This window comes from Pantherophis guttatus, chromosome 1 (genome assembly GCF_059756535.1).
Source record: "Pantherophis guttatus breed Tessera chromosome 1, ASM5975653v1, whole genome shotgun sequence".
Lineage (NCBI taxonomy): Eukaryota > Metazoa > Chordata > Lepidosauria > Squamata > Colubridae > Pantherophis > Pantherophis guttatus.
Genome location: NC_142063.1, coordinates 173,812 through 277,539, shown reverse-complemented (window position 1 = coordinate 277,539; position 103,728 = coordinate 173,812). Strand labels below are relative to the sequence as shown.

General features: G+C 56.5%; 6 protein-coding genes across 8 annotated transcripts; 2 read left to right on the top strand and 4 right to left on the bottom strand.

Moving 5' to 3' along the window:
* Nucleotides 1-12,362: 12,362 nt before the first annotated feature.
* On the bottom strand, nucleotides 12,363-49,985 carry GNG7 (G protein subunit gamma 7). 3 transcript variants are annotated; one of them, XM_034425858.3, is made up of 5 exons: nucleotides 49,745-49,905; nucleotides 44,331-44,383; nucleotides 17,453-17,665; nucleotides 15,236-15,351; nucleotides 12,363-14,389 (listed from the first exon to the last, which is right to left on the bottom strand). In XM_034425858.3, the coding sequence occupies exons 3-5, from the start codon at nucleotides 17,625-17,627 to the stop codon at nucleotides 14,264-14,266; spliced, it is 417 nt and encodes a 138-aa protein (XP_034281749.2). In that variant the 5' UTR covers nucleotides 17,628-17,665; nucleotides 44,331-44,383; nucleotides 49,745-49,905; the 3' UTR covers nucleotides 12,363-14,263. The 3 variants fall into 3 exon arrangements, with proteins under 3 accessions (XP_034281749.2, XP_034281748.1, XP_060537622.1); XM_034425857.3 differs by lacking the exon at nucleotides 17,453-17,665 and having other exon boundaries at nucleotides 49,745-49,985; XM_060681639.2 differs by lacking the exons at nucleotides 17,453-17,665; nucleotides 44,331-44,383; nucleotides 49,745-49,905 and adding an exon at nucleotides 31,132-31,281.
* Nucleotides 16,407-18,642, top strand: LOC117670581 (uncharacterized). The gene is made up of 4 exons (XM_034425856.2): nucleotides 16,407-16,792; nucleotides 17,301-17,427; nucleotides 17,645-17,700; nucleotides 18,077-18,642. The coding sequence occupies exons 1-4, from the start codon at nucleotides 16,418-16,420 to the stop codon at nucleotides 18,446-18,448; spliced, it is 930 nt and encodes a 309-aa protein (XP_034281747.2). The 5' UTR covers nucleotides 16,407-16,417; the 3' UTR covers nucleotides 18,449-18,642.
* A 2,362-nt stretch (nucleotides 49,986-52,347) lies between the features above and the next one.
* On the bottom strand, nucleotides 52,348-67,101 carry DIRAS1 (DIRAS family GTPase 1). Its single transcript, XM_034425855.3, has 2 exons — nucleotides 66,821-67,101; nucleotides 52,348-56,534 (listed from the first exon to the last, which is right to left on the bottom strand). The coding sequence occupies exon 2, from the start codon at nucleotides 56,490-56,492 to the stop codon at nucleotides 55,896-55,898; it is 597 nt and encodes a 198-aa protein (XP_034281746.1). The 5' UTR covers nucleotides 56,493-56,534; nucleotides 66,821-67,101; the 3' UTR covers nucleotides 52,348-55,895.
* A 6,086-nt stretch (nucleotides 67,102-73,187) lies between these two features.
* On the bottom strand, nucleotides 73,188-77,427 carry SLC39A3 (solute carrier family 39 member 3). The gene is made up of 2 exons (XM_034425853.3): nucleotides 76,790-77,427; nucleotides 73,188-75,579 (listed from the first exon to the last, which is right to left on the bottom strand). Exons 1-2 carry the CDS (start codon nucleotides 77,093-77,095, stop codon nucleotides 74,845-74,847), a joined length of 1,041 nt encoding a protein of 346 aa, XP_034281744.2. The 5' UTR covers nucleotides 77,096-77,427; the 3' UTR covers nucleotides 73,188-74,844.
* A 129-nt stretch (nucleotides 77,428-77,556) lies between these two features.
* Nucleotides 77,557-90,182, bottom strand: SGTA (small glutamine rich tetratricopeptide repeat co-chaperone alpha). The gene is made up of 12 exons (XM_087892884.1): nucleotides 89,767-90,182; nucleotides 89,524-89,668; nucleotides 89,314-89,417; nucleotides 87,833-87,917; nucleotides 86,953-87,052; nucleotides 86,658-86,762; nucleotides 86,110-86,248; nucleotides 85,921-85,983; nucleotides 84,577-84,614; nucleotides 83,727-83,816; nucleotides 82,334-82,459; nucleotides 77,557-79,002 (listed from the first exon to the last, which is right to left on the bottom strand). Exons 1-11 carry the CDS (start codon nucleotides 90,118-90,120, stop codon nucleotides 82,345-82,347), a joined length of 1,338 nt encoding a protein of 445 aa, XP_087749010.1. The 5' UTR covers nucleotides 90,121-90,182; the 3' UTR covers nucleotides 77,557-79,002; nucleotides 82,334-82,344.
* Nucleotides 89,831-99,239, top strand: THOP1 (thimet oligopeptidase 1). The gene is made up of 13 exons (XM_034425851.3): nucleotides 89,831-90,281; nucleotides 90,407-90,604; nucleotides 90,931-91,079; nucleotides 91,595-91,702; nucleotides 91,908-92,010; nucleotides 92,962-93,122; nucleotides 93,215-93,350; nucleotides 93,721-94,087; nucleotides 96,970-97,171; nucleotides 97,247-97,433; nucleotides 98,000-98,128; nucleotides 98,704-98,840; nucleotides 98,926-99,239. Exons 1-13 carry the CDS (start codon nucleotides 90,266-90,268, stop codon nucleotides 99,082-99,084), a joined length of 2,052 nt encoding a protein of 683 aa, XP_034281742.1. The 5' UTR covers nucleotides 89,831-90,265; the 3' UTR covers nucleotides 99,085-99,239.
* Nucleotides 99,240-103,728: the final 4,489 nt, after the last annotated feature.

Below are 103,728 nucleotides of genomic sequence, written 5' to 3'. Positions count from 1 at the left end.
CTGCGCTCGTCCGCCGGCCTGGAGTGGAGCCGCGCAGCCGGGACTGGGCTTGGCCGGCGCCGAGAGACTCGCCGAACCCCCCACCCCCGAGACCAAATGAAAGGGAGCCCCTTCCCTCCCTTTCCCCGAACTACGCTTCTGCAGAGTCCCGCGTCCCGCCGACACAGGAAACTGGGAAGCCAGGCGGCTCCTAACCCAGAGCGGGGCGGGAGGGGGGCTTGGGGCCGGCCGGCGCGAGCCAGGTCGCTCCAGTCCCGGCACAGGGCGAGCCTCGTGCAGGGAAGCCGGAGCAGCTCAGCCGCTAGCAGCCCTGCTTCCCTACAACACCCCTCTCCCCCCGTGAATGGTCTCTAGAGCAGCGATTCCCAGGATACTTGGGGAGGAGAGCTGGGGTTCCCCCAATAGTTAAGCTCTATTCGGGAGACGAGCAGACGTCAGGACTGGTTTTGCCGGCAGAAATCTTTGCCTCCCTTCTATCTTTGGGGTGGGATCCCCCGAACAAAATAGCTGAAGGGCTCCCTTGGGCTCTGACAGCCAGCTGACCCCCGGGCCCTCCAGGGAACGGGGACAGAGCTGACTAGCCAAGAGACTGCTGGCTGGAAGGGTGCCCAGCCCAGGGAGAGAGAGATGCCAGAGGGTTTCCGCGGGCTCACCACAACCCTGCCCCCCTTCACCAGCAGGCCATGGCGGGACACACACTTCCTGGGGCCCAGAAGGAGCCTCACTGTTGGGGTTCTCAGCACCTCCCTATCATCTTCCTTGAGGCCACATTTGATGTCTGCACTTGGAAGGAGAGACACGGGTGGGGGTGGAATCCTTCCAGGCTTCAAAGAGGCTCCCCCTCCCCTCTCCTCCCTCCCCCCCTCCAGCTTCTTCCAGGGTCCTTCAGGGAATTCGCCTTCTCTGCCTTTCTCTGAAGCTCTCCCTCTCTCGAAAGCCCTTTCCAGCTTACAGGGAGGCCGGTTGTGACTGAGAGCTTCCTAAGTGGGGCCCCAAGACTCAGAGAAGGGGAGCTCCCTGCATTGGAGCTGCCTTTCTGGGGTCCAGGACCCCCCAGGCCTCTCCCCAACCGCAGGACGACACCGGTTTCCACTGGGAGTCTAGAATCTGCACCCGGATGTGAACAGGAGGGCAAATCAGGACCTGGGAACCTGGGAAGAGAGAGACCTGTGGGCCAACCGCTCCAATAATGGAGGAAACCTCCTGCAGGGCGGCTCAGCCTGGCTGGCATTTCCTTTGCCAGCCTCGCTTCCCCACTTCCTGTGTGTGGAGAGGAGCCGCAGCAGTTTTCCCAAGGGAGCGAGTGCTGGCTGGAAGAAGCCGCCTAGGTCCTGGATGGGCCCTTCCCAGCCTGGAAAGCGGGATTCGTCACTTCCCTGGGAAGCCCCAAGGGCAATTTTGCTTCACCCCTGGCTCCCTGCTGGTCTTGCAGAGTAAAGAGGAGTCTCCCTCCCTCTCCCTCCCTCCCTCTCTCTTTCCCCACCCTCCCTCTCTGTAAGAGAAGAGAACAGAAGGAAACACAAACAGGTTGCACAGTGGGGAACGGGACAATGAGAGAGGGGCTAAAAGGGGGGAATTCCTTTGTGTGGTGTCACCAGAGTTGTTCTTTCCTCTCTGTCCTGCGTGGAGGTGGGCTTCCCTTAGGCTTCCAATGGGTGGAGCCTCTTCTAAACCTTCTTGGCCCCCTGAGCCCCCCCCCCCCACACACACCAGCGTTTCCCCAAAGGGCAATTGGTCCTTTGCAGGAGGGAAAGAAATGTTTTACTCAGGAAGAGGCGGAGTCTTTTGGGGGGAAGGCAGTGGACTTAGGGGCAGGGAGAGGCTGGTCCAGGAGCCAGAAAGAGCTGACCCTGCCTGCCTCTGCCCAGGGTTCACACGTGCTGTTGGCTGTACTTTCCTTGAAGGAAGGGAACCGAGCAGAGCGGAGCAGAGTGGGTTCGTCTCTCCACAGACATTCATCCAGATATTTGCCTATTTAGAGTTGGTAGAATTTCCACATACTGCACACTCTGTCTCTGAGTTAGGTAAGCAAATAAATCTTTATTTTCCGGCTGGCAGCATCTCCTGGTGAATTGATGCTGCACACATGGCACAAAGACTGGCACCATCAGCTACAAGGACAACAGGCACATGCCCAGCCACCCTCTCCTCATGGAGATGCCCCCTCCCCGGATTAATCCAGCCTGCCTCAGTTATGGCTGGGGGGGGGGAGTTCTAGGCCAGAGGCCGAGCCAGGCAGGAGCGAAGCCCAAGGAGAGGCCACCCAAGGTGCCCTGTGAGACTGACAAAAGAGCTGCTACCTGAACTGGGGGGTGGGGGGGCTGCGCTCAGCTGAGGGACAGGAAGAGTCCTCATGTGGCCGCATCCTGTTTGTGCAGCTGCATTTGTGCCATTTTCCCTCTCAAAGGAGGGAAAATAAAGTCAGCGCAGCAACACACAGACCAGCGAAGGCTAAAGGTGGCTCAAAGGGACGTAGCCCAGCAGCCCCTCCCTTCCCAGAGGCTGTGTGCCCCCCTTCTGTTGTGGGGGAGGCAGCCATTGGGGTGCAGCCCCCAGAAAGGACCTGCCATTCTCATCGGGTCTTCCACCAGGCAGGCCTCTGGCCAGCCAGGTGGGGTAGATTTTCCTGCCTGAGACCCCCCCTCCCCTTGGCTCTGCAACATCTTGGCCCCAGAGACGTGGCCAGGAAGGAGTGGGGCAGAGGAGGGCTCCAACGTGGGCCCTGGGGTGCCTGGAGAGGAATGATGGCCTGGCCTTTGAGCAGCCCCCAGGCCAGATTTTCACAGCCCTCGAGATGGCTTGCCAGAGAGAAGCAACAAGAATGGCCAAAGTTCAGTGTTTGTTTTATTTTCACCGAAGAGGCGTGTTGTGTGTGCGAGAGAGACACACGCGGCTCCAGAAGCCAGGAGGGGGGCTGAATAAGCAGGGACTTGGTTCCCTGTTGTGATGCAGAAGCGAATTATCCGGAAAGGATGGGGCCTGTTTGAACTTGCTCGCTGGGCACGGCTTGCCAAATTATTTTACATTTTCACATGCCTGTTTTTCATTAACCGAATGAAAGAAAGCTTGCCCAGGCGGCACCATTGTGTTTGTTGCATGGAAAGGAGAAAAAAATAAATAAACAGAGTTAATGCTATCAAATGCCAAGGCCAGCAGTGGGCTATAAATAACATCTATTTTGCAACTAATTTCTTTGGGTGTGACTTTTTTCCGGCTTGCTTGTGACTTGCTCATTAGGTTAAGAGAGGCTGGATGCAAATATGTTTACTCCTTTAAACACTGAGCCATCCTAACTGGGCACACCTCACCTTCCCTTTTCTTCGGGTGCCCATTAATAAGCAATCAGATCCAAGTTATTGCCTGCAAGCAAGCGACAGCTTCCCCCTCCACGTGGCCAGAGGGGACGCAGCACCCTTGGGGCTCTGCCAGGCTGCCATAAACAGGCGTCCACAGGTGGCATTGAAGCTGGGAGGGTAGAAGTTGCCCAAACAATCCTTCCTCGGAGGGCAGGACAGCCAGCTGAAAACCTGGGGTCCAGGCCAAGCTGGTCCCTCCATGTGATGGGCAGCATCTCTGGTGGAGCTGGTTCTCTGGGGCAAAAGCCACCATGCCAGCGGCTGTGGCAACCGGACTTCCGGCTGGGTGGGGTGAAAGAGGGCTCCAGAAAAACAACACAGGGAGGCCCCGAGGGTAGGGTTTTCTCTGGCAGGTGCCGGCGCCACACCTGCCCAGTTCCAGGAACTGGATCTGCCTCTCGGCTGCAGAGGCCCCAGAGGTATCACACAGAGTCCCTGGCATGCCTCAAGGGGCTGAATGCCAAAAGGGGCTGGGGACTGACCCTCCCTGGCAGCCCCTCCACCAAGCTGGAACCCAGGAGAAAAATACCTCTGGGCACAGGCCTCTCCCCTCCGCAGCCTCTCGGCTACCAGGCCTGGGAGAAGGGCCCCTCCTTGCCCCTCTTCTCATCTGCAGAAGAGTCTGGGGGTCTCAGCATCTCCCCAGAGGCTTCTGGGAGAGGATTTCTGCAGGGTGTCCCTTGCACCCCCTTGCCAAACTGGGGAGAGGTTTGTGGAGTGCCACAGAGAACCTCAATGGCCTGCCAGGTAGAGACATGTGCCAGGCAACCCTTAGCAGCCCCCCCCCACTGCTTTCTACTTGGGGGTTGGGCTCAAAGGGCGCAGCAAGGCCCCTCCAGGCAGCCAGTGGAGATCTCTTCTGGCCGTCCCAAGAAGGCAGCGGCCACTCAAAGAAGTATTGACACACCCCCAGAGAAGGGGGGGCACACTCAGTCCAAGCTTACATGAGGAGAGGTCTTGCAAGGTGGGCAGCTCCGGCGGGTGGGCCTTAGGAGGTGGTGTTGTACGGGGAAGCGTTTATGGCATGGCTGGGATTCTCCTTGCTTTTGTTTTATATAGCCTATTTTCATTTATTCACTGAGTCTGAGGCTCCCCTGCCTCAACCCCCAAAGAGAGGCTGACCAGCCAGATCTGTCAGCTGCACTCACAAGTTTGCCCTGCAGCCCCTCCCCACCCCTGCAGCCGCCCCAACTTGGTCAGTTAGAAAAGAACGACTCTCCAATGCATCCTTAGCTAAAGTACGCTTGAATAAAGCTCAGGGGTTACAGAAGCTGAAATTTTGCTCCCAAAGCACCTGCTTAACTTTTCCCTTTTCCCCACCTTCCTCCTGGTTATCTTAAACCAGTGGTTCTCAACCTGTGGGTTGGGACCCCTTTGGGGTCGAACAACCCTTTCACAGGGGTCGCCTAAGACATCGGAAAACACATATTTTCAATGGTTTTAGGAATAATTTTATGGTTGGGGGTCACCACAACATGAGGAACTGTATTAAAGGGTCGCGGCATTAGGAAGGTTGAGAACCACTGTCTTAAACTGTCCAGTTACCCCCAAATGAATTGTTTTGGCAAGAGTCCCTGGCTGGGCAGCTGGATGGTCTCTCATCTCCTTCCCTGACCTTGGAACGGCCAGCGGCTCCCACTAGTAGTCGTTTCCGTTCCTCTCATCCCAGCCTCCCCTCCTCCCCCCCCCATTGCCTATGGCAGACTGGCATCCAGCGAAGCATGGCTGGTGTGGCAGGATGGCAGTCCTGACAGAGACCCTCCTTCCAGCCCCATGCTGGGCTTGGCCAGGCTGTGAATGGCAGGACTGGGAAGGGCAGCCATTGCCCACCTTGGGTGAGCCTGCTGGCAGTCTGTGTCCCAATTGGGGTGGGGGCGTGTCTGCAGGAGCCCTTTCTGAACCTCAAATGGGGAAGGGTGTCATAGCATGCAATACGGGGTGTGTGGGTCTGTGCAGCTTGTGCCTGAAAAGCGCCCAGCTCCTCTTTTTCCTGGCTGGGGTTCTCCTCCCCTCCTCTCAGCAGAGACCCAGCCAGGCTGCAGCAGTTTGTCCCAGAGTTCTCAGCAGGGATCTGGGTCTCCTTGCAGTTTGCAGCTGTCTTGTGACCAAGCTGGGCCTCTGGAAGCAAGCTGCCACTGGTGAGGACCCAGGCCGAGGGCTCCTTCTCAGGCCTGCCAGGGCTTTCCTGACGGTGCCAGGCGCTGCCGCCTGGGCGCAGAGGGTTTCTGCCCCGGGATCTGTCGGGGTTGCACAGGCCACCCTGTTCACTTAACTGAGCTGCAGAATACGAGAGACGCTGGCTTAAGAAATTGGCCATAAAGATGATGAGGCCGCTGCTGGCTGAGGGACTCCAGGCTTGGCTCAACCAGGCTGCCCCCCCACTCCAGCAGCGTGGGCTCCCCCGACTCAGCACAGGAAGTCCCCAGCCAGAAGCTGCTTCTGCATTGCCAGATACCAGGACTTTCCCCTTGAGCTGGAACAGACTGTTAAGCAAGGAAATGCCTGGGCAGCCAGGAAGTGGGGTATGCCCGCCAGTTGCTTTAAATTCTCCCCCCCCCCCGCAGCTCTTACCACCGCCAACTTCTTGCCCTGCTGTAGTGCTGAGCTGCAGTCTGGCAGCCATGCTCAAGCTGGCTGGAAGCCTTTGAAGTTCCTCCCACTACGCTGGCAAGTTGTTGGGAAAGGGGAGCAAATCTTATAGCCCTTTTCCTCACTCTCCCTCGTCCCTGTTTTAGAACAATTACCAAGAGAATTCAATGTTTGTATTTACATTCATTGGAGAGAAATGGATTACAAGAGAGCAAGCAAGGGCACAATGGGGAATGCACAAGAATGCCTTAGCCCCTGCTCCCAGCTGCTTGGGATACAAAAGGAGGACGAAAGTAGTGCAAGCTGGCCCTGAGTGCTAATTAACTAACCAAGGTTGCAGAGCTGACATTAACATTGGCATCCTTCACTCTCAAGAGACTATGGTATCGTGCTCTGGAAAGAGGTCCTAAAACAGGACCTCTTTTAGGCAGAGCTGAGCTAACTTGTAATTAGTATCTTTCAGGGAAGCACAGCCTGAAAATACAAAGAAAGGCAATTTAGGAAGAGATGGGCTATCCAAACACTCTCTCCCCTCCGCAAGGGAGGAAGCGGGGAAAAGAGAGAAGGAAATGCAAAAAAACCCCACAAAACCAAGGGAAGCCAGGATAGGCATGTTCCAGTTAAAAGTCAGCTCCAGGAAGAAGGTCAAGAGAGACTGTCTTTCCATGGAACTAGTGCCAGAAATCCCGGTCCAGGTTGGAGGTAGGTTGGCTAACGCTGATGATGTTAGCTCGTTTGGCAACATCCTCAGTGCTTGCATTTAAATGTTTCATGAAATACCTGCAGCAAAGCCAAGCTCAGAGAGCACCAAGGACCCCCAGTCATCGTTGTTCCCCTCCCCCCCCTCTCTACAAACCCCACTCCCTTCCAGCACTGATGATGTTACCTGGTTGGGTAATGAAATGTCTGCAACAAAACAACCCAGCTCAGGGAGCACCAGGGCCCCTCATTTGCATCTCCTGCAAGCCACCCAGAACCACCCAGAGGGTCCCCTCCTTGCATTGCCTCCCCCCCACATAGGCCACAGAAGGGCTGGTGGGGCAGCCCCCTGGTTTCAGCGGCACATCTGGTGCCCGCGTGTCTGCTGCTGCTTCCTGCCAGTGTGGCTGCAGCCAGAGGCAGCTTCACTCTGGCACACGCAGCCCTCTCTGCCCACAGGTGCTGACTCAGCAGCCTGCCAAGTTTCGGCCAAGCTGGATTGGCAGCATTTTCACCTCCTCCCCATGACTGCTTTGTGCCCTGTTTGTGCCTAGCCCAGATTACACAGCCTGGCACTCTCTCTCTCTCTCTCTCTCTCTCTCTCTCTCTCTCCTGTGCAAGGAGGAAATTGAGGTGAGCTTTGGCAACCCCAGTGCAGAAGCATAAAAGTTCGGGAGTGTTTCCTTTCTGCTGTTGCCAGGGGCATCACCTGGGTCTGGCCTGCACCTCCTCATCACCATGTCCTCTTGGCCACCCTGGCTGTGGATGTTGCTCTTGGAGGCAGTGCTCAGGTCACACCCAGGTGCAGCCGGCTCAGCCTTGGGCACCTGCCAGCTCAGCCTCACGCGACCGGTGCCTCCCTTTCCTTAGATTGCTTTGGCCTGATGCAGGCGTTTAGCCCTTGTCCCCGGCTGACCTGACAGGAGAGGCTGCAGCTGGCTTGGGCAGGACGGTGCCGCCATTCTGCCAGCAGCCAGCCTAGCAGATGGAGGCAGCTGAGTTGGTCCCCATGATGTGGGATCATCGCCAACTGGACGAACACCATGGCTGCCTGCTCCCCCACCCACCCCCACCAGGGCAGGAAAACCCTACCGAGCTAAGGACCCATCAATGGAACTTATTTGCTCCATCAACACAACTGTCCTGCTTGCACAAAACACAATGAGAGGCTTTGCAATAGAAACAGGGCTGGTTTGTTTTAGGAGAATGCCTGTCAGCGAGCAGCTTCCTCTTTGATTCACCTGGCTGCTGGGGACACCCTCGTCCTAGGTGGACTTGTTAGCCTCCGGCTCACACACAAAACACAAGCAACACAGGCCTGCAGCAAAATCAAGCGGGCAGCCTGGCTTCCCGCAGCCCAGCCAGCCCCAAAGGAAAGGAGGAGGCCGCTCCTGGTTGAAGGCTGGCAGCGCAACCCCTGCCAGAGACCCGCTCCGTGTCGGCTCTTGCGCCAGGCTCTCGGCATCCTGCAGCTGGCCCTGGGCACCCCTCGCGGGACCAGCTGATGCCCGGAAATCAGTAGGGCGTTGGCGGCCTCCTGCATTGGGAGGGCCCCGGTTCTCCCCTGCCCCTGCGCATTGGGCACCTCAACTGGGCTGCCCCTCCTTGGGGGTCCCCAGGACGGCCTGTCCCGGCGGCCACCCGGCTCTTTCCAGTGAATAGCAGGGAGGCGCCCCCGCCCCGTTTACCGTAAAGCGATGCTCGGCGTCTGGGGGAGAAAGGCGGAGCTCAGGGGAGGTAGCGCCGGGGGGGACGGCAGCCCCGGCTAGTCCGCGTGAGTGCAGGGCGGTGGCAAACGGCCGGGGGATGGAGGGCGAGGTGTGGAGCCGGGCCGGCACGGGGGCTGCGAGGCTAGGCGCTGCTACGCAAAAGCTGGAGACTGTAGTAAGAAATTGGCCGCCTGTTCTTTCTAAAAGGGGGCCCTGAAACACGCCACGGCTTCCAGTTGCTTTGAGCGGGCGGGTCAGAAGCTCGTAGTGGGTGAATTCAGTCTCTGGTCCTGCAAATCCGGTTTCTCTGCAAAAGAATTCTACCCGCACTTCTGCTCTAGGTTAGATACCTCCTAATGCTTTTATTTAGATTTATTTTACTCCAGCAACTTCTAGAATCCAGGGGTGCTTTTAATTGCTTCCTCTCTGCTCCCCAGAAATGAGTTCATTAAAAGGAAACAAATGTTTGCCTTCCTCTCGAGCCAAGCCGTGTTCGCCGGTCTCTCTGTTCTAGAGCTGGCTGCGGAGTTCTGGGAGTTGAAGTCCCAGAAGTCTACAAGTCTTACCGGTAGTTGCCAAGTTTGGGGAGTCCTGCTCCAGAGAGAGAGGAGAATTCTGCAGAGCCGAAGCGGTTTCCTCTGGCAGCCAAGAGACCCAAAGGGCAGATCACATCTGGCCTTGCAGGATCTCAGCTGAGCCCTCTGAAAGTGGCCCTTGGGTCTGGGCAGAAACTGTCCAGGGTCCTCTTGGGTCCACAAAGAACTTTTGAGGCCGAAGAAGCTAAAATTGCACATGTAGGTATTTTGCACAAAGCTCGGGCAGAATCCAACAGCAGCCCTCTTCTTTTTCTGAAGAGCCTGGAGAGGTGGGGGGGAGGGACAAGCACTTTGGGGGGGGGATACTCCCCACAGCCCCCACAGCCCACGCACTTGTGTACACACCTCCACACACACAAAGGGGATTTCTCAGGATGGGGCTGAGCAGAAGCCCTGTTTCTCCAACAGGGCATCCTGGGAGTGTCAGTCTGCCCTGCTGAAAGCCCCGGATCCTATCACCTCCTCGGCCATCGGAGGGCCCTGTCCTGGATGCCACCTGCCCTGTCCCCTGGCAGACCACCCTAGCCCCTGCTCTCCTGCCCTCCGCTGCTGAAGGAGGCGGAAAGAAGAGGCCACAGCTGCTCAGGGAGACCTACTGAAGCCCAGTCTGTCATCTGCAGCCTGGCTCAGCAGGGAATCCGAGGAGGGACCTTGCAGTGCCCCCAGCCGGCATCCTCTTCCTTGGCTTGCCTCCTCAGGAGCCTGGCCTCTGCACCCACCGTGCTCTTTCAGTGCTGGGCGGCCCACGGAGGTAAGGCAGGGTCAGCTAAGTCTGAGAGGCTGCCTTCGCACCAGGCTCCAGGGCTGCACAGCTCCTGTGTGCTGGGCCTCCCCCGGGAGAGTCTTTGGTTTGCACCAGCTGCTTGGGGAAGGATCATGGGCATCAGGCAGGGAAGCTTGCGGCTGGGCTGATTCTGTGCCCGGCACACGGGGAGATCCCTGGAGGCCGACAAACACCGCGGTAGCTTTGCACCACATACCTGGCCTGATCGTGATGGGGCCGCAGGCATTGTGCGAGGACAGCCGATCATGGTCTGCTGCATGATGACTTGAACAAAACTGTTGGTTGGTTAACTGGGATTCGATCCAAGGCAGAATTCTTATTCGGGTTCAGCCTCTTCAGCCCAAAAAATCCATTTGTGCCATCAGGGAAGTGCGAAGATCATTCTAGACTGAAGGATTGAAGCCTCTTCCTTCTGAATAAATTTACATTTCCAGGGAATTTGCCAATGGCCTCTAAACAAACCCTTATGTCGGTATTAAAAAATAAATCCTGGAAAATTGGTAAAGGGTGCGTGTGTGTTTAAAAAGAGGGCTGTCCACTCTGAAGCTCATATCTAAACTCCAAAGCAGACCATGGACAGCCTGAGTTAGAAGCACCTTGAAAACCAGGTGGATTTGTCAAAATGTTGCCAACTTGTCTTACCTTTTAATAGGCAGCAGGCAAATATCTTTTGATTCTAATTTCCTAAATACCAGAAAAATTCTGGGAAGAATTATTAAGCAGCTGATCAGTGGGGCATTTGGAAAAGAACCACATTTGGCCAAAGGCCAGCATCAGGAATAAATAGTGCCAGCCACTGAGGAGTGATCAGGTGAGGTGAGTAATGGCAAGGCAGTGGGGCCTTCAGCACAGCCATCAGCCCGGCCTGGTACAAAATGCATGGAAGAGGATGTGGTTATGCCGGCTGAACTCTGCTCCCTTCCCTGGAGAGGGGGCCAGTTGAACAAACTTAGCCCAGATTGAGCCCAGGTGGTCTGTGCCCGATTGGAAGGAGGGGGGGGCAGAGGTGGGGGACTCTCTTCTACATCCTGTGCTGCTCTGCTGGGATGCAGAGGTAGAAAGCCGGATTATCCCCCGGGTGGAGCATGGAGATAGGGAGGGCTGGGCATCCTTCCCACTTCAGGGATCTTCAGAAGGCCTCTGAAGACCTTTTTCACCAGGACTCCGAGGGTTTGCCCCAACCCTCTGGGCTAGCGACTTTCTCAGTGGCTAAGGCTGCAGAAGAGGCCTCCGTGGCGATGCTACCCTCTGCCCACCCAGCCACCCAAAGCTGCCTCACAGGAGGGACACACACACACCACAGTGCACAAAGCTGCCCGAGGCAGAGGTGGGCAGGAGCCAAGGCATTTGGCCATCTCCACGCTCTCCTTCCCTTGCTCCGGAGGCTGCCATGGAAGCCGGCGTCTCTTTCCTGCCTCCTCCGCCCTGGGCAAAGCTGCGGGACGCCTCCGGGACAAAGTTCAGAGACGCCGCTATAAATAGCCCGTTTCTCCGCAGCTATTTTTAGCTCCCCGAGAGCTATAATTACCTTCTGCTGCTGCCCCGGCTGGCTGGCGCTACCGCCGGTCGCCCAGGGAGGGGCCGGGAACGGCGGCCAGCGGTCCGCTGCTTCTAGCCGGGGCGAGGAGGGCCGAAGACCGCAGGCAGGGTGTGGACTGTGGAGGGCACCGCCGGTGGGCAGCTGGCTAGGGGGCCGCAGAGCGCCGGAGACCGGCGGCGAGGATTTGGCTCCGCGGCTCTTTGGAGACGGGGGCTGGGAGCCTATGCGCTCCCTCTGTCCTTGCTCCCCTTGGCCCGAGGCTCTCCCCTGAATGAGAGCCAGCCAGGAGGGAAGGAAAGGAGGCAGCGTCGGGTGATCGTTCTTCTCTTCCCCCACCCCCCGGGCTTTGGAGAGGAAGTGTCGGGCCTGGATGCCCGCAGAGTGCCGTGTAACCAGCCCCCAGCCGCCCCACTGCAGAAGCCACTGAGCTCGCTCTGTGTGTGTATAAGGGCTTCTCCTCCTCCCCCACCCTGGACTGACATGGCAACCAGGTGGATGCCATCCCACCCTCTATGCGCTCTACTCTTAGAGGGTAGCCCTCAGGGCAGACCAAGGTCATCCTGGGGACCTCTCCACCCCAGGTGCACCCAAATGGCTGAACGCCCATCCCTGGTTCTCTCTCACACACACATTGGCTGATTCCAAGAATTTTACACCTCCCCCCTTTCCCCCTTAGGGCTGGTATTCATGTCCCGTTTGTCTTGCCTTGAAGATGCCGACCACCCCTTCCTTTAGGACAGGCGGCCACTTTAGGCTCATTTGAGGGTCTGCTTTTCTTTTCCTGCTCCTCACCCTTATTCTGCCCTGTATTTGGCTGGCAGAGGCATTTTGTGGTGGGCAGGGTCTCTTCCCGCCTCCGTGAGCTGTTGTGAGCAGGGCCTCCCCTTAATGGCACCTTGGAAGCCCTTCAGAGGAACTGAGGAGCCCAGTAGGTGGATGCTGGACAGAACCCCCCCCACCCCCATTTGCTCTGATCCTTAGCATTGCAGAGGCAAACCCCCCCCCCGGAGAATGCTGTCCCCCCCCCAAGACGAGATTACGGAGCAGTGCCTCAGGAGAGCTGCCTTCCCAAGTCGAGAAAAAACAGAATTTCCAGCAAAAGTGAGGTTTTATTCTTTGACTTATCAATTGACTTTTTTAAAACAGAAACCTCACAACATGTTCAGTACTAGCAAGTCAGTCAGTCCAGGGCACAAGGGAGAGGAGCTGGTTATAAAAGGGAGTGGCAGGAATTAGCAAGAAAAGATGACCAGACACGACCTTTCCCCCCTCCCCCGTTATAAACCTCCCTCTTTTTGGCAACAGGAATAGAGTTTGGCAAATAAGAACTATGTTCAGCAGGCTTTTTCCAAAAACTGAATCAATCCGTTTGTCACTTTGGTGAATTAAAAAACAATTGAAAGAGTTTAACACAAGGAGGGGAATGCCCCCCCCTGTGTGTGTACTGTATAAAAGGTCCAGGTTCCCAGAGAGGAGAGGAGAGGAGGGTGGCCCTGGGTTCAAGGGCGGACAGAGCGGGAGGGCTTGCATATCCATGGAAGAGGCAGAGCTGAAAGCAGGGAAGACCCACCCAGGTGAATGGGGAAGCAAATGCAAAGGGGGTGGGGATGGCGGAGGCTCCTGGGCTGGGATTACTGGGGGGGGGGACTGCCCAGTGCCAGATTTAGGCATAAAACAAATAAATTTAGGGCCTCACAAAATTTCAGAATTTTTGTTGTTGCTGTCTTTTAGATTTTCTGTGGCTTTTTGTGTGTGCTGTATTTTTAAAAATCTTGGGTAGCAAAATTGTATGCATAATTTTACAAAGACTTTAGGTGTAAGTGATACTTTAAGGCCAAATGTTCTCAACGGTACCAGGAAGAGACCATCAGAGAGCAGATGCTCCGCCTTATTTTTGCGATGACCCCAGGGTGGGGGCTGCTTGGCACTCACTGGGGGGGGCATCGGGTGTGGCACAAGAAATCCAATGGCTGAGCCTTCCAGGAGAGCAAGGGGGCCCTAACCCTGCTGGCTGGGAGTCCCTGGAGATGCCCCACTCACTTCTGGGCAAGGGGAAAGGAGCACCAAGCTGCTGGCAGCCCTGCAGCTTCTCTGGCTTTGCACTAGGAGGAACGGGGGGGGGGTGCTAATCCCATTCTATCCCCCCAAGCTTCCCCAGCCTCAAAAACAAGGCCTCATTCAGCCCAGCCTGGAGAAGAACAGTTCTCAGTCCTTGGAGGGAGGAGCTCATTCTGGACAGCAGATTCTCCGTTAAAGAAGCTGACACAGTGCCCCCCCCCCAGCACTCCTATTCCCGCATCCAACCTGCTGGCATCCCCAGGACTCTCCAGGGACCTTCGTCCTCCATTCTGCTCTTTGGCCACTGGTTCCTCTCTCGGGGAGAGCCGGGACGGGTGCAACCAGCCAGGGCACAGCCCTCCCCAGCTTTGGCACCAGTAGGGTCTGTGGCACTCGGCAGGAGGGTCCACAGAAGAAGCCCTCCTCACCCCACCTGGCCTGGAGGAAGCACTGCCTGCAAGTGTCCCTGGGGAGCCCAAGGGGCGGGGGGGTCACTGGGGAGGGAGGGAGGGTGGGAGGAAACTCTACATGACAATCGCGGAGGTGGTGGGTATGATGGAGAGCACCCCAAAGGAGAAGTCGATGTGAGAAAGAGAAGGCATTTCTGCTTGGGAAGCCCACTCCTCAACAGTCCAGGACGGGCAACTGCAGGAAGGGCCTCTGGCAGCGGTCTTTGCCTGCCTGACGTGGTCCAGGTCTCCACCCGAGGGGCATCCTCAGTGCTGGACAGACCAGCTTCCTAAGCGGTCCCCATCCCAGGACGGCCCCTCAATCCTGGCCTTGCGCCCTCCTGACTCCCGGGCTCGGAATTCGGTCATCTGCCGAACAGGACAAATGGGCAGGGCGAGGCCCGGTTCCCCCCCCCTTGTGCTGGGTGGAGATCAGGGCTGGGGGATGCGCCCGGCCTGGGGATGGGTGGGGGGTGCGCCTGGCTATAGGAGGGTGCACGGCTTCTTGTCCTTGAAGGGGTTCTCCGAGGTGGGGACGCCAACAAGCAGGGGATCGTTCCTGGCCTGCTGCTCGCAGTAATTCATCAGCTCCAGGGAGGCTTTGGAGACCTGAGGAGGGAAGCAGCCACGTCAGCCAAGGGCGCCAGCAGATGGCAAGCGGCCGACTGGCCTCCGCCGGCCCTTTGAAGTCCAGCCTGCTTGGCCGCAGCCAATTTTAGCCCAAACCAAGGAAAAGGGAGAGACCACGCCCACTAATTCTCATTTCCAACCTGCAGCAGGATCCCCCAACATCCCCCTCACATTCTGGAAGGGGGGCCTGACATTCTGAGGGGGGGGAGGCAAGGGCAGACCCTCTTCCCTTGCACAGTTGTCCCTAGTTTCTGGCTTTCCCTGTTCCTCAAGAGACTCCCCTCACCTCCAGAGAAGTGGGCCAAGACCAGGCTCAGCCACCCCCCCTTCGCCCCCCCCCACAGCCCACAGGGAATAATGGCAACGCTAAATGCAGCTGCACTGAAACTCTTCCAAGAACCAGGCTCTGGAGGGCGATTACAAGAACTCTTCCTCCCTCCCTGCCTCGTTACCGTCTGATTCATAGCCTCTGATCATGTGCAGAGGCATTCTTGGGCCAAGGAACAACCGAGGCATGCAGGCCTCCGAGCTAAAAGGTGCTCTCCCTCTTCGGAGGGTGGGTGCAACATCCCTGCCTTGGGATGAGGGCCCAGAGACCCTCCCCCACTGTGGTGCTCTCAGAGGCCGCACTCTGCTTGCAGACCCTCCCAGGCTGCTCAGAGCACCAGGAACCCACAGCTTGACCTTGAGCCAGAGGTTGCCTTCTATCTGTCCCCCTCCCCAATTACCAGGGCACCTGTCGCTCCCCTTTGCGTGCTTCCTCTCTCTCTCTCTCTCTCTCTCTCTCACACACACACACACAGAGGCTGCCTCCCCAGAGCCCACCTTGATCCTCTCCATTCCGGCCTCAATCCGCAGCTGCTCCACCAGCTTCCTGGCCTGGGCGATGTTGTTAGTGGCCGACATTGTCTGCCATGGAGGGGGGGGACATCCACCAGCACCTGGATGCGGGGAGAGAAACACCAGAGAAGGGGACACTTGGTTCCTGACCCTGCTCTGCCCCTCTCCGGGGGTGGAACCGGGCAGAATTGCCCCCTCCTCTCTTTGGAGACAGGTGCCCCTTCACTGTCAAGCTCAGGGTGGCAGTGCTACAAGCTGCCCTGGGGAGGGGGGCTTCAGCTGAAGGGAGTAGCCGCCTGACAACTTGACTTTCCTGTGTACCTGGGAAAAAGGCCCAAAGTCCCCAGAGCAGCTTTTTAGAAGCGGAGGCGCCCTGTGCACACAATCCTCCCCACCCCCGTGGGTGGAGCCCATGGTCATCTCGGCTCCTTCTGCAGCTGCATGAGGGCCCACAGCTCTTCACCAGATGAAGATGAGGAACCTCCTCAGGCAGAGGCAGTCTATCTCAAGAAACCAACTGGTAAATGGGATTGAGAGGTATTCCGAGGCATCTGGCTGGCCCTTCCCTGCAAAGAGAAGCTGCAATTGTCTGTCTGCAGGATGAGACCAAACTGGCTCCTCGGCCGGAAAAGCCCCGAGGGGGCTGCTTCGTGGGCCCCACTTGGCCTCAGAGTTCAAAAGAAACAAGCTGCGCCCCAAGGCGGACGGACCAACTATCGGGCTCTGCCGGAGTTCCCGGCGGGGCCTCCCCGACTGACACCCTCTTCTTTCAGGGGCGGCCCGCGCGAGGGTCTTCCGTTCCTCCTGGACGGGGCTGCGAGGCGAGAAGGGGCTTCCAGAGCAAGCCAGGGAAGGTCCCGGGGGCGGAAGGCAGAGCAAGGCGAGACCCCCTGAGAAGCCCCCCTCCATCCACTGCCGGGGGGCTCCCTCGGCTGCTTGCTTCCTTGCGAGGTCCTGGCCCGAATGCCTCGCCCGGGGGAGGGCAGAGAGGCCGCACGCTTGTTAGCGGCTCCCGGGGCGCCACCTGCAGCCCTCCGGCCGGCCAATCGCCTACTAGCCGGCAGGGGACCCGCGGCCGCCTTCCCCCTCCCCTCCGCTCCCCCATAAAGCGGGCCCAGGTGCGGCCCCTCCCGCGGAGAGCGTCGGCCGAGCAGGACGCCGCCGGAGATGGCGGGTAAGAGGCCGCTGGCCGAGCGGGGCGCGCCCTCCCCGCCCGGCCCCATGGGACCTGGAGTCCGCTCCCCGCCTCCCTCCAGCAGGCTCTCTTTCTCGGCGTCCGCAGAGGCCTCGGCGGCAGCCCGCTTCTCCAAGGGCCGCTATCCGCCCACGCTGACCATGGTCACCGAGGCCGTCGGGGCGCTCAACGAGAGGAAGGGCTCTTCCACCGCCGCCATCAAGCGCTACATCCGCCACAACTACCCCGGCGTGGACCCCATCCGCCTCAAGTACTACCTGCGCAAGGCTCTGCTCAAGGGGCTGGAGAAGGGCTACCTGGTGCGCCCCCTCAACTCCTCCGCCCAGGGGGCCACCGGCAGATTCAAGGTGAGGGAGCCCCCCTGCCTAGTCGGAAGGGGCTTGCCCCCCACTCTACCCCTCCCCTTGTTCAGCTACTGAGTCACCCCCTGAAGCCCACAAGAAGAGTTGGGGGCAGGCTTATTGTTCTCTAGGGTTCCTGATGGCCACAGCCCCCTGGACACAAGGGGGCATGGGGCTTTTCTGCCCAAGCCCCATGTGGCTCCAAACCCTTCTTGTAGCCCTCATCACCTGTGCCTGGATGCCCACCCACCCACTTGGCTTCCTGGGGAGACCCTAAAGGGAGCCTTCTCCCACCCACCCCTTCCTGCTTGGCTAGTGAGCATCGGGAAATGCCAGCCTTGCCAGGCCCTTGCCTGGACCATCCATGTGCCACGGCTGAGAGCATTTTGGTCCTGCGGGAGATGCCAGCCTCTCCTGCTTGGACCTGGCAGAGTCTGGCCTGCAACCGCAAAGGCTTTGGAGGCCCTCTGAGTGCCCCACTTGGCATTCTCCCTCTTGCCCCCTGATTTTGCAGTTGGCAGCCCTAAAGCCCAAGAAGGGAAAGGCGAAGGGGGCCCAGCCTGCCCAGGGGGAAAGCCCACCCCCAAAACCGGAGAAGAAGGCGGAGGGCAAGCCGAGGGTCGAGAACCCCAAAGGCAAAGGTAAGGGCTCTCCCTTCTCATGCACCATCCGCCTCCAGAGACTGGAGGGCTGGGGAGGATGGAGGGTTGAGGGTTGAGGTCCCATGGCTGCACTGATGGGTCTGGCAGCTGAGGGCCCCAGGGGCCCGTTCTTCGTCTTGTGAGGTCCCGGCTGCAGCTTCTGCCTTGATGGAGGTCAGCCCAGTGGAGAAGGTGCTCATCCTGGTTCTCCCAGCAGATGCCAAGGGCAAGGAGAAAGCTGCCAAAAAGAAAGCCAAGGCTGAATCCGACCAGGTAGGTCCTCCAGGGGAGGGGGGCTTTATGTAGGCAGCCCCAAGCAGTGGGGGCAGCTCAGCCCTTCCCACATCGCCCAAGGCCTTGGGAGGGAGGTTTGCCTTTGGGCAGGAGAGAGTGACTTCCCCAAAGTCCAAGAGTTGCAGCCCCCTCCCAGCTGTTCCAGTGGCCCCTTCCAGGGCTCTGCCCCCTGGCCAAAGCTGACTCAGGGTAGCATGTCTCTTGCCCATCACAAAGGCCCCAGATCACGACAGAGCCAAGATGGTGCCCTCTGGGGGGGCTGTATCTGCTCCCCAGTGAGCCAAGAGATTCGGAGCTGGCTCCCCCCCCCCCCCCCCCGACTAGTACAAGGCCAAGCGCATCCATCTCCCTGCAGGTCCTGGCTGCAGACCCAGTGAAGCAGAAGCCGAAGGAGAAAATGGCAGCCGAAGGAAAGGCTCCCAAGAAGCCGAGGCCCCCCAAGACCCTCCAAGTCAAACTGGCAAAGGCCCCCTCCAAGGCGCCCCCCAAGGGAGAAGCCAAGACAGCCACCAAGGGCAAAGCTCGTCCCAAGGCAGGAGCAGAAGATGAGGCTGAGCCCCCCGTGGGTGAGCGAGTCAAGGTGGCAAGGGGGAGCCAAGCCAAGAGCCAGGCCGGGCCCCCCAAGGCCAGAGCCCCCAAGGCCGGAGCCCCCAAGGCCGGAAAGAAGGCGGTGGCCAAAAGCAAGGAGAAAGAAGCCGAGGGGGGAGCGGGCCCAAAGAACGCCTGAGGTCCACGGTGGCCATTGTCAACCTGTAGTGCGATGCAGGAGGGCACCCCAGCTGCCTCCCAATGGCTGGCAGCCCCTGTCATGGAAGGAGGCCGATGGGGGCCCCCCCAGGTGGAAGGCTGGGCAGTTTTAACAGCATTTTAAGCAGTCAGAGATGTTTTTCAATAAAGGTGTAATATTTGGCAAGAAGCAAACACATGGGCTGTTCCTGATTCTTGGCTGCAGTAGAGAGAAGCTGGGCTGAAGGAGATTCGACATTCCCAGCTCCTGACTCGAGGGAGGAGGAAACACCCCCCCCCCAGCAGATAACCTTGCACCTGCTCAGCCACAGGTGGGCCATGCACGCCACTCACTTCCAGCTGTTTGTTTTAGGAGCTGCCTTGCTCTAACATAGGCATTTTTGAGCAATGCTTTTGTTTGCAAGCTTCATTGTCTCAAATTATACTTTAGCATAACCTTTTCAGAATTCTTGAACATAACTTTAGTTCCAAGGATGTTCTTGAAAACTCTTGAGTCCCGAGAGTCTGCATCCAGTTTTGGTCACCACAATATGAAAAAGGTGTTGAGGCTTTGGAAAGAGCGCAGAGAAGAGCAGCAAAGATGATTAAGGGACCGGAGGCTAAAATGATGAACAGCTGCAGGAATCTGGTATGGCTAGCCTAGAGAAAAGGATTAGGGGAGACCTGATAGCAGCCTTCTAATATTTGAGGGGCTGCCCTCAAAAGAGGAGGGGGTGAAAGCACCTGAAGGCAGGACAAAAGCAAATAGACTCTTTCCCACAGAAAACACCTGGAGCCACAAAACCTGGGTAGGTGTGGGGGGGGAGGGGTGTTCATGTGACCGGGTGGGAGTGAGTGACATCGAGTTGGCCACGCCCACCCAGGTTCTGTGGCTTCCTGTGTGCTGTTTTCTGTGGGAAATGGGTCCAAATGGCTCTGAGCGTTTAAGGTTGCAGACCCCTGGTCTAGGGGTTGGACTAGAACACCTCCAAGGTCCCTTCCAACTCTTGTCATTCTTAGAGTCAAGCTCGCATTTTCTTCAGAAAGTGTAAATTTAGTCTTCAGGGTTGCGAAATAAAACCACCCCGTTTCCCAAAGGTTTCTTGCAACTGAGCGACTCTGCTGCCCGGATTCGGGGGACAGGCGCCCTTTGGGAGCCCCAGCTGGGGAACGGGGCACCCTTCACCCTGCAGCCTTGGGACTGGGTGGATCTCTTGGCTTTGTCTGGAGTCATGCTGAGCAGAGATCTGGGGCGGCTTCCAGATCCTCTCACGGTCACAGGATCTGGTTGGGGCTGTGCTTGTAGCAGCTGAGCCCCACACAAGGCGCCCCCTCCCAACTCCCCTCCTGAGTGGGTTGGAGGCACCTGGAATTATTGGCACCTGGGAAAGGCAGCACCAGCGCCCATTCAATTTGGGATGGCAGAGAGCCTGGGATGTCCATCAGGGCTGGAAAAAAAATGGAACTTGGAACTTAAACTCTTTTTTTGGGTGGAGGGGGAGCCGACACTGGCAGCCCTTGAATTACTTTAAAGCAGCGATCGATCGTGTCTCCTCTGCAGACTCAACGTGCCAAGCCGCCAAAACCTCTACCACGGTGTCTCCTCCCTCTCCTCTGCCCACCCCGGTTTGCCAGGGTCCCTCCTATCACACAATGCTGTGAACGGGTTAAAGCCCCTCCCCCCCCGGGCCCAATGAGGACTAGAGACTGCTAACTCTGGGTATCTGCAGATGCTGTCCAGGATGGCCCTGGCATCTTTTGAAGCAGCCTGGCACGCCTGGCTCAGGTTCAGCTTGTGATTCACCCACACCTCCCCCCCCGTCCTTTCCGCCCCTTGTTCTAGCTTGCCCAGCTCCTCCTGAGCCTTCACGCTGCCCTCGGGGTGATCCATCTTTGCCTTGGCGGCAGATCTGGCACTCCTTCGGCCTGACATGGCACAACAGAGGCTGTAAACGGAAGAGCCGTTCCCGGGAGCACCTTGCCAAAGGCCGAGAGGCTCCTCAGGTCCCTCGCCCGGGAGCCAGAGCCAGACGGATTCAGCAGCTGGGGAAAAGGAGGCCGGGCAAGCAGGCGGCTGCTCTTTGCAACCCCCGGAGCTCCGGACTCCCTCCCAGCCCTCCTGGGAAACGCAGCAACAGCCACCGGCGCTGCTTTCTCACAACCTGGCCGACGCCAGCGAGCATTTCAAGCGGCTGCACGCACCGGGCCAGCTTCCAACCTGGCCCCTGGGCACGTGCGCGCCTGGCGAGGTCTCTGTGCAGACGGAGAGAGACGCAACGCTGGCAGCTGCTCCCATCGCCGAGCCTTTCCCACGGCCACAGCACCGGCAGTTGCTTCAGAGGCGTGCTGCCAGACCGTGGGCCCCGATTCCCCCCTCAGCAGCTCCCACCAGGCAGCATGGCTGCCCTCAACAGCCCTGTGAGGCAGGACAGACCAACTCCTGAGCTCAAGGTTCCAGAAGAGCAGCTTCTAATGGAAGCGAGGCTTATTTAGTTAGTTAGTTAATTTTATTTAATTATTTAATTTTATTTTATTTTATTTAATTTATATACCGCCCTTCTCCCAGAAGGACTCAGGGCAGTGTACAGCCAAAATAACACAGATATAAAATTTAAAAAACAATTTAAGAAATATTAAATAATTTGGCCCATATCTAATTAAAATAAAACTACCCGTTTTGGACATTTAAAAATTAAAAGTTAATGATTAAAAATTTAAAAATTAGGCCAGCCCAGCTTGTTGGCATAAAAGTGTCTTGAGGGCCCGGCGGAAGGTGCGTAAATTGGGAATCCTCCGCATCTCTGGGGGCAATTCGTTTCAGAGGGCAGGAACCCTCACAGAGAAGGCTCTCCCCCTGGGGTCGCCAGCCGACATTGTTTGGCCGACGGCACCCGGAGGAGCCCCTCTCTGTGGGAGCGAATTGGCCGGTGGGAGGCTATTGGTAGCAGAAGGCAGTCTTCTAAATACCCAGGTCTAAACCATGGAGTGCTCTGAAGGTGGTAACCAATACCTTGAATCGCACCCGGAGGACCACCGGAAGCCAGTGCAGCTCGCGCAGGAGAGGTGTTACATGGGAGCGCCATGACGCTCCCATAATCACCCGCGCAGCTGCATTCTGGACCAGTTGGAGCCTCCGGGTGCTCTTCAAGGGGAGCCCCATTAGAGAGCATTACAGTAGTCCAGGCGGGAAGTGACAAGGGCATGAGTGACCATGAGTAGGGAGTCCCGATCCAGAAAGGGACACAACTGGTGGATCAGGTGAACCTGATAAAAAGCCCCCCTGGCCACGGCCATCACATGTTCTTCTAAGGACAGCCGTGCATCCAGGAGGACACCTAAGTTGTGAGCCCTCTCCATGGGGGCCAACGACTCGCCCCCGATAGTCAGAGATGGCACCAACTGACTATATCGGGATGCCGGGAACCACAGCCACTCGGTCTTGGACGGGTTGAGCTTGAGCCTGTTTCTCCCCATCCAGATCCGCACAGCCTCCAGACACCGGGGCATCACGTTAAGGGCATCATTGGGGTGGGCTTGCGCACAGGGGTCTTCTGCCCCAGCCCATTGCCCCCTTGCTTGGCAATAGCAATAGCACTTAGACCAGTGGTGAAATCTAAAATTTGTTACTACCGGTTCTGTGGGCGTGGCTTGGTGGGGGTGGGGGTGGGGGTGTAATGTGACGGTGGGCGTGGTCCTTTTTTTTTTTTTACTTTTAAAACCAAGGTGCGGCCCGTGTCCTGGGTTGCAGAGAGTCTCAGGCCCTGGGTCCTCGGCTGATGCTATGTAACGCCGGGTTGGTAGTTAATAAAGCCCCCCTCATCTGTGATCTTATTATGGAGGGGGGTGCGGACCTGGCAGGAATTACAGAGACCTGGTTGGGCAAGGAGGGGGGGCTTCCCCTTGTTGAAATGTGCCCTCCAGGTTTCTGTGCATTTCATCAGCCGCGGGCTCAGGGGAGGGGTGGGGGAGTAGCGGCAATTATTAGGGAAAGTCTTTGTCCGAGGGAGGCCACTGTTCCTCAGATAGCCGGATGTGAGTCCCTTTTTGTGAAGTAGGGTCGTGGGGTGCAGATGGGTTTGCTACACCTGGCTCCCTGCCACGTGGCGGCGACTCTGCCTGAGCTACTCGACGTGACTGCTGGGGTGGCGGTGGATACCCCCAGACTTATTGTCATGGGGGATTTCAACCTGCCATCCGCCGGTGAGGCGTCAGAGGTGGCTCGGGAGTTCGGGGACACACTCTGGACTTGATTTTCATCTCTGGTCAGTGTTTGAATGAGCTTGATAGAGGGGACTTAGACATCAAACCCTTGTCATGGACAGATCATTCCCTCCTTCACTTGGACTTTCAAGCCGCTTCCCCCCACCGCAGGGAGACGGAACCTACCAGATGGTTCTGTCCCAGGTGCCTGATGGACCCTGAAAGGTTCCTGATGGAACTTGGGCCGTTTCCTGAGACCCTGGCACACGACTCAGCCGAAGACCTGGTGGCCACCCGGGATAGTGCGGCCGCCAGAGCTTTGGATTGCGTCGTGCCTTTGCGGCCTCTGACCCGATGCCGATCTCAATTGGCTCCTTGGTTCTCCGAGGAGCTGATTGAGATGAAGCATCAGAAAAGATGTCTAGACAGTATCTGGAGGACTAGTCAATCCGAATCTGACCAGACACAGGTGAGGTCTTATATCAAGGCCTACCTAGTGGCGATAAAAGCGGCAAAATCTAACTATTTTTCCGCTCTTATCGCATCTGCAGAGAACCACTCTGTTTAGGGTGACCCACTCCCCCATTTCGGGGGGGAGTGCGGGAAGATCCCTTGCAGGGTCGAGCTGAGGATTTTGTGCAATTCCTGCATGATAAAGTCGCTCGGATTCAGGAAGGCTTGGACTCTGACTCGGTGAGTCCGGGGAGGGAGATGGGGATTGGTCTTGAGAATGTTATGTGGGAAGAGTTTGACCCTGTGACTCCCGAGGACATGGACAGGATTCTGGGAAGGCTTAGTGCTGCCACGTGCTTATTGGACCCGTGTCCTTCCTGGTTGGTACTGGCCTCCCAGGAGGTTACACAAGGCTGGCTCCAGGGGATTATAAATGCTTCTTTGAGTGAGGGTGCCTTTCCCGCCACCTTGAAAGAGGGGGTGGTGAGGCCCCTCCTCAAGAAGCCATCCCTGGACCCGGCTGTATTAGCAAACTATCGTCCGGTCTCCAACCTTCATTTTGTAGTGAAGGTTGTTGAGAGTGTGGTGGCATGACAGCTACCCCAGTACCTGGAGGAGGCTGTCTATCTAGACCCATACCAGTCGGGCTTCAGGCAGGGGTACAGCACGGAAACGGCATTGGTCGCGTTGGTTGATGATCTCTGGAGGGCTCGGGACAGGGGTTCCTCCTCTGTCCTGGTCCTATTAAATCTCTCAGCAGCTTTTGATACCGTCAACCATGGTATCATGCTGCAGCGGTTGAGGGGGTTAGGAATAGGGGGCACCATTCTGCGGTGGTTCTCCTCCTTCCTCTCCAACCGTTCACAGTTTGTGTTGGCAGGGGGACAGAGGTCGACCTCGAGGCGCCTTGGTCCTCTCACCCCTTCTGTTCAACATTTGAAGCCGCTGGGTGAGATCATCCGTAGTTTTGGGGTGAGAGTCCACCAGTATGCTGATGACACTCAGTTGTACTTCTCCACCCCAGACCACCCCACCCCAGACCACCCCAATGATGCCCTTGATGTGATGTCCCGCTGCCTTGATGTGATGTCCCGCTGCCTGGACTATACCGGCATCCCGGTATAGTCAGCTGGTGCCATCGTTGACTATTGGGGGTGAATCTTTGCCCCCCACAGAAAGGGCTCACAATCTGGGTGTCCTGGATGCACGGCTGTCTTTAGAAGAGCACAGGACGGCCATGGCCAGGGGGGCTTTTTATCAGGTTCGCCTGATCCGCCAGTTGCGTTCCCTTTCTAGACCGGGACGCCCTACGCACAGTCACTCACGCCCTTGTCACCTCCCGGCTGGACTACTGTAATGCTCTCTACATGGGGCTCCCCTTGAAGAGCACTCGGAGGCTCCAATTGGTCCAGAATGCGGCCGCGCGGGTGGTTATGGGCGCAACTCATTGCGCCCATGTAACACCCCTCCTGCACGAGCTGCACTGGCTCCCAGTGGTCTTCCGGGTGCAATTCAAGGTGTTGGTCACCACCTTTAAAGCACTCCATGGCATAGGACCCGGGTATTTACGGAACCGCCTTCTGCCACCAATAGCTTTCCACCGACCAGTTCGCTCCCACAGAGAGAGACTCCTCAGGGTGCCGTCGGCCAAATTATGCCGGCTGGCGACACCCAGGAGGAGAGCCTTCTCAGTGGGAGCTCCTGCCCTTTGGAACGAACTGCCCCCGGAAATATGTACAATCTCTGACCTCCGGGTTTTTCGCTGTGCCCTCAAGACCCTGCTCTTCCGACAGGCGGGGCTGTCTATTTAAGTGGTTTTTAAATTGGAGTTTTAACTTGGGGTTTTAAATTTTGGCCGAAACTGTTTAATTGATTTTAATTACTTTTAATGATGATGTCTGTATATTTATGTTTTTAAATTGGCTGTACACCGCCCCGAGTCCTTCGGGAGAAGGGCAGTATATAAATAAAATTAACATTAACATTTTTTTAACCTCTTTCGGGGAAGAGGTTGTAAAAAAATGCTTTCAAAAGGCTTTGACGATCCCAGCTGAGTTGCCTGATCATCAGAGGGTTTTTTAACCCTCTGCTGATCAGGCAACTCAGCTGGGATCGTCAGAGGCGTTTAAAAGAAAAAAAGCCTCTGATGATCGTGCGGCTCAGCTGGGCATGGGGAGGGGGGGCAGGGATTTTTGCTACCGGTTCTCCAAACCACCCGCCTCCATCGCTACGGGATCGGGCGATCCAGTCCGAATCGGGAGCATTTCACCCCTGACTTAGACTTATATACCGCTTCAAAGTGCTTTACCGTCCTCTCTAAGTGGTTTACAGAGTCAGCCTCTTGAATCTGGGTCCTCATTTTACCAACCTCAGAAGATTGGAAGGCTGAGTCAACCTTGAGCCTGGTGAGATTCAAACTGCCAAACTGCTGGCAGCCGGTGATCAGCAGAAGTAGCCTGCAGTACTGCACTCTGACCACTGCGCCATTGCGACTCTTGGCAGCTTCCCTTTGGGGCAAGAGCTCCCCACAAAAGCAAAGGAGGCATCCCAGCGACCACCAAGGCCAGGTCAGCCACGGAGGGGGAGGGGAGAGATTCCCTAGAGGTGAGCCTCCAGGGCACAGCAGGGTCTAACTTCACCTTCCCCGCCAAACAGCAGCACATTTTGCTGCCAATGAACAATCAAGTCAAAACTTGAGGATTAAACCCAGCTACTGTGGTGCCAGCTAATTTAATACCTAAATTAATCTATTTTTTAACAGCTGTTGGAAGACTGACTGATGCCGACTGAAAACATAAAAGAAACCCACCAAGATAAGCGGCATTTTCTCACGAGGGGGCAGGGTTGCTTTCCTTCCAGGCTAATTGCAGCTTTGGTGCGAAATTGCTGAACTGGGCGCCAGGAGCTGGCAGAGGCAGAAACGGGGGTGCCTTGTCAGCTACTTTTTCCCAGGGCTGTCCCCACTTTTAGATCTGCCCCCCCATCCCAGAGAGGCTTCCTTAGCAGCAGGCTGAGGACCAACCAGCTCACCCCTTTGGCTGCTGGAGGGAAGCCCCCTTGCCTGGCTCTGTGGGGTGGGCTTCATAAGAGAGGAGCTGCTCCTCCCCCGGAAAGACTTGGCAGTCAAAGCCAGGGGATCCTCTTCCCTGCCTCCCAAGGGCCGTCTCTCAATCCTTGAGGGATGGTAACCGGCCTGCTGAGGCCTGAAGGGTCCCTACCACCCGTGGGTCCCTTGGCCAGTCGCTTTGCTGAGGAGGGGGCTCCCACAGCCTCCTTGGTTTCTGGCCCAACCCAGGAAGGCTGCAGGCTCTGGAGCTGGGCCTTTGATGCACCAGCAGCCTCACACCGTGGCGCCCACCTGCATCAGTGGGGTGGAGAGTCTTTGCTTCCAAGCAGTGCTCCCCCCCCCCCCCCCCGGGGAGCCCAGGAATAACAGAGGAATAGAAGGGACCTTGGAGGTCTTCTAGGCCTCCTCCAAGGACTAGGAGGAGGGGAGCAAGCTTTGCACCCAGACCCCACTTGGGACTTTTAAAGAGAAATGAGTTTTCGCTGCCAGGTTGCTTCTCTCCCTCCCCCCCAAGCTGCCCAACAGATTGTGCCAATCGTCACCATGGCCTCTTGAGCAGCTTCTGATCTCCATCCGGAGCCCCAATTCCAGCCTCCACCCAACTGCTGCTGTTGGCGCCCCCTTCCTTGAGCCCTTCAGGCCTGGCAATGTTGCGGGTTGCAGCTGCCCAGCTGGGTCAGATGGCAGCTTCTCAGGTGGGCACCCATGGCAGCAGGGATCCTGTCTGTCCCATCGGGATCTGACCCCAGGGAGGGAGGACCAGCTGGGAGCCCCAGGGATGCCCTGGGTGAGCAGAGACAGGAGAGGCAGGTGTGCCAGCCTCCTGGATGTTCTCACAGCTGATTGTGCCCTGAAGGTGGGGGCAGCCAGAGGAAGAGGAAGCTGAGCAGCACAGCTTCCTGCAAAACCTCCATGTCGGCTTCCTGCTTTGGCACCACAGCAGCCAATCCCCCCCACACACGAGGCCTGAAGCCAATTTCACAGATTCCCCCATTGGCCGAGAGGGAGGCCGGGGGCATGGGCACAGCCTGGGGGAGTCAGAGCTGACTTTAATGCTCTCCAAGCGATCCAGATGAGCAGGTGGATGCAGGACGCTCCAGGGAAGCCAGCCGCAGCCAGCCGCTTTGGCTCCTGACCGTGTCCAGAGAGCAGCACGGATTACAGGGCTGGAAGTGACCAGCAGCCGAGCTCAATTCCAGAGCCCGCAATGGTTCAGAAAGGCTCCTTGCCTGCCTGCCTGCCTGCCAGGTGCCAATGTTTGGGAGTTTGGATCATCTTCAATAGCTTCCTCTGGATCTCTGCCAGGTAGTGCCGGTAAAGGAGGGGCGTTCCCGCTTGAACATCCCCTCTCTGGGGAGGCCTACCTGCTGGATCCTGATGATCTTCCTTTTTCCCCAGGCACTTCTCTGCTTTCATGCCCCATTTCAGTTCACGTGCCCCCTTGATGCTGCAGGGCAGGCTCTCTGCCTTTTCTCATTTGCTGGCATTTTAACCGAAAGAGTGAAAGAGCCACACGGTGCTGCACACCAGAGAGTGGGAATGCCAGCCTGCCATGTCTCTCTGGGCAAGAAACCTCCCTGCCTCTCCCGGTGCCCTCCCAGTGCAGCAGTAAAATGACCTTGGCTGGTCTCATCTGCCCCCACCCCCAACCCCACCCTCACGCAGAGGAAGGCCGATGCGTGAGGCTGAGCTGCTGGCTTTGTCATGGAACTAGGGCACACGGTGTGTCACCTGGGCACATGTCTTCACCTTCCCTGGGGAGCTTCTCCCAGGCGCCTGGGCAGCCCCATGCAAGCAGCCACACGTGGACCAAAAGGTGGCACCTCCCCAGAGTGCCAAGGCTGACCCCTTGGCCATGATCCCCTTGCCCGGCCCTGTCAGCTGAATAAACACTTTTGGCTTATTAAGACAAATCCGGATTCTGTCTTTTATTTTTCACCCAGTCACACCTGAGCACCTGCCACACACCATCTTCCCCAAACCTCAAGGAGGTGACTGGCCACGGCATCTCTGGCTGATGAGTCTTGTGGCCAAGAGTCCTGCGTTCAAATGCAGCTTTGCTGGGCAAAGGATCCAACACGTCCAGGGCGAAGGGGGGCTTCCTGCCCCTTGGCCTTCCCCCCCCCCAAGGCCACCAGTCACCTCCCTTTGCCAGAATCAGGTGGCATCCGGGGGGGGGTCCGGTGGCTGACTCAGACAGCTAGGGTGGGGCAAAGGGCTGCCTTCCCTGCTCTGCCCCCTCACCTGGAAAGCCCAGGTGCGTCCGCCATCCTCCCCACCCCCCACCCGAACAGTAGGGAGAAGAACTTGGGGATCACCTCCCCCCCCCCCATCTTCCCAAACCCATGCCTGCCAGCAGAAGCAGCCTTGCAAGTGAGCCAGGCCGCCTCCCTTCACAGGAAGATCCTGCAAGGGGGGTGGAGGGCATGAGGTTTCCAGTGACTGCCCAGTGGAAACACAGCTGAGCCCAGAGGGGGCGCCCTCCCACCCCACGCCCTGTGGGAGGGGCAGCTGAACAGAAGGCTGAGTGGAGAGGGAAGAGAAGAAAGAAGGATGGAAGGGGAGGAAGGGCTCCTCAGAAGGTGGGGAGGGGCAGAGCTCCATGAAAGGGGCCCCACTTTCTCTAGAGGATGCCAAGCCCCTGCATCATGCCAGCAATCCAGTCTCTGCCCTGCATTTCCTCCTCCCCCATGCTCGTGTGCCTCCCCCTACTGAGCCAGACCGGGGGAGGGGGGACACAGGACACTTAGGATGTCTCTAATCTGCTCAGTAAATACAGCCAGAAGCTGCCGAACTCTAAGAAATGTGAGGGGCCTCCATGTTTGCACTAGGAGGAAGCAAAACTCCGAAAGCAGCAGAGAAATCAGCAGCCATAAATCCAACCTGTGACGTCAGCAGAGCCAAAAGCTCCTTTTAGGAAAAGAAGCTGAACGACTGCAGACTGGATGAGCCCCCCCCCCAAACGCCCCCCCTCCATTCCCTGCGTCAGAGGCCACCAAATGCGAGTGAAAGTTCCACATGGCCCATTGTGACACATTCATTTATTTGGTTTATTTCCAGTCCTAACCATTTTATGACCTTGCAACAGAAGGGTAACAAAATATTTCCTAGATCTTTCTTTTTAACTTATTTCCCTGTTATTCTACTTACTCTGGTAAAAGATGTGTTTCTCTTTGCTGGAGGGCTAACTCTGGAAGGCCACCGTCCCCGTTTGGGGAGAGGGGAGGGCTTGGAAGGGATGCTGAGCAGCCAGAAGCTCACCCACCTTGGGCAGGAGTGGCCCCCAAAGCCCCTTGGCAAGGCTGCGGAGATGGCGGGGCAGGATGTGGCCCGAAGAGTTGCAGGCTGTGGCCAAGCGGTCAGGACGAGGAGTGCCTGGCCACCCATGGCCCCACAGGCTGGGGGACTCAGCTGCCTGGGATTGCTGCCTTTCAGTTTTCTCTCAGTAAACTGCTGGGGGGGGGCTCGAGTTGGGAGCCCCCTCCCTTCCGGCAGGCTCTCTGCTTGGGGGAAAGGTCCCTACCACCATGTTTTCCTGACTTTCGTTTGGCACAAGCACAGAGGCCGATACTGGAGAAAAACGAAGGACCTTCGTCCAGAGAAGTCATTAAAACGCTGCCCGAGGCTGCCTGCCTAGAAGAAAGATTTCTGCCCCATGGCGGCTTCTCTCCAGCAGAGGCGGCTGGACGCTGGGCCGAGGGAGCAAGGCGAGGCTGTGCCCAGCAACCGGACCAAGAGGGGAAGCACAACGCCTCCTGCGCTCTCTGCGTCCGGCAGCAGCTCTGCCCTTTTTCCTAGCCAGCCGTCTGTGCCAGGCAGGGGCTCGCTGGCCGTGTCTCTATTTGACAGGCGGAGAGGGCTCTCCCTCTGGGCAGTTAGCAATATTAAAAGGATCAAAACCAGAGCAGCCGATAAATTCTAAAACAAGGATCAACAGTCATCCCTCACACCCTCAGCCTGTGCCCGTCCCAAGGCAGGAAGCGGCCGGGTCAAGTGGCAGGCAGGGCCCTCCCTGGCTTCTGTTCCACAGCGGCATCCTGACCCCCCTCCCCCCCCCCGAGTCTGCCTGGTGAGAAGAAGGCACCTCCAGGGACCCAGAAGCCAGAGGGGGCCCTGAAAATCCAGCAGGGGAGGGGGAGAGAGCGCTTGCTATGGGGAATATTTCTCTATGGGGCACTTGTTAACTTTACCCAATGCCCAACCCGGCTCCTCCTGCTGCCTCACAGCGGTCTCTGGGCTTCCACTCCAAATTCCTGGCTGTGAGAGCCTCTCTGGGGGCAGAAGTCTTGGCCTGCAGCTTCCAGCCCTGGCGCTACCCCCTTCCTATTATCCAGCAGGGCCCAGACTCTGTCCAGGAGACCCCAGGGGATCGGCCCTGGCTGTCTCCAGTCCCTGGCCTTCCCAGCAGCAGCAGCGCCTGCCTGCGACTCAGCAAGAGGCCAAGCTCCAAGATCGTCAGACTGCCACTGTCGGCCATCCAAGAGGCAGGGCAGCCGCCCAGGATAGCGGTTAGGGAGACCATCAGAGGAAAGGACGTCCTGAAATAACTGCTGGACGAGAGAAGCTACTTGCTGAACTCATCCAACCTCGGGCACAGCAGACCAAGGAAGCAGACCAGGCTGGGGGGGGGAGGGAGGAGTCCTTTGGCCAGCCCCCGAGCCACAAGGCTGCGTAAGCCACAGAGATGCTCTCCGCTCCCCCACCCCAGACCTGAAAGGCACGAACTAAAGGCTTGGCTGCAGCCCTCCAACCAGGCTGAATCAGAGGGTATTTTGGGTTCCAAATGAGGCTCACACCCACAGAGCCATGGCAACTGGCAGGCACACCGTGCCCCCCTCTGCTTTGAACCAGGAGCAATGAGGCCTGGGCAGAAAGGAGGGGGGGCATCAGAGGGAGGCTAAGGGGGATTTCTGAGCTGTTTCCAGAGTTCAAGACCTGCCGGCCACCCAAAAACCACTGCTTACCTCCAGGCTGTGCAGGTCAGGGAGGAAGAGAAGGGGGCTTCCTCCGATGCCCAGCTGTGGAGCCTCAAAGCCAGGCAAGGCAGCCTCTCTCCATTCCCCTCCCTCTGAGGCAGAGGTGGGAGTCTTCAGGATAGGTCCCCTCCTAGGTAAGAACTGCCTCACTCTGGCTGGCTGAGCTGCTATGCAAACAGGGGTAACACCCCCCCCACCCCCCCGTAAGAGCACCAATCCCAAAGTGCAAGCCGAAGTGAGGCTGGCCCTCTCTCAGGGCCTCCTCTGGGCAAATTGCTGGCTTCACCCCCTGCCCTCTGCTGCCATAGGAGGGCAGCAGGGATCCTGCAAGGGCTGAGGACAAGAGGACGCCCTGGGGGGCCCTGCTAGGCTGCTAAAGCCTCCCGGCCCTGGCCATCTATCTGGCAGGGGAGAATGGAGCTGTCCCCTGGGCTGGCAAACAGGGAAAACATGCCAGTACCTAGCCAGGAAGGAGTGTTTGCAGCCCCCTCCCAAAGGTCTGCCTCGGGAGGAACCTGGAAAGCCCCCTCCCAGCACAGCCCCCCAGAGCAGCAGGAGGAACTAACCCTGCCAAGCAGTCTAGACTGGGGTCCGGGACCAACCCCAGGCCGCCCAGTGGAGACAAGGCGCTGCTGCCCCCTTGTGCCCAAAAGCTCCTCGGCTGGCAGCAGAGGATGGATGGCACTCATCACTTTTCCTTCCTTTGGACCCACAGATGGCCGCTTTGCCCCTGCTGACTCACTCCTGCATCCATGCTGGGGATGACAATGATGGGGGGGGGATGTGTTCAAGCATGAATGTCTCACTTGAAGCCCTGCCTGATTTTCAGAACTGGGGAAATTGGACGGTTGCTGATTTCCAGCCGCGGACGTCCATTCTGCAGGGGGCAGGGAGGTGCAAAGTCTCCCTCCCTCCCTCCCTCCCTCCCTCCACCGGAAGCGACAGGATGGACTTGCAGAAGAGGGGCTGGGGCCCACTTGCCTGTCTGGGTCCCTCGGGGTGCCTGCAGCTTCCAAGACTCTTCCACGCTTCGTGGCCTCGGCACCTTCCCGCCAGAGGCTGCTTCTCCCTCCCAAAGCAGAACCCATCGGCCTGTCTGAGTCACTTTTTCCAGCTTCCTCAAAATCTAGCTGTGCTCATGGAAACTTCTCCCCCCCACACACACCAATTCAGAGGAAAGGGAGGTTTTCCTGGGTATCTTATACGAAGATTTCTGTCACAATGCTGAGCTCTCAACCACACTTGGATGAACATGATGCCCGGGGGAGGAGGGGGGGCTTAATGTGAGAATCCTGGGCAGGGGGTGACTCTCCTGTAGAGCCGGCTGAAGGAAAGTGGGCCCCACCGCTTTCCTCTGCCCAGGACCACCCTCTGCCCAGGAAATGGTCTGTGTCCAGACAGGCCCTGGCATCCACCCAACCGGGGTGGCATGGGGGACTCTACTGAGAAAAAGGGGGCAGGCCAGCCCAGACACACTTACAATCACCCCCCCCCCGTGTTAGGTTTTTGCCTAACAGAGACGAAGATCAACCTGGATTCAGCAAAACATTTCTGGCCATGGATCTCAGCAAAGGGCCCCTTGGCTGCCCCACAAGGCACACTGAAGAGTGGGGGAGGGGCTCTCCCTCCCTCCAAACTCTCAGCCTGAATCCCCCTTTCATGCCAAGGACGAAGGGCGGTCCAGGGAGGCCTCTCCTTGTCCAGGGGGGATCTAAGTGAGTGGCGGGGGGGGCAGGCCCTCTCTGGGGGTTCTGAGTAAGGAGGGATTCCCAGAGAGCCCAAGGGGGGTCCTGCCTAGGGGCGGCCATGGGCCTCTCCAGCTGCAGGACCCTCTGCGCCTTGGGGGAAGAAGGGGGTCCTTGATACGGAGCTCTGCCCCTCCCCCTCCCCCGCCCAAAGGGATGAGGGGAACCTGGGGAACAAAGTCTCCATCCATGGAGTCCAGGCTCATCGGTCGGTTAGACAGCTGAAGCCCAAGAGCCACAGAGGGCAACCATTTCTGCTCTCTCTTTCTTCCTCTTGGTCCGGAGATCGGCCCGGGGGATCTTCCTTGACCAGAGTTGGGTGGGAGGATCCCCTTCCACTTTTCCCCAGGCAAACCGGTGTTTCCTCGAAAGGCTCTGGGTACCAATGAGACTGCAGGAGATGAAGGCGCCCTCCGCAACCGAGGCTGGCAGAAGCCCCCTTCCTGAGCCAACCTTCTGGGGAGGGACCCCCCCTGCCCCCTTATGCAAGGAAGGCTGCAGCCGGCAGCTGAGGACAGCCATGGGCACCTCTGAGCCAGGACGGGAGGGAGAGGCCCTGTGCCAAGCACCAGGCAGCAGCCAGCTCACCCTTTCAGTGCTGCTTGGGGACAGTGTACGGTACATGGTAAGTGGAGAGCTGGCACTCTTCACCGGGGGGGGGCGGAGAGGAGGACCCAGCCATGACTTGACAGCCCAAGCAGCCCCCTGGCACAGCTCAGAGCCCCTGGCACGGCGTCCCCTCCATCTGGCACCTGGCGGAGAGGCCCTGCAGAATGCCAGGCAGAAGGCGCAACTTTTCTGGTTGCATCTCCAGAGCAGAGAAAGGTTCTCCTTCACCACCGTTGCTCCCTCTGGGCCCAGCAACCCTAAAATGTCTCCAGAGGCAGGCAGCTCCCCGAGACCACTCCAATACCCACAGATCCTCTCCCCCTTGGCCCCCTCAGGTCCCATCTGTCCTCTGGTGCATAATGAGGGGCCTGTTTTCCTCCTGCTGTGGCCCTGAACCTCCCCCCAGCCCAGGCCCCGCTCCGTCTGCAGAGGGGCACAAGGGGGTTTCCCTGGCAGATGGGAAAGGGAGCAGCCGCCCTTGGGTCAGGAGAAAAAGCCCACAGCAAGACCAACAGACCGGCCGTTATCCGAGTCAGATGCCAGAACTCGACTCGCCCGCTGCCGAGCGCCCACCGCCTGGACACAGCATTCTGGCAGAGCAGAGAGAGAGAAACTGTTTATCCTCTGACTGGCCTTTCATGCCTGGGAACACTCAGTTCGGGAACACCGAGGCCAATCAACACACCTTCTGAAGGTCCGAGACGACTTTGTTGCCGCTGAGCACAAACATCCGGAAGCAGCTCTTTCCAGGTGCCCCACAGGTGCAATTGCTGCCCCACCATCACCACCATACGGCAGCTGAGCAGAGAGCCTCTCTGGCCAGGAGTTGCAGGACCAGGCGCTGCACAAGGTCATTCACCGCCCAGCTCCTTTTGAAGGACTCGGTCAGGGCTGCCAGGAACGGCCCAGCCTTTCACTGGCCTTAAGCCCCCAACCGGTCAGCAGCTCCTGGAAGGGGCAGTGGTCCAGCTTGCCAAGTGTGCTGTGTATCAAGCCAGGAAGCCCGAAAGGGGCATCACAGGGCCGAGTCCAACCAGCGGAGACCCAGGGCACCTCATGTGGCCTCTGCCGATGGCCTCTGCCAAGGACTGTCCCGACTGTCTCTGCCTGGCTAGGACATGGCAATGCCTCCCCCTCTTCCTCTGGCCAGCCAGGACAGGACCACTGGCCCCTCCTGCTGGGAAGGGGCTTCCCACCCAGGACACAAGGGCCTGCTGGGGGCATCATGGCTTGTGGGGACATGCTTCTCCTGGAATCGGCCTGTGCCACAGCTCAGGGAAAGGGGGTTCACATCTCTTGTCCAAAAGGGGAGAAACAGCCCCTGCCCAGGATAGACTGCCTCTAAAGATGGAAGTTCATTTCCCCCATTCTGGAGGGCATCTCCAGGCTGACTGAAATCATTTCCTACTCAGATGTTCCCTCCCCCTTGGCAGCCCCTCTGCTTCACACACACACCCTTCAGCAGGAAGGACCCCCCTCCACAACTGGCCTCCCTTGCCCCCCCCCCAGTTCCCTCCTTTGCAAGTCAAGCTGCCTGACCGAGGCCCCCAGCCACACCTCACATGCATCGGAAGTAGCCCTGCAGGGCATCTTTTATCGGGCTGGGCTGCTGCTGGGACCCACCCATGGACTTTTCCATGGAAATTCCCAGCTCTCAGCTGGGAGAAGGGAAATGGGGGTGGGGGCGGGGTGGAACAGCCACCTGGCTGGAGAGGCATAGCAGAGAAATTAAGCTACAGATCAGGCAAGCAAGGCCTCTCCTGTCTAGGCCAGTGATCCTGCCCCATGCTTTCCCCCCCCAGATGGGGGGATGCGACACAGCTGCAGGACTCCCCAAGCCAACTAGATTGGCCAGGCCAGACCAGGTCAGACTCGGGGACGCGACACCAGTCTGGCACCAAGGAAATCTGGCACCCCCTTGCTTCCCCTCCAGATATTTGGGGAAAGCCTGTAGAAGAAAGGGGAGAAGCCGGGAGGGACTACCAGAACCACCTTTTCTGGGAGTGCTGGCCTACAATTCCCATCATCCACAGCCTTTACAAGGGAGAAGCACAACACAGGGCAGGTCCACACTGGGAAGATTAGCCCCAGACCAGATCTCACCACTCAAATTCAGCTGACTAATTCTGCCCCCCCCTTTTTTTTTTTTTGCAAAAAACACACACCATAATTAGACTTCACCCTCTTCTCCGCCTGAAGCGGCTCTTCCCAAAAGGAAGGACAGATTCGACTGGAAGCGTCGCGGCAGGACAGTTGGGGATTAGCGGGCTCTGATGAGCCCCACGAAATCCCGGGCTGACGAACCGCTGCAGAGGGGTCTTTGGACCAGACCTGTCCTGTAGGGACAGGGAAGAAAGAGAGGCACCTCGGAAGACCAAGAGGACCAGGTAAATTCCTCGGAGGTCAGAGGATATTCTCTCTGACTCTGCAGCCGGTGGGGGGGGGGAGGGGGCAGACATTACGACCGCCAGTAAGCTGGGGCAACTGGACCAAGCAATGTGCAAGAGCAGAGAACTGAGCAGAATATTGATGCCGGGTGAGTGATATCTAACTCATAGGCAGAAAGGGGGAAAAAAGGATTTTTAAAACAATTGTAAATGTCCTGGCGTTATAATAGCGGCTAATAGGCGTGGGAAAGGACGGAAGAAGAAGATTAAGGCGGAAGTTATAAAGCAACAGAATCCGATTAGAAATTTGTCTGTTTTGGATTTAAAATATTTGGACAACTTTAAAAAAAAATAGAAGAACTAAGAACCCAAAAAGATTCTTTCTCAATTTGGAAACTTTAAAGGGAGGAAGAATAATAAAGAAAAAAAAAACTTAAAAAAACCTGTAATAGAAAGGACTGGTTAATGATTTTAAATTGAAACTTAATTGGAACGTAACGTGGAATTTGGATTACATAAAGCTGGACTGAATTTTAAATTGATTTGGTGTATATAAAGGTGAAAAAGAAGAAAGGGAAAAAAAAGTCAAATAAAACGGTTAAAACGGACTGCAACCAAAATGGATGCCTTTTAAGTTCATCAATTGTAATTGTGGATTGTAGAGAGCCATCTTCAGGAGGAAAAAAAATCATTATAACACTGAACTTTTGTTTTGGAAAAAGAAAAAAAAACTTGAACTTTGAAAGGGATAACAGCGTGTGAGAAATTTTAAGGAGACACTGTTCACAAGCATTTTGGCTTGGAGAAAAAGAAAAAAAAGGATTATAACATAACTTCAATTGGAATAATATCAATTTAGAAAGAACAAAATGGTGCAGGAACTGAAGGAAATGATGATAACCATGTACCTATCATTGAAAATGGAAATAAGGGAAATGACCACAATGTTGCATGGAAAATTGAAACTTGATGACCAAAAAATTGACTTAGGATACATTCAAGCTGACAAAGAAACAACTAATGAGAAGCAAGGAAAAGAGACTGAAAATAAAGAAGACAAAGACAAGGAGATTGATTATGGAAAATTAAATGATTATATGGGTAGTAATAATAAAAGGACAACTTTAAAAATTACATTGGGTTTAACAATGGAAAAAATAGAAAAAGGGGAAAGAAGCAAAAAAAGAAAAGAGGATGGAATAGAAAGAATATAAAAAACTTAAATGATTACACTGGGATTATCAGTGAGAAAATTAAAAAAAGGGAAAAGGGATGGAAAATAATGGAAAAGATACAGCAAAATAGAAAAGTTTGATCTTAAAAAAACAGAATGATTACATTGGGATTAACAGTGGGAAGATAAGAAAAAGGGAAAAGAGAGATCAGGATTTTAAAATACAAAAAAGAAGAAAGGGAAAGAAAAAGAAAGTAAAATATAAAGATAGAAAGGGAGAAAGAAATGGAAGGAGAATATGAGGTAAAGGAAAGGAATACCAGGGAAGAGATAAAATTGTATTTTTAATGAAGTGATTTCAAAACTATATGGAAGTCTATACGCAGAAAGGAACTGTATTTTTAATGAAGTGAGTTTAAAAAATATGGATGTATGATGAATGTAATAATTTGAATATTTTTAATTAATGAAGGGTATTGTAACAAATTGAATATTCTTAATTATATAGTTGGAATTTAACTAAATAAGAAAAGAAAGTTGAAATGATATTGGATTATGAACTACTTAGATATATTCAACTGGTTTTTGATAAAAATGTTGAAGTGTACTATTTGGAACAACTGATAAAGAAAAAACTATTTGAGATTGGAACAAGAGAATTTAAGAAAATAATTGGGAATTGTATTATGTTATATGAATTTAAATGTAGAAGTATTGGAGCAAGGTTGATACTTAATTGATTTTTTATTGAATATGTTTAATTGTTGAAATGTATTATTTGGAATAGTTAATTAAAGAATCATTGGTGATTGGAATAAGAGAATTTAAGGTAATAATTGGGGATTGTATTATGTGAAGTCAAATTTAGGGATTCAAATTTTAAGGAGGGAAAAGAAAAAATGAACTATATTAGGATGAAAAGTTAAGATGAAGGGTAATATTGGTTTCTTAGAATTAGAGAGAATAAAGGATATTCGCTGAGTGAGGGTCACTTCCCCGCTGCCTTGAAAGAGGCGGTGGTGAGGCCTCTCCTCAAGAAGCCTTCCCTGGACCCGGCAGTATTAGCCAACTATCGTCCTGTCTCCAACCTTCGCTTTGTGGCAAAGGTTGTTGAGAGTGTGGTCGCGTGACAGTTTCCACAATTCCTGGAGGAAACATCTTATCTAGATCCGTTCCAGTCGGGTTTCAGGTCTGGGCACAGCACGGAAACGGCATTGGTCGCATTGGTAGATGATCTCTGGAGGGCTCGGGACAGGGGTTGCTCCTCTGTTCTGGCCCTGTTAGACCTCTCAACGGCTTTTGATACCATCGACCGTGGTATCATGCTGCACCAGTTGGAAGAGTTGGGGATGGGGGGGGCATCGTGTTACGGTGGTTCTCCTCCTTTCTCTCAGACCGGTCGCAGTTCGTGTTGGCAGGGGGGAAGAGGTCAACCTCGAGGCCTCTCATTTGTGGAGTGCCTCAGGGGTCGGTCCTCTCGCCCCTTCTATTCAACATTTATGTGAATCCGCTGGGCGAGATCATCCGTGGCTCTGGGGTGAAGTACCATCAGTACGCTGATGACACCCAGCTGTACATCTCCACACCAGGCCACCCCAACGATGCCCTTGAAGTGATGTCCCAGTGCCTGGAGGCTGTGCGGATCTGGATGGGGAGGAACAGGCTCAAGCTCGACCCTTCCAAGACTGAGTGGCTGTGGTTCCCGGCATCCCGATATAGTCAGTTGACTCCATCACTGACTATCGGGGGCGAGTCTTTGGCCCCCACTGAGAGGGCTCGCAATCTGGGAGTCCTCCTGGATACGCAGCTGTCCTTGGAGGAACATCTGATGGCTGTAACCAGGGGGACCTTTTGTCAGCTTCGCCTGATTCACCAGTTGCGGCCCTTTCTTGATCGGGATTCCCTGTGCACAGTCACCCATGCCCTCGTCACCTTGCTCCTGGACTACTGCAACGCTCTCTACATGGGGCTCCTCTTGAGGAGCACCCGGAGGCTCCAACTGGTCCAGAATGCGGCCGCGCGGGTAATCACGGGAGCCACCTGGCGCTCCCATATAACACCGCTCCTGCGTGAGCTGCACTGGCTCCCAGTGGTCTTCCAGGTGCGCTTCAAGGTCTTGGTCACCACCTTTAAAGCGCTCCATGGCTTAGGACCTGGTTATTTATGGGACCGCCTACTACCATCAACAGCCTCCCACCGACCAGTACGCTCCCACAGAGAGGGGCTCCTCCAGGTGCCGTCGGCCAAACAATGTCGGCTGTCGGCCCCTAGGGGGAGAGCCATCTCTGTGGGGGCACCGACGATCTGGAACGAGCTCCCCCCAGAGATACGGAGGATTCCAGATCTGCGCACCTTCCGCCGCGAGCTGAAGACTCTGTTATTTCATCAAGCTGGCCTCGCCTAAATCTTCTCCCTTTTAAGTGCAAATTTTAAATTTTAATGTATTTTAAAATATGGGGATTTTAAATTATGGGTATTAATTCAGCCAAATTTATTTAATTCATTTTATTCGATTTTAAATTTTGTATATGTATGTGTTTTATTTTATGGCTGTTCATCGCCCTGAGTCCTTCGGGAGTAGGGCGGTATAGAAATTCAATAAAATAAATAAATAAATAAATAAATTAAATAAATCTTCGAGACTGCCTGCTGCTATCGATGACCTCCCACCGACCTGTGCGCTCCCACAGAGAGGGCCTCCTCAGGGTGCCATCAGCCAAACAACGTAGGCTGGTGACCCCCAGGGGGAGGGCCTTCTCTGTGCGGGCACCTACCCTCTGGAATCAGCTGCCCCCAGAGATAAGGAGAATCCAAGACCTTGGTGCCTTCTGCCGTGCCCTTAAAACTTTCTTTTTTCAGCAAGCCGGGCTGGCTTAACATATTTTTTAACATATTTTTAAATATTTTTAATTGGTTTGTTATCTTAAATTGGGGCCAAATTAATATATATCCTTTTAATTGTTTTTAATGTTTGTATTGTATGTTTTTATCTGGCTGTACACCGCCCTGAGTCCCTCGGGAGAAGGTGCGGTATATAAATTCGAAATAAAATAAAATAAATTAAATATATATATAAAATTGTGTTAAAGATGAACAAAAATCTGTATAAATTTAAAACCGGGCCAATATTCTGTTCAGAAAATATGCATTGTATGTTTGTTTGTGTGTTTAAAAAATAAAAAAACTTTACAAAAAAAAAGGAAGGACAGAAAACTCTCTGCAGTCATGACATCCCAACTTAGCCCCCCCCCTCTTTCCTCCTCGGGAACCCACATTGCTTTTATTTTTAACTGTGGCTTCAGTGTCAAACAGATGCAGCAGCCCTGAGGACCTTCCCCTTCCTGAGATGCCCACCTGCAGCTGAGTGACAGCAGGAGGGCAAGACGCGGGACTCGGCTAAGGCGGTGGCCGGGAGCCTCTTGCGAACCCAAGCAAATGGGGCCCCCTCTTGGTCAAAGGATCCTGTCAGGCACAAGGGGCTCGGCCTGCAACTTGCCCCCAACAAGGTCATGCCAACTCCAGCACGGGGACCTGCCATGTGCCCATGCCACTGTTTCCACCCCAGGTGGGAAAAGCAGCCAGGCTGGAGAGGGGCTGGGTGAGGGGATCAAGCAGGCAGGAGAGACCCCCAGACCCCTTGCTTCTTAAAGGGCTCCTGGCAAACCAGCTCCCCCTACCCCCCTCCCGCCTTCCTGGGCAGAGGGCAAATGGCAAAGCAAGCCCTCCCAGAGGCTGGCAGCTGACAGCCTGCGCCAGGCTTGGATTCCAGGGTCCTATCGGGGGGGGGGTTCCCCTTCTGAGAGGCCAAGCAATTCACGCAGGAGCCCAGGCTGGCCTCCCTTCAGCCTTCCTGGCCCAAAACAAGCCCAGTGATCTTCTGGGGAACCAGCTACATGTTCCCATCTTGGCCCAGGTGAGGGACCCAGTCCTGCTGGCATCCCAAAGGACCTCGCTTGCTACCCTGAGAGGTCACAATTTTTGGCTGGGGGAACACCAGAACACTGAGGCTTGCCAGTCCTCTGCATGGGCAGAGATGTGGCCCAGCTAGACCCCCTGCAGGAAAGCCCCCCTGCTGAACCCCCAGCCCTTCCCCGGAAGCTGCACGGGTGCTCCTGAGCGCAACAAGCCGCCTGCAGGAAATTCTGCCCAGAACCCAGCTCCTGCTTTGATGCGAGGCTTTACACACACACACACACACACACACACACACACACACACACACACACACACACACACCCCTCATGTCGCAAAGCAGCCTGATAACCAACCAAGTCCGCTAGGTAGAATTTTCCACAGCAACCCATTTTCCAAAGTGGGATATGCCTGCCACCCCCACCCCCTCCGGTGAGGTTGGCGCAACCCAAAACAATGTGACCCACCCACCCCCCACTCCACTGCTTGTGTGAGTCTCTTAACCACCAGGACTACCCCCGCCACCCTACCAGGAAGAGAGAGAAAGGAAGGAAGGAAGGAAGGAAGGAAGGAAGGAAGGAAGGAAGGAAGGAAGGAAGGAAGGAAGGAAGGAAGGAAGGAAGGAAGGGGGGAGGGAGGGAGGGAGAGCATCTGACGCTCCAGGATGTTTCTAGAGCTGGTCCAGAGGCTCCAAGACCCCCTCAGGCCTGCGCAGTGTTGGGGGGCTGGAGGTCAGCCATGCAGCATCAAAGCAGCCTTCCTCTTCCTTCTGCCTGGGAGGAGACAGGTACTTGAGCCCACTCTAAACCGTAACAGGGCAGGGGGCTTCTGCAGGGGCTCCTCCTTCAATAGCCCCGTCTCTCCCATCTCTTTGCAGGCACAGAAACTCACCTCCTGGGCTGCTGCTCCCAGACTCTCCGGAAGCAAATTTGGTTTCTCCCAAACCAGCCAATGATATCTTTTCAATTTTCTTTTCAAGCTTTGAATGCTACTCTTCAAAACTGAAGTCCTAATGTAGCAGTTTGGGAAGGCTTGTTTTAGTCTTGTGTGGGTGAAAAACAGACTTGAAAATGGACTGGAATAGTTCTTTCTTTTGCCAGCCTCAGAGGAGACACTTCTGTTACTACCACTCTTATGTGTTTCTGTGGGAAAAGCCAAAAGGTCTGGCAGGGCTCAGAGCCGCGTATGCATGGACCACCAGCCACCTAGCCAAAGCCCCTGGAGGACAGGAACAGCCTCCCAGCTGGGGAGCCACAGGTGCGCAGTGCCCCCTGGCGGCACATGTCATACAGAAACACACATCTCTCGTGCAACGCTCCCCCCACCCCCTGCGCAAATTAGATCCCTCTCCGACTGAGATCCATCTCCCCCTCACCCCCCTCACCCCCCCACCCCGGGCCAAGGAGTGCGACCACCTTCCTGCTCTCAGCTTCAACAAAACACAAGCAGCCGCCCCTCCCTCCCTCCCTCCGCCAGCCCTGCTCTGAGGGGACCAGTCTGAAGGGGAAACTGGCTCCTTTTCAGCGGGGGGGGGGGGGGGGGGTTGGGTTATGAGAGAAGAACCAAGGGCCGCCTTCATGGGGGAACGGGGGGGGGCTCCTCAAAGGCAGAACAGACTGTGGCACAATTCAAATAAGGAGAAATGAAAACCCCACCTGGGACCAGACTGCAAAGGCCCTCGAGTGGCACAGATCACCCAGGGCGGAAGCCCACTCCCATCCAGGAGGTCACTCAACACACTTGCCCCCTGGAAAGTCTCTTCAGCGGCCAGACCCTTCCCGCATGCCTCCAAGTCAGAGGCCCCGAAGAGGAGGAGCAGCACAGAGGAACCCAAAGGCTCTGCCGGTCTGAGCAAAGCCTCCCCCCCCTCCGAAAAGCAGCCTGGGTGTGGCTGAAAACATTTAGCTGTGCCAGAGGGCCTCAGCTACCTCACACGCAAGGAGACCAGCGGGATAAGAGGGCCAGGCTGAAACCCAGAGGGATCTGACGCCCATCGCCTCACAAGCCCTGAAGCCCTCACCTCAATGGCTTCCTGAAGGCAGGAGACCAGGGGAAGGCACTGAAGGGAAGCAACAGCCACGACGACCTGCCTAAACAAACCCAGCAGCCATTTCTCTAAAAAACCCAAATTGCCAGCCAAGAATGCAAAGCATCCCTGGTCAAGACAAACCCCCCAATGATGGCTCCTTCTCCCTATTAAAAAAGAGCCTGGTGGCGCAGCAGACTAATAGCCTGTTATTATCATTCAGCTGCCTGCAATTACTGCTAGTTCGAATCTCGCCAGGCTCAAGGTCGACTCAGCCTTCCATCCTTTCTAAGGTAGGTAAATTGAGGACCCAGTTTGTGGGGGCAATAAGCTGACTTTGTATAAATATACAAAAGGATGAAGGCTATTGCTTAACGCATTGTAAGCCGCCCTGAGTCTCCGGAGAAAGGCGGCATATAAATCAAATTAAAAAAAAAAAAAAAACAAGTAGCCCATAAAAAGAATTTATTTTCCTCAACGTGCCCTGGCTCCCTCTCAAGAGCCTTCTAGAAATCTGATACAAACAGGAGCAATAAAGCAAATAATGGGGGCCATCCGGGGTCAAACCCTTGGAAAAGTTCTGCCCTCATCAGCGGGCAGATCGATACGGTTGCAGGCCCCACATCCCAAGGGTGCCCAGCCCTGACTGTAGGGCCAAAAGTCTGGCCAAGATTTAGGAGGAGCCTCGCTTGTTGGCCAGCGGCCAAGACCAGCCTGTCAGCCCTGCGAGGTAGTCCAGACAGGAAACCGAACCTGTGAGCTGCAACGTTGCCTTTGTTTTGAGGCTACAACAACAGAATCCGGCAAGTCTGAAAGCACACCTCCCCCCTCTTCCCCCCACCCGAGATTTAGGGAAGGTCCCCTCAGAGACACTGCTCCACACACCCCTTCCTCTTCTCTCTACGAGACTCAGACTACTGTCTTCCCCTCTTGTCCCCCAAATTTATTTTCACAGCCCCATAAGTGCTTCTGTTAGAGAGCAGCCATTTGTCCTTTGGGGGTGAAGGGGTCCTTGGCAGGTTCTCCTTGAGCCAGGGGGTTGTGATTTAAGTTATACCCTCCTCTCCTTCTTCCCATTCCTTAGTCAAAATTGCAAGCAGCTGCTCAGGCCAGAGCTCCCCCCCTGCCACTGGGACTGGCCCCACGGCCTCCTGGGTCCACACTCTTCCAGGCTGCTTCTGCTCCTCCGGACTGAGCTCCAGCTGGATCTGTCAGCTCGCCTGTCTCCTCTCCTCTCCTCTCTTTGGCCCCCTCCTTCTGGCCAGCCCCCTTGTTGTGCCATCAGGAGAGTGAACAAGCGGGTGCATGCAATGGGGAGACTGGCAGTGCCTTACCTGTCAAGGAAGCCCCTCCTTCAGACTCCAAGGGCACCGCAGAGGCTGCCTTCCTAGAAGGGCCAGAGCAAAACAAAGATATGAATCAATTTGAATCAATTTAAATTGATTGAATCAATTTACTACCGAACCGGGAGTAAAGGTAAGTAGAATCCACCCCTGGTTTTCACTACAACTCCCACCAGTCGCAGTCCTGTGCCAGGGCAGAGAGGTGTCACCCCAAAAGCTGGACGATGGCTCCCTCTGCGTGGATCGCCTCCCGTGGCCCACATCCCAAGCTGCCCAGGGAAAGGGGGGGTGGGGCAGAGGCTAGGCAGCCCTGAGAGCTCCACTTAAGCACAGGCGGAATCCGGACAGAAAGTGGGGTTCACAGGAGGGTCCCCCAGCAGCAGCAAAGGCTGCCTGGGGCCACCTCAAAAGAGAAGCATGAAAATGGAGAGAAGACCCGGGGTGGGTCCCCGTTTCCCTTGAGGCCAATTCCTTCAGAGGGGAACTTTCAGATGGAATCTAAAGAGATGATCAATGAATTCTTATGCAAGGAAGGTATGCAGGGACTCCTAGTGCAGGTCTCTAGGGCTACCCCTTGGGCAGAGTATAAAACAAATAAAAGTCACATTGGGACAGAAAAAATGGTGCCTTCACATTGAATGGCACAACTTCCCAGAAGCCCCCAGACAGGATCAAACACAAGGGGTCCAGACGCTGAAATAGCGCTGGGCAAAGGAAGCCATCCAAAACAACTCGCAGGAGGCCCTCCTGCCCTGGCAGAGCAAGGGCCAGTGCCCATTTCCTCCTCCCAAGGAAGCCCCCTGCAGCACCTAAGTGGGGGGCAAAGGGGACGCCCTCCATGTCTCTGGGGAAAGGGCCAGGTCCCACCAGCCCTCGTTGCTGCTCCCGTCTCCTTGGCTGTGCCCACAGAACCAACCGGCCTTGTTTGTTTCCCCAGAGAACGGCCCAGGTGGGAGGAAGCAAGATCCTCAAGTGTGCAATTCCCACATGCGCCCACACTCAGGCCTGGGCAACAAGACGGCACCACATCTCAGGCCGGCCTCTGGAGCCCCTCTCCTCACCCCACCCAGCTCAGTTTCCCCCCCACCCATTTCCCAATGGAAACCAGTCAGGGAGTCCAGCCCTGAACAGAGCCTCATTGCAATGGGGGGGGGACCGCTTTGGGAGCTTTAGGGGGATGAGCCCGAAGGCAGAATAAGCTGCCTTCCAACTGGGAGAGGAGTCAGTTGGCCGCAGCCACAGAGGCAGGCAGCCTGCCTTGAACAAGATCAACTAATTGGATCAGATTAGAGACCCAAAGTAAGCCAATTCTCCGATCCACCAGCTGTGGATCTCGGCTAATCTCGCTTCCCCACAGTAGCAGCCAGCACCACCCCACAGACCACAAGCGCTTTCTCACTTACATCTTTCAATTAAGATGATGAGGCTTCACAGGTCTGGCATGGGTCCCCCCAAAAAAAAGCAAGCTTAGAAGGGAAGGAACCCCCCCCCCATTTCCTTTGCAGAAAGGAGGGTTTTTTTAAATCTGCCAGATAGACTCACTGTACAGCTCAATCTGGATCACCAGTGAGTGATTCAAAAAACAAAACAAAACCCAAGACTTTTCTGGCCGCAGAGGAAGAGAGCTTTGGGAAAAAACTGATCACACCTCAGACGGAGTGATCTCCCCCAAGAGGCAGGGAAAGTATCAAATGAGAGACTGCAAGAAATATATCCAAGAGCTGGCAGGATTCCTTGCCTTTCAACCCACCTCAAGAAAGCACACTTCGATAAAAATACCCGACACCATAATATTGTACAATTTGGGAGAGAAGTTGGCATTCTGTCAGTTTAGGAAAGCACGACTGCCTACCAAATAAAGAGCAGGAAGGGCACGGAAAGGTACCAGGCAAATTTCAAGACACAAACCACCAGTCCCTGGCACGGCTCGGCTTGGCCATTTGGGCAGTGGGGTCAGACCCAACACAGCTGGGCTGCAGACCAGAATGGGGCCTCAGAGGCCAGCTGGCCGTGGCCCTGTCCCACTGAGGGGGGGGGGTGCAAGAGAGTGACCTGGGGACCAAGGGGGCCTTCCTTGGTCCCACTGGGGCAAATGAACAGAAACAGCCACGGAGCCGCGAGAAGAACCTCTCGGCCCAACCCACGGAAGACTCGGCCACGCTCCAAGGTGGGTTCTCAGGCACCGCCTGACTTTGCTGGGGTCCCAGAGGCCTCTTCGGCAGCTCTTCTGCAAGCCTCGGCTGTGCGCTTGTGATCCTTTGATGCCGTTAGTCTTCAGGTCACTCTCACATCTTTCCCTCTTATTTATTTGTGTAGAGTTTAGAGACTGGCCAGCACCATAAGACTCTGACCAGCTTACAACCTGAAAAGCAGGAAATACTAATGAAGCCTCTGTCTTGGCAGAATGCCTCTCAGGGGGCAGGCAGTCCCTCAAGGAACCAGGCCCACCCCAGGAGGGGTTTCAGAGAGGTAGAAAGTGTTCAAAGGCCAACTGGAAGTGCAGTGAAGTGCAGCTGGGGAGCAGCAGTGCCACCTCATATGGCCCAGGGTGCCCCATTCTGGACCAGCTGTGTATTCTTGAAGGAGTCGTGAAGGCTGGTTCTCACAGAGTGCGCTGTCCCAGTCCATTTGTTGAGGGACCACCTGGGGGTCCTCCCCTGATCCAGGAGCACTGCAGCTGGTGAATCGGATGGATCCCCATCCCATGCAAAGCCCCTCTTGGCCACGAGTGCCACCCAGTACTGCAGCGGAAGCCAAGGCCACCGGATGGGCCCGGATGCTCCTGGGCGGGTTTAATAACCCAGGAGGGACCTGGCTGAGTCCCCAGCCTTGAGGACCACTGGGCTTAAACTCATCCCAGACCAGCTCCTGAGACCATCCTCCGGGCACTGCCCCTAAACTCCAGGTGGACTTCAGTGGATTTTTTTTCCTGTCAGGCGGCTGCAATATTCTTCCCAGAAGCTCCGAAGATGCTCCTGTCCCAGCAAGGAACAGATCACCAAGAGGCCAACAGCGGAGAAACCGACTTTGTCGCTCTCATTAGGAACACAGAAACCCGACAGCAGAAAAAGATCTCGCGGTCCATTGAGTCTGCCCTGGAATCCAGAATGTGGGCATTGGGTCAGATTCATTCTTTCTCTTCCTCCAACTGCCTCCTATGGCACTTCAGTTGCCAGAACCCCCAAGAAAGCCAAGGGGAGCCTTGGGATTGTGACACAGGGCCAGCAGACTCAAGGCTGCCACAAAGGCCTTTGCTGAATTGCCCACCAGACCCTTAGGAAGAGCCTCCCCCTCTCTGGAACACAGCAGGAGCCATGCGCCCTCTACCCCTCCTGGAGCAAGCTGAAGAGCAATTGGGTGGAGGATGGATGGGTGCCTGAGAGGAGGGGGCTTCGGCGATCTAACTGGAGGAGGAGAAGGAGAGCCACAAAAGCAAAGTGCTCAGCCAGGAGGAGGAGGAAGCCGAAATGGACCTCCCCACCCACCCCCAGGCCATCCATGTCCTGCTCCTGCTCCTGCTCCTGCTGCTCCTCAGTGCAATCACAGCTGAGCCTTTTGTTCCCGCAGAGGGAGGGCATCAGAGGGGAGAGCTTTTGTTCCTCCCTGCTCTGGTCAGAGAGAGGCTGGAGAATGTGAGGGTCCCAACCCTGGACATCCACCTCAGGCGGGGAGAAAGAGGAGGAAGGCTCAGGTGCCGGGGAAGAAGAGCAGAGGGGCAGGAGAGCTTCCGGAGAGCCCGCACAGCACATAAGACCACTCCGGATCTCCGCTTCCTGAGATCAAGAGCGAGCAAAGGAAGCCTCCCCAGGGCACCCACAGCCTCCTCTTTCCTCCTGGGCAGAGGGAGGTTAAGAGAGCCACTGACAAAACGGGCTTAGGGAAAGTGCCCATTGCAGACACAAACTTAATTGTAGGCAAGGATGAGCACATAATGAACAGGATTTTGGCCTCAAACTCACAGACCCCGTCGCATTTCACAAAAGACAGCTAAAGCCTTGGACTAGATCCTTGAGCAAACCTTGGGGGGAGCAACCCCAAAAATGTGTGGCTTCCCCCACCCCCGAGGCCAGCCCATTCCCCACCGTGAAAGCCAACTCAGGCATGAGTCCTGATGGACCTTGTTTCCCAAGCACATGACTGGAGGATCCGTGCTCCGAGATCTGATCCTGTCTGAAGAAGAAGCCAAAAACAGCGCACACGCTCCCTCGCTCGGTTCCAGGAGAGCTGGGCAGGAAGCTTTGCTCCGTGGGGTAGGAATCTTTGGGGCAAAGAGAGCCAGGAGGGTTCCGCTTGGTAGGAAAACATGGGGGAGGGGCCGTGAATGGGGGCATAAGCGTGATGATGCAGTCATGCAAACCTCATGGCACATCTAGCAGAGACCAGGACACAAGTACCTAATTGTGGTGTTTGTGTGAGGATAACATCACACAGGTGTTGCCATTTTGACTGGAAGTATCAGCATCTGTGCCACTCGAAGCAGTTTAGGAACGGGGTTCAAACAGGCCCCGGAAGGGCTACCGGCCCAAGAGAGAAGGGCAAGAAGAGGGATGCCAAGACAGGAGACACCAGAGAGCCTGGGAGGAACGGGGGAGCCAGGCAAAGCGCAAGAGGATGGGAGCAAATGCCCCCTCCCCCAAGAGAGAGTCTGTTTCACTACAGCTTCATACCCGATACTACGGGGAGATGGGGGGGGGGTAGAGAAACTCTTGCTTGGCAGGCCAAGGGAGCTGACCAGGAAGAAGCCACCCCTCCAGCCCCATCCTTTTGGACCTCCTTTGTCCTAGGCTTCAGCAAGGCACTGGGCGGGGGGGGGGGTTTCCTACTAGAGAAGAGGGGAGATGCTACCCAGAGGTGGATTCAAGCAGGGGCTGAGAGAGAAAGGCCAGAAAGGGGGGGGCAGCAAACGCCTTAGGGGCCGCCTGGAGATTCAAGAGGATCCCGAGGAAGGGATCCGGCGTGGGACGAGGCCGCCTGGGCGGCAGCATCGGGGCCTCCCCTCTCTTCTGGGGGCCGAGGCGGGTCTGGAGCTTCGCTTGGGGTGGGGGGATGCCAACCCGGAGGATCTGGGCGGGATTCCGAAGGGAGGGGCCGGGGCGCTCTGCCGGGGAAAGGGGGGACTCGGGGGGCGCCTCGGGGTCCAACAAGCCGGGGGAGGTCCAGCCATTCCCGGGGAGGGGCGCAACCCGAGGCGGGGGGACACGAACAGACCTCGGGGTCCGCCTACATCGAGGGTCGCCGCGCTGGGCCGGGAGCTGCCCACCCTTCGGCCGGGCGGCGCTGAGAGGCGGCGGGCAGAGAGAAGCGGAGCAGCCCGGCAGGAGGACCCCCACTCTCAGGGCCCGGAGACCCCTCCTCCCGGCCCCCACGGCCCCGCAGACCCCGCCGCAGCCCACGGCCCGCCTCACCGGCTCCTCCGCCGCCGCTCGGCCGCCGCCCGCTCTGCCCGCGACGCAGCCCCGCCGAGGCCGCCGGCCCCGAGCACCTGACCGACAGCGCGCCTGGCCAATCCGCTCCAGCGCCGCCGAGGAGGGCGGACTATCTCCCCCCCACCCCCGCGGACCTCGACGGTTCGGCAGGAGGGGCGGGGCGAGGATACAGACGGCCATTTGGTGGCCAAATGGGAGGCTGGGCCCGCACTGGGGGCGGTCCGTGGGAGGGGAGGGGCCTCGGGGAAAGCCAAGTTTGGCCGGAGGGGGCGGGGGAATGGAGGAGCCCCTCCCGTTTTGCTACAACAGCCCTGCGAGGTGGGCCCCTCCCGAAGTTCAGCCTCCCAGAAGTTGCCCGCCCCCTCCCCAGTAGGAAAGGGCTCCAGCAGTGATGCCCACCGAGCAGAGATGGGTTTCAGCAGGTTCTAACCAGTTCTGGAGAACCGGTAGCAGAAATGTTGAGTAGTTCGGAGAACCGATAAATACCACCTTTGACTTGCCCCGCCCCAATCTATTCTCTGCCTCCCAAGTCCGAGTTGATGGGGAGGAAATGGAGATTTTACAGTATCTTTCCCCTGGAGTGCTTAAATGCTGGAAGTCCTGCAGATGTTCCTTTGGATCCTATATTGGACAGGGAACTGCTCCAGGTCCTTCTGATCCCAACTCCAGGATGACGGAGGGATCCGCAGACATCTAATGCATCCTTGGAGGTTTGCAGCCCAGACCTGGCAGCCAGAATAGGCAGGGAGGGCCAGAGGTTGCCCGCAGACCCTGGGAGGTGGGGGAAGTGAAGAGCAAATCCAGCAGAGGGTCCTGCCTGTCCTGGGTAGGAGGTCCTGTTAGACACCTCGGTGCTCCATCAGGCTCGCTGCACCTGGAGCTTCCCTTCCACCTCCAAAGGCTCCGATTCCTAGCAGAGACCCAAGACTATCACACCACTGGCCTCTTCCACCACTGTAGCAGCTCTGGTGCTCAGACTGTGTGTGTGTGTGTGTGTGTGTAGATGCTTCATAGGGAACCACAATAGATGATCTTGCTTCTTCACTCCATGAGTGGAGACACACACACCCCTTGTCACTTCCTGGGCCGGGTTTTGTCCAGATAGAGAGTTTTGGACCAGGCAAAGCCAATCTGCTCTGTCTGCTGCCCCCCCTTCCCTCAGCCTTAATCAGAGCTCCCACTTGCCAAGCATGGATGAGGCCAGGAGCACACAAAGAACCCACAATCTCTGCACAGCAGCCGCCTTGCAAGGCTTGGGGTGAAGGGGGCGCCAGGCCAGCTCCACTGATTGGCACTGGGTGGGAGGCCGAGTCCTGCTGGCACTTCATATTCAGAGCAACTGTGATTTTATCAGGGGAGGGGAAACCAGCCCACCCTCAAGTAGCTGTGTTTTACTTCCAGCCACCCAAGGAGGGGAGCTGCAGTAACAAAAGCGTTGGAAAATTTGGGGAGGTGTGGGTGCAAGCCCAGTTTAGCCTTGGAGGCTGGGTGAAGGGCTTGGGACTTAGCCCTCCCCCCTGCAGAAATAAAGGGAGCAGACTTGACCCCCTGGAGGAAAATGGGAAGGAGGCCTTCACTAGAGGAGCCAAGTGTTGTCTGACATATCCCAGTGGTGCCCTGTCCAAGGGCTGATCCAGCTTCCTTCTGGGCATTAATCCCACAACTAAGTGACCGGAGAACTGCCAGCCTTTTGCCTGGCAAGATGCTGCCCGTTTCTTTTCAGGTTGGGCTCATCTGGCAGGGAGGAGCCATCTCTGGAGAGACTGGAGGGATGCCAGGCACCCTCCCCCCAGAACTGACGTCATCCGCTCACACCATCTGCTGAGGGAGGGGCACACGTGTGTGTGTGTGTGTGTGTGTGTGTGTGTGTGTGTGTGTGTGTGGTGGGGGGGAGAGTTCCTTCCCCAGCACCAACGCTCTCTCCTCCTTGCAATTCATTGCACGTCCCCAGGAGCAGCTCTCAAACACAGAGGAACCGCTGGTCTCCATGGCGACAGTGGGATGACGCACTTTGGGTCCACCAGATGAGCATCAGAGCCTGGCAGGGCAGAGAAAACCACACCTACGAGGGGGGGGAGCTGCTGGCCAGGGGTGCTACTGGGGGGCACCCACCCACCCTTGGAACTTGGGCAGAATGCAGATGTGGGGAGCGGTTTGCCAAGGTCACTCGTGTGCCGGAAGAGTGCCCACCTGCCAATCTAGCAGCTGAGAACCTCTGTTTGGGGGCGAGGGTGGGCGGGGGGCAAAGATGCCATCTGAAATGGCCTTATTGGTTAGACAGAAGTGCCCAGGTGTGGCCCGACCCTACTCCCAGCGCCCACCCCCCATCTTCCTCTTCTTGGGAGGGGGCAGTCTTCCTCCACCCCATCTGTCCTTATAGGATGAAGAGCCATCTCCCGCCAGGGCTGCTTATGGGGCCTGAGGTTGAGCCCCGGGACACCCGTCAAGGAAGGGGGAATGGGCCCACATTTGGGGGTGGGTGTCCCTAGTCTGGCCAGCAGTTCCTGCCCCGGGAAGCGCTTGGCCACTTCCCCCGCCCGCCCCTTGGCCCTGAAGAATGAGACCAGCCATGGGGAGGCGGGTGGGATAAATCCGTTTTTATTCATTCAAGGAAGACTATTTCTAAATAAAGGCTACATTGTACCGTTCGTTTATCTCCGCTTTATTATGACATTGTTGTTATAATATTGTCGTTTTGTCTCACGTGTCGGGGTGTGCGTTTCTCGTTCGCTTTAAAAAAAACCCTTTGCACAGTAGCTCGAATCGTCATGCTGGCCGCTGAGAGGAAAACTAGTCGGGAGGGTCGTATTTACAAGGCAGGGTCGCTCACCCGGCCGGGAAGGTCAGGAGCACCAGGGATGGCCGCCGCCGGGGCTGGAAGAAGATCGCGGCCCCTGCCGGCCCTCGGACCGACCGGCTGGCCTGCCCAGCGGGAGCGGCGGAGGCTCCGCGCGCGCCCGTCCTTCGGTGTAGCAGCAGCAGGCGGAGGGGGAGCCGGGGATGGGAGGGGGCGGCGGAGGGTACCAGGTTACGGGAGAAGGAACGGCTTCAGCGCGGGTTGCGGCGAATTCTGGCGGCCCACAAGCTGAGAAGCTGCGAGAACGCCCGAGGCTTTCCCCCGGGCCCGAAGGCGCCCCCGGGGCTCGGAGCACGCGCACAGAACGGGGGCAGCTGATCGGGGCACGGGCGTGGAGTTGCCCCCGGGACCGCCGCCGCTGGTCGCTTGCTTTCGTCTACCCCACCCCGTGGCAAATGGGCTCTTCAGCCTAGAGGGGCCGGTTCCCCCCCCCTCGATCCCAACAGCGGCTTCAGCGGCTTCCCCCCTCCCATCAGAAGCCCCCAACAGGACCGGCCAGACGGCTTCGCTAAGGGAACGTGCTAGAGTCCCCGTGTCCGAAGGATCTGCTCTCCACTGCCCGTCCCGACCAAGACCTGCCGCGGCAGACCGGCCCCGCCCCCCCCACGCCTTCGGGGGGAGGGGGTTGGAGCTCGAGCCCAGTCCCGCCAGGCAGCCTAGTGAGCAGGATCCCGGGCCGCTTCCTAGTCAGTCTCCTTGGTCCCTGGGGGGCTGCAGGCCTGCAGGGCAGAAGCCTCGCTCGGACACTGCGGGTGGGCAGTCCCAGTGGTGCTCCCCAGAGACTGGTCTGAGGCACCTCTGGAGTGGGTGAGGGGCGGCTGGCAGCCAAGGTGGTCCATGGGAGAAGTCCTCAGCAGTGGTTCTGCTTAATCCCTTTGGAAAGAATTAAGATGCACTTAAGGAGCTCCAGTCCTTGACCTGAAGCAGCAGCGTCTGGCAAAGAGCTTCAGATCTTTCCACTCCAAAGGGAGGCCTCACTTGCCCTGCCCAGGCTGGAGTCCAGGGACAGGAGGGTGCTGGGCAGCAGCTGCCATCCATCTCTTTCTGCGCCTCACACAGTGAAGGAGGGAGGGAAGGCAGGCCGTGGGTAGGGGGGGAAACACACAGGGGCCCAAATGCAGGAGAAGAACCCTGGCGAGGGTGGAGGGAGGGCAGGCTACGCCAGAATCCCACAGGCCCCCTTTCCTACACAGCAAGGCTTTCTGCCCATGCCACTTTCCCTCCCCCTCAACCCCCTCCCCCATGCTTTGAGAGCTTTCCCAAGCGGGTGGGGAAACCACAGCCAGGAGAAAAGCATCCTCCTGCCCTGCGCTGAGCTCGGCCTGCACCATCAGCTGCATGGAGACAAAGCAGAGCCGCCTCCTGCCCTCCTCTTGGGAGTTTTGTCAGCTGGCATAAGTGGACAATGCAGAAAATGCCCAGGGTCTCTTGCAATTGCCCCCCCCTAAAGATCTTGCAAAATCTCAGGGCTGTTCACTGCCCTGAGTCCACTAGGAGAAGGGCGGTATACAAATTGAAATAAATAAATAATAAATAAAATCCTTGCAGAGTTTGCAAATAGAGAGCTGGCCTCTGGGTGGGTGGGAGGGAGGACCCCCTGGCCATTGCCCCCTCCCCAGCTGTCTTGCCAGCTACTCTAAGTCACCAGTTGAGGAAGGGGCTGGAGATGAATGCCAAACAAATTAGACTGGCGGGGAGAAACTGATGCAGAGGCAGCCTTCCACCTGCCCACGAGTGCATGCACGCACACGCCCCCTGTGCACGAGAAGGCATTACACACACACTCGCCCTTTTCATGGCAGTCACTGCCTGTGCACCTCCAGTCCTGGTTTTACAACCATGAAACACAATTTCTTCCACTGCAATTTTAAAAAAGAAAAGTGAAGCACCATGTTGAAGGGCACCTACAGGGCATTGTTGGAATGAGGAAGGTGCCCTTCTTCTCCGTGCCAGGGACAGAGAAGGAGGCCTCCCTTCCTTGCAGGAAGCCCTCCCTCCTCTGGCCTCAGAGCGAGATGGGCGAGAGGGGGTGCCCGTTCAGCCTCTTCTAGCTGTGGGCGGGGGGCTCTTGTGATCCTGCAGGTGGGCAGGAGGAGAAGCTACGGTGCCAGGTGTCCCCTAACCACCCATTTCGTGGCTTCCATCCTTCTCGGTAGATGGGATGTGGTGTCGTGTTGGGAGTCTCCAGCAGATGGAGGCTTGGAGGCACACGCTCCCCCTCCCCGGCTCTTTTGCCCAAGGGGACCTGCTTCCAAGCGGTCACCCAGCTCACCACCTCCTCTGTCCCCCATCACGGCCGATGTTGCTCCCGTGTACTGCCCTTTGCCAGCTGTGGCTGGTGGGCTCAGCTGTGGCTCTCCAGCCCATTCAGGGCCGTCCTTTCCCGGCCTTCCTGATCCAGATATATGCTGTGGTGGCCGTTTTTGTTGCTTTGTTCCAGAAAAAAACACACCCATAAATTAAAAATAAATAATGATAAGGGTAGGTCACAATAAGCTGCATGTTCACTGTCTGGCATGGCATATGGGGGAGGGAAAGATGGAGGGATGGCCTCCTGGGAGGCGCTGCTTTGCTGGCTCTGGAGCACCAGGGCAGTGAGAGGGGCCTTCTTTGGAGTGGGGAGGGGCTCTCCCTGTGGACTCCTCCATTGGGGCCCTGCACTACTTCAGTGGCCTCCAGCAGGGCCTGGGTGATGAAACCAAGAAAGGCAGGCTGGGGTCTGGCAAGGGTGATGGAGTGAGGTGGGTCTCACTGGTGAGAAGCCAAGCAATCCCCCCCCCCCGGTGTTTGTGCAGACCTGGGAGGGTCGCAGTCACCCAAGGGCCCCTCTTGACCAAATCCAGAGTCTTCTGCAGCTTCAGGCTGATGGGCAGGCTGGACCGCTGGCTCTCCATCATCAGGCCGAAGTCAGTCAGGGCACCTTCGGCCCCTCCCGTCTGGCAGTCTGAGGAAGGGTGGGCCAGTGGGCAAATCCCCCTTGAGCAGAAGCAGCTCTTCTTTCCTCTGTTCCCACTGAGGTTTGCTCCAGGGATGGCAGGGGAGGGGGCTCACCACAGTCTGGCTGAGTTGTCAGTTTGCAGGGAGGCCTGAGCCGCCGCCAGCTGAGTCCTCCAGTCCGAGTCCGCTGCTGCTGGGGAGTTGGAGGGGCAGGAGGGGAGGCCGCAGGGTCTGGGGAGCACCAAGAGAGCCGGGCCACAGGAGAGGGAAGGAGGTGGAGGTGACCGGACGGATGGATGGTGAGGGATGGGTGGGTGCCTCCTGCCGGCTGGCCACTCACATGAGGCTGCACTTGCCCTTCAGTTTCTCTGTCCGCTTCTGCTTGCTGGCGCGCTTCCCGTCGATGCTGAGGCTCATGTTGCGGCGCTTCTCCAGGTTGAGCAGCTCCTGGAAGAGCTCCTTGACATTGTAGTTCATCTTGGCCGAGGTCTCCATGAAGGCGCACTGCCACTCCTTGGCCACGGCCTCCCCCTCTGGCGTCTGCACCTCCCGCTGGGTCTCGTCGCACTTGTTGCCCACCAGCATGATGGGGAAGGCCTCCCCGCCACCCTTCAGCTGCACGATCTGCTGGTGGATGGGCCGCAGTTCCTCCAGCGACTGCCGGCTGGTGACCGAGAAGACCAGGATGAAGGCGTGGCCCTTGGAGATGGACAGGCGCTGCATGGCTGGGAACTGGTGGCTGCCGGTGGTGTCAGTGATCTGCAGTGTGCAGACGCTCTTGTCACAGCTGATCACCTGCCGATAGGTGTCCTCGATGGTGGGGATATAGGTGTCCCGGAAGGTGCCCTTGACGAAGCGCAGCACCAGCGAGCTCTTGCCCACACCCCCGGCCCCAAAGACCACCACCCGGTAGTCGTTGCTCTGCTCCGGCATCTTGGACGGGCTGGTGGCAGGGAGGGGTCAGAGGCTGCCCACCTGAGGGGAGGAGGGGGAGAAAGAAGAAGGACCATCAACCCAAGCAGGCAGGCAGAGGCCACCCCCATCTCGCTGACTGCAGAGAAGGGCCCTGAACTACTCAGGCCACAGAAATGCCTCTCTGCCCCCCCCCCCAGCCGTGATTGAAACTTCTTCGCCCTCCCTCCCACACCCACCCACCCAGCTTGAGAAGCATCCCTCAAAGGCTTCACTGAGATCCTGCAGGGACTTTGCTGTGGATGATTTGGTCTGCAAATGCGAAAGCTCTGAAGGCCACCACGACCCCGAGGCTCTCCTGGACTCAGAATACTCCCAAGTGCCCTACAAAGCAGGCAGTTTCTCTAGAACTGTGTCTGGTGACCAAACCCGCCTCCCCCTGAAGAAGACAGAGAAAGTTGGGTGGACAAGCCCCTGAGAACATTGAGTGTGGGTGTGAGAGAGGAGGGGAGGGATGAAGGGGAGGGGAAGGGAAGGGAGAGGAGAGGAGAGGAGAGGAGAGGAGGAGAGGAGGAGAGGAGAGGAGAAGAGAGGAGAAGAGAGGAGAGGAGAGGAGAGGAGAGGAGAGGAGAGGAGAGGAGAAGAGAAGAGAAGAGAAGAGAAGAGAAGAGAAGAGAAGAGAAGAGAAGAGAAGAGAAGAGAAGAGAAGAGAAGGGTTTTGAGTCAAGACTTGTTCTCTGCCGTTCCAGAATGCAGACATTAAATCCCCCTCCCCCCCTTGCAATTCTTGGACTCAGATATATTATAATTTCCTTTCTCCTGACTTATAAACACATTCAGAGCAAACACATCAACCAGAAAAAAGGGCACCAGCCAGGGTCTGAACAGGAGTGTTTCAGGGCATTGTTGGGGCTGCAGAAGCCGCTTCTCCTGCAGGTTTGATGACAAAGCATTTGTGGAGCAAGAGCAAGACAGCCCACCCCCCCAGCTGCTGAAAGGCTGATAATAAATGAGCAAACTCAGACAGAGCAGCTGGGCTCTGGGGCCCTCACCAGCCCCCAAGATCCCTGCAGCACCAGGTCTGGGCTTGGGGGGGACATGGTGCATTCTCTGAGGGATGCCCGGTCCAGAAAGATCAACTCCAAGGGCCCCAGAACAGGGAACAGGAGGGGGGGGAGGAAATCCTCTCCATCTTTCAAGTCTGCAACAACTGTCCTCCCCCACACCTGCCCTTGGGACAGGCACTGCAAGAAGGTCCCAGCCCAGCCCAGCCATTTCTCTTTCTCTTGTAGGAAGTCTAATATTTTTTTTCCCTTCGGTGGAAAGGGACGGGGGGGGGGGCTGTCACCCAGCCACAGAGTCAATTTCTCTGAAATGTTTCTTCTGGATTGCATCAGTGCCCGTTTTGAGGGGAAGGGCTCTGTCTTGTCAAGACATGTCCTTGAGAAGAGGCCCCTTCCAGTCACTTGGCTGGGCCTTCTCATCCCTTGGCCAAGGGCTCCCCACCCTCAGGATTCGACCCAGACCCACTTCGCTCCCTTCGGGATTCCTAAAGCACTTGGGAGGGAGAGGAGAATCAAACGGAAGTGTTTGAAGGGAGCTTGAGGCCATCTAGCCCAACCCTTTGCCCAACGTAAGAATCCACCTTAATTGGCTCTCAGACGGAACATCCTCGGGCCTCTGGTTAAGGCCTTGAGCAAGGTGGGGAGAGGGGGGGGTCAACTCCCGGGAAAGCCCGTTTCCAAGATCCAGCTGAAATCTGTTCAACCTCTTGGTTTCTTGCAACAATTCTGCCTCCAGGTTCTTGAAGACAGCAAGTCAATTTTATCTCTTCTCCAGGCTCAGCCTTCCGAAGTGCCTCCAGCCGTTCCCAGGGAGATTTTGGCTCCAGGCCTGGAAATGGGCACTTGCCTTTTCTGTAGCCAAGCCCTGCTGTTGGCTCACATTTAGCTGGTGACCCACCAGCTGCCCACTGGGATGGTTCACCCTTCCTGGACTCGCGCCTCAGTTTTTTTCCCATCAATATCGGACTTTGCAGCCTCTGTTTGCTGATCCCTGCCCTTTGGAGGAGATGGAGGCAACTCCTCTACGGACATCATCCCGTGCTGGCATCCACATTCCTGAGGCCTTCCTAATGATCCTGGTATGGCCTTGGCCCTTTTCACGGCTCTCACCTTCACCCTGAGATCTTTGAGCTTCAGGCAGCTCAGACCCCATCTTATCAGATGCAACACTGAGGGCTTTTTCCCAACATGCATCAATTACTCACTTAAAGGAGGAGCCCCACCTGGATCCTGGTGATGGCAAACGCTTCTTCCCCCTCCCCCACTGCCAAGGGTCTCTGTCCAAGGCTTGTAGAAATCCAGCTGCTTGAAATGTGGAAAGGATGCTCGGCCCTGCAGGGAGACTCCCAGGATTCCCCTCGGTGGGATCCATCCAGATGTTCCCCCAGAGGCTTGATCCTCCTCAGGTGGATGGAACAACTCTCTTTTGGAGCTTTCTCAGCAGGAAGGTTCAGTTGAGCCACCTGGAAGTAACTGGAGCTCCAGCGACCCTGCTGGCACTTTTTTCCTGTATTTTTCCGGAAAGTCAGGCATTTGATTCCTTCAAGAACTTTTGGGTGGACAACCTCAAGATCTTGTACTTTGTTCTTCTATGGCTTCATTTGACTTCTAAACCACCCATTATGAAGTCCCACGATGCTTTTCCCTCCCCCCCTCTCCTGTCCCTGTCACCTGTTGCCATTTCAGGGGAGGCGGAAAATGGGCTCTGGTCCAGCCCCTTTGCCTTTCAGAGGCCTGCAGAGTCCTGGGTCCTCCCCAGGCATTGGGGCAGGAGGACTTTGAAGCAGGCCGGGATTATAGTTCTGACTATTGGACTGCTTTAGCAGGATAGTTTTGTGTTTTATTACCGTTTATGACTGATCCTTTTTTAATGTTTTGTTGTTTTCATTGTGTGTTGCCCTGAGTTGCTTCTGAGAGGCCGACCATGTTAATTGTGCAGCTCCACAGCTGAAAACAGCGAGGAAAGTCCACAAAATCAAGGAGAGGCAGAATTAAACTTCAGGGGTAGGAGCTGCTGCTGCTTCGTGGGAGATGCAATCATTTCTGTGGCTTCTAAATTACAGCCACCCAAGTGGCCTGTGGGAGACTTAAGCCACGGAGGGAGCTGGGGGTGGCTCGGTGAGCTGGGAGTGGCCAGGAAATCCTCCAGGTCTTGTGCGAGCTCTCTGGGCCTCTGATGGCAGCGCATCTTCCCTTCTGTCAGATCTGCTGGTTCCCCAGGTGAAGCGTCTCTGAAGGCTGATCCCAGCGTGAGAGAACCCTGGTACTGTTATGCTCATTTGTGGGGGGCTACAGGTGAATTAGTGAGGTTACAGCAATCTTGCAGAGCAGTTCAGCCATGTGGTTGTTGGCTTTCCTTTAGGGAAAAGTACTGAGGAAGGAGTTGAAGTTGGCCATCATTTATTAAGCCCCAGATGGGCCCATAACACAGGCAAATGCAATCCCAGCGAAGCTCCAGCAATCGCTGCCTGTTCTCCTGCTGTTCCCTGGGTACAAAGGCCTCGGGGTCAAGGCACACCAATCTGGCCACAGCCTCGGAGCAACCCTGAAGCAGCACAATATGGGGAAGACTGTCAACAACCAAAACAGATCTGGACAAGTTAGAAACCGCTTACAAATAATGACACTTAGCAGACAAATGCAGTAGTTTTGATTGTGGACAGAGAAATCAGATAGCCGAATTCCGGATGGGATTCCTAGTTTGGGAATAATAATGGCAAAGAGATCACTGAATAGGAGCTGATTGCAAGCTAAAAGGAGCTGGCAGTGATGTGGCTGCCAAAAACCCGCACAGGCAATTTTACCTTACATCAATGAAAGAGTAATTTCCAAACAAGAAGCTGTCATTGTCTTGCAGGATCCAGAGAAAAGTGCCAAAGATGAACCTGGACTAAAAGCCACGTTCTGGGAGTAGAGAGCAGGGAGCTGCAAGGGTTTCTCAGGGCTGGAGAAAAGCAGCTCCTTTCAGACCCCTCAGCCCAGGCCAAGAGCCCCCTGGCTGGAGGGGAGAATCTGGGCTCCAAACCACCGAGACTTGGAGGGAAGGGCTGAAAAATGTTGCCGGCCATAAGAGCTGTTTGGCAGGGGAACCAGGGACCAGACATGCGCCAGGTGGCTTTCATCTGAATTCTGTCACTGAGCAGAGGGTTGATCTGGATGTCCCCAAGCTGCCCTTCCAACTCTTTAGTTTTCCCATTCAAGGCTAAATATCTGACTGTCTCGGGGACGTTTGCAGGAATGATGTCTGACTTTCGCCTGGGAGGGACAAAATTGTGTGGAAAAGAATTTCCTCCTGGGAGGGTTTCACCTCCTCCCCTAAATGGCAGCCCTCATTTGTGTCCGATTGTCCTCCACCCCGGTTCAGAAAGCTGTCTGGTGGGACAGCTGGACAAAGGTCAGGGTCACATGGCTAGTCGAGCCCCCTCCCGGCCCCCAGCAGCCTGCCCACGGATAAGCAGGAGGCAGGCTGGCTTTGCGGCGGCGGCGGGGGGGGGGTGGATCAGCGGTTCTATTTCTAGCTCCAGTTGAAGCGGTCCGTGGCCTGTTGGCTCCCCAGCGAGGCTGCTCCGGGGAGCTGGTGCAGAGTAGGGGGGCTTGAAGCTGGCCTCTCTCCGAAGCCGCTTCCCCGCTGGCCTCGTCCCAGCGCCCCCTCCTGCCCGCGGCGGTCCTTGCAGCCCAGCGGGAAGTAGCCTCGGAGAAAGAGCTGTCTTTGCGGCGGCCGAGACGTGTGACAAGGCGTCCTTCCGAGCGGGTCATCGCGCTGTGACGACGGTCGCCACAGGCAAGACGAAGAAGCACCGGAGACCCTGGCGAGCCCTGCTCGAGAACAAGGCAGACCAGGGGCTCCAGATAAGGCGGGGGGGAGCAACCGGCCCGGCTGGGCGAGGCCCGGCTGTCCCCAAAACCGTCAGCCAATGGTGGCCGACGCACCGATCCCCCCCCCGCCCAGAAATGTCCGCGGCAAACCCCACGACCCCTGCCCTCCGGGGCAAAGCCGAGCATTGTTGCCCGGGCCAGAGTGACGCACCCCCGTCGCCTCCAGCCCTCGCCGTGTCCAGGGTCTTTCCCCCGCGAGGGCGCCCCCTGCCCTCGCCGCCTCCCCAGCGGGCCACCGCCAAGTTCGCGCCTGCCGCTCGAAAGTGGCCAGCAGGAGGGAAGGCAGCGGCGTCTGGAACAAAGGTGGCGCCGGGCTCCCACCCGGCAACGGGGAAAAGAGGGCCTGACCATGACCGCACGACATCGGCCTCCAACCGCCGCCAGACGATTTTTCCCTCACCTCCCTTCTTGCCGAGCGTCCCGCACCGCACTAGGGATTTGGCCCGTCAAACTGACCCATCCCTGCTTAACTACTGTCTCTCTGCTCTTTGTCCAGGACAGTGAACTGGAAGATACCCCCCACCTTTGATTGCGGGACCCCCTGCCTTGACCCTTCAAATCCCTGCCCCCCCCATTAAACCTCCCTGTCTCAGAAGCAGTCCCACCTGGGCCCACTCCTGCAGCCTCTGATCATTGGCCTGACCCACCACAGAACCTGGGGGGAGGGGGAGGGGAGTCTCTGTAGGGGAAGCTCACAGGAATCTTTGGTATCCTGAAGCAGGGCAGGCCCCTCCCTGCTTGCCCATTTGAGGAGTCCTGTCAAGCCCCAGGGCACGGGGTGTGTGTGTGGAGAGTCTGGCTGGAGTAGTGCCCGGAGTGATGATGGCAGAGGCCTTTGCCCTTCTGGTGGCCGAAGGCTTCCCAGTGGAAGCCTATGATAGCAGCAACCTCCAGAGTGCATGGTGAGGAGAGGAAGAGGCAGGCTGCCCTGGCAGGGCCTGTCACATCCCCAGGCAGGGGCCCTTCTGGAGAGCAGGCGGAGGTGGGGGGTTCTTGGCTTGCTGGTCCAGGGCTGCTGATGGAGGTCAGAAAATGGATGGGCAACAAACCCTTCTCTCCAGCTGGGGAAGATCAAGCATTTGCTTGGTCAACTGGCACTGCCCCTACCTGCCCACCTGCTCAACTGGAACCCAGTTGCCAGCTCCTCAGCAAGCAAGGGGAGACCAAGCACTTTCCCTCCAGAAAAAGTCTGTTGCCTCTTTTGGGGTAACTCATTGCATCCACCAAACTGATCCAGAAACTAATGCTGAAGGGAGGCTCCTGAGGCCGTGGAGATTACCTAGACCCAGCTGGCCCAGGGACTCCTAAGAGTTTTCTTACATTGCCAGAATAATGCCATTTTCCTGGAGACTTTCGAAAGCTGCAGCTTACCACGACTCAGATCTCCCCTGAACCCCCAGAAGCCCTAGGGAGCCGCTGCTATTGGGAGAGGGCCATTCAAGCTCCCCAGATTGTCTGATTGGTCAGGAAAAAGAGGCCTGATAGGCAGGACTGGTCTGGCCAAGTCTGTCCCACGGCCTTCTCAAAGTTTGGGCCTAAAAACTGGTGAGAAAGAACTTGTGGAGGGAAAGACGGGAAGGGGCGGTTAAGAGAGAACAAAGCTTTAGCTGCACCCTGAAAGGAGGAGGAAGAGGCTGAGGAAAGACCCCAAACTCCCCAGCTGTAGAGTGGAGGAACTGGACTTTTGGACTTGTGGGATTCAGTTTAATTTAATTTAATTTATCACATTTCTATGCCGCCCAACTCCCAAGGGACTCTGGGTGGCTTACAGCAAAAATAATGCGAACAATGAACATAGAAAAATTATTAAAAACATTATAAAAACATTAAAAGCCCATGCACATCATTCATGGCTGGATCTTGCAAGATTGCAACAGTGAGATCAACGGCCCCAAGCCTGCCGGAAAAGCCAGGTCTTAACCGCTTTCTGGAAGGCCAATAGGGTGGGGGTAGTCTGGATCTCAGGAGGTAACTGGTTCCAGAGAGCTGGGGCAGCCACAGAGAAGGCCCTCCCCTGCGGGCCCGGCAGCCGGCATTGTTTAGCTGACGGGACCCGGAGGAGACCAACTCTGGGGGATCTTACCAGTCGCTGGGAGCGGTTTTGAAGATAGCCTGGCCCTGAGCCATGTAGGGCTTTAAAGGTAATAACCAACACCTTGAATTGTGCCCGGAGACCAATAGGGAGCCAGTGCAGCTCACGGAGAATTGGTGTAATGTGGGTGTATCTAGGTGCACCCACAACAGCTCGCACAGCTGCAATCTGGACCAACAGTAGTCTCCGAACACTCTTCAGGGGTAGCCCCATGTAGAGCGCGTTGCAATAATCTAACCGTGAGGTGACAAGGGCATGAGTGACTGAGGAGACCTGTTGACTCCCATCCAGACCCTCACAGCCTCCAGGTACTGGCACATCACATCCACCGCTTCATTGAACTGACGCGGGGTGGAGATATAAACAATTATTGCAGCTTTACAAGAAAGTAGCATTCGCTTAGTTGGTCGTATTTCCTGTCTGGTCTGAGAGCCTCTCGCGTCCCTTTGGCCTCAGGCCCTGAGCACAGGAGCTGCTGCCTACCCATGTTGCGTTGGGCAAGTGATCCTGGTGTAAGAATCCAAGACCGAATCAACTTGTGCTCTCTGAACTGCTCCCTGATTAATTTTGCAGTGGTCCCAGATGGAGTTACTACATCCTGGCTTAACAGGAGCTTCCCCAGCCCCTGGTCCCTCAGGGGAGGCCTTCCTCTTCAGGACAAATGGGCTGGAAAATTATTGGTTTGTTTATCGGTTTATTTATTTATTTAATTTATTTGTTTGATTCATTGAATTTCTTAACCGCCTATCTTTCCCATAAAGGGGCTCTAAGGGGTGCTAGGGAAGCCCATGTCAACCTGATGGTCCGCTCAACAAGGATGTTGTGGGGAAACCCAGAAGAACGCCAAATGTTCACAGACCATGGTTAGTGGAGGAATTTTCACAGTATCGTCAAAGTCTCCTTGCTAGCGGTGGAAAATGGGGATTCAGCCATGGCAACCAAACAGAATCCCCCTCCCACTACACACACACAAACGCACACAAACACAGCTTGAACCCGTCTCCTTCCAGAGTCCCTCCGGGAGTTAGGGGGAAACTCAATTGTCCCTTGTTGGAACCAGATGGCTGTGAGATGTTGAGGTGTTGCTCCTTCCTTGGCAAATGCCCCAGAGGACATCCCCCCTCCAAGACCTCCCCTGGCTTTAGGCTGGCACTAGGCCACAGTGCCCTCACTTCTTGCAAGCTCGACAAAGTCCTCCTTTCTGTCTTAGCCTTGGATGGGGCTCAAGCCACGTGACCCGTTCAGCCGTCATGGGTTGGCTGGCCGAGGGTTTCAGCTGCCTGTTAATTCAGGGGAGTCGTAGGTAGATAGGAGGCACCCGCCGGGTGGAAGCCGATATTTTCCAGAGAGGTTCTGTTGTGTAACTAAGGGCTCCCTTAGGAATTTCCCTCTTCTCAGCAAGGCCCAGCCTCCTTGGGAGCAGGGCTGGGGTGCAGTGGGAGCCCGGAAGTGGGGAGAAGAATCTCTGGAGGCTGCAGTGTGCTGTGGGGGCAGAAGCACACTGCAGCCCACACAAGCATCTGACCCCGATTGGTCTCCTATTCAGCTGTTGCTACCCAAAGAAGAATCTGCTCTCACCAGCCAAAAGCACCGGTGTGTGTGTATGTGTGTGTGTGTGTGTGTGTGTGTGTGTGTGTTATGGGCACCCTGAAACTCCAGGAGCAAGACAGAAGCAGCTGGACCCCAGAAGGCCAAAATGGAAGGAGTGTGAAGAGAGCCAGGTGGCCTCTGGGATAAAGGGTTTCTCTAGCCATATCCAAGCAATGGCACCTGGCAGCCTCTGTTGGCAAGGAGGCCCTGGAGCCCACCAGGCCTGGCACTGGCTTCCTCCGGTCACTCTCTAGAGCCAGTCAGGTTTTCACCCCATCATCACCACTTGGGACTCAGGAAGGAGGGCAATGAGCCAAAGGGAGGGTTTGGGGGTAATGGGGGGAGATGCACCCTCAAACTCCTTTCTCTGTGGGGCTTCCAAACAGTTTCCAAACTCTGGGGCCCTCTCAGCTTTCTCAAAAGGCGGGTGGGGAGAACTCTGGTTGACGGATTAAATAAAGTGGGGGGGGGAGGTGACAGGAGGAAGACGTGGATGATTTCACAGTCTTGTTTTTTATCTTATGTTTATTGTTTTAATTGCTTTTGTTTTTGCAAGTAGGTTTATTGAGCACCACACAGTCCCTTGATGTGAGAGGGGTGGTGATATAAAATTGACAAATAAACAATTGAGGAAGAACTTTGGGATCCAGCCCACAATGCCAAGAACTCCATCTATGTCCCCCCCCTCCAGGCAGATGGTCTCCAAGCATCAGGGGGTGGGGGATGGGCCACCACCAGGGGCTCCCCAGACACAGCTCAGAGGTTCTTGGAGGAGAAGAAGGGGGAGGGAGACCACCTCACCTTCCCTTCTCTTGATACCAAGGATGGGGGGAGCAGACTGGGGAAAAAGCAGGCATAGATAGGTAGGCTGAGGATGGGCATAACAGGCAGGGTGGGGACCTGAGTGGCAAGGCTGGGGGTGAATTCTGGCAGTTCTAGTCCCAGCCCAGCGGAGTGGGGGGTGGGGGACACGGTGTGGGAGTGAGTAGGCAAAACGCCTCCTCCTCCTCCTCTGCCGCCCAGCGGGTCACAGAGGGCGACGTCCCGCAATGTGGAACTCAATTGGTTCCCCCCCCTCCTCCCCCAGCAGATCCCGGACTCCGAGCTGGCGAAAGGCAGCAAGATCGCGCCAGGGGCCGCGCCGCCTCCCTCCGGTGGGACTCTACCACGGAGCCACTGACGCAGGCCGGGCCCTACCTGGTGGCCGGTGAGGAGGCGGCGACGGCAGCAACAAGGTGGCGGAGAGGCGCTACTTCTCAGGCGGCTGGCGGAGCAGAGAGTCGCGGCTCGGCCGGCAAAGTGCAGCGCGCAAGGAGCGGCGGGGGCTCCGCGGCAGGAGCATCCCGGAGCCCCGCGCCTTTCCGCCCGCTTGCAACCTTCCCCCGGGAACTCGGGGACGGAGTGCGGGGCAGGGAAGGCGGCGGCTTTCCCGGGACTCAAGAAAGCCCTGTCCGCCCCTGCTCCGCTCTTCCTTCCCAGCGCTCCGCTAAGTCAGGCCGGCCGCTGCGCTGGGTGCGGGGAGGGGAGGAGGGAGCCGAGGAGAAAGCGGTGGGCCCGCCCGGGGGTCCAGCAGTGCCACTGCCGCTGCAGTTCCCGGCCTGGAAGGTCCCGAGCGCTGTCTCGCCCCCCCCCCCGTCGCAGCGGAGGATCTGCGGTCCCTCGGGGGTCCCGACGCAAAACCTCACCGCATCGCAGCCCTCTCCCCGCCGCGCCTTCCCGGGTCTTACCTGGCGCGGGAAGGGACTCAGCCTGCCCTGGAAGCGCGGAGTCGACCGGGACGACAAGCAGCCATCCGGGGACCGCGCTCCGTGCGGGCGCGGGAGGAGGTCGCGGCGGCGGCTGTTGCTGCGGCGGCGATAGCAGAGATGCTGCTGCTGCGTCGGGGGGGGAGAGGAGGGGTGCGCGTCACGTGTGAACGTCGCTGCCACACGGCAGAACGGGGAGGCGCTTGCTGGCGTGGCCGCGGCTCCTGCAGCGCTCCCTCGGCTAGCGAGTCCGCCGCGGTCCCGCCGCCTCCGCTCCTCGGAGGGGCTTTCCCCGCCTGCTCTTGCGGCTCCACGCTGCGGCGGCGCGCTTGGGAGCGAGGCGCGGCCGGGGCTCCTTCCAGGCTTGGGCGAGATGTGGAGCAGCGGCCGTTGAGCGGACAAGCGCCTCCCGCCTCCCTCGCCCAAAGCCCCTCCGGACCCGGCGAAGAGCGGCCCGGGCAGAATTGGCTGGAACCCCCAGCCGCCCGACCGTTTTCGCCAGCAATTGAAGACCCCGCCCGTCGCCGGCCTCCTCCGCCTTAGCCTGGCCAGAGTGGGGCCCTCAGCCCTTGAGAAAGGCAGCGCCTGCCTTGCAGAAAAAGGAGACACTCCGAGGACAGCGACCAGGCGCCCTGGATGCCCGCAGAGAGCAGAAGGGGGCCGGAAGGGAGCAACCTCTCCCCGCCGAAGCCTGCAGAAGCTTTGCCTGCCTTTTTCGTCTCTCCCCGGCAGAGATCAGCTCCAAACTGGCAAGCCCTGCCTTTGCCCCAGATGCCAAGATTTGTGGCCCAAATCCGCAAGATTTATTAGTTATTTATTTATTAGTTCAATTTATATGCCACCCTCCTCCGAAGACTCAGGGCGGCTTACAATGCACTTATAGCAATAGCCTTCATTCTTTTTGTATATACCTACTTATTAGGGCTTTTGCCCCCCCTCATATGCGGTGTTTCTACAAAGTCAGCTTATTGCCCCCACAATCCAGGTCCTCAATTTACCTACCTCGGAAGGATGGAAGGCTGAGTCAACCTTGAGCCTGGTGAGATTTGAACTCGCACTAATTGCAGGCAGCTGGCAGCTAAGTGCTACATAACAGCACTTAGTCCACCAAGGCTCTTAGATGCCCCCCAAACCCGGATTCCAGAGAGGCAGGGCCACCTGAGATCCTACTGTTGGCATCTGATGGAAAGGGGGAACTATTGACCCACAAGTACTGATCAACCTTTAAAATTGGGGTGTGTGCCAGGCCACCAATTCTGGTTGTTGAAGAATCTGTAAGGAAACCAGGAAGTGATACCCAGGACACAACTCTGCGCAATGGGATGGTGTGGAATTGGAAAATTGGTGTGTGTGTGTGTGTGTGCATGCGATCCCCTTATTTATAAAAGGCTCAGAATGAACTAGCCACCAATGTCAAAAATTATAATAAGGTTTCAACATGTAACAAGAAAAAAGTCAAGGAAATAACTGGTCCACTAATGGGAGAAGATAGCAAGGAACTGATGAGCAGCAGGGAGAAACCAGAGCTACTTAATTCATTCTTTGCATCTGTCTTCATGCAAAAGGAACAAAAACATTCCAAACTACCAAAAACAAAACCATAAGACAGAATAGGGATGCAAATTAAAATAGGCTAGAAAATGGTAAGAGAACACCTGTTCTCCCTAGGCGAGTTCAAATCACCAGGACCAGATGGATTACATGCCAGAGGTCTGAAGGGACTGTCACTGACAGATGTGGAGCCTGGGAATGGGAAAAGAGCTGATGTGCTTCCCATCTTTAAAAAAGGAGAAAAAATGGATCCAGGAAACTACAGTCCAATACTCTGGAAGATCCTGGAAATCAGGCAACAGATTTGCGAACACCTAGAAGCAAGCAAAGTTTCAACCAGAAGCCAACATGGGTTTGTCAAAAGGAGATCATGCCAAACCAATCTTATTTCATGACAAAATGACTAAATTAGTGGACCAGCAAAATGCTGTGGATATAGTATACTTAGATTTCAACAAGGCATTTGACAAAATAGACCACAACCTACTTTTTTTTCAGATTCAGATTAACAGAGTTGAAAGAGACCTTATAGATCATCTATAACACCACTACCACCGCTCAAGCAGGAGACCTTATACCATTTCTGACAAATGGCAGCCCAGTCTTCTCTTGAAAGTCTCAAGTGATGAAGCTCCCACAGCTTCCGAAGGCAACTTCTGTTCCATTGGCTGATTGTTCTGTCATTTCTAGATTGAATCTCTCCTTGTTCAGTTTCCATCCATTAGTCCTTGTCTGGCCTTCAGGTGCTTTGGAAAACAGCTTGGCCCCCTCCTCTCTGTGGCAGCCTCTCAAATATTGGAAGACTGCTCTCCTGTCTCCCCTGGTCCTTCTCTTCACTAGACTAGCCAGGTCCAGTTCCTGCAACCGTTCTTCATATGTTTTAGTCTCCAGTCCCCTCATCATCCTGGTTGCTCTTCTTTGCACTTTTTCTAGAGTCTCCACATCTTTTTTATAATGTGGTGACCAAAACAGGATGTAGTACTCTAGGTGTGGTCTTACTAGCAGTGGTGAAATGTAAAATTTATTACTACTGATTCTGTGAGCATGGCTTTGGGGGGGGGGGTGTAATGTGACTGGGTGGGCGTGGCCAACTTTTTTTTTCTCTTAAAAGCATTTTTTCTACAACCTTAAGAGGTTGCAGAAAAAAATGCTTTTAAAAGCCTCTGATGATCAGGCAGCTCAGCTGGGATTGTCAGAGGCTTTTAAAAGCATTTTTTTTAAAAAAAGCCTCTGACGATCCCAACTGAACTGCACAATCATCAGAAGCTTTTTATTTTTTATTTTAAAAGCATTTTTTCAGCCGAAGAGGTTGTAGAAAAAATGCTTCAAAAAGTAAACAAAAAGCCTCTGATGATCGCGCAACTCAGCTGGACATGGGGGGGAGGCAGGGATTTTTGCTACCGGTTCTCCGAACCACCTGCCGCCATCGCTATCAGATCAGGCGATCCAATCCGAACCAGGAGCATTTCACCCCTGCTTTATAGAGTGGTATTAGTACCTCCCTTGATCTTGATTGTATCCCTTTGTTAATGCAATTTAGGATTGCATTGGCTTTTTTGGCTGCCACTGAACAGTTAGTTTACATTTAGCTGGTTGTCCTCTAAGACTTCAAGATCCCTCTCACAGTCACTGCTATTAAGTCTGGTTTCACCCAGTCTATATGTGTGCTTTTGATTTTTCTTGCCTAAGCGTAGGCAAGACTTTACTTTTCTCTACATTGAATTTCTGTTTGTTAAATAGGGCCCAGTGTTCAAGTCTGTCGAGATCCGTCTGGACCCTGAGCCTATCTTCTTGGGTGTCAGCTATTCCTGCCAGCTTAGTATCATCTGCAAATTTGGTAAGTTCCCCTTCTATTCCCTCATCTAAGTCGTTTATGAAGATATTGAAGAGTCCTGGGCCTAAGATGGAACCTTGTGGCACCCCACTGCTTACTTCTCTTCATGTAGACTTAGACCCATAAAGGACTACTCGTTGAGTATGGTTACTCATTGGTCTGTAGTTTCCTGGATCTGTTTTGTCCCCCTTTTTTGAAGATAGAAACCACATCAGCTCTTTTCCAGACCAGTATTTCTTAGTAAATTAGAAAAATGTGGGTTAGACAACCTCACCACCAGATGGGTTTGTGACTGGCTGACCAACCTTATTCCATGAGTAGTCCTCAGTGCAACTACGTCCACATGCCAGCAGGTAATGGCAGATCCCAAACGTCTGTCTCAGGCCCAGGACTCTTCAATATCTTCGTAAGCGATTTAGAGGAAAAGAAGGGTAACTCATCAAATTTGCAGATGACTCCAAGCTATGCTCACGATCCAGAGGATCTTGAGAGACTTGAACTTATTTAGTAAAAGGAAAATCAGTAATAAGGAAAGGTTTAATACATATGCAAGAAAAACCAAATGTACAGGTATAGAAGAGGTGCCTATGGAGATTCCCAGTCATCCAGGTCATGGTTGTCCCAAAGCTCTGAAGAAGCTTCTTGGATGACAAGCAAAACTCCTTCAAAGGAAAAGCAGAAAGTCCAGTCGCCTTTTGAAAAAGCAACTTTGGGATATAGAATAGGTGGGTACCTAGCTCAATAGTAGTCATGGTGGGAAGGATCCTGGAGTCCTACTGCACAATTAGTTAAATATGAGCCAGCTGTGTATAGCAGTCGCCGAAAAAGCCAATGCAGTCCTAGGCTGCATTAATAGAGGAATAGAACCAAGATCACCTGAAGTTTCAGTATCACTTTACAATATCTTGGTAAGACCATACTTATTGCATCCAGTTTTGGTCACCACAAAATATCTTGAGACTCCCCTCTTGGAAGTGGCTGATGCCTGGGCAGCTGTCTGCCTGCCGCCGGCTCTTTCGTCGTGCGAGGCTTCTTCTGGGACAGACAAACCAAGAAGGATGCCAGGAGAGCTGGAAAGATGATTTGATGCCAATCTCCCCATGTTTGGTTTCACCCCCAACCCGATTAGCAGAGACCCGCTTCCTTCACTGGGTGGGCTCAGATCTCCCTCTTGACCCTCTTCCTTCCTTTCTCATCCCTGCCCCCACCCCAGGTCTCTTCAACTGACGGCCAGAGCCCTCCCATCCCCCCACGGTCTCAGTGCAGAGGGTTTCGCTCTGTTGCCCACTTTACAACTCCCCTCCCCACTGACTTGTTTACAGCTCCACTTGTGGATGATTCACAGCCGTGTGCCTGGAGGGGTCCCTGGTGGAGCAAAAGCCTGCCCATAGCATAACACCAGCTGTCTGCAATTACTCTAAGTTCGAATCTCACCAGGCTCAAGGTTGACTCAGCCTTCCATCCTTTCTAAGGTAGGTGAAATGAGGACCCAGTTTGTGGGGGCAATAAGCTGACTTTGTATAAATATACAAAAGTATGAAGGCTATTGCTTAACGCATTGTAAGCTGCCCTGAGTCTCCGGAGAAGGGCGGCATATAAATCAAATTTAAAAAAAAAATAGCTCAAAGAATTTGAGATGTCCTTCCCTTCCCTCCTCTCCCTCCCCCCTTACTCTCTGCAGCCCCTTAAACTGCTTCAAGGACAAATGGCAGCCTATGCAGCTCTGGACGCATCTCACAGCATGTCCCATCTCCACTTGCACCCCGTATTCTAGACCAGCTAGAGCAGGCATGTAGAACTGGCTGAATACAGGCCATGCAGGCCACACCCATCCCAGCTCTGTCAGGGCAAAAAACATTCCAATGCGATCCGGTTTGACACCCCTGAGCTATAGTGGTATTCCAAGTGGTCTTCAAGGGCAGCCCCAAATACAGCACCCTACAATAGTCAAGTTGTGGGCTGCCCATCGTACGACTGTGCGGAGGGCCTCCTGACACAGAAAGGGGCACCACTGGTATGTGTGTTGGAGCCGTGCAAAGACCTTCTTGGCCGCAGCTGCCACCGGTGACCCCCCAGGTCACGGCGCAGCCTCAAATGGGGAAGTGCTGCCACAGCCAGGACTCCAAGGCAAGCCTGGTCCAGAGCGCGTTCGGCTTCCTCCCTTGCAGGAATGTCCTGGGCCCCCCTACTTGCACCGAGTGTCGGACGTCTCTCCCCCCAGATTATCAAAAGCCCCTTTTCCTGTGGATTCTTCTGGGGAGGCTCCCTTGGACCCATATGAGGTTCAAGGGCAGGGAGATCTTCAGATGAGGCAAGAGACTCGGATCAGGTCAGCCCAGGTAAGGCTGAGGACAGGAAGGAGCATGAGGAACCTCTGCAAGGAAACTCCACTAGCACCCTGCACTTAGCCGTGCCCCTCCCCCACTCCTCAGGGCCAAGAAGTCAGCCAGGCCCTCATCTGCAAATGTCCCCCCTCTCAACTCCATGTCTTGCCAGGTGCCAAGTGCCATGGGCTGAATCCTCTCCCAATGCATCACACAGTGCAGGGCAACACTGGAAGAGGCCCCGATGATAGGACAAGGCCAGCAGCAGGCAGAGGGGCACAGGAAGCAGCTCCCCAGAGGGAAGAAAGCTGCAAAGGGACACCAGCCGGGTGGTATGCTGGGCACTCAGTCTGGCCAAGCCAGGTGCCGAGGCCCCTAACACTGGGCAGGGCTGGCCCACAGCTCCCTCTAGGAAGTGGGAGGAGCAGAATCTCCATCATGAGATGGGAGAGGAAAGGCCATCCAGGAGTCAGGAAGCCAAAACTAGGCTGAGCTTCTCTCTGCTCGTCCCTGCTGACGGCCACCTCCTGCCCAGACAAGAAGCTTTTGAGACTCTGGACAGCATTTTGCCCACAAAAAGGAGGGCACCAGCTCCCCCCGTGTGGCTTGGTTTGCCCACAATAGACAGAGTCACAAAAGGGACAATAAAGGAGGTTTATTTCAGCCTGCAAAGACTGACTATTTTAGCACAATGGAGATTAACGTAAGTGTAACAAAACCACCCAACCAGATGGGTGTGATCCTATCCCAGAGCAAGAATGCAATAAATAATGCACGCGCACACACAAGCCCACAAGCAGACCACTTCTTCCCGCCAGCTTTGAGGCCTCAGGAAGCCTTGCCAGCATCCAGGCTGATGCCACAATTGGGGAGGAAGATGCCCACTTGTACCCAGCCAGCCAGGGGTGCTATTTTGGGTCCCAGCTGCAGCCAAGGGGGAGAAAAGAAGAGGCGACTCCCCTAACCACATCCCCTTAGCCAAATGATCAGCAGGAGTGTGGTGTGTGGCCCTCCATCGCCGCCTCCCCCCCATACAGCTTCCTGGTTCTAACAGCCTGCACCCCCCGCACCCCCCCCAGTGGGGCAGAAAGTCCAGCTCTGCTTTGCCTGAGGCTTAGAGGAGGAGAGATCCGTTCTCCGGAGCCCAAAGGGAGGAAGGCCTGTCCTTGGAGTGACAATGGCTGGGGTGGTCCCTGAGCTAGAGCCCCAGCAGGCATCGGCAGTCTCTTCGCTGCAGAAGCAGGAGAGGCAGGCCAGGCACCAGCTTTGCCTTGCCCTGATGGAGGGCCTGGACTGACAGCTTGGCAAAGAAGCCAACAAGACAGTCCAGCGACAGGGCCAACACTCTGCCAGCAGAAGCTGCAACCGTGAGGTCGCCAGAGGGGACCCACCTGGTCTCTGCTGTCTGCCTGCGAAGGAGACGGACCCATCCAGGCAGGCAGTTCTTGTGGCCTCTGCTGCAGACAGACATGGGGAGCCAGCAAGTATTTCAGCCCTGCCACATTCCGAGGACCCCAAAAATGCCTAGATACACCTGGAAATCTTTGTTCCTCAATGACGTTGTTCAAATCTGGCCCTCTCTCACACTCATACACAGAATCAAACAAGGAGCTTCAAGTTGGATAAAAAAAAAAGTATCCTGAAGTAGACAATTGGCCCCGGGCCACCCCAGAGCAAGCCCCGCCCCCGCTGGAAGAGCGAAAACCCTCGCGGTTCTGAAGGGCAGGACCTCTGCTTGGAGAAACTGAGGAAGCTGGGGATGACATTGGGCCTTGTGGGCAGCCAGACGCTCAGCCCATTTCCGAATTCCAAGGGTTGGTCCAAACCAAAAACACAAGAAAATCCCCAGCAGGTAGCTGAAGCCGTGACAACACCAGGTGTCAAATAATCTCCTGGTGGGAGGAGACCAACTTTCAGGAAATGAACCGGCAGTGCCAGGCTAAGACAAATATTTTCCCAAGAGAAGAGGGGGAGAAGTGGGGAGGGGGAGGTGTTAGGAAACCTGCCCTATCCTTCAGTTAGAGGGCAGAGCCTCCCCCCAATTCACCCCTTGTGCCTGCCTGAGGGCAAAGTGGATCCCTCAAGTGCCGTGCCAGGTTGTCTTCAATGTCTTGGGCAAAACCCCCGGCTGAAATGGACACAGTCTTCCCAGGTCTTCCACCCCCTGCCCCCATGGATATGGGGAAAAGCCCGGCACACTGTCACTGTCACTGTCACCCGTCCTCTCCTGCCTGGCTCTCCTCCGGCCATGCGTAGGAGGGTCCCGACCCATCCCTGGGACAACAAATGGAGGCCCCTCACCACTTGAAGAACACAAGCCCAGCCAGGGCCGCATAACCCAGAAGCAGGAAGAGGACTTTGAGCAACCGGTCATTCTTGTCCTCCAGCTCCTTGGCCAGGATCTCAAAGAAAGTGACGAAGAGGAAGGTACCCCCGGCAATTCCTTGCAGGATGACTGAGGCTACACTGCTGGCCACGTTCTGGGCGCTCTCGATGCCCATGCCAATGCCGATGCCCAGGGGGATCATCAAGCTGACAGCAGCAGCCAGCTTGGACGCCTCCTTGATCTTCAGCCCGGTTTTGGCCATGTTGATCCCCAGGGCCACAGCCACGAGAGTCTCGTGGATGGCCACCCCCAGGAAGAGGCTCATGACTCTGTCGCCCTCCTCCTGCAGGCCTAGGGCCAGGCCTTCAAAAATGGAGTGGGCAGACAAGGCAAAGACCAGGCTGAAGAGCCGCAGGGGGCTGGAACGTGAGAGCTCGTAGATGGCCAGCCCATGGCTGTGGCGGCCACGGTCGGCCCGGTGGCTGTGCCCCCAGGAAGGCTCGATGAAGGGGCTCTCGTACTCGGAGTCGCTGCCCACATCTGAGCCGGCATTGAAGGTCTCCAGGTCAATGAAGGACGGCTTCTCCTTCCGGAAGGTCAAGACCAGCTGCTCCACAAACACAGTCATGAAAAAGCCCAGCATCATGATGGTCTCTGCCAGAGGGTAATCCGTGGTCACATTCCCAAGTTTCAAAACCTCCTGGAGCTGTAAAACAGAAGCCGATAATCCAAATTCTGTTCACCTGCTGAGACCTCCACAGCCCTCATATGAGGGGGGCCTGCATTCAGAACTGCTCCAGACCCCTCCCTCTCCACATTTTGGGCTCTGCAGAAATCTTCAGGAAGAGGAGAGCACAGGAGGCCAAGGACTTCTCAGACTCCACTAAAACGGCCGGCTTGGGAAACAGTTGAGTTTAAATACAAAGACTTGAAAAGGATGGGTATGGGAAGCAGAAGATGGGCGCAATCATTCACTGAATTTCTCAGAACCCTCGATTCATTTTCTATTAGGCCAAAGAAGGAATCTATTCCCTGGATCTAATCTTAACTTGCAGGGATGTCCTGGCCGAATGGGGAAGCTCTGGTGGGGAGACTGGGCTGCAGGCCGTCAAGCCAAAGAGAGGGGCAATGGAGAGGAGAAGCAGAGCATGGATGGGCGGAGGGCAGCAGGAGGGAAGCAGCCCTCCAAGCCCCCAGCCCCAGGCTCTGTGACCGTCTCTGTTGCCAGAGCTAGGGGTCTCCTAACTCTGATCATAAAGCCAAGGAGGGACGAGCCGGGGAAGTGGGGGGATCAGGACCAGGCAGGAAGAGAAATTGCTAGACGTGCAAACTGGGTCCCTCCCGGGAGGGCCCATGTCAACCGGTGGAGAGAAGGCTTCCTTGATTCAGGAGCCAGAAATCCTTCAAAGGGAAGTTTCCCAAATAGATGCTTGGAAGTGCAATTGTTGCCATGCGGAGAGAGGGAGAGAGCAGAGGAGGGACCGCTGTGGAGGAAAGGGGCGGCCGGGGGCTTTTTGGTTAAGAGGAGATTAAGGGGGATCCTGTCAATCATTTAATGCCTGGGGGAAGTTCCTACAGGGCAGCTCCACGCTCGTTGGGGGGTGGGGGGGGAGGGAGAGAACGTCCCTGGGAGGTGGGGGGGGAGGAAAAGGCCCAGGACGATCCCGATCAAACGGACCGAGGCCAGCAAAGTCAGCGGTTGAGAAGCCGAGCTCTCCGGCAGGCAGGCAGGCAGCCCGAAGGCCTCGGCTCCTCCTCCTCCTCCCGCCAAACCGATGCCGCACCGCAGCCGGACCCAGTTTGGGAAGGAGGCGAGGAAGCCCCTTGTTTGGGGGGGGGGAGGCCCCGAGCTCCCTGCGCTGCCTAGGGCCAAGCGGGGCGGGGGGTGGGCTGGATGACCCGGGCCCCCCCCCTACCTTCTCGCGCACGGCCGGGAGCAGCGCGTTGAAGCAGGTGGCCAGGAAGACGCCGCCGCCCAGCGCGTTGCAGAGGCCGAGGGCCCGCCGGGAGCGCTGAGCCCGCTCGGGGTCCGCCTCCAGCACCTTCACCGGCAACAGGGCGCCGGCCAGCATCAGCGCCAGCGTGCCCAGCAGGCACAGCACCTTCGCCGCCACCACCTCCATGGCTGCCCCGAGGAGCCTCCGCCGAGGGGGCCCGGGACGCCCCTCCCGCGCAGGGCGACTCCCCGCCGCTTCGGCCGGTGACGTCACGGCGACGCTCATTGGACGGAAGGGCCGCCCTCGGTGCGCGCCGGAAAGGCGGCCGGGCGGAACGCGCCTCCCGGGAGGTGGTTCCGGGGCGCCAGGAAGTTCCCCCTCCCCCAGGTGAGGGCCCGTCTTGCTGGCAGGACCTCTGGGGTGGGGGTGGGAGGGTCATGCCCGAAGGTCGGTCCACCAGACACTTTCGCGGGTCATGGAGAACCTGCACGAGGGGCCGCCCAGGCTCCCCGCAGGAATCGCTCCTCCAGCCCCAGAACCTCGGCTGGCTCCCGCCGGTCTCCTCGCCAAGGCCGAAAAACGTGCCACAAAGCGACCCCCCCCCCCCGAGTCCCTTTGGGCGGGGTGGGCTGCCTCCCCCCACAAACCCTTTGGCAGCTCTCAGGCCCCGCCCCCCCACCTTCCCTCCAGCAGCCGCTTTGGGGGGTGTACCCACTTCCCCCCTTGACCTCCAAGGTACCAGCCGACAGTGTCCAAAGTAGTTTTATTTCCTACATCAAAGAAAAGCCATTGCTGGAGACAGACGTTGATTCTTCAGCCCCTCCTTGCTTATTGGAAGCACCCTGGGCTCCCTCCCCCACCCACCCCTGGGATTACTTACCCTTCTAGCCTGGCAGCTTCCCCCTCCTGGCACCCATGGAAGGGGCCATGGGTAGGACTTCAACCCCCCACCCCTCTTCCTACTTTGTTGCCCTAAAATCTGCATCTGCCCCAGTGCCTAGCCGTTCCACAAGATGGTTTCTGCAGCCCCTGGCAATGGCCAGATGAGAAATCAGAGGCACTTGACAAGGCTCTGCCCCTGGCAGCCAGTGGGGCTGCACATCTGGGCTGACCAGGAGGGCACCAGAAGGCTCCCGGGACCATTGCTTTTCTTTCCAGAGCCCCTGGCCGGCCAGCAAAGGGGCACCTGGGTGAAGCAGGGCAGGCTAGTCTCTAGGGGGCTTCTGACAGATGGCACTGAAGGCAAGTGACCCTCCCCCCCCCACCCCAAAGGTCCTTGGGCTACCATCTGACCCATCCTGCTGGCTGGTGGGAATCTGGGAGATTCAAGAGGTTCAAATGAGAGCAGCCAAATACCCTCCGGGAGGCACCACCACGGGTGAGAGCTACACTCTAGACACCCAATGCTAAGGGGAGTCCTGGACACAAGGAGCGCGCTTCAGGAAGGAGCTGCTGTGCTTGGCCCAATCCCAGTCAGGCGGCCACGTCCTCTTGGCACCCTTCATGCTGGGCAGGTAATGCCCTGTTAGCCAGTCCAGCCAGGCAAGTTCCCCAGAAATGAAATTTTCAAAAGCAGCTCCTGACCCACTCACAGAAAAGTCACACCAGTTTAGCCACGATCCTTCTTAAAAATAAAGGTCCTACTGAAAAGCAGAGGAGATCCCTCCCATCTTTCCCGGGCACCGATGCCAGTCCTAGCCAGTCAACTGGGCCTCTCCCCTAGAGGGGCCATCAAGCCTTGGTGTGCCAGGATCCAGCAATGGTGAGGAGGAGGAAATCCTGGCTTGGAAAAGGCGACTCTCCCTGCTGGAGGATGGCGCAGTCTCGGGGGTAGGTGGGTTTGTTCTTCTGAGCAACAGGAAAGGCATGGTGTTGACAGCCCCACAGCTTGCCTTAGAGGTCCAAGGTGGGGGTGGGGGTGGGGGTAGATGCTGACTTGTGGTCAGTAACTCTCCTCCCCCTGGCAAAGTCCACGAGGGAGTAAGGTGGGGAGGAAGCAGGGAGGGGAAGCTACGCAAAACAGTCTCTAACATGCAGGCCGGATCAGGCTTGGTTCCCCTTCCCCCCCAAATCCCTCATGGGCTTTTCCAATGGAGGAACGGCTGGGCTGGTGGCAGCAGCAGCTCGAAGGCTCTTCAGCTGGTCCTTCCCTTGGGGCAAAAGGGGTCTTCCTGACCAGGAGCAGAGTCATCCTGAAAGACGGAGAAAAACATAAGCAGATCTTGTCCAGGAGCGGATGGCTTCACTGCCTTGCTGCTTCTACAGAGGACAAGGGCAGGCAAGCTCTGGTTGCTCCCCCAGCCTCGATAGACTGCCATTCACCAAGGAGGCTTCCCTATGCATTCCTGCCCTGAATGGGGGTTGGACATCGGGGCCTTTCAGCTGCCACCTAAGTCAACCCGCCTGGCATCCATTCACTGGGCAGCCCATCACATGCAATGCAAACTATTCCAGGAAGACCCCCGGCCATTGAAGCTATGGAGCATCTGATCAAGGCGCCAGGTGGCTGCCCTCCCTGCCAGTGTCTCCACTCCGTGCCTCAGGCCTCTTTCCTTGGTCCTTTTCATCCCGAGGGATGGTCTCCAACTTCATGGGGCAGACTGCAGTCTCCCCTCAGAGTCCTTCCATGGGTTTCCCTTCAAGATGCTTCCCTCCCACAGCAAGTGGCCCCATTCCAGCCACTGGCCCTCCCTGCGCCTTCCTGCCCTTTGGGCCTGCTGCAAAAGTAAATCACCCACAAAATGGGGGGTGGGGTGGGGAGGAGGAGGAGGAGGAGAGAGAGAGAGAGAGAGAGAAAGAGAGAAAGTAATTTGTGAATGATCTTAGAGAAAGAGGGGAAGAGATGCTGCCTAGGAAAAAATCAGACGATGGTCAGAAGAAACGAAGGAAAGACCAGTCCTAATGGGCCAAGCAATCAAAAGCAGCAGGGGGAAATTAGTGCCTTCAGACATGTGGGATTTTGTTAATGCAGCCCACAATTCAAGCAGATTCAGCTCATCTGGTTGTATTTCGTTGTATGGGTATACTGTATATACCCGTACAATGACAATATAGTAATAGTAGTAATAGTAGTAGTAGTTATTATTATTATTATTTCCCATCTGATTTACCAGGGAGAGCTGAGCTGAATCTAGCAACTGCAAAGGGCCTTGTAATCGCTTGAGTCCTTCCTAAGTTTCTTCCTCTGCTAAGTCTTTTCCCTGAGGCCATTCGCACCTTCCCTTAGAGCAGCGGTTCTCAACCTTGGGGTCACGACCCCTTTGGGGGTCGAACGGCCATTTCACAGGGGTTGCCAAAGTCCTCTCTCGCCCCCCCCACACCTTCACTCACCCTCACTCTCTGCTCTGTTGAATCGCCGGCCCGTTCGCTTACCCCGCCCACTCCCAATCTATTGTTGCCTCCTGAGTCCCAGCTGATGGCTAGAGGGAAAAAAAACTGTTTAAATTCTTGCCGCAGGGCTTCAAAGGGCCGCCCTATAGCCAGTGGTGGGATTCTGCTGCGCCCCTCCGCACCACTATTTATTGCCAATAAATAGTAGTGGGCAAGGGGCGGGCGAGCCAGCAATTTAACAAATGGTTCGGTGTTTTTTTGTAATTTTATTGGCCTGCGGAGCTTCAGCATAGGCTAATTAGCCCTTGATTAGATCGGCTCCCGACTCTCAGCTGATTTGCTCTCAGCTGTTTTGCTCAGGGCTCTGCTGCTTGTTTGCAGAGAGTGCTGGAGCAATTTTTTTTCCCCTAGCTATGCTGAAAAAGGAAACTGAAAGTAAAGCAGGCTGTTGGCTTTGCTGTTGCTGCAACGTTTGAAAATTAGGCAGGCAGATTTCTTTTCTTTTTCCTCACCAAAAAAGGGAGGTGCAAACAATGGGAAATTTAGGGAAAAAGAGGAGAGTTCAAGATTTTAAAACACAAAAGAAAAAAAGCTCTATTTAACTAGGGAATTGTAATAATTGAGATACTATTAATAATGTATATTTTGTTGAAAGCAGAAATGGTTAAGTTGTGGTTTGGAGGAATATATGGGGGAAATTATTTGGTTTATTATTATTGGTAAATATAATTAATTGATTTGTAAGAAATTGGATTGCATGGAAATAATTGGAGTATTCATGTTCATATTGATTAATATATAAAAAAGGTAGTTATATAACTAATTGATTTATATTAAAATGTTGAATTTATATTAAACAACTGTAATATTACATAATTAACCAATGTGAGGATGGATATAAAAATAGATGACAATGGGAAGGGGCATAATATAGAATAAAAGGGAAAAATTGAATTTGATTAAGATTAGAGATGAGGATGAAGGGTAATATTGGTTTTTTAAAAAAACAGATGAGGAATAAATATGGCAAAAAGGAAATATAGAAATTGTAAATTTAATTGAAATGACTAAACACTGTTTAAATTTGTGAACCGGCCAAATACTCTGTTCAAAGAAAATACATTGTATGTTTGTATGTGTGTTTCTAATTATTGTTATTTATTCATATTTGTTCTCTTTTATTCTTTAAAGTTTAACAATTCATTCTTTATCTTAATATCTTTATATTTGTTTGGGGTTGGCTTTCTTCCCTTTCACCTTTTTTATTGTAGAGCAATCTTTCTCCTCACACCTACCACCTCTCTCTTTTCTTTCCTTCTTACTTTCTCTTCCTCCCCTTCTTCTCCTCCCTACTTCCTTTTCCTTTCTCCTTCTCCTCCTCTCTTCCTCCCTCTCTTACCCTCACTCCCTTCCCTTCCTTCATCCCTCTCTATTTTATGCATATGGACTACTCAGAGGGCTGAGAAAGTTATTTTTGACTGGTCCTCGCACTTTTGACCAGTCCTCGAACTTACGACTGTCCTCACATTTTACGTTTTTGCCCTATCTTGTCACCATGGTGAAGAGAAGCAGTTGTGAAATGAGTGACACGGTTGTTAAGAATGCTACAATGGGCATAAATGATGACCAGTCATAAGTGCGAAGACTGGTCAACACTGCGAGGACCTGTCAGAAATCACTTTTTTCAGCCCTCTGGGTAGTCCTTTTGTGCACATGGACTACTCAGAGGGCTGAAAAAGTTATTTTTGACTGGTCCTCGCACTTTTGACCAGATCTCGAGTTTACGACTATCCTCACATTTTACGTGTTTTGCCCTATCTTATCACCATGGTGAAAAGAAGCAGCTGTGAAATGAGTGACATGGTTAAGAATGCTGCACGGGCATAAATGTGAGGATGGTCATAAGTGTGAGGACCAGTCAAAAGTGCGAGGACCTGTCAGAAATGACTTTTTTCAGCCCTCTGAGTAGTCCCTATACACATAGCCATGGCCACCTGGTCACGTGACCAGCTAGCCACGCCCACCCAGTCACGCGACCTCCAAACCACGCCCACAAAATAAGCCACGCCCACAGAACCGGTAGTAAAAAAATTTAGAACCCACCCCTGGTTGGGGGTCACCACAACATGAGGAACTGTATTAAAGGGTCGCGGCATCAGGAAGGTTGAGAACCACTGCCTTAGAGAGACTCACCGGCAGCTGCCTCACTCCTGCTGCTCTTCGTTGCTGGCGCTGGGGGTCCGGCTCCGGATCTGGCTGCGCAGCTGTTCTATGAGCTCCGGATTTTGCTGCTGCATCTGCTGAGCAAACTGTTGGCCTCTGGACATCACAGGAGAGAAAACAGCTGGGTTAACCAGGGACTGTGATTCCTATTGGACAGCACAGTAGCCAGGCAGGCAGAGCCGGCTCAAGAGCTACTCAGGAAGCACTTTACAATCGCTCTTCTTCAAGCTGGGGAAGAGGCTGGGGGTGGGGGTGGGGAGGCAGGAGGAGTGTCAAAGTCCAGTCCTTCATAGATCTGCTGATGACACAAAAATGGGCAGACAGCTGTAGAAGGTAGGAATGAAATGCGAAGCTACCTTGATGGGCAAGGCAAGTCAGGCAAAAGGAAGAGGATGGAGTTTACCAGGGACAAGGGCAGCAGAATTCTTCAGAGCCCAGCTGGCCGCCATCATTCTGCTGTATAGGTCCTTGCTCAGACCCCACGTCAAGAATTGGGTCACGTTTGGGATTCAAACAAACCAGGGCCAGCTCAGCAAAGGGACAGGAAACCAAGTCCTACAAGGAGCAGTGGAAGAGCTGGGAAGTTCAGCCTTGAGACCAGAAGACATGACAGAAGAGCCACCCCTCCCAGAAAGCTGGACGTGGACTGCGATTACAGGAAGGCAGAGGACTCCAAGAGAGTCTGGGCGGAAAGACAGGGGAGCCTGTGGCCCACAGGAGGGCTGGGAGGCTCTTACTGAGATTCCGGCTTCCCAACCTGGAGGACACGGAGGGACCCTCCCAACTGGGCGGGCAGGCAGGGCTCTGCTGTGCCACCCTTCTTTAGGGCACCAGCTTGGAGAGGAATGGGCTGAGGGGTCATTTGGAAAGGCTGACCCATACTCGTCAGCAGGCCACAAAGGAGCAGCCATTCCCCCTGCCTGTCCCCTCCCACCACACGGAGACTCTGGTGCTTCTGGCCTCGGGCAGCTATGAAGAATCCGGACGGAAGCCAAAGGGTAAGAGAGCTGGGTGGCTTCCCAGAACTTTACCACAGGTGCCGGAAGGGGCGGCATCTTCGCTCTCACAATGCTGTTTGTGGCAACCAGCAGAGCTTGTGACAGTACCCTCAACGTGGTTTTCAGGCTGCGCCTTTTTAAGCAACTGTTTGGAGTGTCACAAGCCCAGGGAAGGGGTATGCTCTTTGCCTCCACGCCCCCACAGTTGCAGGAGTGGCTTGTGGGGAAATCTCCCATGGAGGGGAGGGGTCACAAGGGGAAGGACGCAAGAGGAGCAAAGAAGGGAGCGAAGCCGGCTGCTGCTCTCCTGGCTCCGAAGACAAGGATAGGGGCGTTGGGGTGAAGATGCGGCCCCCCCTACTCACGCTTGGATGAGACTGGCGAGATCATGGGGGGCAGTGCTGGCTCCCGGGGCGGCCATTGGGTTCTGGCTGCTCGAAATCATCCCGGACATGCTGCAAAAGGGAGGGGGTGATCCATGACCCTCCACGTGAGTCAGTCACATGGCCAGGGAGAGGCTCCCCAGCAGGGCCCCAGCCATGGTTCTGAAAGGGGTTGCTGGGGCCCGAACAATCCCACTGAGGGGCAGGAAATCCTTTCACTGGGCACAAGGCCTCTGGAAAGGCTATGGGGGCGGGGGGGGGGGGGGCGGGTCAGAGGATTTCCAGAAATCCACCCGTCTCCCAACCCGATTTGGATTGCTCAAGTCAAACCTCCCCCAGGAAAGGCTCCCTCTCCCACCGCATGGATAGCGGGGGCAGAGTCTCCCCTCCCTCCCTCCCTCCCTGGGCTGCAGTGACTGGCTCCTGGCCATTCCATTTTGGGGGTGGTCCCACAGAGCCCCTTCTTCAGAGTATGCAGCCATCTTAATGATATCTCGATTTTGGCTGCTGGCCTGCCAGGAAACCAGGGTTGGCAGAAGAGAGCAAAGGGGTCGGCAGGACACAACTAAGCCAAAATCAAACCCCATCTTAACCAAGATTCCTGGCTTTGAACTGCCTTCCAAGGAGGGGAAGGAAGTCTTTTTAAAGAAACGTTTCTTTAGAGAAAGCATTCAATTCAAAGGTGTCTGTCCTGGTGGATTTCAGTCAGGACCCTTTCCCCCCAGCTCCCAGCCTTTGGGGCCAAAGGTTCAACCGCAGCCCTTGAACCGGCCCTCCCCCAGAGCGGATCCTTCCGGAAGGACAGGAGGCCAACGAGCCCTGCGGCACTCACAGTTGCTGCACCTGCGGGTTGTTCATCAGGTTGGAGGCCTGTGGAGGGACAGAAGGGAGGGAGGGAGATGGCTGACTCAGCAGAGCTGAACCATTCAGGCACCCGGTCAGAGAGCAGCCCGGAGGCCTCACTGGCCTTTTTGGACTGCCCCTGACATGACGGGACTACACTTCCCACAATCCTCTGCCAAGGCAAAATCCTTAAAACTTTATCTGGAGGAAGTGGCTCTTTGAGGCAGCCGGCGGCTGAGGTGCCCAAGTGCCACGGAGAGACCGGTCGACTGATGCCCGTAGTCCCCAAACGGTGCCCCATGCCGAGAACTGCCTTCTTTTGGGGCGCACATGGGCAGCTTCACTGGCCCTCAACTGAGCCCTCCGTTTCGGGAACCCACCTCAGCCAGCTGGCCATCCTGAGACCAACCGGCATAACCGGCATCCTGGACCAACTGGCCCCCACAGAGAGGGCTCGCAATCTGGGAGTCCTCCTGGATATGCAGCTGTCTTTGGAGGAACATCTGACGGCTGTAACCAGGGGGACCTTTTGTCAGGTTCGCCTGATTCGCCAGTTGCGGTCCTTTCTTGATCGGGATTCCCTGTGCACAGTCACTCACGCCCTTGTCACCTCTCGCCTTGACTACTGCAACGCTCTCTACATGGGGCTCCCCTTGAGGAGCACCCGGAGGCTCCAGCTGGTCCAGAACGCAGCAGCGCGGGTAGTGACGGGAGCAGCATGGCGCTCCCATGTAACACTGCTCCTGCGCGAGCTGCACTGGCTCCCGGTGGTCTTCCAGGTGCGCTTCAAGGTGCTGGTTATCACCTTCAAAGCACTCCATGGCATAGGGCCTAGCTATCTTCGAGACCGCCTGCTGCTACCGACGACCTCCCATCGACCCGTGCACTCCCACAGAGAGGGGCTCCTCAGGATGCCATCAGCCAAACAGTGTAGGCTGGTGACCCCCAGGGGGAGGGCCTTCTGTGTGGGGGCACCTACCCTCTGGAATCAGCTGCCCCCAGAGATAAGGAGAATCCAAGACCTCAGTGCCTTCCGTCGTGCCCTTAAAACCCATTTTTTCAAGCAAGCCGGGCTAGCTTAAGAAGAAATTTTTAAATGTTTTTAAATGTTTTAAATGTTTTAATTGGTAGTGAGTTTTAATTGGGCCAAATTTATATATCTTTTAATTGTTTTTTAATATTTGTCCTGTATGTTTTTTAATTCTGGCTGTACACCGCCCTGAGTCCTCAGGGAGAAGGGCGGTATAGAAATTTAATAATAAAATAAATAAATAAATAAATAAAGCAACCCCCCCACCCAGCAAAGCAGAGCCCCTCCGGCTCACACACTCACCATGCTCATGAAGCCGGGGTTGTTAAGCAAGCCAGCCAGGTCAAACCCTCCAGCGCTGCCCGTCTGTGGGGAAACAGGGAAAGGGGACATCAGAGCGGCCCCAGGCCAGGTAACCGAGGGCAAAGAGGCTGGGTTCCCCGGCCTCACAACACCCCCAGGGTCGTCTTCACCAGCCAGCCAGCCGCTCACCGGGCTCGGGGCCTCCTTCATCTTCTGCTCAGTGACTTTCAAGTTGGACTTATAGGTTTCATTCTCTGGGTCCAGCTCCAGTGCCTTCTGGTAGTAGTAGATGGCCTCGGAGAGCTTGTTGAGGCTGGACAGGGCCAACCTGTAGAGGAAACAGAGGGTGGCAAAAATGGCGGCCTCCTTCCCACCCACCCCCCAGGCTCTCCTGCAGGCGAGAGGCCACCAAACTCCCAGGGGAGTGGGCGCTCTGCTCCCTCCACTGAGGCCATCTTTGCTCGGTGAGTGGAGCACTTCCAAATTTTACACTGCCGCCTTTGCACAAGGATTCAACTTGTGCCACTCCATGGAAAGACCCAACGACACCCCTCCCTGGAAGCCAGAGAGAAACTCTTTGCAGGAGAGGAGAGGAGCGGGAGGGGCTCTCCACAGCCTCTGATGGAGGAGGGTCCCCCAGGGGGGCAGGTCCCTTTCTTCCTCAAGCTCAGGGTCTCCCCCCAAGGTCGGCAGCCCCTCCCCTGCCAGTCCCAAGGACAGTGCTGGGACCCACATACCCCATCCTGCCATAGGCTTTGCTGTATTTGGGGTCGATGCCGATGGCTCTCTCACAGTCCCTCACTGCCCCGGCGTAGTTTCCGAGTTTGCTGTAAGCGGCAGCCCTGAGGGGGAGAGGGAGCTCCTTGGGAGAGGCTCTCCAGCTGGACCAGAGGCAGCCCTGGGGGCCTCTGCCGCTTCAGCACCCACAAGCAAGGGTGGCCTTGGCACCCACCCACTCCCATTTGAGGCAGCCGTTCCCAGAGGTGCTGGAGCAAGCACAGCTGGAGAACCGAGGCAGAGACCCTCTCTCACCGGTTGCAGTAATACACTGCGTTGGACGGGTTGAGTTCGATGGCTTTTCCGTAGAAAGAGACAGCACTTTTAAAATTCTCCACTTTCATCTGCTCATTTCCTAGAAAGAAGAAACGAGGGATGAGCTGCCTTATTTGGCCAGAGAGCAATCCTGCTACCCCCCTTTCAGCATTGTCTGGTAGCCGCTCTGGGGATTCCTCGCCCGAGTCTCACCTGGAGGGCCACTGCTGGCAACGCTGGGCTCCTCCCTTCACCTCCCAAAGGTGCCAGGGCTGCCAGCCAGTCGGCTTGCTTCCTCCAAAGGCCGTTTTCCATTTGCAACCTTGCTTGCCCTGGCTGGGCAGTCGGGGGGGGGGAGGCACAGCAGGAAAGCCCCCCCCTCCCCATTGCTGGAGGCATAGGGCACTATAATAAGGAATCCAACCTCCATCAAGGATTGTCGATTCTCTTGTGCTACAGTCCACGGAGGCTCCTCTGCCCCACCCCCACCCCCACGAAGTTTTTAATGGGAGCATGACTGGGGCAGAATGCAGTCTCCGTTCCCAGGAGGGGGCTGCACTCCAGAGGGCAAGGCAGCAGCAAGAACCTTGGACAGTTTGCTCAGGGGGAAGGGAGCCAAGAAGGCCCCTCCCCAGCAAGCCTTTGAGGATTGAAACAGTCGCTGGAGTTTTGCAAGGTTTCCGCCTTTAGGCGAGGAGCAATAAAGGGAACCGCTCAGCCTGTCTTTCTTGTTCTTTGGGGCTTGAATATGACGTCCTCTCAGAATCCCCTCCTGATGCTCCCTGTCCAGGTGCTGAGGAGTGCCCTGCTGCCTGTGCCACCCTCCCGTGGGTGCCGAGGACAAACAGGAACTCCACCCGCCCATCCCCAACAGGCTCACCTTCAGTTTTCAGTCTTTCAGCTTCAGCCGCATCTTCTTCGGAGGGAGTGGTGGGCTCAGCAACGGGGCAACTCTGCAATGGCTCCTGTTGGGGAGAAGGCACCGGGGGGGGGTGTTTTCGTGTGTGAGGGACACTCTGGCAAGCACAAGGTCAGAGTGGCTGTCAAGAGAATCTCTGGACAGAGAAGGGCCTGCAATGGCCTCCCTGGTAGTCACCTCCGCCGCGCTGCTTCTTCCTCTCCAAAGGTCTGTACCAGTCTTCTTCAATGGCAATGCTGGCTGGAGGTTATGGGAACTGCTACTAACACGCTGGAGGGCACCAAGTTAGGAAAGGGTGGGCCTACCCCAAGCAGCCGATGGCTGCCCAGCCCACCAGAGGTGCCAGTCCTGCATGCCCTCTTCCTATTCTCTTCCTGCCTGAGATGGTGGGAGCGGTGCCTCAGCCAGAGCCCATGTCTCGGCTGCCTTTCAAGACAGGAAGAGTCTGTCAGGCCCTGGGAGGCATTCCAAAGAGCAACCCGTCAATCCGTCAGAGGTCTTAAAAGACGGATATAAGGAGAGTCCTTATGCAATGCAGAGACACCCAGCAATTACAGCTCTCTAATCGTGAAGGCTGCCTGTCCGTGTGATCTTCCAGGCCTTGAATTTTGACCTTTTTCTTTTGCTGGCGTTTATTTTCCAGATCCCTTAGGGATTGAAACTTGAAAGTTAGTATAATTATCGTAAGATCGCAGTGGGAGGGAGGGGTCTGGTTCCAGTTTTACTCAAGAAGCAGCTGCTTTTCTTGCATTATGGCCCCAAGATCCACAAGATATGGATTGTACAGAGAAGGAAGCAGGGATTTAATCCCTACAAGCCGGGAGGGGAATCTAGGTATCTTATTTTGACCAATCAACATTTTAGGAGTTTTAAGGAATCCTAAACATGCTTCTTTCACAATGCATTCAGTTCAGCCCCAGACCCAGTTGATTGCAGTGGATCTTGCAAAAGGGCAGGAGGTCAACTTCCATAGGCCGCAAGTGTCAAAAGTTGGGCGCCGACACCCGAGGCTCCGGCCATGTCAGGGGTGGACGTATCTGGTTTCTTAGTGCCGGGAGGTAAAACTACAAAACCCCCCAAACTTGGAAGTAAAAGCCGGGTGCGTTTCCTTCCTGCCCAGGGACCTTCCCTACAAAGGCTGCTTAGTTTATACCTTGCAGCCGAGGGCATATTAGCATCAAGCAAAGATGAAGATCGCTGGTGGCCGTTTTAATATTTTTTTACAATTTCCCCCTTGAATTAAAAAAAAGCAGAGGGGGCCTGGGCATTTGTGCAGCCCGACCCTCCTAGAGAGCCTCCCCCGCTTCAGCCCCGCCCGATGCCTTCCCGTGAAGGCCCCCCCCACCCCCCCCACCCCCCCACCCCCCAGGAAGGACTTTGCCCTCCCCCTCCCCCACCCCCACCCCTTTCTCCTTTCGGAGAGGCTCCCCCCGAGCGCTCACTTTGGCCGCAGCGGCTTCAAAAATGTCCGGGAGCTTCTGGGAGATGGCCAGGCCCCTGTCGTCCACGGACACCCCGAAGGCCGTCTCCAGGCACTGGATGGCCACTGCGGGCGGAGGAGAGAGAGAGCGAGAGAGAGAGAGGCCCGTCAGGCCCGCCAGCTCCCCCGGGAAGCCCCCTCGGGAGACCCGGCAGCCCCGCCCCCCTCCCACCTTCCAGGCTCTCCTGGGCGTCCGGGGAGAGCCCGCCGTGCTGCAGCTGCCCCTGCAGGAACTCGATGATGGCGAAGGCCAGGCGCTTCTGCTCCGCCATGCTGGCCCGGGGCCCTGGCGGCGGCGGCGGCGGCGGCGGTCCTTCCTGCGGGGGGAGGGAGAGACGCGGGAGGGTCCTGCTGGGGCCGCGCGGCACGACACCCGGAAGGGCCCGCCCCACACCGGCTCCTTCTCCCTTCTCACCCCGGCGGTCGCCCCAGCGCAGCGGCAGCGGGCGTGCTCGGCCCCTTGTCCGCCCTCCGGCCGTCTGCGCAAGCGCGAGCGGGGCAGGGCGCCGCGCGTGCGCGCCGGGCGGAGTTCCGCCAGTCGCCGGCCTCCAGGTCGCCTTCCCCCTTCGCCAGAGCTAGGAAAGGGTAGAGGGGCCGCCGCTGCTTGCCGGAGCTCGCTTCCGAGTCCCCGTTCAGGGAGCGTTTCGCTCGTGGACGCCGGACACGCGGGACCCGCCTTCCCCACGCACGCACGCACGCACGCACGCACGAGGGGAGGGCCTGGGGCTCTCGGTCCGCGGGCGTGGAGCCTGGGACGCCGGCAGAGCATCTGCCTCTCGCCTCCGAGTGCCGGGCCCACGGAACATCCCGCCACTGGGCGGGGCTGGGGGGCGGGGCGGGCGGAGAGAGCTCCGCCCTCCAGGGGGGCGGTCCCGGTCTGTCCGGCTCCCCTCGACCGAGAGCGAGCACGCGGCATGGCTCCCCCGACGGGTAACTGCGGGCCGGGGTCTCCCTCCCTCCCTCTCCGTGGGGCGGGGGTCGTTCTCGGTCGCCCTGGCGGCGCTGGGCCGGGGGGGGGGGAGGCTCTGACGGCGCCCGCTTTGTCCCCCGGCCAGGAAGCGCCCCGGCGAGCCCGACGCCCCGCGGCAGCCGCCTTCGATGGGACCTGGGCGCCGAGCAGATCCGCAGCGCCGCCGCCCAGCTGATCGCCCGCACCCGGCAGGTGTACGACGCCGTGGGCGCCCTCGAGCGCCGGGAGGTCTCCTGCCAGAACACGCTGCGCGCCCTGGCCGCCGCCGAGCTGGACTACACAGGTGAGGGGGGGAGAGCCCAGGGGGCAGCGGGTGCCAGTGGGCGTGGGCAGGGAAGCCGGGCGGGGGGCGCTGGGGAGCGTGCCTGGTATACAGGTGGGCAGCGGGCGCTAATGGGCAGGAACAGGTAAGCCGGGCGGGAGGCACGAGGGCGAGCGGAGCACAGGTGGGCAGGGGACGCTAGTGGACGTGGGCAGGGAAGCCGGGGGAGAGGGCTGGGGAGCAGGTCACACAGCTGGGCAGGGAACGCTAGTGGGGACAGAAAGGTAAGTCGGGCAGGGGTGCCGGCGGATCCCCCGACCTAGCCTGAGCGCACCCCCACCCTGCAGTGCAGCGGAATATGCTGGATTTCCCGCAACACGTGTCCCCCAACCGGGAGATCCGCACGGCCAGCACTGAGGCAGACAAGCAACTCTCGGAGTTCGACGTGGAAACCAGCATGCGGCAGGACGTCTACCAACGCATCACCTGGCTGCAGGTCAGTTGCCCGACTCTGCTGGTTCTGGGCCTCATGTGGCCCTCCCTGGCCCCGGGCAGAATCAGGGAGGAGCCCCAACTTGCCCTGCCAAAGCCGGACGGGGTGGTTATCTGGCCACAAGAGCCCTCAGCCAGCAGAGAAGGCATAGGCTGTAGCGATGGAGCCTGTCTGGCAGCCGCCTCTGCGGGAGCCTCAGAGGGCACCCCTGCTCTGATCTCCACCCCATGCGCTCCCCCCCCCCAAATTGTCTGGGCCTCGTGGCTCTTTTAGCTGCTTCCTTCTCAGCCTTTCTCGTGCCCAGCGCGTCAGCAGCCATCATGGCCCCAGACACCTTGGGGCCAGAGATTGGCAAGCACTCAAAGAAGCCCCGGCGGCCCTGGGCGGGTGGGGTTGGCTGCTCTGTCAGAAAGTGGGGAGGAGGAGGGGGGAAGGGTGGGGGGTGAAAATGCTTGTATTTTCTACAAAACTTTTCAATTAAAAAAAAAAGAAAAAAAGAAACACCTTTCCTTCTCCAGGAGAAACTGGACGGTGCGTCCCTGAAGCCAGAAGCCAAGCGCTACTTGGAGAGGCTGGTCAAGCTGGGCCAACGGAGCGGCCTCCACCTGGCCGGGGAGGTGCAGGAGGTGAGGAGGCTGCCCTCCCTGCAAGCGGCTGGCCCAGAGCAAGGGACAGGAGGCCTGGTGGGCTCAGCCTGTGCCTCTGATCCCTGGCAGGGAGGCTGCTCAGGTGGCTTTTAAGGAAGGGCAGCTGCTTTGGAACCTTGCGGGGGTGGGGGGGTGGATCTCTGCTGGGGGGAGGGTTGCTCACGTCGTTTCTTCTCTTTCTCAGAAAATCAAGGAGATTAAGAAGAAGCTGAGCGTTCTCTGCATCGACTTCAGCAAAAACCTCAACGAAGACGCCACTTTCCTGGCTTTTACCAGGGAGGAGCTGGGTGAGGCTGCGGCGGGAGAGGCTTGGCGGTCATCGTGGGGACGGGCCTGGCCCTCGGCTGTGACCTCCAGGGTGCCATGTTTTCCCCTCGGAGAGAGCTGGGAGCCCTGTTGCGGCCTTGTCAGGGATAATTAGTCCAAGGAAGGTTCCTCACAGCTTAACACGTCTACATCAGTAAAGCCAACAGTGTGAATTGAACCTCTTGTAAACTTCAACCATCTAGCACTGATGATCTTATTTAGTTCAGTAATGAAACGTCTGGAAAAAAAGCCAAGCTCGGAGAACATCATGGGCGCCTCGGTTGAATTCTGAGCGACAGAGACTGTCTTCTGTCAAAATTTCCATAATCCCCTCCTCATTCCTCTTCTTTCCTTCCTTCTCTCTCTGGGAGGTTGGACCCGCTTCTTGGACCTGGAATCTCTTCCTCCTGTGCCCCAATGCTGCTGAGGGTGGGAGGGAGGGCTTTTCCCAGCTCCAGGAGCCAAGGGTGGGTGGCCTCCATGCCAGGCTGGCCCTGAAAAAGAGTGTTGGATGGGTGGGGAGGGGGGGTTGCCTGGCATCTCTGCTGTTGCCGGAGGCAACTTGGCACTTCTCATCCCCTCTGCCCGGCAGCCCCTCCTGAGATGTTTAGAGCAATATAGCTGGGCTGCCTTTGCGAGTCCTCTTCCTCCTCCCCCTCCTCTTTCCGCTCCTTCTCCACCCATGCCCTGCAGTGCTGGCAACCCGTTTCCCTTCGCTTCTCCTGACCCAGCTGTAACAGGTCAGGACCCAAAGTGACACAGTGGGGATGGGGGGGGGGAACTGCACCCATTCAGCGTGCATGGTGAGAAAAAAGTTTGCCGTCACCATCAATCACGGAGCCATGGCAGGGCCTGTCCCAGGTTTCTCTGAGTGGGTGGGCGCTCTTGGCTGTAGGGGGCCCAGCCCCCCTAACAGGGCTCCTTCCCTTCAGGAGGACTCCCCGAGGATTTCCTGAGCTCCCTAGAGAAGGCGGAGGATGGCAAGCTGAAGGTCACTCTCAAGTACCCCCATTACTTTCCCCTGATGAAGAAGTGCCATGTGCCTGAGACCCGGAAGCGGATGGAGGAACGGTTCAACTCCCGGTGCAAAGAGGTATGGGGGAGGGAGGGCCTTCGCTGCACCTGCGCTGGTGGGGCAGAGGGTCCACCCAGAGGCTAAACTTGCTCCCCCCACAAACGGCACAGGAGAACTGCCGGATCCTCCAGCAACTGGTAGAGCTGCGGGCCCAGAAGTCGGTGCTCCTGGGGTTCGATACCCACGCGGCCTTTGTGCTGGAGATGAACATGGCCAAGGAGTGCAAGACAGTGGCCTCCTTTCTGGGTGAGGCGTGGGGGAGGCTGGAGGGCACCAGCCAGGAGCGGTCAGCAGAGAGATGGGAGCCTTGCCCGCCTTGGCATCTTTTGGCTGCTCAGGGACCGAGGGCTCCGTTCTCCAGGAATGCCTAGGCTCCCACCTCAGAGCAACCCCAGGAGGTCCTGGCTGCTGGGCAGAGGCCTGGGGGGTGTAAAGGGGAAACAGGTTATAAATTGAAATTCGGAAGGGGCCGTGTGTCTGTGGGTGGGACTCAGCTGCAGTGGCCCCCCCCCATAGAAAACTTTGGCAGAGGCTCCCCTCGTATGCCAGGCTGGAGGGGCCAAGCCTCAGCACTGGTGGACGGTCGGTCTCTGCTCACCTCCTGGGCTCCCTGCAGACGAGCTGGCGGCCAAGCTGAAGCCGCTGGGCGAGAAGGAGCGAGCGGTGATCCTGGGCCTGAAGCAGAGGGAGTGCGAGCAGCGGGCGCTGCCCTTCGACGGGCGCATCAACGCCTGGGACATGCGTTACTACATGAACCAGGTGGAAGAGACCCAGTACAGCGTGGACCAGAACCTGCTGAAGGAGTTCTTCCCCATGCAAGTGGTGACGGAAGGCCTGCTGGGCATCTACCAGGAGCTGCTGGGGCTGACTTTCCGCCGAGAGAAGGATGCCCAGGCCTGGCATGAGGACGTCCAGCTCTACACCGTGCAGGACCTGGCCTCCGGAGAGACCCTCGGCCAGTTCTACCTGGACCTTTACCCGCGGTGAGCCTGGGGAGCAGGCGGGCGGTAGGACGTGGGCCTCTCTGGGAAGGCCCGGCTGCTGGGCTGCCTTCAATGCAGAGGCTGCTGGGGTCCCCTGCACAGCTCCGGCTGCCCCTTTCCAAATTCAGGGCGCTGTTTTCCGATCGGAAATTAGCACACCTCGGGCCCTGATCTGGGAAGTGTGCAGAGATAGGCAGTGCCTTGAGAACCTTTCTTGAAACCGAGGGGTTGGGGCAGGGCCGGATTTAGATAAAAAGAGGCCCTAGGCTATTCCACTTATGAGGCCCTTTCACCTATAGTGAAAATGTAATTTTAATTTTGCTAACAATTTGAATGTAGGCCCCTCTTGATCTTGAGGCCCTAGGCTGAAGCCTAGTTAGTCTATAGGAAAATCCGGCCCTGGGTTGGGGAGTATTTTGGCCACAAAGGGCAGAGGCTTACTGACTTTCTCAATTTGTGGCACCCCCAACATCTCAGCAGTCGTGCTAGGCTGGTGGTTTGCGTGGAATCTGGCAGACGCTGAATATCGTTGTTTTCCTTGTGAGTTTAAAATATGCTGAAGAGCCTCCCCCTATCTCTGCTGACCGCTCCTCGCTGGTGCCCTCCAGCCCTTGCCACGTTCCCCCACGCCTCACCCAGGAAGGCTGCCACCCTCTTGCAGTTTGCTTCAGTGCACCCGGGGCACACAGTCTGGGAATCAGGGCTTCGGATGTAAAGGTTTGAAAAATGAAAGAGAAATTGACAGAATCGACAGTCTCAACTACCGCTTCGATTTCTTTTCAGGATGGTCAGTCCCCACTTTCTTTTTTCAAGCCTCCCAGAGGAGCCTCTGTTGCCCCTGTGGCTGAGTCCTTCCCCGTGGTGCTGGTCATCGTCTTCTTCTCTCTCCATCCCCCTTTCCCAGCAAAGCCGGGCCTCCTTCGCCTGAGGCGTCCGAAGGAGGAGGAGGATGGGTCATGGGGGCCTCCAAGGGTTGCTCGTTCAAGGGCCCTTTGGTCTGCTTGGCCGTCCCTGGGATTCTGGGGCTGCTGTCCAACCCCAGTGTCCAGAGGCCTCCATCCTCTTCCTCTCCTCCAAAGCCCAGCCTTCCTCTCTAGGGAGGGCCGGGGGGAACTTCCCCAATTCGGGTCTTTGTAGGGAGGGAGGCACCTGAGCCTCTTTCTGAGGCCTCGGCGGCTGTTTTATCTGCCGTCTGTGGTGGGTCTCTTGATGGCCGATTCCTCCACTGTCCGTGGTTGACCCCAAGAGGCAGAAACTCTGTGCCCCTTGGGTAACTTCACGGAGGCTCCCGAGGCTGCTTGCTCTGCCTGTGGACCTTCGGGGGGGCCTTCTCGGTCCTTCTTTGGCCCTTTCTCTTCCCTCTCTGCTCTTGGACTTCCCTTCTTGCGTATCCGGTGCGTCTTCGGCCATTAGAGTCAGGAGAGCCCAGCGCAGGTTGCAGGTGTCCCTTCCTCCAGTTCCCAAGCCCTGCTCGTCTTCTCCCAGTCCAGCTTCCTTGACAGCTATTCCACGGAGAGGCTGAATAAATAAAGCAAGGGGATGTCACCTTGTCCTCTCCCACCCCCCACCCGCCTGGAGCTTCTCCACGTTCTGCCCATCCTGAGGCTTCCTGGCCTGCCCTTCGGTGTCTCACCAGGACAAGGAGACCTCCTGGGATTCCCATTTCCTTAAGGCCATTCCGCCGCTTCAGGTGATCAACACAAAGGCCTTCCTATCCTCCTTGAAGCTGGTGGGGATTTCTTTCTGGTGTTCCCTGGCCTTTTCAGATACCCAGCAGGCAGCAGCAGCAGCAGCAGCAATGCCCCCCGTCCCTCGGCCTTTCCTTAAGCCGGCTTGAGCGCTTGGCATCTTTTCTTCCATGTCAGGCTCTGATCTGGGCTGTGTGGGAAAGTAAGGACATTGTATGATAGTTTGTACATTCTATGAAATTTCTTTCTGTGTGTGTGTGTGTGTGTGTGTGTGTGTGTAGATTGACCTCTCGCAATAGGTTGGCCACTGTGTTGTTCTCCAGATTTGCTGGCCTAGGGACTTGGCTGGCTCTTCTTCTGTTGCTTGAGTCTCCATCACTTCCTGTAGCCGAGTGACTTGGTATGGACTCGGAGGGCTAGCTGTCTACCTTCTGGCATGCAGGCAAGAACTTTGTTGAAGTTCTGGCTTCGTCTTCCACTTGCACAAAGGATCAGGCCCCCAGGGAGGAAAGAGTCCTGGGCAGAATCGCTTCCTACCTCACCTGTAAGCCTCAACTGTTCTCACTGAAAAACAGGAGTGATGCAAACATGAAAATGGTGCGAGCAACATATGCAGATACTATATTTATGCCCAGACTTTTTTTATAGCGCCCTAGGAAAAAATGTTTCCAGGAAGTTTATAACAAAGCAAAACAATATTTATTATTCAAGGCCTCTGTTTATTTTCAGAAATAACTTTTTCAAAGGCTGTGTATGGGTAGCAACCCATCACCTGCTTTTTGGGGGATCAGCATACCATTCCAGCGTTTCCAACTCTGGTCCCTTCCTGTTAGTTGGTTATTCAACAGAATAACCGACTAACAGAGTTGGAAGGGACCTTTTGAGGTCTTCTAGTCCAGCCCCTGAGTCCTTCAGGAGAAGGGCGATATAGAAATAAAATAAAATAAATAAATAAATAAAAATAGGCAGGAGACCCTATGCCATTCCAGACAAGTGGCTGTTCAGTCTCGCCTTAAAAAGCCTCCAGGGAGGTTTCTTCCCTCCGGCTCATTTACAACAGAGTAAGGATCTGGTCTTCATTTATGCCCATAAGTGGGAGCATTTGGGGGTGAAATGGGCCGCTGTGAGTCTTTGGAAACCATCATCCGCTTCGGGGCTGCTCTGACTTCCTCTTTTGGCTCCTGTCTGCACCAGGGAGGGAAAATACGGGCATGCGGCCTGCTTCGGGCTGCAGCCTGGCTGCCTGTTGCCGGACGGCAGCCGCCAGACCGCCGTGGCTGCCATGGTGGCCAACTTCACCAAGCCAACGCAGGAGGTGCCTTCCCTGCTGCAGCACGACGAGGTGGAGACCTACTTCCACGAGTTTGGCCACGTCATGCACCAGCTGTGCTCCCAGGTTAGGCGCAGGCCCCAGGGAAGGGGGCTCCCATCCTGCCCCCGAGGCGAGCCTCCTGACCCCCTTCCCCCACAGGCCGACTTTGCCATGTTCAGCGGGACCCACGTGGAGCGAGACTTTGTGGAGGCCCCGTCTCAGATGCTGGAGAACTGGGTGTGGGAGAAGGTGCCCCTGCAGCGCATGGCCAGGCACTATAAGACGGCCGAGCGCATCCCCTCCGAGCTGCTGGAGAAGCTCATCCGCTCCCGCCAGGCCAACACAGGTGAGTGGCTGCTGGGCCTGTGGAGTGGGGGCGGTCTTCATGGGGAAGGAGCCCTCTCCCATGGGGGAGCCTGCTCTCCGCTTGGGCAGCTCTCTACCTTGGCTCTGGGCCGTGGGAGGGAGAGATAGCAGCAGGGGGCCTGAATTGCGCCTCGCCACTCGTGTGTTTGCAATCTGTTGTGGTGGCTGTGCCCTCTCTCTAGGCTGGCCCCTACTTGGGCTGTGCCCCGGCTGTCCTGCAGAGCCAGGGAGAGGACATGGGGCGGGCCGAAGGACCCCAATGGGCAGAAGTTGCCCGACATGAGCCGGGTGTCACACTCAACTAATATCCTGCGTGTGTGTGTGTGTGTGTGTATGTGTTTGCGAAGACCCCTCCTCCCCAGTTGCACTGCAGCACAACTGACAGTACCGGGTGAAGTGCCGGGTGTCCTGTGGGGGTCTCCCTGTCCTATGGGGCACAGCCTCCTCAGCAGGGAGGGCTTTGGCCCCTGCTGGCCCAGAGGTAGGGGTAGGGTTAGGGTTAGGGTTAGGGTTCACCCACGCCTCTTTTCTCCCCTGGCTTCTCAGGGCTCTTCAACCTGCGGCAGATTGTGTTGGCCAAGGTCGATCAGGTGCTTCACAGGCAACCAAAAGCGGATCCCGCTGAGGAATACGCCCGGCTCTGCGAGGAGATCCTGGGGGTCCCAGCCACCCCTGGTGAGAGGCAGGAAGAAGAGCCTGCAGGCAGCCTGGCATGCTCAGTGCACTTCCCCTCCCCCCTTGTTCCCCCCCCCCCCCCGGTTAGGGAGGGGTTGGGAAGCAGGAGGGCAGCTGGCCAGCATGAAGCACAAGGCCATCCGTTCCAGTGAAGAATTCGGCCTTGGTGAGCAAAGCCCCTGCTTGAGGCCTGGCCACGTTCGGCAGCTCTGCCACCCGAGGCCCCTTCCGGCCTCTAAGGACTGGAGAGGAAAGACTGGGTGCTTGTCAGGTTGTGACCCCAAAGTCCACGCAGGGAGCAGCCACACTCTCTCCTCACAGAGGCGCAGTAGGCCACTCAATGGGGGTGGGTGGGTGTCGGAGGAGTTTTCTGCCAGCAGATCTGGTTTGTGAGGGACTCCACTGGGTGGCCTAAGGCAAAGCCAGCCTCTTGGGTTCCCTGGGGGAGAGCCGGGAGCAGGAAGTTGCTCAGAAGCGGCCTTGCGCAGTCCCAGGTGGAGGGGTTGCTGCCTTCCCCCCTGCCCCCCACAAGCCGCAGCCAGGCCAGACGCCGCCCTCTCCTTCCTTGCCCTCAGGTACCAACATGCCGGCCACGTTCGGCCACTTGGCAGGAGGCTACGACGCCCAGTACTATGGCTACCTGTGGAGCGAGGTCTATTCCATGGACATGTTCTACACCCGCTTCAAGCAGGAGGGAGTCATGAACTCCAAGGTACAGAAACCCCCTTTCCCACAAAGACTCCCTCCTGCCTGCCAAGGGGATGACCCCCAGACAGAACCAGTCTTGCTCTTTGCAGGTGGGGCTGGACTACCGGAACTGCATCCTTCGGCCAGGGGGGTCAGTGGACGCTGCAGAGATGCTGCTCCAGTTCCTTGGAAGGTCCCCCACCCAGGACGCCTTTCTGGAAAGCAAGGGGCTGGCTGTGGCCCCCGGCTCCCTGCCCTCGGCATGCTGAACGGCTGCTGCTCCTCCGTGGGACGGTCCTGCACATGGCCCTCTCCCAGGGTGCTGCCGTGGTAGATTTAGTGGTGTGCTTGGATTGAGGCTGCCCCCCCCGCTCTTGTCACAGGGAGGGGGGGGCAGCATTATTAAACTGCTTTCTCACCCGCATCCTGTGGTGACGTGCTAGAAAGGGCGCTCGGGGTCATCAGCATGCGAGGTGTGGATGGAACGAGCCTCACTTCAGACAAGCATCTTCTGGGGAGAGTTTCTGCTCTTTCCAAGGGCGAAGGGAAGGGCAGCATTTGGGGTGCCCTGGGATTGTGCTCCTCTGAGCCAGGGATCCGCCCCCACACCAGGCCAGCTTCGAATTGGCTTCCCAGGGGGCTCTGTGGGTTCCTAGGTTGGAGGGCGCCTCTCCTGAGGGGCACGGAGCCCTCCAGGAACAGGAGGCAGCCCAAGGCCTGTGACGCTGGCCTGGGAAGGGCCAACATGGACAGTGGGAGCGAGGGGCAGTCTGCAAGGGCTGGCATTTTCTTTCTGCCCAGACCTTCTCCGGACAGGCCTGGTTTCTGGCTGAGTCCAGCAGTTCCATCTGTCCAATGGCTGCAGGGCAGATGCTGGCCAGGGTGCCCGGCGTGAGGGTTTTCTCCTGCTGGGGGCCGTGTGAAGCCAGACTCGGAGGAAGGGGGTCCACATTGGGCCGGTGGGGATCTCAACTCCAGGCGGCCGGTCTTTGGTGCCTCAGCTGTTGCTGCCCGTGTGCAATCCTGGAGGGGGGAGGGCAGAGAGGCCTCTCTGGTCAGGCTGGAGGCCCATGAGAGGCTCCAGGGTCCCCTGGCCTGCCTGCCTGCCTGCCTGCCTTTGCCTCCCTCCTGGGCCTCCGTTGCCCGGGGCAGACTCGGCTTCTTCCTGTTGCAAACGGCCTACAGTAGTTCAGCTCCAAAGCTTGGCTGGCCTCTGGGCTCTGCTGCTGTCCTTTGGGGCTTGGGGCAGGGGGCCCGTGCTGGCTGCTGTGGCAACGCAGGCCTCCCAAGAGATCTGCCTTGTCTGGGAATAGCCCAGTTGCCGGAAGGGCGAGGAGAGGGGTGCTGGGGCCCAGGCGGGGACGCCTCGTCTCATCTGTTCCTCCCTCTTCGTCCCAAAATTGATCACATTCCCAGAAGTAGGAGAAAAAAACGGTTCCTGACACCAACCACGACTCCTCTTTTCAAACGGCTGTTTTGGGGGGAGGCAGGAAAGAATGGAAAGCCAAAGTGATCCCGGTGACCGGCCCAGATCGGATCCTGCAGAACCAAGAGTGGCTGCCAGCCTGGACAGCCAGGGAACTGGTCAAACCTGTCTGTGCCTGCCGTCCCCCTGGGCCTTCCTCGGGTCACGCGAGGGATTTGGATTCAGCCATCCCCCACAATCGCACATCAGCTTCCAAGCCGCCATCATGAATGGATTTCCCACAAGACCCAGTGGGTCCCAACCGCCACTTCCTGTGTCCGGTACATGATGGTAACCTAACATAGATCAGCCATTGGACTCCAATATGGACAGAGGCGCTCTCGGATCTTGTCTGAGCTACATCTTGCCCTACATGGCCTCTTTCTCCGGGTGGGGTGTGTGTTAACATCTGGCAAGGGATCCAGTGGGCCAGCCCTCTTGCAAACATAGTTCTGAGTGGCTATCACAATGAAAGTATTACTCCAGTCCCAGAGAAGGAGAACGTACATAAAGAAAATGCCCCCAAGGGTGGACAGATCAAGTCCATTCAACACCCCCCAGCCCCCACCCCCACGGGAGCCACCAGGTCTCTAAGGTTTTGCAGAGCTCCCCCGCCTCCCTGGCAGTTGAGGTGCAGGGGGTGGGGGTGGGGGTTGGGGTTTCTGATTAATTTTGCTTGCACTCCGAAGGGGCTGCAGAGAAGGATCCCAGCAGGTGACACCCCCCCCCCGGAGTGCATGTCTGCTAATGTGCGAAACCAAAAGATTTGGCATGGGGAGCTTTAGCCCCTTCCTCCCCTTCCCCAGCCATGTACAGCCAGTGGGATTGTAGACCAGCCAAATTACGTGCCTTCAAAGTGTCGGTTTCCAAAGCCACCTTTTCAACACTGAAAGTGTTTTGTCCTGCTGGTTCCAGATGTCCTAAATGGCAACATGGTTCTTTTGAGAAAAGCCAGGCTTGCTTCTCTGGGGAGTACAAGCAGTCGTGTATTGTTCCCACATTAATCCCAAGGAACTCGACTTGGTGGAGCCCAGCCCTGAACTCATGGGAAATCTAGGAGGTGATACACACGTGCACACACCCAGTTCCTGTGGGGTCAGGGAGGAAGGGTGGTTCTGTTCTCCAGGGCACCTGAGGGCAGGACAAGAAGCAATGGGTGGAAACTAATTGAGGAGAGAAGCAACCTGGAAATAAAGGAGAAACTTCCTGCCAGTGACACCCCCCCCCCAGGTGCTTTTTCAGGAGGCAACTCGACTTCCTTGTTTTTTCTTTGAAGACGTTTCACTTCTCGTCTGAGAAGCTTCTTGGTCTCTGGCTGGATGGTGGGGAATGGGAGGATTTATTACTCCTCGCGGACAGCTGGTCGTCTGCATTCTCATGAGAGTCATTGAGGCCGCTTGAAGGATTATCTGTGTCCTCAGGGTCCCCTGGGCAGTGCCAATGGTGCGGAGCCTTCTTGGCTCCAGGATGTTTTCTGCCCCGTGTCCCTTCCCTGTTGGAGGCAGGTGTAGGGTGCTGGGCGGAGTCTGTCTTGTCTGCATCTCAAACTGCAGAGATGCAGTTCCTGTAGCCTACAATTTTTTTTCCTGGGAATCAGTTCATGCTCCCTCGCCATTCGAAGGATGTCCGTACCAAAGTGCATAGCTAAAACTCTACGGAGATTCTCCCTCATCCAGGTCGTGGTTGTCCCAAAGGTGCTTTTTCAGGAGGCAACTGGACTTTGTTGTTTTCTTGTTGCGGTGAGAAGCAAAACGTCTTCAAACAAAAAACAAGGAAGTGCAGTTGCCTCCCGAAAAAGCACCTTTGGGACAACCACGACCTGGATGAGGAGCGGAGAACCTCCACAGACTTTTCCTGACAGCGAGAACTATTAATCATGGAAACAGCTTCCCTCCAGGAGTTGCGGAGCTCCGTCGCTGGAAGTTTTTAGGACAACCATTTGTCCAGACTGAAAGAGGGTTTTCTGCTTGGGCGGGGGGCTAGATAGAAGACCTCCGAGGTCCCTTCCAACTCCGCTGTAATAGTTTACACGCAACAACGGTCAGTTTTGGGGGCTTTATGAGGCAGCTCCCTGGGCGTACTTTGGGTACGATCCTATATCGCCACGGGATCGGGAAGATTCCCGCTTGATTTCCAGGATCCGACACCTTTTATGCAAGGCTTGCTTCGTGGGGCGGAGGAGGTCTCCGGGCCGCCACGGGAACCGGCTGCTTCTCCCCACACCGGCCCCTCCAGGGAGCCGCCGTTGAAGGGCGAGAGGCCGGGTAATTTTAGCCTGGGCTAATTCCGGCCCGTTTATTTTGGGCGTGCATCCCGGCAGCTTAAGTTCTGCAACGCCCGTCTGGTCTTCGGGGCCGGAAGGAGCTCGCAGCCTCTGCAGCGGCTCCATGGCGACGGCGCTTGAGCGGCAACTTGGCGCGGGCCCGGCCTGGAGAGCGACGGCGCCGTTTCCCAAAGCAGGGCCGCCCGGCCGCCCGCCCACCCTCTGAATCTCGGTAGCCGAAGGCCTGAGCCGCCCCTTCAGGTAGCGAGGCGTCCGGGCTGGGACCAGCCCAGCGCCTTCCCGTCCTGCGGGGGTCCGGCGATGGCAGGCAGGCAGCTGCGATCCACAGCCCCGCTCCTGCCACTTCGGGGCTGTTCCCGGCCCGGCCTTTCCTCCGCGTGAGGATGGGTCCTGACCTGCTGGAGCAAGATTACAGCTCCCATCTGCACGCCAGCCAGGATATGGACTGCTGGGGCAGACGGCTGGGCGAGCTAGCGGGAACTCCGGCATTCCTCGCCCGGTCTGGGAGAGCGCGGGGAGGGGGCTGCTCTAGCCGACTGCGAGCCCACCGCCCGTTCCTCTTCAGCCTGCCTGCGATTTAAATAGCAGCGTCCAAATTAGCCGTGTGCGCTGCTGGGGCTCGGCCACCTGCTGCCCCTTCCCTCCCCCCCCCCGGCCCTGGGGACAGCAGGTGGCGGCAGCTGCTTTGCTCGCGGGACACGTAGCCCCTCGCAGTCGACGGGTGCTGCCGGGGGAGCCCGAAGGCAGCTGGCCAGGGTGCCCTTCCCGCAAAGGCTGGGGCGCTGGGCAGCCCTTCATGAGCTCAGGAGGGTCTAGGGCAGCTCGGCCTCCTCCCGCCGGGGCCGCCTTTCCCGAAGCAGTGGCTCTGCAGGGTCTATGGGCCAGCGGACGGGGGAGGGGTATCTACTTCGCTGTCATCTGGGAGAAGCCGCGGGAGGCCACAGGCGCCTTTGGTTGCTCCGTCTTTGGACAGTTACGTTTCCCCCAAGGAAACGGGTGAAAGGCTAGGAAAATATATGATGGGTTTCTAAAGAAAGCTGTCCTTGTCTTTCCCACCAAAGGGCAAACTGGGCCCGTTACCTTATTTGGTAGAGGACTAAAATGGGGGCAGGGGGCTCCTAAAGGACTAAATGGGTCCTGGGGTTTCTGTCTCCAGAGGGCTGG

Coding starts and splice junctions, on each gene's coding strand:
- DIRAS1 (XM_034425855.3), bottom strand. CDS start 56,492: ATGCCGGAGCAGAGCAACGACTACCGGGTGGTGGTCTTTGGGGCCGGG.
- THOP1 (XM_034425851.3), top strand. Junction 93,351..93,720: donor GACAGTGGCCTCCTTTCTGG/GTGAGGCGTGGG, acceptor GGCTCCCTGCAG/ACGAGCTGGCGGCCAAGCTG. Junction 98,129..98,703: donor GGGGGTCCCAGCCACCCCTG/GTGAGAGGCAGG, acceptor CCTTGCCCTCAG/GTACCAACATGCCGGCCACG.
- SLC39A3 (XM_034425853.3), bottom strand. CDS start 77,095: ATGAGCGTCGCCGTGACGTCACCGGCCGAAGCGGCGGGGAGTCGCCCT. Junction 75,580..76,789: donor TCCCGGCCGTGCGCGAGAAG/GTAGGGGGGGGG, acceptor TCTGTTTTACAG/CTCCAGGAGGTTTTGAAACT.
- SGTA (XM_087892884.1), bottom strand. CDS start 90,120: ATGCTCTGCCGGCGTCCCAGGCTCCACGCCCGCGGACCGAGAGCCCCA. Junction 87,918..89,313: donor TTGAAGCCGCTGCGGCCAAA/GTGAGCGCTCGG, acceptor TCTCCCCAACAG/GAGCCATTGCAGAGTTGCCC. Junction 85,984..86,109: donor TGAAGGAGGCCCCGAGCCCG/GTGAGCGGCTGG, acceptor GTTTCCCCACAG/ACGGGCAGCGCTGGAGGGTT.
- GNG7 (XM_034425858.3), bottom strand. CDS start 17,627: ATGAGCACCTTCTCCACTGGGCTGACCTCCATCAAGGCAGAAGCTGCA. Junction 15,352..17,452: donor CCAGTCTCTGGAGGCGGATG/GTGCATGAGAAG, acceptor CCCCGCATCCAG/GTGCTGGTGGATGTCCCCCC. Junction 14,390..15,235: donor CCGGAATGGAGAGGATCAAG/GTGGGCTCTGGG, acceptor TTCCCTCCTCAG/GTCTCCAAAGCCTCCCTGGA.
- LOC117670581 (XM_034425856.2), top strand. CDS start 16,418: ATGGCGGGTAAGAGGCCGCTGGCCGAGCGGGGCGCGCCCTCCCCGCCC. Junction 17,428..17,644: donor CGAGAACCCCAAAGGCAAAG/GTAAGGGCTCTC, acceptor TTCTCCCAGCAG/ATGCCAAGGGCAAGGAGAAA. Junction 17,701..18,076: donor CCAAGGCTGAATCCGACCAG/GTAGGTCCTCCA, acceptor ATCTCCCTGCAG/GTCCTGGCTGCAGACCCAGT.